Genomic DNA, 133,339 nt, shown 5'->3' on the forward strand with positions numbered 1-133,339 from the left:
GTGTGCCTTCCTTGCCACTTTCTGGAAAACTCTTCTTTTCTCCCTTAGAGCATCTGGAATCTCCCAGCTACAGCTGCTCATGGAATGGCTTCCCACTCACAAAAGCTAAAATCCATCATGATTTGCAACAGCATTTACCTTGCAGAGGAGGGCTTGTCCACAGTGCTACATTATGCAAATTCTGCTTAATCTACTAAATGACACCAGGCAGATCCCAAAGGGTTTTCAAGGCCGGATAAATTCTGAATTAATTATTCTAATGTTACCAGAAATTAACTTGGCACAGAATATTTTGAGATGAAAGAAACCTGTGGTCAGATATACATGCCACAAGATAAGGAAGCAAAGCAGTAATAAGCACAAATACTGAGGCAAAAAAACATATAATCAGTACCAGCTCATAAATAATTTCATGCACAAAGAACAGTCCAAGTTGTTGGGCAACTTGGGATGAAGTATAAAAACCTGAGCAATTCACACTCCTTCCATCCATTTCTCTTCCCTTCTTTGCCTTGGACAGTAGGGTAAGTCTGAACTCGTTTATTCTCTTTCTGTACATTGAACTCTTGCCTTGATGGTGTTGTACTGTTGACATACATTCGGCTTATTCTTTTCTTTGAGAGGAAGCTGAGAGGGGTTTTCATATGAAAGAGGAAGTTTTCTTTTGGTGGTCTGTTACAAAAATCATGGAATGGGGGAATCAGACCCAAATTAGTGGGAAATTTATCTATGGTCAGATGTTAAGAGCAACAAACAGGAGTCCCATACTGCATTTTATCCTTCACTGTCCTGGGTTGCCAGCTCTACATGAAGAAAGCCTCAGTCCATGTCTGCCTTTGAAACTCACCTCATAGAAATTCTGCAGGCAAAGAGTGCCCAGGAACCAACTCCTCCCCATGCAGCAAACACCTGCAGACAGATTTCTACTGTAACTTCTGCTGATGATTTTTATGTTAATAGCAAGACAAAAAGTAGAAGGGTTCCTGAACTCAGCTGCCTGCCTGCCAGTTCTTGTCAAACAATTTCAAGTAGTTGGCTTGTATTTTCCAGTTTCTTCAAACTGGGAGAAGAGACCTCTAAGATGGCACTTGGATGAAAGCATGGGAGATGAAGGAAAAAGGAAAAATTATCTGCTGTTTGAGCACTGGATAGGATGCTTGTCATCTTTGGATGCTTAGCAAATATATAAGCTTTGGATCAGCAATAACAAGCCAGGTCTCACCTGGTCCAGCTGAGAACTTTCATCTGGAGGCTCTGTTTCTCTAGGATACACATACCTTTCCTATGTGCAGCCACAGCTGCAAGGGGAGGTGTTGAAAGTTCCCTTTTTCCAGGGTAGCATTATGGCCATGTGGTTAGGGCATTCTCTGCAATGGGAACGTCGAGGTTTTCAGCATCACCACATGCCCCGATTCCTGGGTGAGTTTACTAACCACGGAGGCTTCAGGGTAAGTGACGGAGCAAGATTCATTAGTGTTACCTTCCCTAGCAGTCTCCTTAAAGGAAATGCCAACTCAACCCTGTTTTGAAAATACTCTGGAGCAAAAATATAATCTTGCTCCCCATGCAATCTCTTGCAAGTTTGCTATATTCAGGAAGGGTTTAATCCAATTCTTGTATTGCATTTGTTTCCTTCTCTGTGTTTCAGATTTACCTCCGGCCCAGAGAAATGTCCTGCTATGACCTGTGTGCTCCCACTCCCTGTGGCCCAACCCCACTGGCCAACAGCTGCAACGAGCCCTGTGTGCGCCAGTGCCAGGACTCCACAGTGGTCATCCAGCCCTCTCCCGTCGTGGTCACCCTGCCCGGACCCATCCTCAGCTCCTTCCCCCAGAACACTACTGTGGGATCCTCAGCATCTGCTGCTGTTGGGAGTGCTCTCAGTGCAGGAGGAGTGCCCATTTCCTCCGGCAGCTCCTTGGGATTTGGGAGCTTTGGTTATCCCAGTCTGGGCAGCGGGTACAGCAGGCCCTACCGCCGCTACAACACCTACCGCAGCGGCTTCAATGGGCCATGCTAGAGCACGAGGAGCAGGCAGGAAGAAGTGACCAGAAATACTGAAGCATGACCCGATGTGGGAGAGAGCTCCTGGCCATGGTTACATGTTGTTGGATACCCACAATTCTGCCTGAAGTTAGTGGAGCTGTGAGAGCTTGACATCCCCTAAAATCAGGCCTTTGCTTGTCTTTTGTTATGCTTTACTTTACATTTCTGATCATATCTTGTTCTTTTCTACTTTTGTGTGTGTGTGTGTGGTTTTTTTTTTTTGTTTTTTTTTTTTTTTGTATTTGACAATGATTAGGTAAAATATGTAATTATTAGGAGTTGTTCTGCATGGCTGAAGTAGTACAGTCCATTTAAAGCATAAAGAAGGAAGATCTCATTTTGCTGAATATATCACTGTAAGAGGGATGAGTGGGTGCTGTCCTTACTGGACTCTGGAAATATATTCCTTACATTTTATATTGCTTCCTTCCATGCCTCAGCCTCATTAAATTGGTGCTGCATTATACTGCGAGTCTGCCTGAATTTCTTTCTACTCCCAGCCCATTTTTGAACCTGTCTGTGGTGAAACAGGTCTGTTTGCAACTCATCTGTGCCAGAAATCACTGTGCCAATAACTCCAAGTCAGTTGCTACAGGAGGATGATTCAGATTTCAATTGTGGATGGAGTTTTTATTTTGTGCTTATACAGTAAATCTGTGCCAAGAAAATAATTTCAAAGGCTAGAAATACACAGAGTTCCCTTGCAATGTGTATGCCTCCTATTGTAGCAGAAGCAGGAAATGTTATAAGCTAGCGAGTTCTGCTTTCTTTCTTTAAATACTCTCTATCTATTGCACCATGGAGATGCAGACAAGCCCTTTAAATATTTTGATATCACTCTTCCATGAAACACTGTTAGTTTTGATGTAGAATTTCTTGAAGAGTAATGAGAGTGGAGGAACGGGCTCACTTGAGAAAAGGGGTGAGTTCCCATTCAGTGCTGTATGGACAAGTACAGTTTCAGGGAGGAACTCATGAGGGAGGTCATATTTTTCCTTATCCTTCTGTAGTCATAATAAATAAGAAGATGTACAGAGAAAAGTGGGCAGAGGGATAGAGATACAGCAGGAAAGTCTACAGGGATGAGGAGCACTGGAAATAAATGGGATAAATCTTTTTCTGAAGCTCCACTTCCACTTATCTATTCTCCACTTGCTCACCAACCTGGAAGAATATAGTGATGTTCTTTGCTCTACCAGTGAGAATAATGAGGGACCCTTTAAGAGAAAGGAGTGCTTATGCTGTCCTTGGGAGCATCTGAGCTTGCTAAGGGGGACGGTGGGATGGTGTAACCCTGTGAACAATCCAGAGCCTTGTTCAGACCACAGGAAGTGTTGGAGGTGAGGGAGGGGCGTTGATGTGGTGTTCTTACAAAGGGATTGGCCACTGATGTTTGCTGGCCTGGGAAACATGTCTGGAAGAAATCAATGAAAGGATTGTAAGTTCCAGCTCTTTTTGATTGTGCCTTTAGGTATTGCTGTCTGTTGTGCCTTGCAGATCTGAAAAATGTCTGGCTTTGCTTTGTTCCAGCATGGCTGTCTGAGTTGTAACAAATGTGGTCTTTGGACATGGGGAGCTTTGTTCCCAGAGGGATATGAGCCTGAAAAGCTGCACCTGAGGGGCTCAGGATGATTCAGTGCCCTGTTTCCCCATGCATCTGTGAAATTTCTTGTTTGGAGTCTGTCTATGCAGTCTGATGCTGAAATGTAATTAAGGCCAGAGAAAGATGTTGACAAAGTTATACTGACAACAGTCATTACTGGAGCTAAATTAAAGGAGATTCATCAGTCCCATGAAGGAATCCATAATTCCAAGGAGCAGGTTTTCTTAATAATTAACGACAGAGGAGAATGGCAATTGAGCAGTTTGATATTATGATACAGCAGAAGTTTGGTGGGAATTAAATGTGCAATATGATTTCATCTTTTGTTGTCTCAACTGAAGCTATTGCTTGATTGACGGAGACCAGCTCAAGACGCCTGGGACAGACGGGCTCTGGTGGCACAAAAGCAATGTTTATTGAAGGCTCATTCTTTTTATAGACTGGATACACTACAAGATCGTAAATAATTAGCAAGTGTGAAACAAAGCACAAAGCAGAGGCTTGTGTGCAAGCAGCTGTTCTTGTACTCCCTTATCCTAGTTCCTTGTGTTCTGCTCACCGAAACATAAGTTCTTTCTTCCTTTGCCAATCAGCCACTGTTGTTTTTGCTAGAAGTATCCACCCCTTTCAGGGTCACTGTTGTTATTGCTAGAAGTATCCAACCCTTTCAGGATGAAACACTGTAACACGTTACTGACCCTTTCAGGCCAGTCACATAGTCCGCACAACAACAGTTCCCTTCACTTGATCAAACTGGACACGTCCCAAAGAAGTTAACCTTCATCTGTAGTTGCAGCAAAGCAACTTCTCCTATACAGGGCTTATCTGCCTATCCAAACCCATAGAGGGGTTATGGTTGCACTGTATCCAAGTGGCTGGGAAGGATCATGGCTAAGGCACTGTGGTTAAAGTAACTCCGACATATCCAAGTGGACAAGAAATATCATTTATTCTCCCCAAAATACATTCTTCTAGAGCTATAATCCCCTTTTGCAGTTCTCTGTTATACTTTCATCTCATTGACCTCCAGTGCAGAGGGACTGACACATACACATGCTCATGTGAAGTCTTTCCAAGGTTGGGATCTCTGTGTATTCAGAATGGTCTGCTACATTGCTCATTCTTTTAAGAAACAAAAATCCTTGAGTGTGCATTATCCCCATAAATTCCTTGTTTCCAATCTTTGAATTAAAACTTACTGAAGCAAAAATTTGGCTCAGTTCTAACATCTGAAAAGTGTTATTCTCTGCTGCAGAATGTGAGCTGGATCTTAGTGTTACAGTGAAACCTTCCAGGTAATACAAGATGCTTCTGAAACTGTTACCACATTAGAAATGTCATCCCACGTTAGACTGGGATCGATGTAATCATCTTTTGTGCTCTGAACAAAACACAGTCATTCTTCCTAGATTTGTAAACCCGTGTCTGATGATCTGCCACAGAACAACTGGAAGGATTTCTTCCCATAGAAGGAAGCAGGACACTGTCTTCTCTATCATGGTCAGGGAAGCTGTGCTTTGATACCAAACTCTGTGAAACTAAAGGCAAAAATTACAGTACCTTTGTGCATACAGGAATAAGATGTAGAAAGGTTCTTAAGGGCAGAGATTCCATTGATTTCTAAGGCTCCCTTAAGGACCTGGGGTGTTCTTGCACTTTTACTAACCAGCCCTGCCTTAACTTTAAATTAATTTATTATTCTTCTGTTTTGCATATGGCTGTGTTCCCACCAGTGAAATTGTTCTGTTTACTGTTTATGTTTATTGCCTGGGCTTACCTGCTTTAGATGGAAACCACCATCTGTGGTGTCTCTCATCTTTATGGTTTGTATCCTTTGAATATCCCTGGCTCCATTACACCAACTCCACCTTCTTGAGAAGTGGATGAGTCAAAAATTCAGTTTGCTTTGGAATTTTGTCTGCTCTTCAGCATTTTGGTCACACTGCTTCATGGCATTCCATTTCACAGCAAGAAATTTTAATTTGAAGACCATAGTGCATAATTTCATCAGTGACAGTGAGGTTTAAATTTGCTTTGTAATATTCCAATGAGAAATATCCCAAAATCTTCAGCTCCTGGGATGAGGAGATTGAAACAGAGAGGCCCATTTGACACATGATCGCGCCATCATGAGAGATGACTCTTTCATCATCCCTATACCTTTTGATGAGCTTGTTTTTCAGATACACTTGCTTCAGTTATGATTACTAGATAGTTGTTGTTACTGAAGAATGTGTATTTTAACATGGTATTGGACAAAAACTTGATAAATCTCAAGGGATAGAGGAGCTGCAGGCAGTAGTGTCACTAATGGGGACAGAATGGGTAATGTCATCACGCACCTGTGGACATCCAGTGACTGATGGTTGGAATGACGTTTTGAAGCATGGGGTTTTCGAGGCAAATACTTCTTCAAAGGTTAAGGAAGAGATGAACTGACTCTAGCTTCTGAAGCCACAGAGTGTGATGTAGTTTGGGAAAATCATCATCCATACTGGTCACAAATTTCAAACACTGCTTGTGTTCAAATGATGCAGCACGCCTTCAAATTTTCTGCTAATACACTATTTGCATGTCTGAGACATTGACGGAAATCTGTTGTGAACTTTGAAGACCTTTGTTCTTCAAAACTGTGCAATCAGCATTTATTTCCCAGGAGATTCTGATGGAGATACTCACAATTTAGACATAATTTGCATGTCTCTGGAGTGGAGAGATTACAGCACCAACTTCTGCCTTAAAGTCTTCTTATGCACTGTATGCAATTACTTTTTAATCCAGAAATTGTCTTTGAAAAAGAAATTGAAATGTTGCACATTGCAATGTTCTTTAAGACCATGCAAAATGAAGACGAAGTTATTTGCTTTCAAGGGAAGAAGAAAGAATATTATACACTTCTGTAGGTAGCGACCATTAATTTGGAGTATAATTTTGTATAATAGTGCAAGACACTATAAGGAAAGAAAATACTATATCAGCAAATGTAAAACTGGTGACTTCAATTATGCAAAGTTAAGTTGTGCAGAACTTTTAGCCCCCAAAACCCACACGCACCCTCAATTTGACCTGAATTGTTTTTCCCGGAGTCTGACATAGGAATAAAGTTCAAATTGCCAAATCCTGAGATGAAGGACTTTGACAGTTTCCAAATTGAAGACCAGCGTCTCAAATCCCTTCATGGAAATGCAATAGTTTAATACGAAATGAACAGGTCAAACGGCTGATACTCTTTCATCCTGAGTCAAGGAAGTAAAACAACATTTTCCCTTGGATCAGCTTTTTCCCAGGAAGTACCTTTGAGTCTGGCAAACTGCAGTCAGCTCTGCCAAGTGCTTTCTGTAGAAACATTATCTTCTGGATAATGGACATTATCTTCTTTGTGCAGCTGCTGGAGTGAAAATCAGTTTGGTTCGGAGTTGTAGCTGTAGATATCTCAGTAACTTATGGACTTCATGAAGTGGAAGGAGGGGGTTCATGGGGTGGTTATCCCATGCATCTTTCCTGATAAACATATTCATCTGTGTTAAACGATGTATGCTGCACAGATCATGTTTAGGATGCAAAATCTCTTCCTTAGTAGCTGAGGTGAATCAGTTCATCTGGCCAGGAATTAACAGAGCTCATAAGGCTTTAAGATAAAAGAAACTTCTATAGGGGAACACATACCTTATGAAATTAAAACAAGGTAACAGTGAAGAAGAAGTACATCATCAGCTAAGAATGGTTTGCATACAAGACATCTTTAGCAATTGGCTGGTAAGTGGCTTCGTGCACAGAGTACATCTCAGGTCCTCAGACACTTGGGAAGCAGTATAAAAACCAGCTCTGTGCAAGTCACTGCCATCCACTTTTTCTCTTTTATTCTCCTCGGTGAAAGGGTAAGTCTGAATCCACTGCCTTTCTCTGTTTTGAATTGTTGCATTTGTATTATTTTATTTTTCTGTATTGGCTTGTTCATAGCTGTCTAAAGTTTATCCTCTTCCTCCCTTTCAGTATCTAAAGGGAGCCTACAAACAGAAGGGGACTCAACTCTAGACAAGGGTAGATAATGGCAGGACAAAGGGAAATGGTTTGAAGTAGAAGGAGGGAAGATTGAGGTTGGATGTTAGGGGAAGTTCTTTCCTGTGAGACTGGTGAGGTGCTGGAACAGCAGCCCACAGAGATTGAGGATGTCTCATCCCTGGAGGTCTTCAAGACCACATTGCATGGGACCCTGGTCAGCCTGATATAGTACCAGGTATGGAGGTTGGTGGTCCTGCCTGTGGCAGGGTTGTTGGACCTTGATGATCCTTCAGGTCCCTTCCAACCCAAGCCATTCTACGATTCTATGATCCTTGCATGGAAGGAGGGGAGCTGACGGCAACTTTCTGTATAGAAGAGCAGCTTTAAGGGGTTGCATTTGCTGGGCACAAGTCTTCACATTCATTTTTCAATGGGTCACTGGTGCATTCTGGTCCAAGACATTAAAATCTGTGTACATAAATAAGTGAGAAAATAGAAGTGGTTGTGAAGAATCTCCCGGCTTTCCAGGACAGGAGGGTCATAAAGATGTCCCCTCTTCCTACCTCCTACAGGCACCAGGCATCCTGAAGGGTGCTGAAAGAAATGAGCTCCCAGACTGCTCCGGATAGGTGGAGGTGCCCCTTGTGCTCTTTTCTGTAGGGCAGAGGAATTGAGGTCTCATTTGTGGTCTCCTTTCAATCTAAGAATGCATCACTTTTTCCCCAGAGTCTCTAGTGAGTTTCTGGTACTCTCCACTGTCTCAGGAGCTCAATCATGTGATTGTAATTACAACTTCTTTGTTACCACCTTCTCTGTGTTTCAGATCTCCTTCCAGCCCAGAGAAATGTCCTGCTATGACCTGTGTGCTCCCACCCCATGTGGCCCAACCCCGCTGGCCAACAGCTGCACTGAGCCCTGTGTGCGCCAGTGCCAGGACTCCACCTACATCATCCAGCCCTCTCCTGTGGTGGTGACCCTGCCAGGACCCATCCTCAGCTCCTTCCCGCAGAACACCACTGTGGGATCCTCAGCCTCTGCAGCTGTGGGAGATGTTCTCAGTGCAGTGGGGGTCCCCATCTCCTCTGGCAGCTCCTCAGCTATTCGGGTCTGGGGAGCCTTTACAGGAGGTCCTACTGCCAATACAACCGCTGTGGGAGCTATGGGCCGTGCTAAAGCCTCATGCAGAAAGCACAGATGAAATAAAAACTAGAAGCTTGAAAGCTTGATCCAGATGCAGGACTGAGTTCATGACCACAGCCCTGTGCTTGCTGACCACTCTCAGCTTTGCCCTGAGCTCATGGGACTGCAGTAGCTTGGCATTTCTGATCCAATGCCTTTCTATGAGGTGAAAAATGTAACATATAGTTGCACTAGGAGTTGACTGTCCTGCTGTAAAGCATTGCCTTGAATTAGGAGATTAGTTTAATCCACATTGAAACCTATTGCTTATGCTGTTCATTTTTTAAGCTGTTGTTCTACTTCTTGCTCTTCAAACTCATGGAGAAAGACAAAACTCATGCATGTTGTTTATGATGCATCATAAACAACACACTCCTCTGATGTCTTTTTCTCTCCTCTTTATATCGTTCTGTGGAATAAATTTATCAGTGTGTCAAGTTGTCAGTGTCAAGTAGATCTTCATATGAATCAGACCATACCGGTTAGCAAGGACATTTAAAACATAAGTAATGATTAAAACCCCTTTTTTTGATGGGGTGTTTTCCCTAACTACATTTCTTTCAGTACAATATTAAATATTCATTCCTGGCTAACAAACAGTAGGGAAAATCAATCCTGTCTTGCAAGCAGCATGACCTTTCATCTCCTGCTCTTTTGTGGAGCTCATAAATCCTCAGCAAACTCTGCTATTATTGTTCTGACTCATCTTTCACACTACAAAGAACAATTTGAAATAAAAAACATCCGTAACTAAAAATAAAAATATTAGATAAAGGAAAATTAGGGGGAGAATTGTATGGTTCTTCCTTTGTTTGCTTAGGAATGCTGTAATTAGGGGTTGGTGGGGGCCTTTGAGGCAACAGGAAATCCTCAGAGCAATAACAATTACACTTCTCATTCTAAATCCTGGGGAAGATAATGACTTCTAAATTGCTAAACAAATATTCATTAGCACTGTGCGTGCCTAAAGGATCTCAGCTGAACTCCCATTCTACAGACTGAAAGGACCTGGAGCCGGGCAGATGCTGTGATCACTTAACCCTGCACACCAGGGAGTGCTGCTCCCACACGAGGCTGAGGGAGGAAGAAAGAAAAGAGAGGCTCACGTGCAACACCACAGGGCTTTATTGGGACACAAGAACATAGCAGGCAGTTACAGAAACTCAAGGTGGTCCAAGGGAAAATTATCAACGCAGGGACTGCACTGAGGCTACAGTAGCCTGCTCAGGATCCAGGGGACAGCGGAGGTGGCAGGAAGATGCAGGGAACACCAAAGCTGCAGCCAGGGCTCATGGTAGCACAGGTGAGTGAGGCATGGGGCACACAGCGTGCTCCTGTCCCCATGCTGGGGCAGCTGATGGGTGCTGCTGGTCCCCTCAGCTCCTGCTCCATGTCCAGCTGCTGCAGCCCGTGCTTCAGGGCTGTCTCTGGCTCTGGGCATCATGGCACTGGCTTTAGAATGCTCCGCAGCTCCCGCGGCGGGATCTGCCCCACCGCTGGGCACCAGGGAGGGAATAGCCAGCACCGCAGGAAGAGAGGCCAGAGCTGTAGGACCTGCCACAACTACCAAAGCCACTGGAGCCATACTGGCCCCCATAGCCCAGGGAGCCCCCGTAGCTCATGTCATCCCCATAACCCAGGCAACTCCCATAGCCCTGAGATCCTCCATAGCCCCCCAGACCAAAGGAGCCCCCATAGCCCCGGGATCCTCCGTAGCCTCCCAAACCAGAGGAGCTCCCGTAGCCCTGGGATCCTCCATAGCCTCCCAGACCAAAGGAGCTCCCAGAGCCCCGGGATCCTCCATAGCCTCCCAAACCAAAGGAGCTCCCAGAGCCCAGGGAGCTCCCATAGCCCCGGGAACCCCCCAAGCCAAAGGAGCTCCCATAACCTCGAGACCCTCCCAGACCAAAGGAGCCCCCAGAGCCCTGGGAGCTCTGGGAGCTAAAGGAGCCCCCCATTCCGACTGGGCTTGACGATCCAACAATGCTCTCCTGAGGAAAAGAAGTGAGCACGGGGCCGGGGACTGTCACCACCACCGGTGGAGGCAAGATCACTGCTCTGGAGTCGGGGCACTGCTGCACACATGGCTCATTGTAGCTCTCGGCAATTGGCTGAGGGCAGCTCACCCCATAGGGTCTGCAGGACTCCATGCAGCTAGACATCCTTCTTGGGGTCGTTATGAGTCTGCAACAGACAGCGTGAAGCAGGCAAATGGAGAAGTATTAAAACTGCACTGGGATGAGATGAACCGAAGTTTTTAAGTCTGCAATTACCCATGCAGGAATCACATCCATGACAAAAGATTTGCTAAAGCAAATGCTAATCGTAGTAGAAAGACAGAGTGAAGCCACACTTACCTTGTTCACTTCAGGGAATGAAGCAGAGAAGTGGATAGAAGAGCTGCAGAAGGCACGAGCTTTTATATGCTTCCCAGGACGATGTCTTTAAGCCACCCTTTGTGCCTCTTGTCCTAATTTGTTACAAAACAAACACGATGGTGGGAGCTTTCGTACTGCCATGTCAGCAATGTCCCTCCCAAGAAGTTACCCTGGGTGTGTGATACAATAATAATGACAATTGGTTATCTGCGATTTTAATATTAGAGGACTTAGGGAACTTACAGCCAAAGGGTGCAATGCAGTCTCCCACTGGAAATCAGAGCAAGAACTATGTGTCACGTTAGTCTCATGGTCACATTCAGGATACATGCACAGCAGGAGGTGCTCATGGTGCCACGTGCAAGAAGTAGGTGAAGGTTACCCCATGTAATTGGAGGATTAACAGAGAGCTGGTTGAGTGGAACTCCTCCAGAGAAGCAGAAAAGTCATAGAATCATCTCGTAGAATGGCCTGGGTTGAAAAGGACCATAATGATCATCTAATTTCAAGCCCCCTTCTATGTGCAGAGTCTCCAACCACCATACCAGGCTGCCCAGAGCCACATCCAGCTTGGCCTTGAATGCCTCCAGGGATGGAGCATCCACATCCTCCTTGAGCGACCCGTTCCAGTGCTTCACTACCTTCTGTATGAAAAATTCTTTACTGATTCCCAGATTCATTACACGTCCTTACACATTCTAGAAGTTATTTTAGAAATACATTTTAAAGCAATCCTAATTTTCTTATTTATTCTCCCTCCCAGAGATACTGACTGCTTGAGAAAAAGTCGGAAATTGTAACATATCTCTTCCAATACTATTTCATTAATTGAATCATTATGTGGCATCATACAATTACTTGCAAGTCTGTTGTTTTCCAATTTAATGATATTTCAAAAGATGGGCTATTAATTGTCCCTAAATTGTTAAATAGCTGTGCCTTTGAAGTGTCATCAGAATTCACTGATAATAATGAGAGACACCTGGAAGATAATGACTTTAAGCTGCTCCACAAGCACTCATTAATACTTAATGCTTGCAATTTCTGTTATTATGATATGAAATGAGGAAGGGCAGGATTTAGAAGTTCCCTTGTTATGAAACAGCCTCATTCCAAAACATGACAAGTGATGTCACTATTTTGCTTCCCACATAAGGCCATGATTTTTAAGTTGGATAAGAATTTGATTTTCATTTACGATGTCATGCACTTTATTTATTAAACATTAACATATTTTGGGAGATTGTGATGAGTTCATGCTATGAATGCTGCGCTGTAGCTTCACCTCAGCCTGGAGAAGAGAAGGCTGCAGGGTGACCCCATTGCAGCATTTCGCTGCCTAAAGGGAGCCAACAAACAGGAGGGAAGTCAACTCTACACAAGGGTAGAACAAGGGGAAATGGTTTGAAGTAGAAGGAGGGAAGACTGAGGTTGGATGTTAGGGGAAGTTCTTTACTGTGAGAGTGGTGAGGTGCTGGAACAGCAGCTGCACAGAGAGGTTGTGGATGCCCTGTCCATCCCTGGAGGTGTTCAAGGCCACACTGGATGTTGCCCTGGTCAGCCTGGTCTGGTATTAAATGTGGAGTTAGCCCTGCCAGTGGCAGGGTGATTGTAGCTTGATGATCCTTCAGGTCCCTTCCAACCCAAGCCATTCTATGGTTCTATGATTCTATGATTCTGTGACCCTGCATTTTTGTAATATGTCTGGAATGTCCAATGCCTTAAATTCTAAGGAAATCTTAACAGCCCCTCTTAAAAGTTACCTGAACAAGGCTGAAGAAGGTTGCGAAACAAAGACGCTAAAACAGATGTCCTAAAATCTCTGTTTTCATTGTCTCAGATCTCATGTTCACTCCTAGATGACCCCCTCTCTTATTCACAAAATTGTACAGAACGAAACAAAGCACATCATCCCGACTTCTCTAAATTATTCTTCTTGCACAAGATTTTGACCATACAGTAGTCAAGCTACTTTACTGAAATCTTGAAGTGCAGTTAAATAACAGATGCCTCAGTGCTGGTGCTGGGTACTAGGTGACTGAAAGATGCCATCAGTCATCAATCTAATGCCCACTGACTTTGTTTCATACCTGTTTTTAAAGCTGGGGAGTGGCAGTGCAAAGCAAGCAAAATTAAATCCCTCAGTATCAGGCTTGTTTTGTGACTGTGTAAGACCTGGAGCACAGAGGGTGTTTCATATCCTGTGAGCAGTTGGAGAAATGTATAAAAGCTCACTCTACTCCAGACCTCTCTATCAACTTCTCCTTCTTGTTCTCCTTGGTGAACAGGGTAAGTCCTATTCAACTCAACTTCTATCCTTGTCGTGCTTTTTTTTTCCTGTTAATGCTAAATTGTACGTCATACTACAGAATGGGAAGTTGGAGATCTGCAAGAATTGCAAGGTCCTAGAACAAAATTGGGAGATTTTGATGCCGAATTGGCTATCAATTTCCCAGGCATGTTAATAACAAATTGGTAGCTACATGCACTATGAAATGTAGAAATGTCAGATGGAGCATTGTGTTTACCTCCTTGTTGAAGAGCAAATATTCCCATCTGGAAGTTGAGAGCTACTATGGAAACGTCTGGATATATTCAACAGTACTTTTCATAACTTAATGTAAATAGACTTCCAAAATACAGTCTGTTTAAGCTGGTCATATAAATTAGATTAGTTATGATTGAAGCAAAAGCAGTGATGTTATGTGTAGGATTCACTGCATGTGACATAACATCTCTGAGTCTAAACATGGCATTTAGAGTTTCCTGACAGTAAGCAGAGTCTAGGATGTGGCTGGCATAACTAGATGTAGGTTTGCTTTAGAAGAAGAATAATTCTGGGAAGTGATGACATCCATTAAGCACAAAGCAAGCACCACCATCTACAATGAAATCCACTTTGTGCTGTCTGTTGCAGACTCATAACAACCCCAAGAAGGATGTCTAGCTGCATGGAGTCCTGCAGACCCTATGGGGTGAGCTGCCCTCAGCCAATTGCCGAGAGCTACAATGAGCCATGTGTGCAGCAGTGCCCCGACTCCAGAGCAGTGATCTTGCCTCCACCGGTGGTGGTGACAGTCCCTGGCCCCGTGCTCACTTCTTTTCCTCAGGAGAGCATTGTTGGATCGTCAAGCCCAGTCGGAATGGGGGGCTCCTTTAGCTCCCAGAGCTCCCAGGGCTCTGGGGGCTCCTTTGGTCTGGGAGGGTCTCGAGGTTATGGGAGCTCCTTTGGCTTGGGGGGTTCCCGGGGCTATGGGAGCTCCCTGGGCTCTGGGAGCTCCTTTGGTTTGGGAGGCTATGGAGGATCCTGGGGCTCTGGGAGCTCCTTTGGTTTGGGAGGCTATGGAGGATCCCAGGGCTATGGGAGCTCCTTTGGTTTGGGAGGCTATGGAGGATCCCGGGGCTACGGGGGCTCCTTTGGTCTGGGGGGCTATGGAGGATCTCAGGGCTATGGGAGTTGCCTGGGTTATGGGGATGACATGAGCTACGGGGGCTCCCTGGGCTATGGGGGCCAGTATGGCTCCAGTGGCTTTGGTAGTTGTGGCAGGTCCTACAGCTCTGGCCTCTCTTCCTGCGGTGCTGGCTATTCCCTCCCTGGTGCCCAGCGGTGGGGCAGATCCCGCCGCGGGAGCTGCGGAGCATTCTAAAGCCAGTGCCATGATGCCCAGAGCCAGAGACAGCCCTGAAGCACGGGCTGCAGCAGCTGGACATGGAGCAGGAGCTGAAGGGACCGGCAGCACCCATCAGCTGCCCCAGCATGGGGACAGGAGCATGCTGTGTGCCCCATGCCTCACTCGCCTGTGCTACCATGAGCCCTGGCTGCAGCTTTGGTGTTCCCTGCATCTTCCTGCCACCTCCGCTGTCCTCTGGATCCTGAGCAGGCTACTGTAGCCTCAGTGCAGTCCCTGCGTTGATAATTTTCCCTTGGACCACCTTGAGTTTCTGTAACTGCCTGCTATGCTCGTGTCCCAATAAAGCCCTGTGGTGTTGCATGTGAGCCTCACTGCTTTTCCTTTGTCCCTTGGCCTCCTGTGTTTATCCCGGCACAGGAGGTGAATTACTGCGATCTGTATTTCATCCAGTCTCTAAATATGACGTCCTTGCCTAAGTTTACCACTATGTCTACAATCAGAACAAGTTGCTTGTCATTACTCTTTGTCTAATAAACAAACCCTTCCCACATCAAAGATCTCTATTTACTCTCTTCACTTGCTAGCTCTATCTGAGCTTAATAACACTGTCATTTTAATGTTCTTCTAATTGTAAAATGCCTTTTGGGGGTTCCCATGGGAACAAACAATTACTGCAGCTTTTCTCAAGCTTGTCAGGAACAAAGGATATCAAAGCAGTTTAGAAGCAGTGACTAACTATTTATGCAAGTGAACTGTTTCGTCATAATGCAATGCACATGTCTAAGTGGTGAGTAATAGCATCAGGCTGAACAGGGAGGCTTATCTCTCATCATATCAGAGCCAGGTTTGTAGCCGCCGGGGCTGGTCAGCCCTGTCCCTGCCCTGCTTTCCCTTTCGTCTCATCGAGGCAGTCTACCCCTTTCCCAATATGTCTGCAGACATCTTCAGTAGTAACCTGGAGCCTGCAATAAAAGCTTGCATTCTTTCCAGTGTCTCTACAGGTTTTCTAGCAACCAGGAAAGATAAAGTCATTAAGGTGAATTTTACGGGAGTGAGATTTAAAGAGTCGACAGGTGATGTTTTAAAAACAGGCTATGAATGTTTTAAAAACAGGCTATGACAGCAGTCTGGAAATATATTACTGTCTTAAAGCAACTCATAAAACATGAAATGAGTGATGAAGTGTTTATTAAGGGAGAATATACAATAGAGGAAAGTAACTGAAAATATAGAGAGAAAATGGTATGTGGCGAAATATTTTGTCCAATAAAATAAAAGGTATAAAGACATGACAAAATAAGAAGGCTATGCATGGGAAAGAAAATAAGGCAAAAAATTTAACGCAGAAGAGATTTAATAATCATAAAAATGGAATAAAGCATAATACAGGAAACAAAGAGAATGACAACAAAAACAATGAGAGAAGCATATAATTTCTATGCTTGCAAAAGATAGTGTAAATCTCAACCACAGAAAAACACAGTGAGCAATAAAAAGAGGAATAAAAAAAAAGAAAAAACCTAGACTACATTAAATATTAACAGATATACAACAAGTAATAAAGACCATTTTAAGATAAAAACTGATGAAAGAGGAGTCACAGAAAAATATGCAGAAAGGAAGAAAAAAACATATTAGAAAATATCGATGTCAGCACTGAACTTGAATACCCCTAATGAGTATAGTTTGTGCCAGACAAAAGAGCTGCGAGGACAGATCTAGAAGGGCTCACAGGTGTCCCAGAGCTTCCTGCTGTAGCGGGGCAAGGCGCAGGGGCTGCAGGCAGGAGAAGCGTAGGGTCTGCCAAAGGTGCAGAGGCCCCCCGAGCCCTGAGTGGCCCCGGCGCCGTAGAGGCCCCCCAGCCCCAGGGAGCCGCCAAAGGCGGGTGCTCCGGAGGAGCCCACCACGGCTTGCTGGGGGAAGGAGCTGAGGATGGGGCCGGGGAAGGTGACGACGACGGGCGGTGGCTGGATGAAGGCCGTAGAGTCGGGGCACTGGCGTGCGCACAGCTCGTTGCAGCTCTCAGCGATGGGCTGGGGCACGGCAACGCTGGTTTTTGGTGGGCACAGGTCGTAGCAAGACATCTTGGTGTGAGAGAGCTGAGCCTGCAATGAAAGCCAAAGAAGAGGAGCTATAATGTTGGCGATGCCCTAGCAGAACCAAGTGAGGGACCAGGGACTGCTCTACATGCAGCAGGGCCTTCGCCCCTGTCGTTGTTGCAGGTCCGTAGTTACCCCCACAGCATCCTGCTCCCCTGCCCCAGTGATCCACCCAAGGACCAGCCAAAGGAGGGACGGCCACTCACCCTTTTCCCAAGCTGAGCCAGGAAGCAGTGGTGGATACTGGTGCTCACACAGGGCAGTGCTTTTATGGGGGCTGGTGAAGACGGGGAGGAGCTGGCTGTGGTGGGGGCACGTGGCTATCAGTAGCCAAACTCCAATCTCCCATGTGCGTTCCATGGGTCTGGTTAGCTGACGCTGTTTCCTCAGCAGCCCCCACCCGCTCACTCAGCCCCTACAATTAGCCTGCTTGGTAGCTGGCAAGCCCTCTGCTAATGGGCAAATTAGGCCTGCTGCCCTCTCATCCTCGGCCTGTGTAAGATGGGATGGCGGGGTGCATAACAAATGCTGAGTGGCAGTTCCTTGCATGCCACAGCTCTTGCCCAAGGGCTTGGTTTTGCTGTGTCCTCATGGCAGCTGTGCAGAGCCTCAGGGAGGAGCCGGGCACAGCACTGGGCAAGTGGAAGGTATTTCCCAGGCCACCTGCATGCCAGCATCTGAGTGACAAACGCATTGCAGTTGTTATCTGCAGATGGGTGAGGTAAAGTGACACCAAATCAAAGGCACTCCTCTCGGTCATTGCCTGCTCAGCACCACGCATTTGGCCTATGGAGCAGAAAGAAGAAGGAAGGCGGAAAAGTGGCCTGTTCTGGTCTGACCATGGGCTGCTGACTCAGGAGGGCAGGAGCAGGCCAGCCTGGCCTCGGCCTCAGGGAGTGACACCTCTGCCCATTGGCCCAGAGGCTGATGAGCCAAGGCCCAGCCTGGATAAAAGCTGGGACTGAGGGGAGCTCTCCCAAGCACTGCTCTGGCCTCCTTCTCCTTGCGAACAGGGTAAGTCCAAGAGCACTTCTCCTGCCCTTCACTAAGGACAGTTTCAGGCCCCTGTGCCGGAGCTGCTGCCATCTGCTGCTGCGTGACACTGTCTGCCCTCTTGCAGAGCTCCATCCCATCACACCAAGATGTCTTGCTACGACCTGTGCCCACCAAAAACCAGCGTCGCCGTGCCCCAGCCCATCGCTGAGAGCTGCAACGAGCTGTGCGCGCGCCAGTGCCCCGACTCTACGGCCTTCATCCAGCCACCGCCCGTCGTCGTCACCTTCCCCGGCCCCATCCTCAGCTCCTTCCCCCAGCAAGCCGTGGTGGGCTCCTCCGGAGCACCCGCCTTTGGCGGCTCCCTGGGGCTGGGGGGCCTCTACGGCGCCGGGGCCACTCAGGGCTCGGGGGGCCTCTGCACCTTTGGCAGACCCTACGCTTCTCCTGCCTGCAGCCCCTGCGCCTTGCCCCGCTACAGCAGGAAGCTCTGGGACACCTGTGGGCCCTGCTAAACTCAGGCCCTGCCTGCTCCCACCAACTCTAGCATCAGCTCATTCCTGAATGCCTGGGCCTGGAGTGTTGAGGAGTGCTGAGCATCTCCAGCTGCAACTGAGGCCTGAGCAGATGGCAGAGCTGGCACCTTTGTGTGCTTTGCCCTCGTCTCCTGCCCATTCCTCTTCTTCCATGGACTTCTACCTGAGTCTGACCTGCCTTTTTTTCTCTATTGCCATCTCCAGCTGATCTGGGAACAATAAAGTTTTACTGCATTCACAAATGCCTCCTCCCTCTCCTTCACGTTGTTTCAGAGAAGGACCGGGTGGTTTTGTGAGAGTTTGGGTACATTATGTCCTGCTGATGAGAATCCTAGGCTTACATTTGTGCTGTGGGAGTGTTTGGAGTAGATATGGGAGGGGGGGCATTTTGGTGAAGCTGTGGAAGGGACAGAGAGCAGGATGGTGCTGACCGCGCTCCCTTGCCCATCCTCCTCAGCTCTGCAGTGGCACCAGCTCTGCCAAGTCATGCTGCTCTGTAGGAGCACCTCTTGAGCTCAGGCTCAAAGCTCAGGGGAGGCTGGAGAGTGGTCATTGGCAAATACTGCCTTTGATTAATGCACTGCCAGTTGCTGGCTGGAATACAGCCTTACAGAAATACACATGTGCAGGGGGCCACAAAAGTGAAGCTTGAGGTGCTCTGAGGCTGCAATCGCTGGGAATGTGGATGGCATCAGCCATTACCTGGAAAGAGGCTGAGCATGGATCACCTGTCTTGATCTTTCTGGTATCAGGATGTGCTGACAGCCATTCACAAGTCATCCTGCTGGTGGCAAGTGAATTAAACTCATCAGTGGTATCAAAGCAGATGTGCATGGATCACAAGATAGATGGTGAGCACTTGTTCTAGAACGGGGTGAATCACTGGATCTAACACTTAGCAGCAGGGAGTTCTAGGTGGGTCTGTGTGGCATGAAGCTCAGATCCCACTGAGGTCAGGGATGTTGCTGCATCCTCTTTTTCCTCTGTGGACTGATTGAGTCACTTGAGATCTTTGATGGAATGTCTGAATCTAGGCTACGATTGAATGCAGTTTAGGGAGACTATGGCCTTAATAGCTGGAGATCTCAGTGACAGAAGCTTTAAAGTAAGATAGAAGGGGAGATAATAAGAAATATCTGCTACTTACCAGAAGCATTTTTGACGGTATCCTCTATAATTTGTTAGAAATTCATTTTGGTGTTTAGCTATGGCAAAGAATGGGGTTTGAGGGAAAGGATTAAGTCTTCATGAAGGTAATTTTACCTAAGTATAGTGTTAGGAATAGTCTCTGCAATGAGAGGATGGACAAGCACAGATGCTCTCCAGGCAAATAGTGTGGTCAAAGTGCAGGAAGAAAGTTTCAAACTGTGCTGTCAGGTGTTGGAGCCTTTATCTTCAGGATGGATTCCCGTTGGTTTTATGGTACCCAAAGATTGTGTGAAGTGGCTGTTGGAGGAACAGCCTGAGCACACATTTGGAGTGGATGACTTTCTAGAAGTTCCCTCACAACTCAATCTGAGCCTTCAGATTGGGCATGGAGGGGGTATTGCTGAGGCCATGGGAGCTGGGGAGGATCCGCAGGAGGGAGGACAGCAGTTCACAGATACCCTGGGGCCGTATTTCCTGCTGGAGAGGGAGAATTGTAGGATTCAGGCAGGGCTTGTGCAGATGGGCAAGAGTAGAGTGTGAGCCGGAGCTGGTCTGGCCAGGGCCTTTGACCAGTGGAAACACAGCCTGTCTTGGCAGGCGGCTGAGAGCCTGTTCTGGACCAGACCCGGGGACCACGTGCGAGAGAAGGGAGCCCTGGGGCAGCCATCGCACCCGGAAAGAAAAGCCCAAAATTCAAACATTGGATGCATATTACTTTTATTGTAAAGACAGGAAAGGACACAACACGAAAGATGTACTGCAGTGCAAAGCGGGAACGAGGTGCCTGTGCTTCAAGACAAGTGTTTCTTGAGCCATCGGCAAGGCAGTGGCCAGCACAGGGCCCAGTTCAGTACCATAAAAAACAAAGTGGGCATCAGAAATCAGCACAGAGGATGAGGAAGAGGAGACGTGCACCTGGGTTTAGCAGGGCCCACAGGTGTCCCAGAGCTTCCTGCTGTAGCGGGGCAAGGCGCAGGGGCTGCAGGCAGGAGAAGCATAGGGTCTGCCAAAGGTGCAGAGGCCCCCCGAGCCCTGAGTGGCCCCGGCGCCGTAGAGGCCCCCCAGCCCCAGGGAGCCGCCAAAGGCGGGTGCTCCGGAGGAGCCCACCACGGCTTGCTGGGGGAAGGAGCTGAGGATGGGGCCGGGGAAGGTGACGACGACGGGCGGTGGCTGGATGAAGGCCGTAGAGTCGGGGGCACTGGCGCGCGCACAGCTCGTTGCAGCTCTCAGCGATGGGCTGGGGCACGGCGACGCTGGTTTTTGGTGGGCACAGGTCGTAGCAAGACATCTTGGTGTGATGGGATGGAGCTCTGCAAGAGGGCAGACAGTGTCACGCAGCAGCAGATGGCAGCAGCTCCGGCACAGGGGCCTGAAACTGTCCTTAGTGAAGGGCAGGAGAAGTGCTCTTGGACTTACCCTGTTCGCAAGGAGAAGGAGGCCAGAGCAGTGCTTGGGAGAGCTCCCCTCAGTCCCAGCTTTTATCCAGGCTGGGCCTTGGCTCATCAGCCTCTGGGCCAATGGGCAGAGGTGTCACTCCCTGAGGCCGAGGCCAGGCTGGCCTGCTCCTGCCCTCCTGAGTCAGCAGCCCATGGTCAGACCAGAACAGGCCACTTTTCCGCCTTCCTTCTTCTTTCTGCTCCATAGGCCAAATGCGTGGTGCTGAGCAGGCAATGACCGAGAGGAGTGCCTTTGATTTGGTGTCACTTTACCTCACCCATCTGCAGATAACAACTGCAATGCGTTTGTCACTCAGATGCTGGCATGCAGGTGGCCTGGGAAATACCTTCCACTTGCCCAGTGCTGTGCCCGGCTCCTCCCTGAGGCTCTGCACAGCTGCCATGAGGACACAGCAAAACCAAGCCCTTGGGCAAGAGCTGTGGCATGCAAGGAACTGCCACTCAGCATTTGTTATGCACCCCACCATCCCATCTTACACAGGCTGAGGATGAGAGGGCAGCAGGCCTAATTTGCCCATTAGCAGAGGGCTTGCCAGCTACCAAGCAGGCTAATTGTAGGGGCTGAGTGAGCGGGTGGGGGCTGCTGAGGAAACAGCGTCAGCTAACCAGACCCATGGAACGCACATGGGAGATTGGAGTTTGGCTACTGATAGCCACATGCCCCCACCACAGCCAGCTCCTCCCTGTCTTCACCAGCCCCCATAAAAGCACTGCCCTGTGTGAGCACCAGTATCCACCACTGCTTCCTGGCTCAGCTTGGGAAAAGGGTGAGTGGCCGTCCCTCCTTTGGCTGGTCCTTGGGTGGATCACTGGGGCAGGGGAGCAGGATGCTGTGGGGGTAACTACGGACCTGCAACAACAACAGGGGCGAAGGCCCTGCTGCATGTAGAGCAGTCCCTGGTCCCTCACTTGGTTCTGCTAGGGCATCGCCAACATTATAGCTCCTCTTCTTTGGCTTTCATTGCAGGCTCAGCTCTCTCACACCAAGATGTCTTGCTACGACCTGTGCCCACCAAAAACCAGCGTCGCCGTGCCCCAGCCCATCGCTGAGAGCTGCAACGAGCTGTGCGCGCGCCAGTGCCCCGACTCTACGGCCTTCATCCAGCCACCGCCCGTCGTCGTCACCTTCCCCGGCCCCATCCTCAGCTCCTTCCCCCAGCAAGCTGTGGTGGGCTCCTCCGGAGCACCCGCCTTTGGCGGCTCCCTGGGGCTGGGGGGCCTCTACGGCGCCGGGGCCACTCAGGGCTCGGGGGGCCTCTGCACCTTTGGCAGACCCTACGCTTCTCCTGCCTGCAACCCCTGCGCCTTGCCCCGCTACAGCAGGAAGCTCTGGGACACCTGTGGGCCCTGCTAAACTCAGGCCCTGCCTGCTCCCACCAGCACTCGCATCCACTCATTCCTGAATGCCTGGGCCTGGAGTGTTGAGGAGTGCTGAGCATCTCCTGCTGCAACTGAGGCCTGAGCAGATGGCAGAGCTGGCACCTTTGTGTGCTTTGCCCTCATCTCCTGCCCATTCCTCTTCTTCCATGGACCTGCCTTTTTTCTCTATCTCCATCTCCAGCTGATCTGGGAACAATAAAGTTTTCCTGCATTCACAAATATCTCCTCCCTCTCTTTCACGTTGTTTCAGAAAAGGACCGGGTGCTTTTGTGAGAGTTTGGGTACATTATGTCCTGCTGATGAGAATCCTAGGCTTACACTTGTGCTGTGGGAGTGTTTGGAGTAGATATGGGAGGGGGGGCATTTTGGTGAAGCTGTGGAAGGGACAGAGAGCAGGATGGTGCTGACCGCGCTCCCTTGCCCATCCTCCTCAGCTCTGCAGTGGCACCAGCTCTGCCAAGTCATGCTGCTCTGTAGGAGCACCTCTTGAGCTCAGGCTCAAAGCTCAGGGGAGGCTGGAGAGTGGTCATTGGCAAATACTGCCTTTGATTAATGCACTGCCAGTTGCTGGCTGGAATACAGCCTTACAGAAATACACATGTGCAGGGGGCCACAAAAGCGAAACTTGAGGTAGCCATGTGCTCTGAGGCTGCAATCGCTGGGAATGTGGATGGCATCAGCCATTACCTGGAAAGAGGCTGAGCATGGATCACCTGTCTTGATCTTTCTGGTATCAGGATGTGCTGACAGCCATTCACAAGTCATCCTGCTGGTGGCACGTGAATTAAACTCATCAGTGGTATCAAAGCAGATGTGCTGAGGCCACAGGAAATGTGGGGACACCTGTGAACTTGTGAAAAAGTCTGAATCTAGGCTATGATTGAATGCATTTGAGGAAGAATACAGCCTGAAGTGGAGAAGATCCAAGTGACAGAAGTTTTGCAGTAAAGGTAGAAGAGGAGGTAGCAAGAAATATCTGCTACTTACCAGAAGTATTTTTGACTGTACCCTTTCTTGTATGTTAGAAATTGAATTCAATATTTAGCTATGACGAGCCGTGGGATGTGAGGGAATGGCTTAATGCTTCCTGAGAGGAATTTTAACTAATTACACCGTTAGGAATAATCTCTCCAATGAGAAGATGGGCAAGTACAGGTACTCGCCAAGAAGGTAGTGTGGTCAATGTTCAGGAAGAAAGTTTGAATCTGTGGTGTCAGGAGTTGGATTATTTATCTTCAGGATGCATTCCCTTCTAATTCATGATGCCCTATGATTGTCCGTAGGGGCTGTTGGCAACACAGCTTGAGTACGCAGTTGGAGGGCATGATTTCAACAAGTTCTCTAACAGATCAGGCTGTCCCTACATATGGAAGGGGTATGGAAGTGATATTGGTGAGGCCATGAGAGGTGGGGAAAATCCTCAGGAGAGAGGATGGCAGTTCCCAGATGCTGTGTGGCTGCATTTCCTGCTGGTCAGGCAGCAGCCTACACTCAGACAAGTCTCATCAAGATGGACTATAGAAAACTGTGAGCCGAGCCGGCATCGCCAGCAGCTGTGGAAACACAGCCTGGCTCATCAGGGAGCTGAGAGCCTGTTCTGGGCCAGATGTAGGGACCATGTGTGGGAGAAGGGAGTTCTGGAGCATCCAATGTACCCAAGTAGAAAATCCCAAAGTACAAACATACAATGCAAGCTTATTTTATTTGAAAGACAGGAAAGGACACAACATCAAAGACATGCTGCAATACTAGGCAGGATGTAGGTGCCTGGGCCTTCAGGACAAGTGTTTTTTGAGCCATCTTCAAGGCAGTGGCCAGCACAGGGCCCAGTTCAGTACCATAAAAAACAAAGTGGGCATCAGAAATCAGCACAGAGGATGAGGAAGGAAGAGGTGAGGAGATTAAAGAGTGATTTTAGCAGGGCCCACAGGTGTTCCAGAGCTTCCTGCTGTAGCGGGGCAAGGCGCAGGGGTTGCAGGCAGGAGAAGCGTAGGGTCTGCCAAAGGTGCAGAGGCCCCCCGAGCCCTGAGTGGCCCCGGCGCCGTAGAGGCCCCCCAGCCCCAGGGAGCCGCCAAAGGCGGGTGCTCCGGAGGAGCCCACCACGGCTTGCTGGGGGAAGGAGCTGAGGATGGGGCCGGGGAAGGTGACGACGACGGGCGGTGGCTGGATGAAGGCCGTAGAGTCGGGGCACTGGCGCGCGCACAGCTCGTTGCAGCTCTCAGCGATGGGCTGGGGCACGGCGACGCTGGTTTTTGGTGGGCACAGGTCGTAGCAAGACATCTTGGTGTGAGAGAGCTGAGCCTGCAATGAAAGCCAAAGAAGAGGAGCTATAATGTTGGCGATGCCCTAGCAGAACCAAGTGAGGGACCAGGGACTGCTCTACATGCAGCAGGGCCTTCGCCCCTGTCGTTGTTGCAGGTCCGTAGTTACCCCCACAGCATCCTGCTCCCCTGCCCCAGTGATCCACCCAAGGACCAGCCAAAGGAGGGACGGCCACTCACCCTTTTCCCAAGCTGAGCCAGGAAGCAGTGGTGGATACTGGTGCTCACACAGGGCAGTGCTTTTATGGGGGCTGGTGAAGACGGGGAGGAGCTGGCTGTGGTGGGGGCACGTGGCTATCAGTAGCCAAACTCCAATCTCCCATGTGCGTTCCATGGGTCTGGTTAGCTGACGCTGTTTCCTCAGCAGCCCCCACCCGCTCACTCAGCCCCTACAATTAGCCTGCTTGGTAGCTGGCAAGCCCTCTGCTAATGGGCAAATTAGGCCTGCTGCCCTCTCATCCTCGGCCTGTGTAAGATGGGATGGCGGGGTGCATAACAAATGCTGAGTGGCAGTTCCTTGCATGCCACAGCTCTTGCCCAAGGGCTTGGTTTTGCTGTGTCCTCATGGCAGCTGTGCAGAGCCTCAGGGAGGAGCCGGGCACAGCACTGGGCAAGTGGAAGGTATTTCCCAGGCCACCTGCATGCCAGCATGTGAGTGACAAATGCATTGCAGTTGTTATCTGCAGATGGGTGAGGTAAAGTGACACCAAATCAAAGGCACTCCTCTCGGTCATTGCCTGCTCAGCACCACGCATTTGGCCTATGGAGCAGAAAGAAGAAGGAAGGCGGAAAAGTGGCCTGTTCTGGTCTGACCATGGGCTGCTGACTCAGGAGGGCAGGAGCAGGCCAGCCTGGCCTCGGCCTCAGGGAGTGACACCTCTGCCCATTGGCCCAGAGGCTGATGAGCCAAGGCCCAGCCTGGATAAAAGCTGGGACTGAGGGGAGCTCTCCCAAGCACTGCTCTGGCCTCCTTCTCCTTGCGAACAGGGTAAGTCCAAGAGCACTTCTCCTGCCCTTCACTAAGGACAGTTTCAGGCCCCTGTGCCGGAGCTGCTGCCATCTGCTGCTGCGTGACACTGTCTGCCCTCTTGCAGAGCTCCATCCCATCACACCAAGATGTCTTGCTACGACCTGTGCCCACCAAAAACCAGCGTTGCCGTGCCCCAGCCCATCGCTGAGAGCTGCAACGAGCTGTGCGCGCGCCAGTGCCCCGACTCTACGGCCTTCATCCAGCCACCGCCCGTCGTCGTCACCTTCCCCGGCCCCATCCTCAGCTCCTTCCCCCAGCAAGCTGTGGTGGGCTCCTCCGGAGCACCCGCCTTTGGCGGCTCCCTGGGGCTGGGGGGCCTCTACGGCGCCGGGGCCACTCAGGGCTCGGGGGGCCTCTGCACCTTTGGCAGACCCTATGCTTCTCCTGCCTGCAACCCCTGCGCCTTGCCCCGCTACAGCAGGAAGCTCTGGGACACCTGTGGGCCCTGCTAAACTCAGGCCCTGCCTGCTCCCACCAGCACTCGCATCCACTCATTCCTGAATGCCTGGGCCTGGAGTGTTGAGGAGTGCTGAGCATCTCCAGCTGCAACTGAGGCCTGAGCAGATGGCAGAGCTGGCACCTTTGTGTGCTTTGCCCTCATCTCCTGCCCATTCCTCTTCTTCCATGGACCTGCCTTTTTTCTCTATCTCCATCTCCAGCTGATCTGGGAACAATAAAGTTTTCCTGCATTCACAAATATCTCCTCCCTCTCTTTCACGTTGTTTCAGAAAAGGACCGGGTGCTTTTGTGAGAGTTTGGGTACATTATGTCCTGCTGATGAGAATCCTAGGCTTACACTTGTGCTGTGGGAGTGTTTGGAGTAGATATGGGAGGGGGGGCATTTTGGTGAAGCTGTGGAAGGGACAGAGAGCAGGATGGTGCTGACCGCGCTCCCTTGCCCATCCTCCTCAGCTCTGCAGTGGCACCAGCTCTGCCAAGTCATGCTGCTCTGTAGGAGCACCTCTTGAGCTCAGGCTCAAAGCTCAGGGGAGGCTGGAGAGTGGTCATTGGCAAATACTGCCTTTGATTAATGCACTGCCAGTTGCTGGCTGGAATACAGCCTTACAGAAATACACATGTGCAGGGGGCCACAAAAGCGAAACTTGAGGTAGCCATGTGCTCTGAGGCTGCAATCGCTGGGAATGTGGATGGCATCAGCCATTACCTGGAAAGAGGCTGAGCATGGATCACCTGTCTTGATCTTTCTGGTATCAGGATGTGCTGACAGCCATTCACAAGTCATCCTGCTGGTGGCACGTGAATTAAACTCATCAGTGGTATCAAAGCAGATGTGCTGAGGCCACAGGAAATGTGGGGACACCTGTGAACTTGTGAAAAAGTCTGAATCTAGGCTATGATTGAATGCATTTGAGGAAGAATACAGCCTGAAGTGGAGAAGATCCAAGTGTCAGAAGTTTTGCAGTAAAGGTAGAAGAGGAGGTAGCAAGAAATATCTGCTACTTACCAGAAGTATTTTTGACTGTACCCTTTCTTGTATGTTAGAAATTGAATTCAATATTTAGCTATGACGAGCCGTGGGATGTGAGGGAATGGCTTAATGCTTCCTGAGAGGAATTTTAACTAATTACACCGTTAGGAATAATCTCTCCAATGAGAAGATGGGCAAGTACAGGTACTCGCCAAGAAGGTAGTGTGGTCAATGTTCAGGAAGAAAGTTTGAATCTGTGGTGTCAGGAGTTGGATTATTTATCTTCAGGATGCATTCCCTTCTAATTCATGATGCCCTATGATTGTCCGTAGGGGCTGTTGGCAACACAGCTTGAGTACGCAGTTGGAGGGCATGATTTCAACAAGTTCTCTAACAGATCAGGCTGTCCCTACATATGGAAGGGGTATGGAAGTGATATTGGTGAGGCCATGAGAGGTGGGGAAAATCCTCAGGAGAGAGGATGGCAGTTCCCAGATGCTGTGTGGCTGCATTTCCTGCTGGTCAGGCAGCAGCCTACACTCAGACAAGTCTCATCAAGATGGACTATAGAAAACTGTGAGCCGAGCCGGCATCGCCAGCAGCTGTGGAAACACAGCCTGGCTCATCAGGGAGCTGAGAGCCTGTTCTGGGCCAGATGTAGGGACCATGTGTGGGAGAAGGGAGTTCTGGAGCATCCAATGTACCCAAGTAGAAAATCCCAAAGTACAAACATACAATGCAAGCTTATTTTATTTGAAAGACAGGAAAGGACACAACATCAAAGACATGCTGCAATACTAGGCAGGATGTAGGTGCCTGGGCCTTCAGGACAAGTGTTTTTTGAGCCATCTTCAAGGCAGTGGCCAGCACAGGGCCCAGTTCAGTACCATAAAAAACAAAGTGGGCATCAGAAATCAGCACAGAGGATGAGGAAGGAAGAGGTGAGGAGATTAAAGAGTGATTTTAGCAGGGCCCACAGGTGTTCCAGAGCTTCCTGCTGTAGCGGGGCAAGGCGCAGGGGTTGCAGGCAGGAGAAGCGTAGGGTCTGCCAAAGGTGCAGAGGCCCCCCGAGCCCTGAGTGGCCCCGGCGCCGTAGAGGCCCCCCAGCCCCAGGGAGCCGCCAAAGGCGGGTGCTCCGGAGGAGCCCACCACGGCTTGCTGGGGGAAGGAGCTGAGGATGGGGCCGGGGAAGGTGACGACGACGGGCGGTGGCTGGATGAAGGCCGTAGAGTCGGGGGCACTGGCGCGCGCACAGCTCGTTGCAGCTCTCAGCGATGGGCTGGGGCACGGCGACGCTGGTTTTTGGTGGGCACAGGTCGTAGCAAGACATCTTGGTGTGAGAGAGCTGAGCCTGCAATGAAAGCCAAAGAAGAGGAGCTATAATGTTGGCGATGCCCTAGCAGAACCAAGTGAGGGACCAGGGACTGCTCTACATGCAGCAGGGCCTTCGCCCCTGTTGTTGTTGCAGGTCCGTAGTTACCCCCACAGCATCCTGCTCCCCTGCCCCAGTGATCCACCCAAGGACCAGCCAAAGGAGGGACGGCCACTCACCCTTTTCCCAAGCTGAGCCAGGAAGCAGTGGTGGATACTGGTGCTCACACAGGGCAGTGCTTTTATGGGGGCTGGTGAAGACGGGGAGGAGCTGGCTGTGGTGGGGGCACGTGGCTATCAGTAGCCAAACTCCAATCTCCCATGTGCGTTCCATGGGTCTGGTTAGCTGACGCTGTTTCCTCAGCAGCCCCCACCCGCTCACTCAGCCCCTACAATTAGCCTGCTTGGTAGCTGGCAAGCCCTCTGCTAATGGGCAAATTAGGCCTGCTGCCCTCTCATCCTCAGCCTGTGTAAAATGGGATGGTGGGGTGCATAACAAATGCTGAGTGGCAGTTCCTTGCATGCCACAGCTCTTGCCCAAGGGCTTGGTTTTGCTGTGTCCTCATGGCAGCTGTGCAGAGCCTCAGGGAGGAGCCGGGCACAGCACTGGGCAAGTGGAAGGTATTTCCCAGGCCACCTGCATGCCAGCATCTGAGTGACAAACGCATTGCAGTTGTTATCTGCAGATGGGTGAGGTAAAGTGACACCAAATCAAAGGCACTCCTCTCGGTCATTGCCTGCTCAGCACCACGCATTTGGCCTATGGAGCAGAAAGAAGAAGGAAGGCGGAAAAGTGGCCTGTTCTGGTCTGACCATGGGCTGCTGACTCAGGAGGGCAGGAGCAGGCCAGCCTGGCCTCGGCCTCAGGGAGTGACACCTCTGCCCATTGGCCCAGAGGCTGATGAGCCAAGGCCCAGCCTGGATAAAAGCTGGGACTGAGGGGAGCTCTCCCAAGCACTGCTCTGGCCTCCTTCTCCTTGCGAACAGGGTAAGTCCAAGAGCACTTCTCCTGCCCTTCACTAAGGACAGTTTCAGGCCCCTGTGCCGGAGCTGCTGCCATCTGCTGCTGCGTGACACTGTCTGCCCTCTTGCAGAGCTCCATCCCATCACACCAAGATGTCTTGCTACGACCTGTGCCCACCAAAAACCAGCGTTGCCGTGCCCCAGCCCATCGCTGAGAGCTGCAACGAGCTGTGCGCGCGCCAGTGCCCCCGACTCTACGGCCTTCATCCAGCCACCGCCCGTCGTCGTCACCTTCCCCGGCCCCATCCTCAGCTCCTTCCCCCAGCAAGCTGTGGTGGGCTCCTCCGGAGCACCCGCCTTTGGCGGCTCCCTGGGGCTGGGGGGCCTCTACGGCGCCGGGGCCACTCAGGGCTCGGGGGGCCTCTGCACCTTTGGCAGACCCTACGCTTCTCCTGCCTGCAACCCCTGCGCCTTGCCCCGCTACAGCAGGAAGCTCTGGGACACCTGTGGGCCCTGCTAAACTCAGGCCCTGCCTGCTCCCACCAGCACTCGCATCCACTCATTCCTGAATGCCTGGGCCTGGAGTGTTGAGGAGTGCTGAGCATCTCCTGCTGCAACTGAGGCCTGAGCAGATGGCAGAGCTGGCACCTTTGTGTGCTTTGCCCTCATCTCCTGCCCATTCCTCTTCTTCCATGGACCTGCCTTTTTTCTCTATCTCCATCTCCAGCTGATCTGGGAACAATAAAGTTTTCCTGCATTCACAAATATCTCCTCCCTCTCTTTCACGTTGTTTCAGAAAAGGACCGGGTGCTTTTGTGAGAGTTTGGGTACATTATGTCCTGCTGATGAGAATCCTAGGCTTACACTTGTGCTGTGGGAGTGTTTGGAGTAGATATGGGAGGGGGGGCATTTTGGTGAAGCTGTGGAAGGGACAGAGAGCAGGATGGTGCTGACCGCGCTCCCTTGCCCATCCTCCTCAGCTCTGCAGTGGCACCAGCTCTGCCAAGTCATGCTGCTCTGTAGGAGCACCTCTTGAGCTCAGGCTCAAAGCTCAGGGGAGGCTGGAGAGTGGTCATTGGCAAATACTGCCTTTGATTAATGCACTGCCAGTTGCTGGCTGGAATACAGCCTTACAGAAATACACATGTGCAGGGGGCCACAAAAGCGAAACTTGAGGTAGCCATGTGCTCTGAGGCTGCAATCGCTGGGAATGTGGATGGCATCAGCCATTACCTGGAAAGAGGCTGAGCATGGATCACCTGTCTTGATCTTTCTGGTATCAGGATGTGCTGACAGCCATTCACAAGTCATCCTGCTGGTGGCACGTGAATTAAACTCATCAGTGGTATCAAAGCAGATGTGCTGAGGCCACAGGAAATGTGGGGACACTTGTGAACTTGTGAAAAAGTCTGAATCTAGGCTATGATTGAATGCATTTGAGGAAGAATACAGCCTGAAGTGGAGAAGATCCAAGTGACAGAAGTTTTGCAGTAAAGGTAGAAGAGGAGGTAGCAAGAAATATCTGCTACTTACCAGAAGTATTTTTGACTGTACCCTTTCTTGTATGTTAGAAATTGAATTCAATATTTAGCTATGACGAGCCGTGGGATGTGAGGGAATGGCTTAATGCTTCCTGAGAGGAATTTTAACTAATTACACCGTTAGGAATAATCTCTCCAATGAGAAGATGGGCAAGTACAGGTACTCGCCAAGAAGGTAGTGTGGTCAATGTTCAGGAAGAAAGTTTGAATCTGTGGTGTCAGGTGTTGGATTCTTTATCTTCAGGATGCATTCCCTTCTAATTCATGATGCCCTATGATTGTCCGTAGGGGCTGTTGGCAACACAGCTTGAGTACGCAGTTGGAGGGCATGATTTCAACAAGTTCTCTAACAGATCAGGCTGTCCCTACATATGGAAGGGGTATGGAAGTGATATTGGTGAGGCCATGAGAGGTGGGGAAAATCCTCAGGAGAGAGGATGGCAGTTCCCAGATGCTGTGTGGCTGCATTTCCTGCTGGTCAGGCAGCAGCCTACACTCAGACAAGTCTCATCAAGATGGACTATAGAAAACTGTGAGCCGAGCCGGCATCGCCAGCAGCTGTGGAAACACAGCCTGGCTCATCAGGGAGCTGAGAGACTGTTCTGGGCCAGATGTAGGGACCATGTGTAGGAGAAGGGAGTTCTGGAGCATCCAATGTACCCAAGTAGAAAATCCCAAAGTACAAACATACAATGCAAGCTTATTTTATTTGAAAGACAGGAAAGGACACAACATCAAAGACATGCTGCAATACTAGGCAGGATGTAGGTGCCTGGGCCTTCAGGACAAGTGTTTTTTGAGCCATCTTCAAGGCAGTGGCCAGCACAGGGCCCAGTTCAGTACCATAAAAAACAAAGTGGGCATCAGAAATCAGCACAGAGGATGAGGAAGGAAGAGGTGAGGAGATTAAAGAGTGATTTTAGCAGGGCCCACAGGTGTTCCAGAGCTTCCTGCTGTAGCGGGGCAAGGCGCAGGGGTTGCAGGCAGGAGAAGCGTAGGGTCTGCCAAAGGTGCAGAGGCCCCCCGAGCCCTGAGTGGCCCCGGCGCCGTAGAGGCCCCCCAGCCCCAGGGAGCCGCCAAAGGCGGGTGCTCCGGAGGAGCCCACCACGGCTTGCTGGGGGAAGGAGCTGAGGATGGGGCCGGGGAAGGTGACGACGACGGGCGGCGGCTGGATGAAGGCCGTAGAGTCGGGGCACTGGCGCGCGCACAGCTCGTTGCAGCTCTCAGCGATGGGCTGGGGCACGGCGACGCTGGTTTTTGGTGGGCACAGGTCGTAGCAAGACATCTTGGTGTGAGAGAGCTGAGCCTGCAATGAAAGCCAAAGAAGAGGAGCTATAATGTTGGCGATGCCCTAGCAGAACCAAGTGAGGGACCAGGGACTGCTCTACATGCAGCAGGGCCTTCGCCCCTGTTGTTGTTGCAGGTCCGTAGTTACCCCCACAGCATCCTGCTCCCCTGCCCCAGTGATCCACCCAAGGACCAGCCAAAGGAGGGACGGCCACTCACCCTTTTCCCAAGCTGAGCCAGGAAGCAGTGGTGGATACTGGTGCTCACACAGGGCAGTACTTTTATGGGGGCTGGTGAAGACGGGGAGGAGCTGGCTGTGGTGGGGGCACGTGGCTATCAGTAGCCAAACTCCAATCTCCCATGTGCGTTCCATGGGTCTGGTTAGCTGACGCTGTTTCCTCAGCAGCCCCCACCCGCTCACTCAGCCCCTACAATTAGCCTGCTTGGTAGCTGGCAAGCCCTCTGCTAATGGGCAAATTAGGCCTGCTGCCCTCTCATCCTCGGCCTGTGTAAGATGGGATGGTGGGGTGCTTAACAAATGCTGAGTGGCAGTTCCTTGCATGCCACAGCTCTTGCCCAAGGGCTTGGTTTTGCTGTGTCCTCATGGCAGCTGTGCAGAGCCTCAGGGAGGAGCCGGGCACAGCACTGGGCAAGTGGAAGGTATTTCCCAGGCCACCTGCATGCCAACATCTGAGTGACAAACGCATTGCAGTTGTTATCTGCAGATGGGTGAGGTAAAGTGACACCAAATCAAAGGCACTCCTCTCGGTCATTGCCTGCTCAGCACCACGCATTTGGCCTATGGAGCAGAAAGAAGAAGGAAGGCGGAAAAGTGGCCTGTTCTGGTCTGACCATGGGCTGCTGACTCAGGAGGGCAGGAGCAGGCCAGCCTGGCCTCGGCCTCAGGGAGTGACACCTCTGCCCATTGGCCCAGAGGCTGATGAGCCAAGGCCCAGCCTGGATAAAAGCTGGGACTGAGGGGAGCTCTCCCAAGCACTGCTCTGGCCTCCTTCTCCTTGGGAACAGGGTAAGTCCAAGAGCACTTCTCCTGCCCTTCACTAAGGACAGTTTCAGGCCCCTGTGCCGGAGCTGCTGCCATCTGCTGCTGCGTGACACTGTCTGCCCTCTTGCAGAGCTCCATCCCATCACATCAAGATGTCTTGCTACGACCTGTGCCCACCAAAAACCAGCGTCGCCGTGCCCCAGCCCATCGCTGAGAGCTGCAACGAGCTGTGCGCGCGCCAGTGCCCCGACTCTACGGCCTTCATCCAGCCACCGCCCGTCGTCGTCACCTTCCCCGGCCCCATCCTCAGCTCCTTCCCCCAGCAAGCCGTGGTGGGCTCCTCCGGAGCACCCGCCTTTGGCGGCTCCCTGGGGCTGGGGGGCCTCTACGGCGCCGGGGCCACTCAGGGCTCGGGGGGCCTCTGCACCTTTGGCAGACCCTACGCTTCTCCTGCCTGCAACCCCTGCGCCTTGCCCCGCTACAGCAGGAAGCTCTGGGACACCTGTGGGCCCTGCTAAACTCAGGCCCTGCCTGCTCCCACCAGCACTCGCATCCACTCATTCCTGAATGCCTGGGCCTGGAGTGTTGAGGAGTGCTGAGCATCTCCTGCTGCAACTGAGGCCTGAGCAGATGGCAGAGCTGGCACCTTTGTGTGCTTTGCCCTCATCTCCTGCCCATTCCTCTTCTTCCATGGACCTGCCTTTTTTCTCTATCTCCATCTCCAGCTGATCTGGGAACAATAAAGTTTTCCTGCATTCACAAATATCTCCTCCCTCTCTTTCACGTTGTTTCAGAAAAGGACCGGGTGCTTTTGTGAGAGTTTGGGTACATTATGTCCTGCTGATGAGAATCCTAGGCTTACACTTGTGCTGTGGGAGTGTTTGGAGTAGATATGGGAGGGGGGGCATTTTGGTGAAGCTGTGGAAGGGACAGAGAGCAGGATGGTGCTGACCGCGCTCCCTTGCCCATCCTCCTCAGCTCTGCAGTGGCACCAGCTCTGCCAAGTCATGCTGCTCTGTAGGAGCACCTCTTGAGCTCAGGCTCAAAGCTCAGGGGAGGCTGGAGAGTGGTCATTGGCAAATACTGCCTTTGATTAATGCACTGCCAGTTGCTGGCTGGAATACAGCCTTACAGAAATACACATGTGCAGGGGGCCACAAAAGCGAAACTTGAGGTAGCCATGTGCTCTGAGGCTGCAATCGCTGGGAATGTGGATGGCATCAGCCATTACCTGGAAAGAGGCTGAGCATGGATCACCTGTCTTGATCTTTCTGGTATCAGGATGTGCTGACAGCCATTCACAAGTCATCCTGCTGGTGGCACGTGAATTAAACTCATCAGTGGTATCAAAGCAGATGTGCTGAGGCCACAGGAAATGTGGGGACACTTGTGAACTTGTGAAAAAGTCTGAATCTAGGCTATGATTGAATGCATTTGAGGAAGAATACAGCCTGAAGTGGAGAAGATCCAAGTGACAGAAGTTTTGCAGTAAAGGTAGAAGAGGAGGTAGCAAGAAATATCTGCTACTTACCAGAAGTATTTTTGACTGTACCCTTTCTTGTATGTTAGAAATTGAATTCAATATTTAGCTATGACGAGCCGTGGGATGTGAGGGAATGGCTTAATGCTTCCTGAGAGGAATTTTAACTAATTACACCGTTAGGAATAATCTCTCCAATGAGAAGATGGGCAAGTACAGGTACTCGCCAAGAAGGTAGTGTGGTCAGTGTTCAGGAAGAAAGTTTGAATCTGTGGTGTCAGGAGTTGGATTCTTTATCTTCAGGATGCATTCCCTTCTAATTCATGATGCCCTATGATTGTCCGTAGGGGCTGTTGGCAACACAGCTTGAGTACGCAGTTGGAGGGCATGATTTCAACAAGTTCTCTAACAGATCAGGCTGTCCCTACATATGGAAGGGGTATGGAAGTGATATTGGTGAGGCCATGAGAGGTGGGGAAAATCCTCAGGAGAGAGGATGGCAGTTCCCAGATGCTGTGTGGCTGCATTTCCTGCTGGTCAGGCAGCAGCCTACACTCAGACAAGTCTCATCAAGATGGACTATAGAAAACTGTGAGCCGAGCCGGCATCGCCAGCAGCTGTGGAAACACAGCCTGGCTCATCAGGGAGCTGAGAGCCTGTTCTGGGCCAGATGTAGGGACCATGTGTGGGAGAAGGGAGTTCTGGAGCATCCAATGTACCCAAGTAGAAAATCCCAAAGTACAAACACACAATGCAAGCTTATTTTATTTGAAAGACAGGAAAGGACACAACGTCAAAGACATGCTGCAATACTAGGCAGGATGTAGGTGCCTGGGCCTTCAGGACAAGTGTTTTTTGAGCCATCTTCAAGGCAGTGGCCAGCACAGGGCCCAGTTCAGTACCATAAAAAACAAAGTGGGCATCAGAAATCAGCACAGAGGATGAGGAAGGAAGAGGTGAGGAGATTAAAGAGTGATTTTAGCAGGGCCCACAGGTGTTCCAGAGCTTCCTGCTGTAGCGGGGCAAGGCGCAGGGGTTGCAGGCAGGAGTAGCGTAGGGTCTGCCAAAGGTGCAGAGGCCCCCCGAGCCCTGAGTGGCCCCGGCGCCGTAGAGGCCCCCCAGCCCCAGGGAGCCGCCAAAGGCGGGTGCTCCGGAGGAGCCCACCACGGCTTGCTGGGGGAAGGAGCTGAGGATGGGGCCGGGGAAGGTGACGACGACGGGCGGTGGCTGGATGAAGGCCGTAGAGTCGGGGGCACTGGCGCGCGCACAGCTCGTTGCAGCTCTCAGCGATGGGCTGGGGCACGGCGACGCTGGTTTTTGGTGGGCACAGGTCGTAGCAAGACATCTTGATGTGATGGGATGGAGCTCTGCAAGAGGGCAGACAGTGTCACGCAGCAGCAGATGGCAGCAGCTCCGGCACAGGGGCCTGAAACTGTCCTTAGTGAAGGGCAGGAGAAGTGCTCTTGGACTTACCCTGTTCGCAAGGAGAAGGAGGCCAGAGCAGTGCTTGGGAGAGCTCCCCTCAGTCCCAGCTTTTATCCAGGCTGGGCCTTGGCTCATCAGCCTCTGGGCCAATGGGCAGAGGTGTCACTCCCTGAGGCCGAGGCCAGGCTGGCCTGCTCCCGCTCTCCCTGAGTCAGCAATCGCTGGCTGGACCAGCACAGGCCCCTTTACTGTCTGCCCTCTTCTTTCTGCTTTGTATGCCAAATGCGTGGTGCTGAGTAGACTATGACAAAGAGGTGTGCCTGTGATTTGCTATTCCATCACCTCACCCATCTGCAGATAACAACTGCAGTGTGTTTGTCACTCAGACGCTGCTGAGTGGGGGGCGTGGGCCACACCTTCTCCTTGCCTAGTGCTGCTATCCTGCTCCTCCCTGAGGCTCTGCACAGTTGGCATGAGCACACAGCAAAACACACTCTGGGGAAGTCCTGTGACTTGCAGAGCACAGCCACTCAGCCTTTGTAATACTCCCTGCCCTTTTACAGAGGCAGAGAATGGGAGGGCAGTAGGGCTAATTTGCCCATTAGCAGAAGGCTGGCCAGCATCTCAGATGGCCAATTGCAGGGGCTGAGAGAGCAGGTGGAGGCTGCCAAGGATATAGTGTCAGCAAAACAGCCCTGTGTCACACAGGAAGGTGATTGGTGTTTGGCTGCTGAGAGCCACATGCCCCCATCGCAGTCAGCTCCTCCCCATGCTTACTGGCCCCCATAAAAGTGTGGTCCTGGGTGAGCACCAGCATCCATTGCTCTAGCCTGGCTCAGCTTGGGAAAAGGGTAAGTGGCTGTGCTTCTCGGACAGGGGTTGGAGTAGGGTACTTGGGCAGGAGACCAGATTCCTGGGTGGTGGCTGTGGCCCTGCAGCAATAGAGGATGCTATGGCCCTGTGGCGTGCAGGAAAGCCCCATGTCATGGAAGCTGCTCTATCAGGGCATCTCCTCACTCACAGCTCCCCTTTTTGCAACTGTGCATTGCAGGGAAATCTCTTTTCACACCAAGATGTCTTGCTACGACCTGTGCCCACCAAAAACCAGCGTCGCCGTGCCCCAGCCCATCGCTGAGAGCTGCAACGAGCTGTGCGCGCGCCAGTGCCCCGACTCTACGGCCTTCATCCAGCCACCGCCCGTCGTCGTCACCTTCCCCGGCCCCATCCTCAGCTCCTTCCCCCAGCAAGCCGTGGTGGGCTCCTCCGGAGCACCCGCCTTTGGCGGCTCCCTGGGGCTGGGGGGCCTCTACGGCGCCGGGGCCACTCAGGGCTCGGGGGGCCTCTGCACCTTTGGCAGACCCTACGCTTCTCCTGCCTGCAACCCCTGCGCCTTGCCCCGCTACAGCAGGAAGCTCTGGAACACCTGTGGGCCCTGCTAAACTCAGCTTTTGATCTCCTGTCTTCCTCCTTCCTCATTGTGTGCATCAATGTGTGATGCCCACTTTTTTTTCCTGCAGGGTCCTTTCTGGGCCCTGTGATGGCCACTGCATGGAGGACACCTGAAGAAATACCTCTCCATAAGCTCCAGGCACTTCTTATCTGCCTGGGCCTGGTACTCATCTATTCTGTTGTGTCCTTTCCTGTCTTTACAATAAAAGTAATATGCATCCAATGTTTGAATCTTGGGCTTTTCTTTTCAGACTCCATGGGAGCTTCATGATTCCTTTCCTCTGCGTACAGCTTCACCACTTGGCCAGGACAGGCTTTCAACCCCATGCTGAGCCAGCCTTTCTTTCTTAGGGTCAAGTCCCCAGCCATGCCTGCTCTGGTTCACACAGTGCTCCATTCAATCTGGAGAGGCCCTGTGAGAATACAGGAGGCTTGCAGCTGATAGGAAATGCAGCCCCATGTCATCTGCAGACATCCAGACTCTATTCTAGGAAGGCTCTCCAACTCCCCATAGCCATTATGAAATGCCCTCTCTACCCATCTGAAGGGACTGATTGTGTGGTGAGGGGACCTCTGAAAGTGTAGATTAATTTTAATCATCAATTCATGTGGTGCCACCTCCAAACAAGTCACTGAATCATTGGTATTCTGAATTAGAAGGGAAACATACTGTGTGGATCTGGGCTCCAACTCTTGACAGCACAAATTCCAAACTGTATGTTAAACATCTCAAAACCGCCTCATTGGAGAGCCTTTTCCTACTCTTCTGCAGCTTCTCAGAGAAGAGATTTTCCTGAAAAACAAGCTTATAGTTCCCCTGTGAAGCACTGAGGTATTCACTCACACTTCAACAGTTAGCATAGCTTATTGTCACTAACAATTTCCAACAATTAGCAGAGTTCAGATCAAATAAATATTCTCTTAATTACCTGAGATTTCTTATTATATAAAGGACACCTTTGTCACTACATTCTGCAAATCACATCAAATTCTTAGTAATCTTCACTTATAGCTTAGCCTCACACGTATCTAAAAGACCATAATTGACTCACCAAGCCCTCAGAGGAAGAAGCTAACCATAGAGGCATCCCTGACCACAAAGGTATCAAAGGATTGTTCAACCCAAAAGGATCTCCAGTCTCAGTGCGACCTGTGGCTGTCTGATGATTGTTTTTAGAGCCAGTACACCCCTAGCTGTTATACTTCCCTCTCCTTTAGTGGGTGTCAGCACACCCTGAGGACCCAGCACCTGGCAATTGATAACACAGATGGACTTTGATACTGATGATAGGTAGAACCCCAGTGCCAGCGGTAGGCTCACTTGTGAATGGGTGCCAGTACAGCCAGAAACGGGAACTGGGGAAACAGATGATCCATGATCAGCCTGCTTCCAAGTTATGGTTACTGTTTACTCACATTCTCAGCAAACAGGAGGTATCAGACAAAGCCCATGGACACAATGCTGGCTCATGCTTGGTGGCCACCTGCTGAGGTCAGTTCCCTCAAGTTTGCAGTTCATCACAGAGATACTGTACATTCAGCAAGAACAACATTCACCACACTTGCTCTCCAGACTTCCCTGGACTCACTGAAAGCTTTGGGGCTGAGCTTCCATGGAGCAGCTTGACATGGCAGAGCTGGTCACAGAATATGGCTGAGGAGTTTGAGCAAAGCAGTGACCTCAGCACTCTCTTGCTTTGGGTTCATTCCTCAGCTCTGACAGCACCATCAAAATCCCCGCTGCACTGTCTGTTCCTCTTATCAGCCTGGCACTATAGGTCCGAATGCATCCCACGACAATGGTTTCCCCTTCCCAGGGACTGAACAACTGATGTGGACATTCCAGAAACACAACAGAGATGGAGAAGACAGAACTGCATTCAGAAAATATTTATTGTACACAACAGCAGCATGGAAAGGGACAGAGAACAGAGCAAGGCAAAGACACAGGCGCTAGTTGTGCACTGGGAGTACATGGAAGAAGAGAATAGGGAATGTAAAGCTGACAGCATTGCAATACACACCACAGATGCAGTTAGAAATGCTCAGTATCCCAAAGAATGCAGATAGGAGGGGATAAAGTTGGTGCAGGCTAGGGCAGGGACTGGGTTTAGCAGGGCCCACAGGTGTCCCAGAGCTTCCTGCTGTAGCGGGGCAGGGCGCAGGGGTTGCAGGCAGGGGAAGCGTAGGGTCTGCCAAAGGTGCAGAGGCCCCCCGAGCCCTGAGTGGCCCCGGCGCCGTAGAGGCCCCCCAGCCCCAGGGAGCCGCCAAAGGCGGGTGCTCCGGAGGAGCCCACCACGGCTTGCTGGGGGAAGGAGCTGAGGATGGGGCCGGGGAAGGTGACGACGACGGGCGGTGGCTGGATGAAGGCCGTAGAGTCGGGGCACTGGCGCGCGCACAGCTCGTTGCAGCTCTCAGCGATGGGCTGGGGCACGGCGACGCTGGTTTTTGGTGGGCACAGGTCGTAGCAAGACATCTTGGTGTGATGGGATGGAGCTCTGCAAGAGGGCAGACAGTGTCACGCAGCAGCAGATGGCAGCAGCTCTGGTACAGGGGCCTGAAACTGTCCTTAGTGAAGGGCAGGAGAAGTGCTCTTGGACTTACCCTGTTCGCAAGGAGAAGGAGGCCAGAGCAGTGCTTGGGAGAGCTCCCCTCAGTCCCAGCTTTTATCCAGGCTGGGCCTTGGCTCATCAGCCTCTGGGCCAATGGGCAGAGGTGTCACTCCCTGAGGCCGAGGCCAGGCTGGCCTGCTCCTGCCCTCCTGAGTCAGCAGCCCATGGTCAGACCAGAACAGGCCACTTTTCCGCCTTCCTTCTTCTTTCTGCTCCATAGGCCAAATGCGTGGTGCTGAGCAGGCAATGACCGAGAGGAGTGCCTTTGATTTGGTGTCACTTTACCTCACCCATCTGCAGATAACAACTGCAATGCGTTTGTCACTCAGATGCTGGCATGCAGGTGGCCTGGGAAATACCTTCCACTTGCCCAGTGCTGTGCCCGGCTCCTCCCTGAGGCTCTGCACAGCTGCCATGAGGACACAGCAAAACCAAGCCCTTGGGCAAGAGCTGTGGCATGCAAGGAACTGCCACTCAGCATTTGTTAAGCACCCCACCATCCCATCTTACACAGGCCGAGGATGAGAGGGCAGCAGGCCTAATTTGCCCATTAGCAGAGGGCCTGCCAGCTCCCAAGCAGGCTAATTGTAGGGGCTGAGTGAGCGGGTGGGGGCTGCTGAGGAAACAGCGTCAGCTAACCAGACCCATGGAACGCACATGGGAGATTGGGGTTTGGCTGCTGATAGCCACGTGCCCCCACCACAGCCAGCTCCTCCCCGTCTTCACCAGCCCCCATAAAAGCACTGCCCTGTGTGAGCACCAGCATCCACCACTGCTTCCTGGCTCAGCTTGGGAAAAGGGTGAGTGGCCGTCCCTCCTTTGGCTGGTCCTTGGGTGGATCACTGGGGCAGGGGAGCAGGATGCTGTGGGGGTAACTACGGACCTGCAACAACGACAGGGGCGAAGGCCCTGCTGCATGTAGAGCAGTCCCTGGTCCCTCACTTGGTTCTGCTAGGGCATCGCCAACATTATAGCTCCTCTTCTTTGGCTTTCATTGCAGGCTCAGCTCTCTCACACCAAGATGTCTTGCTACGACCTGTGCCCACCAAAAACCAGCGTCGCCGTGCCCCAGCCCATTGCTGAGAGCTGCAACGAGCTGTGCGCGCGCCAGTGCCCCGACTCTACGGCCTTCATCCAGCCACCGCCCGTCGTCGTCACCTTCCCCGGCCCCATCCTCAGCTCCTTCCCCCAGCAAGCCGTGGTGGGCTCCTCCGGAGCACCCGCCTTTGGCGGCTCCCTGGGGCTGGGGGGCCTCTACGGCGCCGGGGCCACTCAGGGCTCGGGGGGCCTCTGCACCTTTGGCAGACCCTACGCTTCTCCTGCCTGCAACCCCTGCGCCTTGCCCCGCTACAGCAGGAAGCTCTGGGACACCTGTGGGCCCTGCTAAACCCAGGTGCAAGTCTCCTCACCTCTTCCTTCCTCATCCTCTGTGCTGATTTCTGATGCCCACTTTGTTTTTTATGGTACTGAACTGGGCCCTGTGCTGGCCACTGCCTTGAAGATGGCTCACAAAACACTTGTCCTGAAGGCCCAGGCACCTACATCCTGCCTAGTATTGCAGCATGTCTTTGACGTTGTGTCCTTTCCTGTCTTTCAAATAAAATAAGCTTGCATTGTATGTTTGTACTTTGGAATTTTCTATTTGGGTACAGTGGAGGCTCCAGAACTCCCTTCTCCCACACATGGTCCCTACTTCTGGCCCAGAACAGTCTCTCAGCTCCCTGATGAGCCAGGCTGTGTTTCCACAGCTGCTGGCGATGCCGGCTCGGCTCACAGTTTTCTATAGTCCATCTTGATGAGACTTGTCTGAGTGTAGGCTGCTGCCTGACCAGCAGGAAATGCAGCCACACAGCATCTGGGAACTGCCATCCTCTCTCCTGAGGATTTTCCCCACCTCTCATGGCCTCACCAATATCACTTCCATACCCCTTCCATATGTAGGGACAGCCTGATCTGTTAGAGAACTTGTTGAAATCATGCCCTCCAACTGCGTACTCAAGCTGTGTTGCCAACAGCCCCTACGGACAATCATAGGGTATCATGAATTAGAAGGGAATGCATCCTGAAGATAAAGAATCCAACTCCTGACACCACAGATTCAAACTTTCTTCCTGAACATTGACCACACTACCTTCTTGGCGAGTACCTGTACTTGCCCATCTTCTCATTGGAGAGATTATTCCTAACGGTGTAATTAGTTAAAATTCCTCTCAGGAAGCATTAAGCCATTCCCTCACATCCCACCGCTTGTCATAGCTAAATACTGTATTCAATTTCTAACATACAAGAAAGGGTACAGTCAAAAATGCTTCTGGTAAGTAGCAGATATTTCTTGCTACCTTTACTGCATAACTTCTGTCACCTGGATCTTCTCCGCTTCAGGCTGTATTCTACCTCAAATGCGTTCAATCGTAGCCTAGATTCACACTTTTTCACAAGATCACAAATGACTCACTCATTCCTCAGAGGAAAACAATGACTCCAGAGATACCTCTAATAACAGAGGGATCAGAGCCTGAAACCACCCAGCCCAACATATGCCACGCTGCTGCTAAGTATTAGATCCAGTGATTCACCCCGTTCTAGAACAAGTGCTCACCATCTATCCTGTGATCCATGCACATCTGCTTTGATACCACTGGTGAGTTTAATTCACTTGCCACCAGCAGGATGACTTGTGAATGGCTGTCAGCACATCCTGATACCAGAAAGATCAAGACAGGTGATCCATGTTCAGCCTCCATCCAGGTAATGGCCGATGCCATCCACATTCCCAGCGATCGCAGCCTCAGAGCACATGGCTACTTCAAGCTTCACTTTTGTGGCCCCCTGCACATGTGTATTTCTGTAAGGCTGTATTCCAGCCAGCAACTGGCAGTGCATTAATCAAAGGCAGTATTTGCCAATGACCACTCTCCAGCCTCCCCTGAGCTTTGAGCCTGAGCTCAAGAGGTGCGCCTACAGAGCAGCATGACTTGGCAGAGCTGGTGCCACTGCAGAGCTGAGGAGGATGGGCAAGGGAGCACGGACAGCACCATCCTGCTCTCTGTCCCTTCCACAGCTTCCGCAGCCCACCAAAAGGCATTCTCTGCCATATCCAATCCTTACAACCACACCATCTTAAGAGGAGTTGGGACACACATCATCATGATTTTATATACCCCGTCTATCACAAAACCATCCGGAACAATTTAGAAACAACAGAGAGAGGGAGAAGTTATTTGTGAATGCAAGAAAACTTTATTGTTCCCAGATCAGCTGGAGATGGGGAGAGAGGCAAAAAGGCAGGTCAGATTCAGGTTGAAGTCCATGGAAGAAGAAGAATGGGCAGGAGAGGAGGGCAAAGCAAGCAAAGGTGCCAGCACTGCCATCTGCTCAGGCCTCAGTGGCAGCTGGAGATGCTCAGCACTCCTCAACACTCCAGGCCCAGGCATTCAGGAATGAGCTGATGCTAGTGTTGGTGGGAGCAGGCAGGGCCTGAGTTTAGCAGGGCCCACAGGTGTCCCAGAGCTTCCTGCTGTAGCGGGGCAAGGCGCAGGGGTTGCAGGCAGGAGAAGCGTAGGGTCTGCCAAAGGTGCAGAGGCCCCCCGAGCCCTGAGTGGCCCCGGCGCCGTAGAGGCCCCCCAGCCCCAGGGAGCCGCCAAAGGCGGGTGCTCCGGAGGAGCCCACCACGGCTTGCTGGGGGAAGGAGCTGAGGATGGGGCCGGGGAAGGTGACGACGACGGGCGGTGGCTGGATGAAGGCCGTAGAGTCGGGGCACTGGCGCGCGCACAGCTCGTTGCAGCTCTCAGCGATGGGCTGGGGCACGGCGACGCTGGTTTTTGGTGGGCACAGGTCGTAGCAAGACATCTTGGTGTGATGGGATGGAGCTCTGCAAGAGGGCAGACAGTGTCACGCAGCAGCAGATGGCAGCAGCTCAGGCGCACTGCAGGCACAGGCCCGAGTGTGGAGATGAATTGCTCTTGGACTTACCCTGTTCGCAAGGAGAAGGAGGCCAGAGCAGTGCTTGGGAGAGCTCCCCTCAGTCCCAGCTTTTATCCAGGCTGGGCCTTGGCTCATCAGCCTCTGGGCCAATGGGCAGAGGTGTCACTCCCTGAGGCCGAGGCCAGGCTGGCCTGCTCCTGCCCTCCTGAGTCAGCAGCCCATGGTCAGACCAGAACAGGCCCCTTTTCCGCCTTCCTTCTTCTTTCTGCTCCATAGGCCAAATGCGTGGTGCTGAGCAGGCAATGACCGTGAGGAGTGCCTTTGATTTGGTGTCACTTTACCTCACCCATCTGCAGATAACAACTGCAATGCGTTTGTCACTCAGATGCTGGCATGCAGGTGGCCTGGGAAATACCTTCCACTTGCCCAGTGCTGTGCCCGGCTCCTCCCTGAGGCTCTGCACAGCTGCCATGAGGACACAGCAAAACCAAGCCCTTGGGCAAGAGCTGTGGCATGCAAGGAACTGCCACTCAGCATTTGTTAAGCACCCCACCATCCCATCTTACACAGGCCGAGGATGAGAGGGCAGCAGGCCTAATTTGCCCATTAGCAGAGGGCCTGCCAGCTCCCAAGCAGGCTAATTGTAGGGGCTGAGTGAGCGGGTGGGGGCTGCTGAGGAAACAGCGTCAGCTAACCAGACCCATGGAACGCACATGGGAGATTGGGGTTTGGCTGCTGATAGCCACGTGCCCCCACCACAGCCAGCTCCTCCCCGTCTTCACCAGCCCCCATAAAAGCACTGCCCTGTGTGAGCACCAGCATCCACCACTGCTTCCTGGCTCAGCTTGGGAAAAGGGTGAGTGGCCGTCCCTCCTTTGGCTGGTCCTTGGGTGGATCACTGGGGCAGGGGAGCAGGATGCTGTGGGGGTAACTACGGACCTGCAACAACGACAGGGGCGAAGGCCCTGCTGCATGTAGAGCAGTCCCTGGTCCCTCACTTGGTTCTGCTAGGGCATCGCCAACATTATAGCTCCTCTTCTTTGGCTTTCATTGCAGGCTCAGCTCTCTCACACCAAGATGTCTTGCTACGACCTGTGCCCACCAAAAACCAGCGTCGCCGTGCCCCAGCCCATCGCTGAGAGCTGCAACGAGCTGTGCGCGCGCCAGTGCCCCGACTCTACGGCCTTCATCCAGCCACCGCCCGTCGTCGTCACCTTCCCCGGCCCCATCCTCAGCTCCTTCCCCCAGCAAGCCGTGGTGGGCTCCTCCGGAGCACCCACCTTTGGCGGCTCCCTGGGGCTGGGGGGCCTCTACGGCGCCGGGGCCACTCAGGGCTCGGGGGGCCTCTGCACCTTTGGCAGACCCTACGCTTCTCCTGCCTGCAACCCCTGCGCCTTGCCCCGCTACAGCAGGAAGCTCTGGGACACCTGTGGGCCCTGCTAAACCCAGGTGCAAGTCTCCTCACCTCTTCCTTCCTCATCCTCTGTGCTGATTTCTGATGCCCACTTTGTTTTTTATGGTACTGAACTGGGCCCTGTGCTGGCCACTGCCTTGAAGATGGCTCACAAAACACTTGTCCTGAAGGCCCAGGCACCTACATCCTGCCTAGTATTGCAGCATGTCTTTGACGTTGTGTCCTTTCCTGTCTTTCAAATAAAATAAGCTTGCATTGTATGTTTGTACTTTGGGATTTTCTATTTGGGTACAGTGGAGGCTCCAGAACTCCCTTCTCCCACACATGGTCCCTACATCTGGCCCAGAACAGTCTCTCAGCTCCCTGATGAGCCAGGCTGTGTTTCCACAGCTGCTGGCGATGCCGGCTCGGCTCACAGTTTTCTATAGTCCATCTTGATGAGACTTGTCTGAGTGTAGGCTGCTGCCTGACCAGCAGGAAATGCAGCCACACAGCATCTGGGAACTGCCATCCTCTCTCCTGAGGATTTTCCCCACCTCTCATGGCCTCACCAATATCACTTCCATACCCCTTCCATATGTAGGGACAGCCTGATCTGTTAGAGAACTTGTTGAAATCATGCCCTCCAACTGCGTACTCAAGCTGTGTTGCCAACAGCCCCTACGGACAATCATAGGGTATCATGAATTAGAAGGGAATGCATCCTGAAGATAAAGAATCCAACTCCTGACACCACAGATTCAAACTTTCTTCCTGAACATTGACCACACTACCTTCTTGGCGAGTAGCTGTACTTGCCCATCTTCTCATTGGAGAGATTATTCCTAACGGTGTAATTAGTTAAAATTCCTCTCAGGAAGCATTAAGCCATTCCCTCACATCCCACCGCTTGTCATAGCTAAATACTGTATTCAATTTCTAACATACAAGAAAGGGTACAGTCAAAAATGCTTCTGGTAAGTAGCAGATATTTCTTGCTACCTTTACTGCATAACTTCTGTCACCTGGATCTTCTCCGCTTCAGGCTGTATTCTACCTCAAATGCGTTCAATCGTAGCCTAGATTCACACTTTTTCACAAGATCACAAATGACTCACTCATTCCTCAGAGGAAAACAATGACTCCAGAGACACCTCTAATAACAGAGGGATCAGAGCCTGAAACCACCCAGCCCAACATATGCCACGCTGCTGCTAAGTATTAGATCCAGTGATTCACCCCGTTCTAGAACAAGTGCTCACCATCTATCCTGTGATCCATGCACATCTGCTTTGATACCACTGGTGAGTTTAATTCACTTGCCACCAGCAGGATGACTTGTGAATGGCTGTCAGCACATCCTGATACCAGAAAGATCAAGACAGGTGATCCATGTTCAGCCTCCATCCAGGTAATGGCCGATGCCATCCACATTCCCAGCGATCGCAGCCTCAGAGCACATGGCTACTTCAAGCTTCACTTTTGTGGCCCCCTGCACATGTGTATTTCTGTAAGGCTGTATTCCAGCCAGCAACTGGCAGTGCATTAATCAAAGGCAGTATTTGCCAATGACCACTCTCCAGCCTCCCCTGAGCTTTGAGCCTGAGCTCAAGAGGTGCGCCTACAGAGCAGCATGACTTGGCAGAGCTGGTGCCACTGCAGAGCTGAGGAGGATGGGCAAGGGAGCACGGACAGCACCATCCTGCTCTCTGTCCCTTCCACAGCTTCCGCAGCCCACCAAAAGGCATTCTCTGCCATATCCAATCCTTACAACCACACCATCTTAAGAGGAGTTGGGACACACATCATCATGATTTTATATACCCCGTCTATCACAAAACCATCCGGAACAATTTAGAAACAACAGAGAGAGGGAGAAGTTATTTGTGAATGCAAGAAAACTTTATTGTTCCCAGATCAGCTGGAGATGGCAATAGAGAAAAAAAGGCAGGTCAGAATCAGGTTGAAGTCCATGGAAGAAGAGAAATGGGCAGGAGACGAGCGCAAAGCAAGCAAAGGTGCCAGCTCTGCCATCTGCTCAGGCCTCAGTGGCAGCTGGAGATGCTCAGCACTCCTCAACACTCCAGGCCCAGGCATTCAGGAATGAGCTGATGCTAGTGTTGGTGGGAGCAGGCAGGGCCTGAGTTTAGCAGGGCCCACAGGTGTCCCAGAGCTTCCTGCTGTAGCGGGGCAAGGCGCAGGGGTTGCAGGCAGGAGAAGCGTAGGGTCTGCCAAAGGTGCAGAGGCCCCCCGAGCCCTGAGTGGCCCCGGCGCCGTAGAGGCCCCCCAGCCCCAGGGAGCTGCCAAAGGCGAGTGCTCCGGAGGAGCCCACCACGGCTTGCTGGGGGAAGGAGCTGAGGATGGGGCCGGGGAAGGTGACGACGACGGGCGGTGGCTGGATGAAGGCCGTAGAGTCGGGGCACTGGCGCGCGCACAGCTCGTTGCAGCTCTCAGCGATGGGCTGGGGCACGGCGACGCTGGTTTTTGGTGGGCACAGGTCGTAGCAAGACATCTTGGTGTGATGGGATGGAGCTCTGCAAGAGGGCAGACAGTGTCACGCAGCAGCAGATGGCAGCAGCTCAGGCGCACTGCAGGCACAGGCCCGAGTGTGGAGAAGAATTGCTCTTGGACTTACCCTGTTCGCAAGGAGAAGGAGGCCAGAGCAGTGCTTGGGAGAGCTCCCCTCAGTCCCAGCTTTTATCCAGGCTGGGCCTTGGCTCATCAGCCTCTGGGCCAATGGGCAGAGGTGTCACTCCCTGAGGCCGAGGCCAGGCTGGCCTGCTCCTGCCCTCCTGAGTCAGCAGCCCATGGTCAGACCAGAACAGGCCCCTTTTCCGCCTTCCTTCTTCTTTCTGCTCCATAGGCCAAATGCGTGGTGCTGAGCAGGCAATGACCGTGAGGAGTGCCTTTGATTTGGTGTCACTTTACCTCACCCATCTGCAGATAACAACTGCAATGCGTTTGTCACTCAGATGCTGGCATGCAGGTGGCCTGGGAAATACCTTCCACTTGCCCAGTGCTGTGCCCGGCTCCTCCCTGAGGCTCTGCACAGCTGCCATGAGGACACAGCAAAACCAAGCCCTTGGGCAAGAGCTGTGGCATGCAAGGAACTGCCACTCAGCATTTGTTAAGCACCCCACCATCCCATCTTACACAGGCCGAGGATGAGAGGGCAGCAGGCCTAATTTGCCCATTAGCAGAGGGCCTGCCAGCTCCCAAGCAGGCTAATTGTAGGGGCTGAGTGAGCGGGTGGGGGCTGCTGAGGAAACAGCGTCAGCTAACCAGACCCATGGAACGCACATGGGAGATTGGGGTTTGGCTACTGATAGCCACGTGCCCCCACCACAGCCAGCTCCTCCCCGTCTTCACCAGCCCCCATAAAAGCACTGCCCTGTGTGAGCACCAGCATCCACCACTGCTTCCTGGCTCAGCTTGGGAAAAGGGTGAGTGGCCGTCCCTCCTTTGGCTGGTCCTTGGGTGGATCACTGGGGCAGGGGAGCAGGATGCTGTGGGGGTAACTACGGACCTGCAACAACGACAGGGGCGAAGGCCCTGCTGCATGTAGAGCAGTCCCTGGTCCCTCACTTGGTTCTGCTAGGGCATCGCCAACATTATAGCTCCTCTTCTTTGGCTTTCATTGCAGGCTCAGCTCTCTCACACCAAGATGTCTTGCTACGACCTGTGCCCACCAAAAACCAGCGTCGCCGTGCCCCAGCCCATCGCTGAGAGCTGCAACGAGCTGTGCGCGCGCCAGTGCCCCGACTCTACGGCCTTCATCCAGCCACCGCCCGTCGTCGTCACCTTCCCCGGCCCCATCCTCAGCTCCTTCCCCCAGCAAGCCGTGGTGGGCTCCTCCGGAGCACCCACCTTTGGCGGCTCCCTGGGGCTGGGGGGCCTCTACGGCGCCGGGGCCACTCAGGGCTCGGGGGGCCTCTGCACCTTTGGCAGACCCTACGCTTCTCCTGCCTGCAACCCCTGCGCCTTGCCCCGCTACAGCAGGAAGCTCTGGGACACCTGTGGGCCCTGCTAAACCCAGGTGCAAGTCTCCTCACCTCTTCCTTCCTCATCCTCTGTGCTGATTTCTGATGCCCACTTTGTTTTTTATGGTACTGAACTGGGCCCTGTGCTGGCCACTGCCTTGAAGATGGCTCACAAAACACTTGTCCTGAAGGCCCAGGCACCTACATCCTGCCTAGTATTGCAGCATGTCTTTGACGTTGTGTCCTTTCCTGTCTTTCAAATAAAATAAGCTTGCATTGTATGTTTGTACTTTGGGATTTTCTATTTGGGTACAGTGGAGGCTCCAGAACTCCCTTCTCCCACACATGGTCCCTACATCTGGCCCAGAACAGTCTCTCAGCTCCCTGATGAGCCAGGCTGTGTTTCCACAGCTGCTGGCGATGCCGGCTCGGCTCACAGTTTTCTATAGTCCATCTTGATGAGACTTGTCTGAGTGTAGGCTGCTGCCTGACCAGCAGGAAATGCAGCCACACAGCATCTGGGAACTGCCATCCTCTCTCCTGAGGATTTTCCCCACCTCTCATGGCCTCACCAATATCACTTCCATACCCCTTCCATATGTAGGGACAGCCTGATCTGTTAGAGAACTTGTTGAAATCATGCCCTCCAACTGCGTACTCAAGCTGTGTTGCCAACAGCCCCTACGGACAATCATAGGGTATCATGAATTAGAAGGGAATGCATCCTGAAGATAAAGAATCCAACTCCTGACACCACAGATTCAAACTTTCTTCCTGAACATTGACCACACTACCTTCTTGGCGAGTAGCTGTACTTGCCCATCTTCTCATTGGAGAGATTATTCCTAACGGTGTAATTAGTTAAAATTCCTCTCAGGAAGCATTAAGCCATTCCCTCACATCCCACCGCTTGTCATAGCTAAATACTGTATTCAATTTCTAACATACAAGAAAGGGTACAGTCAAAAATGCTTCTGGTAAGTAGCAGATATTTCTTGCTACCTTTACTGCATAACTTCTGTCACCTGGATCTTCTCCGCTTCAGGCTGTATTCTACCTCAAATGCGTTCAATCGTAGCCTAGATTCACACTTTTTCACAAGATCACAAATGACTCACTCATTCCTCAGAGGAAAACAATGACTCCAGAGACACCTCTAATAACAGAGGGATCAGAGCCTGAAACCACCCAGCCCAACATATGCCACGCTGCTGCTAAGTATTAGATCCAGTGATTCACCCCGTTCTAGAACAAGTGCTCACCATCTATCCTGTGATCCATGCACATCTGCTTTGATACCACTGGTGAGTTTAATTCACTTGCCACCAGCAGGATGACTTGTGAATGGCTGTCAGCACATCCTGATACCAGAAAGATCAAGACAGGTGATCCATGTTCAGCCTCCATCCAGGTAATGGCCGATGCCATCCACATTCCCAGCGATCGCAGCCTCAGAGCACATGGCTACTTCAAGCTTCACTTTTGTGGCCCCCTGCACATGTGTATTTCTGTAAGGCTGTATTCCAGCCAGCAACTGGCAGTGCATTAATCAAAGGCAGTATTTGCCAATGACCACTCTCCAGCCTCCCCTGAGCTTTGAGCCTGAGCTCAAGAGGTGCGCCTACAGAGCAGCATGACTTGGCAGAGCTGGTGCCACTGCAGAGCTGAGGAGGATGGGCAAGGGAGCACGGACAGCACCATCCTGCTCTCTGTCCCTTCCACAGCTTCCGCAGCCCACCAAAAGGCATTCTCTGCCATATCCAATCCTTACAACCACACCATCTTAAGAGGAGTTGGGACACACATCATCATGATTTTATATACCCCGTCTATCACAAAACCATCCGGAACAATTTAGAAACAACAGAGAGAGGGAGAAGTTATTTGTGAATGCAAGAAAACTTTATTGTTCCCAGATCAGCTGGAGATGGGGAGAGAGGCAAAAAGGCAGGTCAGATTCAGGTTGAAGTCCATGGAAGAAGAAGAATGGGCAGGAGAGGAGGGCAAAGCAAGCAAAGGTGCCAGCACTGCCATCTGCTCAGGCCTCAGTGGCAGCTGGAGATGCTCAGCACTCCTCAACACTCCAGGCCCAGGCATTCAGGAATGAGCTGATGCTAGTGTTGGTGGGAGCAGGCAGGGCCTGAGTTTAGCAGGGCCCACAGGTGTCCCAGAGCTTCCTGCTGTAGCGGGGCAAGGCGCAGGGGTTGCAGGCAGGAGAAGCGTAGGGTCTGCCAAAGGTGCAGAGGCCCCCCGAGCCCTGAGTGGCCCCGGCGCCGTAGAGGCCCCCCAGCCCCAGGGAGCCGCCAAAGGCGGGTGCTCCGGAGGAGCCCACCACGGCTTGCTGGGGGAAGGAGCTGAGGATGGGGCCGGGGAAGGTGACGACGACGGGCGGTGGCTGGATGAAGGCCGTAGAGTCGGGGCACTGGCGCGCGCACAGCTCGTTGCAGCTCTCAGCGATGGGCTGGGGCACGGCGACGCTGGTTTTTGGTGGGCACAGGTCGTAGCAAGACATCTTGGTGTGATGGGATGGAGCTCTGCAAGATGGCGGACAGTGTCACGCAGCAGCAGATGGCAGCAGCTCAGGCGCACTGCAGGCACAGGCCCGAGTGTGGAGATGAATTGCTCTTGGACTTACCCTGTTCGCAAGGAGAAGGAGGCCAGAGCAGTGCTTGGGAGAGCTCCCCTGTCCCTGCTTTTATCCAGGCTGGGCCTTGGCTCATCAGCCTATGGGCCAATGGGCAGAGGTGTCACTCCCTGAGGCTGAGGCCAGGCTGGCCTGCTTCTGAACTTCCTGACTCAGCATTCCCTGGCTGGTCTTGCACAGGCCCTTTTACTGCCTGCTCTCTTTTTCTGCTTTGTAGATAAACTATGCTGTGCCAAGTAGGCTATGACTGAGATAAGTGCCTTTGATTTCGTGTTTCATCACCTCACCTGTCTGCAGACAGCAACTGCATTGCGTTCGTCACTCAGACGCTGCTGAGCAGAGGCCTTGGAAAAACCATCTACTTGACCATTGCTGTGATTCTGCTTATCCCTGATGCTCTGCACAGCTGGCATGAAGCCACAGCAAAACCAAGCCTCCGGGTAAGTGCTGTGGCATGCAAGGAACTGCCAATCAGCATTTGTCATGCACCTTACCCTTTTACACAAGCAGAGGATGAGAAGGCAGCAAGCTTAATTTGCCCATTAGCAGAGGGCTTGCAAGCTACCAAGTTGAGTAATTGCAGGGGCTGAGTGAGCAGTTGGGGGCTGCCAAGTATACAGCATCAGCAAAACAGCCCCTTGGTTTGCCCAGTAGAGACTGAGGATCACCTGCTGATAGCCACGTGACCCCATCCACGTCAGCTCCTCCCAGTGCACACAGGCACTAATAAAAGAGCAGCCTAGGGTTACTGCTGGCAATAACCTCTCCAGCCTGGTTCAGCTCAGGAAAAGGGTGAGTAGATGAGCCGCCAATGGCAGGGGCTGGAATGGGTCTCGATGGCAGGAGAGCAGGGTGTTGTGGAGAGGCCGTGTTCCTGCACCAGTGGCTGCAGTCCTGCTGAGTGCAGAGCAGTCCTTGAGCATGGGCTTAGCTCTACCAGGGCATCTACTCACTAACAGCTCCCCTTTTTGCAACTGTGCACTGCAGGCTCAGCTCTCTCCCACCAAGATGTCTTGCTACGACCTGTGCCCACCAAAAACCAGCATCGCCGTGCCCCAGCCCATCGCTGAGAGCTGCAACGAGCTGTGCGCGCGCCAGTGCCCCGACTCTACGGCCTTCATCCAGCCACCGCCCATCGTCGTCACCTTCCCCGGCCCCATCCTCAGCTCCTTCCCCCAGCAAGCCGTGGTGGGCTCCTCCGGAGCACCCGCCTTTGGCAGCTCCCTGGGGCTGGGGGGCCTCTACGGCGCCGGGGCCACTCAGGGCTCGGGGGGCCTCTGCACCTTTGGCAGACCCTACGCTTCTCCTGCCTGCAACCCCTGCGCCTTGCCCCGCTACAGCAGGAAGCTCTGGGACACCTGTGGGCCCTGCTAAACTCAGGCCCTGCCTGCTCCCACCAACACTAGCATCCACTCATTCCTGAATGCCTGGGCCTGGAGTGTTGAGGAGTGCTGAGCATCTCCAGCTCCAACTGAGGCCTGAGCAGATGGCAGAGCTGGCACCTTTGTGTGCTTTGCCCTCATCTCCTGCCCATTCCTCTTCTTCCATGGACTTCTACCTGAGTCTGACCTGCCTTTTTGCCTCTCTCCCCATCTCCAGCTGATCTGGGAACAATAAAGTTTTCCTGCATTCACAAATGCCTTCTCCCTCTCTTTGTTGTTGTTTCAAATAAGTACCGGGTGGTTTTGTGACAGCTGAGGTCGGGTAAATGCTGCTGATGAGGGTCCCAGGTTTTGCTTAGTATTGTGGGAGTGTTGAAAGTAAATATGGCAGAGGGGTCCTTTTGGTGAGGCTTTGGGAGCTGTGGAAGGAAGAGAGAGGAGGACGGTGCTGACCACGCTCCCTTGCCTTTCCTCCTCAGATCTGCAGTGGGCCTGCTCTGCCAGTTGTGCTGCTCTGTAGAAGTACCGCATTTTTGACCGCAAACTCTCTTATTTGTCAGAAATTCAGCTCGGTGTTTAGCTATGTAAATGATGGAGGGTGAGGGAAAGTCTTAATACTTCATGAGAAGAATTGTACCTATGCTGTAAGGAATAATCTCTGCTTTGAGATTAGCACAGATGCTCTCCAGCAAAATAGTATGGTGAATGTCCAGGAAGAAAGTTTCAAACTGTGCTGTCGGGTGCTGGAGCCTTTATGTACAGAACGGATTCCCTTCTAAGTCATGATTCCCAATAATTGTCTGTAGTGGCTGTTGGCAGAACAGCTTGAACACGCACTTGCAGAGGATGATTTTCTAGAAGTTCCCTCACCGCTCAATCTGAGCCTTCAGATGGGGCATGGAGGGGATATTGCTGAGGCCATGGGAGCTGGGGAGGATCGGCAGGAGGGAGGACGGCAGTTCACAGATACCCTGGGGCTGCATTTCCTGCTGGAGAGGGAGAATCCTACATTCAGGCAGGGCTTGTGCAGATGGGCAAGAGTAGAGTGTGAGCCGGAGCTGGTGTGGCCAGGGCCTTTGACCAGGGGAAACACAGCCTGTCTTGGCAGGCGGCTGAGAGCTTGTTCTGGGCCAGACCTAGGGACCATGCGTGGCAGAAGGGAGCCCTGGGGCGGCCATTGTGCAAAGGAAGAAAAGCCCAAGATTCCAACATTGGATGCATATTACTTTTATTGTAAAGACAGGAAAGGACACAACATCAAAGACATACTAGAGTCCAAGGCAGGAAGTAGTGCCAAGGTCTTCAAAAGAAGTGTTTCTGAAGGCATCTTCAAGTCAGAGGCCAGCGCAGGGCCCAGTTCAGGGCCATGAAAGATAAAGTGGGCATCAGAAATCAGCACAGAGGATGAGGAAGGAAGTGGTGAAGAGTCGTGCATCTGGGTTTAGCAGGGCCCACAGGTGTCCCAGAGCTTCCTGCTGTAGCGGGGCAAGGCGCAGGGGTTGCAGGCAGGAGAAGCGTAGGGTCTGCCAAAGGTGCAGAGGCCCCCCGAGCCCTGAGTGGCCCCGGCGCCGTAGAGGCCCCCCAGCCCCAGGGAGCCGCCAAAGGCGGGTGCTCCGGAGGAGCCCACCACGGCTTGCTGGGGGAAGGAGCTGAGGATGGGGCCGGGGAAGGTGACGACGACGGGCGGTGGCTGGATGAAGGCCGTAGAGTCGGGGCACTGGCGCGCGCACAGCTCGTTGCAGCTCTCAGCGATGGGCTGGGGCACGGCGACGCTGGTTTTTGGTGGGCACAGGTCGTAGCAAGACATCTTGGTGTGATGGGATGGAGCTCTGCAAGAGGGCAGACAGTGTCACGCAGCAGCAGATGGCAGCAGCTCAGGCGCACTGCAGGCACAGGCCCGAGTGTGGAGAAGAATTGCTCTTGGACTTACCCTGTTCGCAAGGAGAAGGAGGCCAGAGCAGTGCTTGGGAGAGCTCCTCTCAGTCCCAGCTTTTATCCAGGATGAGGCATGGCTCATCAGCCTCTGGGCCAATGGGCAGAGGTGACACTCCCTGATGCCGAGGCCAGGCTGGCCTGCTCCCGCTCTCCCTGTGTCAGCAGTCCCCGGCTGGACCAGGACAGGCCCCTTTACTGCCCTCCCTCCTCTTCCTGCTTCATGGACTGACCGGGTAGTGCTAAGCAGAATGACTGAGAGGAGTGCCTTTGATTGGGCATTCCGTCACCTCGCGCCTCTGCAGATAACAAGAAAGGAGTATTTGTCACTCAGACGCTGGCATGCAGGATGCCTGCGCCAGACCTTCTCCTTACCCAGTGCTGTGACCCTGCTCCTCCCTGAGGCTCTGCGCAGGTGGCATGTGGACACAGCAAAACTATGACCCTGGGGAAGTGCTGTGGCATGCAAGGAACAGCCACTCAGCATTTCTCACCCTCCCTTCCCTCTTATGCAGGCAGAGGATGAGAGGGCAGCAGGTCTAATTGGTCCATTCGCAGAGGGCTGGCCAGTGTCCGAGCAGGGTAATTGTAGGTGCTGATGGAATGGGTGGGGGTAGCCAAGGAAACAACATCAGTAACACAGCCCCATGGACCGCACATGGGAGATTGGGGTTTGGCTGCTGATAGCCACGTGCCCCCACCACAGCCAGCTCCTCCCCATCTTCACCAGCCCCCATAAAAGCACTGCCCTGTGTGAGCACCAGCATCCACCACTGCTTCCTGGCTCAGCTTGGGAAAAGGGTGAGTGACTGGCCCTCCTTTGGCTGGCACTGGAGTGGGTCTCCCACTCCTGGAGAGCAAGAGGCTGTGGGGTGGCTATGGCCCCACAATAGTGACGGAGGCTATGGACCTGCTGCATGTAGAGCAGGCCCTGGTCACTCACTTGGTTCTGCTAGGGCGCCGTCTCTCTCCTAATTCCTTTGGTGGCTTTGCATTGCAGGCTCAGCTCTCTCACACCAAGATGTCTTGCTACGACCTGTGCCCACCAAAAACCAGCGTCGCCGTGCCCCAGCCCATCGCTGAGAGCTGCAACGAGCTGTGCGCGCGCCAGTGCCCCGACTCTACGGCCTTCATCCAGCCACCGCCCGTCGTCGTCACCTTCCCCGGCCCCATCCTCAGCTCCTTCCCCCAGCAAGCCGTGGTGGGCTCCTCCGGAGCACCCGCCTTTGGCGGCTCCCTGGGGCTGGGGGGCCTCTACGGCGCCGGGGCCACTCAGGGCTCGGGGGGCCTCTGCACCTTTGGCAGACCCTATGCTTCTCCTGCCTGCAACCCCTGCGCCTTGCCCCGCTACAGCAGGAAGCTCTGGAACACCTGCGGGCCCTGCTAAACCCAGGTGCACGACTCTTCACCTCTTCCTTCGTCATCCTCTGTGCTGATGTCTGATGCCCACTTTGTCTTTTATGGCCCTGAACTGGGCCCTGCGCTGGCCTCTGACTTGAAGATGCCTTCAGAAACACTTCTTTTGAAGACCTTGGCACTACTTCCTGCCTTGGACTCTAGTATGTCTTTGATGTTGTGTCCTTTCCTGTCTTTACAATAAAAGTAATATGCATCCAATGTTGGAATCTTGGGCTTTTCTTCCTTTGCACAATGGCCGCCCCAGGGCTCCCTTCTGCCACGCATGGTCCCTAGGTCTGGCCCAGAACAAGCTCTCAGCCGCCTGCCAAGACAGGCTGTGTTTCCCCTGGTCAAAGGCCCTGGCCACACCAGCTCCGGCTCACACTCTACTCTTGCCCATCTGCACAAGCCCTGCCTGAATGCAGGATTCTCCCTCTCCAGCAGGAAATGCAGCCCCAGGGTATCTGTGAACTGCCGTCCTCCCTCCTGCCGATCCTCCCCAGCTCCCATGGCCTCAGCAATATCCCCTCCATGCCCAATCTGAAGGCTCAGATTGAGCGGTGAGGGAACTTCTAGAAAATCATCCTCTGCAAGTGCGTGTTCAAGCTGTTCTGCCAACAGCCACTACAGACAATTATTGGGAATCATGACTTAGAAGGGAATCCGTTCTGTACATAAAGGCTCCAGCACCCGACAGCACAGTTTGAAACTTTCTTCCTGGACATTCACCATACTATTTTGCTGGAGAGCATCTGTGCTAATCTCAAAGCAGAGATTATTCCTTACAGCATAGGTACAATTCTTCTCATGAAGTATTAAGACTTTCCCTCACCCTCCATCATTTACATAGCTAAACACCGAGCTGAATTTCTGACAAATAAGAGAGTTTGCGGTCAAAAATGCGGTACTTCTACAGAGCAGCGCAACTGGCAGAGCAGGCCCACTGCAGATCTGAGGAGGAAAGGCAAGGGAGCGTGGTCAGCACCGTCCTCCTCTCTCTTCCTTCCACAGCTCCCAAAGCCCCACCAAAAGGACCCCTCTGCCATATTTAGTTTCAACACTCCCACAATACTAAGCAAAACCTGGGACCCTCATCAGCAGCATTTACCCGACCTCAGCTGTCACAAAACCACCCGGTACTTATTGGAAACAACAACAAAGAGAGGGAGAAGGCATTTGTGAATGCAGGAAAACTTTATTGTTCCCAGATCAGCTGGAGATGGGGAGAGAGGCAAAAAGGCAGGTCAGACTCAGGTTGAAGTCCATGGAAGAAGAGGAACGGGCAGGAGACGAGGGCAAAGCACGCAAAAATGCCAGCACTGCCATCTGCTCAGGCCTGAGTGGCAGCAGGAGATGCTCAGCACTCCTCAACACTCCAGGCCCAGGCATTCAGGAATGAGTGGATGCGAGTGTTGGTGGGAGCAGGCAGGGCCTGAGTTTAGCAGGGCCCACAGGTGTCCCAGAGCTTCCTGCTATAGCGGGGCAAGGCGCAGGGGCTGCAGGCAGGAGAAGCGTAGGGTCTGCCAAAGGTGCAGAGGCCCCCCGAGCCCTGAGTGGCCCCGGCACCGTAGAGGCCCCCCAGCCCCAGGGAGCCGCCAAAGGCGGGTGCTCCGGAGGAGCCCACCACGGCTTGCTGGGGGAAGGAGCTGAGGATGGGGCCGGGGAAGGTGACGACGACGGGCGGTGGCTGGATGAAGGCCGTAGAGTCGGGGGCACTGGCGCGCGCACAGCTCGTTGCAGCTCTCAGCGATGGGCTGGGGCACGGCGACGCTGGTTTTTGGTGGGCACAGGTCGTAGCAAGACATCTTGGTGTGATGGGATGGAGCTCTGCAAGAAGGCAGACAGTGTCACGCAGCAGCAGATGGCAGCAGCTCAGGCGCACTGCAGGCATAGGCCCGAGTGTGGAGAAGAATTGCTCTTGGACTTACCCTGTTCGCAAGGAGAAGGAGGCCAGAGCAGTGCTTGGGAGAGCTCCTCTCAGTCCCAGCTTTTATCCAGGATGAGGCATGGCTCATCAGCCTCTGGGCCAATGGGCAGAGGCGACACTCCCTGATGCCGAGGCCAGGCTGGCCTGCTCCCGCTCTCCCTGTGTCAGCAGTCCCCGGCTGGACCAGGACAGGCCCCTTTACTGCCCTCCCTCCTCTTCCTGCTTCATGGACTGACCGGGTAGTGCTAAGCAGAATGACTGAGAGGAGTGCCTTTGATTGGGCATTCCGTCACCTCGCGCCTCTGCAGATAACAAGAAAGGAGTATTTGTCACTCAGACGCTGGCATGCAGGATGCCTGCGCCAGACCTTCTCCTTACCCAGTGCTGTGACCCTGCTCCTCCCTGAGGCTCTGCGCAGGTGGCATGTGGACACAGCAAAACTATGACCCTGGGGAAGTGCTGTGGCATGCAAGGAACAGCCACTCAGCATTTCTCACCCTCCCTTCCCTCTTATGCAGGCAGAGGATGAGAGGGCAGCAGGTCTAATTGGTCCATTAGCAGAGGGCTGGCCAGTGTCCGAGCAGGGTAATTGTAGGTGCTGATGGAATGGGTGGGGGTAGCCAAGGAAACAACATCAGTAACACAGCCCCATGGACCGCACATGGGAGATTGGGGTTTGGCTGCTGATAGCCACGTGCCCCCACCACAGCCAGCTCCTCCCCATCTTCACCAGCCCCCATAAAAGCACTGCCCTGTGTGAGCACCAGCATCCACCACTGCTTCCTGGCTCAGCTTGGGAAAGGGTGAGTGACTGGTCCTCCTTTGGCTGGCACTGGAGTGGGTCTCCCAGGCAGGAGAGCAAGAGGCTGTGGGGTGGCTATGGCCCTACAACAGTGACGGAGGCTATGGACCTGCTGCATGTAGAGCAGGCCCTGGTCACTCACTTGGTTCTGCTAGGGCGTCGTCCCTCTCCTAAATCCTTTGGTGGCTTTGCATTGCAGGCTCAGCTCTCTCACACCAAGATGTCTTGCTACGACCTGTGCCCACCAAAAACCAGCGTCGCCGTGCCCCAGCCCATCGCTGAGAGCTGCAACGAGCTGTGCGCACGCCAGTGCCCCGACTCTACGGCCTTCATCCAGCCACCGCCCGTCGTCGTCACCTTCCCCGGCCCCATCCTCAGCTCCTTCCCCCAGCAAGCCGTGGTGGGCTCCTCCGGAGCACCCGCCTTTGGCGGCTCCCTGGGGCTGGGGGGCCTCTACGGCGCCGGGGCCACTCAGGGCTCGGGGGGCCTCTGCACCTTTGGCAGACCCTACGCTTCTCCTGCCTGCAGCCCCTGCGCCTTGCCCCGCTACAGCAGGAAGCTCTGGAACACCTGCGGGCCCTGCTAAACCCAGATGCAAGACTCTTCACCTCTTCCTTCCTCATCCTCTGTGCTGATTTCTGATGCCCACTTTGTCTTTTATGGCCCTGAACTGGGCCCTGCGCTGGCCTCTGACTTGAAGATGCCTTCGGAAACACTTCTTCTGAAGACCTTGGCACTACTTCCTGCCTTGGACTCTAGTATGTCTTTGATGTTGTGTCCTTTCCTGTCTTTACAATAAAAGTAGTATGCATCCAATGTTGGAATCTTGGGCTTTTCTTCCTTTGCACAATGGCCGCCCCAGGGCTCCCTTCTGCCACGCATGGTCCCTAGGTCTGGCCCAGAACAAGCTCTCAGCCGCCTGCCAAGACAGGCTGTGTTTCCCCTGGTCAAAGGCCCTGGCCACACCAGCTCTGGCTCACAGTCTACTCTTGCCCATCTGCACAAGCCCTGCCTGAATGCAGGATTCTCCCTCTCCAGCAGGAAATGCAGCCCCAGGGTATCTGTGAACTGCCGTCCTCCCTCCTGCCGATCCTCCCCAGCTCCCATGGCCTCAGCAATATCCCCTCCATGCCCAATCTGAAGGCTCAGATTGAGCGGTGAGGGAACTTCTAGAAAATCATCCTCTGCAAGTGCGTGTTCAAGCTGTTCTGCCAACAGCCACTACAGACAATTATTGGGAATCATGAATTAGAAGGGAATCCGTTCTGAACATAAAGGCTCCAGCACCCGACAGCACAGTTTGAAACTTTCTTCCTGGACACTGACCATACTATTTTGCTGGAGAGCATCTGTGCTAATCTCAAAGCAGAGATTATTCCTTACAGCATAGGTACAATTCTTCTCATGAAGTATTAAGACTTTCCCTCACCCTCCATCATTTACATAGCTAAACACCGAGCTGAATTTCTGACAAATAAGAGAGTATGCGGTCAAAAATGCGGTACTTCTACAGAGCAGCGCAACTGGCAGAGCAGGCCCACTGCAGATCTGAGGAGGAATGGCAAGGGAGCGTGGTCAGCACCGTCCTCCTCTCTCTTCCTTCCACAGCTCCCAAAGCCTCACCAAAAGGACCCCTCTGCCATATTTAGTTTCAACACTCCCACAATACTAAGCAAAACCTGGGACCCTCATCAGCAGCATTTACCCGACCTCAGCTGTCACAAAACCACCCGGTACTTATTGGAAACAACAACAAAGAGAGGGAGAAGGCATTTGTGAATGCAGGAAAACTTTATTGTTCCCAGATCAGCTGGAGATGGGGAGAGAGGCAAAAAGGCAGGTCAGACTCAGGTTGAAGTCCATGGAAGAAGAGGAACGGGCAGGAGACGAGGGCAAAGCACGCAAAAATGCCAGCACTGCCATCTGCTCAGGCCTGAGTGGCAGCAGGAGATGCTCAGCACTCCTCAACACTCCAGGCCCAGGCATTCAGGAATGAGTGGATGCGAGTGTTGGTGGGAGCAGGCAGGGCCTGAGTTTAGCAGGGCCCACAGGTGTCCCAGAGCTTCCTGCTATAGCGGGGCAAGGCGCAGGGGCTGCAGGCAGGAGAAGCGTAGGGTCTGCCAAAGGTGCAGAGGCCCCCCGAGCCCTGAGTGGCCCCGGCACCGTAGAGGCCCCCCAGCCCCAGGGAGCCGCCAAAGGCGGGTGCTCCGGAGGAGCCCACCACGGCTTGCTGGGGGAAGGAGCTGAGGATGGGGCCGGGGAAGGTGACGACGACGGGCGGTGGCTGGATGAAGGCCGTAGAGTCGGGGCACTGGCGCGCGCACAGCTCGTTGCAGCTCTCAGCGATGGGCTGGGGCACGGCGACGCTGGTTTTTGGTGGGCACAGGTCGTAGCAAGACATCTTGGTGTGATGGGATGGAGCTCTGCAAGAAGGCAGACAGTGTCACGCAGCAGCAGATGGCAGCAGCTCAGGCGCACTGCAGGCATAGGCCCGAGTGTGGAGAAGAATTGCTCTTGGACTTACCCTGTTCGCAAGGAGAAGGAGGCCAGAGCAGTGCTTGGGAGAGCTCCTCTCAGTCCCAGCTTTTATCCAGGATGAGGCATGGCTCATCAGCCTCTGGGCCAATGGGCAGAGGCGACACTCCCTGATGCCGAGGCCAGGCTGGCCTGCTCCCGCTCTCCCTGTGTCAGCAGTCCCCGGCTGGACCAGGACAGGCCCCTTTACTGCCCTCCCTCCTCTTCCTGCTTCATGGACTGACCGGGTAGTGCTAAGCAGAATGACTGAGAGGAGTGCCTTTGATTGGGCATTCCGTCACCTCGCGCCTCTGCAGATAACAAGAAAGGAGTATTTGTCACTCAGACGCTGGCATGCAGGATGCCTGCGCCAGACCTTCTCCTTACCCAGTGCTGTGACCCTGCTCCTCCCTGAGGCTCTGCGCAGGTGGCATGTGGACACAGCAAAACTATGACCCTGGGGAAGTGCTGTGGCATGCAAGGAACAGCCACTCAGCATTTCTCACCCTCCCTTCCCTCTTATGCAGGCAGAGGATGAGAGGGCAGCAGGTCTAATTGGTCCATTAGCAGAGGGCTGGCCAGTGTCCGAGCAGGGTAATTGTAGGTGCTGATGGAATGGGTGGGGGTAGCCAAGGAAACAACATCAGTAACACAGCCCCATGGACCGCACATGGGAGATTGGGGTTTGGCTGCTGATAGCCACGTGCCCCCACCACAGCCAGCTCCTCCCCATCTTCACCAGCCCCCATAAAAGCACTGCCCTGTGTGAGCACCAGCATCCACCACTGCTTCCTGGCTCAGCTTGGGAAAGGGTGAGTGACTGGTCCTCCTTTGGCTGGCACTGGAGTGGGTCTCCCAGGCAGGAGAGCAAGAGGCTGTGGGGTGGCTATGGCCCTACAACAGTGACGGAGGCTATGGACCTGCTGCATGTAGAGCAGGCCCTGGTCACTCACTTGGTTCTGCTAGGGCGTCGTCCCTCTCCTAAATCCTTTGGTGGCTTTGCATTGCAGGCTCAGCTCTCTCACACCAAGATGTCTTGCTACGACCTGTGCCCACCAAAAACCAGCGTCGCCGTGCCCCAGCCCATCGCTGAGAGCTGCAACGAGCTGTGCGCACGCCAGTGCCCCGACTCTACGGCCTTCATCCAGCCACCGCCCGTCGTCGTCACCTTCCCCGGCCCCATCCTCAGCTCCTTCCCCCAGCAAGCCGTGGTGGGCTCCTCCGGAGCACCCGCCTTTGGCGGCTCCCTGGGGCTGGGGGGCCTCTACGGCGCCGGGGCCACTCAGGGCTCGGGGGGCCTCTGCACCTTTGGCAGACCCTACGCTTCTCCTGCCTGCAGCCCCTGCGCCTTGCCCCGCTACAGCAGGAAGCTCTGGAACACCTGCGGGCCCTGCTAAACCCAGATGCAAGACTCTTCACCTCTTCCTTCCTCATCCTCTGTGCTGATTTCTGATGCCCACTTTGTCTTTTATGGCCCTGAACTGGGCCCTGCGCTGGCCTCTGACTTGAAGATGCCTTCGGAAACACTTCTTCTGAAGACCTTGGCACTACTTCCTGCCTTGGACTCTAGTATGTCTTTGATGTTGTGTCCTTTCCTGTCTTTACAATAAAAGTAGTATGCATCCAATGTTGGAATCTTGGGCTTTTCTTCCTTTGCACAATGGCCGCCCCAGGGCTCCCTTCTGCCACGCATGGTCCCTAGGTCTGGCCCAGAACAAGCTCTCAGCCGCCTGCCAAGACAGGCTGTGTTTCCCCTGGTCAAAGGCCCTGGCCACACCAGCTCTGGCTCACAGTCTACTCTTGCCCATCTGCACAAGCCCTGCCTGAATGCAGGATTCTCCCTCTCCAGCAGGAAATGCAGCCCCAGGGTATCTGTGAACTGCCGTCCTCCCTCCTGCCGATCCTCCCCAGCTCCCATGGCCTCAGCAATATCCCCTCCATGCCCAATCTGAAGGCTCAGATTGAGCGGTGAGGGAACTTCTAGAAAATCATCCTCTGCAAGTGCGTGTTCAAGCTGTTCTGCCAACAGCCACTACAGACAATTATTGGGAATCATGAATTAGAAGGGAATCCGTTCTGAACATAAAGGCTCCAGCACCCGACAGCACAGTTTGAAACTTTCTTCCTGGACACTGACCATACTATTTTGCTGGAGAGCATCTGTGCTAATCTCAAAGCAGAGATTATTCCTTACAGCATAGGTACAATTCTTCTCATGAAGTATTAAGACTTTCCCTCACCCTCCATCATTTACATAGCTAAACACCGAGCTGAATTTCTGACAAATAAGAGAGTATGCGGTCAAAAATGCGGGTACTTCTACAGAGCAGCGCAACTGGCAGAGCAGGCCCACTGCAGATCTGAGGAGGAATGGCAAGGGAGCGTGGTCAGCACCGTCCTCCTCTCTCTTCCTTCCACAGCTCCCAAAGCCTCACCAAAAGGACCCCTCTGCCATATTTACTTTCAACACTCCCACAATACTAAGCAAAACCTGGGACCCTCATCAGCAGCATTTCCCCGACCTCAGCTGTCACAAAACCACCCGGTACTTATCTGAAGCAACAACAAAGAGAGGAAGAAGGCATTTGTGAATGCAGGAAAACTTTATTGTTCCCAGATCAGCTGGAGATGGGGATAGAGAAAAAAAGGCAGGTCAGACTCATGTTGAAGACCATGGAAGAAGAGGAATGGGCAGGAGACGAGGGCAAAGCAAGCAAAGGTGCCAGCACTGCCATCTGCTCAGGCCTCAGTGGCAGCTGGAGATGCTCAGCACTCCTCAACACTCCAGGCCCAGGCATTCAGGAATGAGTGGATGCGAGTGCTGGTGGGAGCAGGCAGGGCCTGAGTTTAGCAGGGCCCACAGGTGTCCCAGAGCTTCCTGCTGTAGCGGGGCAGGGCGCAGGGGTTGCAGGCAGGGGAAGCGTAGGGTCTGCCAAAGGTGCAGAGGCCCCCCGAGCCCTGAGTGGCCCCGGCGCCGTAGAGGCCCCCCAGCCCCAGGGAGCCGCCAAAGGCGGGTGCTCCGGAGGAGCCCACCACGGCTTGCTGGGGGAAGGAGCTGAGGATGGGGCCGGGGAAGGTGACGACGACGGGCGGTGGCTGGATGAAGGCCGTAGAGTCGGGGCACTGGCGCGCGCACAGCTCGTTGCAGCTCTCAGCGATGGGCTGGGGCACGGCGACGCTGGTTTTTGGTGGGCACAGGTCGTAGCAAGACATCTTGGTGTGATGGGATGGAGCTCTGCAAGAAGGCAGACAGTGTCACGCAGCAGCAGATGGCAGCAGCTCAGGCGCACTGCAGGCATAGGCCCGAGTGTGGAGAAGAATTGCTCTTGGACTTACCCTGTTCGCAAGGAGAAGGAGGCCAGAGCAGTGCTTGGGAGAGCTCCTCTCAGTCCCAGCTTTTATCCAGGATGAGGCATGGCTCATCAGCCTCTGGGCCAATGGGCAGAGGCGACACTCCCTGATGCCGAGGCCAGGCTGGCCTGCTCCCGCTCTCCCTGTGTCAGCAGTCCCCGGCTGGACCAGGACAGGCCCCTTTACTGCCCTCCCTCCTCTTCCTGCTTCATGGACTGACCGGGTAGTGCTAAGCAGAATGACTGAGAGGAGTGCCTTTGATTGGGCATTCCGTCACCTCGCGCCTCTGCAGATAACAAGAAAGGAGTATTTGTCACTCAGACGCTGGCATGCAGGATGCCTGCGCCAGACCTTCTCCTTACCCAGTGCTGTGACCCTGCTCCTCCCTGAGGCTCTGCGCAGGTGGCATGTGGACACAGCAAAACTATGACCCTGGGGAAGTGCTGTGGCATGCAAGGAACAGCCACTCAGCATTTCTCACCCTCCCTTCCCTCTTATGCAGGCAGAGGATGAGAGGGCAGCAGGTCTAATTGGTCCATTAGCAGAGGGCTGGCCAGTGTCCGAGCAGGGTAATTGTAGGTGCTGATGGAATGGGTGGGGGTAGCCAAGGAAACAACATCAGTAACACAGCCCCATGGACCGCACATGGGAGATTGGGGTTTGGCTGCTGATAGCCACGTGCCCCCACCACAGCCAGCTCCTCCCCATCTTCACCAGCCCCCATAAAAGCACTGCCCTGTGTGAGCACCAGCATCCACCACTGCTTCCTGGCTCAGCTTGGGAAAGGGTGAGTGACTGGTCCTCCTTTGGCTGGCACTGGAGTGGGTCTCCCACTCCTGGAGAGCAAGAGGCTGTGGGGTGGCTATGGCCCTACAACAGTGACGGAGGCTATGGACCTGCTGCATGTAGAGCAGGCCCTGGTCACTCACTTGGTTCTGCTAGGGCGTCGTCCCTCTCCTAAATCCTTTGGTGGCTTTGCATTGCAGGCTCAGCTCTCTCACACCAAGATGTCTTGCTACGACCTGTGCCCACCAAAAACCAGCGTCGCCGTGCCCCAGCCCATCGCTGAGAGCTGCAACGAGCTGTGCGCACGCCAGTGCCCCGACTCTACGGCCTTCATCCAGCCACCGCCCGTCGTCGTCACCTTCCCCGGCCCCATCCTCAGCTCCTTCCCCCAGCAAGCCGTGGTGGGCTCCTCCGGAGCACCCGCCTTTGGCGGCTCCCTGGGGCTGGGGGGCCTCTACGGCGCCGGGGCCACTCAGGGCTCGGGGGGCCTCTGCACCTTTGGCAGACCCTACGCTTCTCCTGCCTGCAGCCCCTGCGCCTTGCCCCGCTACAGCAGGAAGCTCTGGAACACCTGCGGGCCCTGCTAAACCCAGATGCAAGACTCTTCACCTCTTCCTTCCTCATCCTCTGTGCTGATTTCTGATGCCCACTTTGTCTTTTATGGCCCTGAACTGGGCCCTGCGCTGGCCACTGACTTGAAGATGCCTTCGGAAACACTTCTTCTGAAGACCTTGGCACTACTTCCTGCCTTGGACTCTAGTATGTCTTTGATGTTGTGTCCTTTCCTGTCTTTACAATAAAAGTAGTATGCATCCAATGTTGGAATCTTGGGCTTTTCTTCCTTTGCACAATGGCCGCCCCAGGGCTCCCTTCTGCCACGCATGGTCCCTAGGTCTGGCCCAGAACAAGCTCTCAGCCGCCTGCCAAGACAGGCTGTGTTTCCCCTGGTCAAAGGCCCTGGCCACACCAGCTCCGGCTCACACTCTACTCTTGCCCATCTGCACAAGCCCTGCCTGAATGCAGGATTCTCCCTCTCCAGCAGGAAATGCAGCCCCAGGGTATCTGTGAACTGCCGTCCTCCCTCCTGCCGATCCTCCCCAGCTCCCATGGCCTCAGCAATATCCCCTCCATGCCCAATCTGAAGGCTCAGATTGAGCGGTGAGGGAACTTCTAGAAAATCATCCTCTGCAAGTGCGTGTTCAAGCTGTTCTGCCAACAGCCACTACAGACAATTATTGGGAATCATGACTTAGAAGGGAATCCGTTCTGAACATAAAGGCTCCAGCACCCGACAGCACAGTTTGAAACTTTCTTCCTGGACATTCACCATACTATTTTGCTGGAGAGCATCTGTGCTGATCTCAAAGCAGAGATTATTCCTTACAGCATAGGTACAATTCTTCTCATGAAGTATTAAGACTTTCCCTCACCCTCCGTCATTTACATAGCTAAACACCGAGCTGAATTTCTGACAAATAAGAGAGTTTGCGGTCAAAAATGCGGTACTTCTACAGAGCAGCGCAACCGGCAGAGCAGGCCCACTGCAGATCTGAGGAGGAAAGGCAAGGGAGCGTGGTCAGCACCGTCCTCCTCTCTGTTCCTTCCACAGCTCCCAAAGCCTCACCAAAAGGACCCCTCTGCCATATTTACTTTCAACACTCCCACAATACTAAGCAAAACCTGGGACCCTCATCAGCAGCATTTACCCGACCTCAGCTGTCACAAAACCACCCGGTACTTATTTGAAACAACAACAAAGAGAGGGAGAAGGCATTAGTGAATGCAGGAAAACTTTATTGTTCCCAGATCAGCTGGAGATGGGGATAGAGGCAAAAAGGCAGGTCAGACTCAGGTTGAAGTCCATGGAAGAAGAGGAATGGGCAGGAGAGGAGGGCAAAGCAAGCAAAGGTGCCAGCACTGCCATCTGCTCAGGCCTGAGTGGCAGCAGGAGATGCTCAGCACTCCTCAACACTCCAGGCCCAGGCATTCAGGAATGAGTGGATGCTAGTGTTGGTGGGAGCAGGCAGGGCCTGAGTTTAGCAGGGCCCACAGGTGTCCCAGAGCTTCCTGCTGTAGCGGGGCAAGGCGCAGGGGTTGCAGGCAGGAGAAGCGTAGGGTCTGCCAAAGGTGCAGAGGCCCCCCGAGCCCTGAGTGGCCCCGGCGCCGTAGAGGCCCCCCAGCCCCAGGGAGCCGCCAAAGGCGGGTGCTCCGGAGGAGCCCACCACGGCTTGCTGGGGGAAGGAGCTGAGGATGGGGCCAGGGAAGGTGACGACGACGGGCGGTGGCTGGATGAAGGCCGTAGAGTCGGGGCACTGGCGCGCGCACAGCTCGTTGCAGCTCTCAGCGATGGGCTGGGGCACGGCGACGCTGGTTTTTGGTGGGCACAGGTCGTAGCAAGACATCTTGGTGTGATGGGATGGAGCTCTGCAAGAGGGCGGACAGTGTCACGCAGCAGCAGATGGCAGCATCTCAGGCGCACTGCAGGCACAGGCCTGAGTGTGGAGAAGAATTGCTCTTGGACTTACCCTGTTCGCAAGGAGAAGGAGGCCAGAGCAGTGCTTGGGAGAGCTCCTCTCAGTCCCAGCTTTTATCCAGGATGAGGCATGGCTCATCAGCCTCTGGGCCAATGGGCAGAGGCGACACTCCCTGATGCCGAGGCCAGGCTGGCCTGCTCCCGCTCTCCCTGTGTCAGCAGTCCCCGGCTGGACCAGGACAGGCCCCTTTACTGCCCTCCCTCCTCTTCCTGCTTCATGGACTGACCGGGTAGTGCTAAGCAGAATGACTGAGAGGAGTGCCTTTGATTGGGCATTCCGTCACCTCGCGCCTCTGCAGATAACAAGAAAGGAGTATTTGTCACTCAGACGCTGGCATGCAGGATGCCTGCGCCAGACCTTCTCCTTACCCAGTGCTGTGACCCTGCTCCTCCCTGAGGCTCTGCGCAGGTGGCATGTGGACACAGCAAAACTATGACCCTGGGGAAGTGCTGTGGCATGCAAGGAACAGCCACTCAGCATTTCTCACCCTCCCTTCCCTCTTATGCAGGCAGAGGATGAGAGGGCAGCAGGTCTAATTGGTCCATTAGCAGAGGGCTGGCCAGTGTCCGAGCAGGGTAATTGTAGGTGCTGATGGAATGGGTGGGGGTAGCCAAGGAAACAACATCAGTAACACAGCCCCATGGAACGCACATGGGAGATTGGGGTTTGGCTGCTGATAGCCACGTGCCCCCACCACAGCCAGCTCCTCCCCATCTTCACCAGCCCCCATAAAAGCACTGCCCTGTGTGAGCACCAGCATCCACCACTGCTTCCTGGCTCAGCTTGGGAAAGGGTGAGTGACTGGCCCTCCTTTGGCTGGCACTGGAGTGGGTCTCCCAGGCAGGAGAGCAAGAGGCTGTGGGGTGGCTATGGCCCCACAACAGTGACGGAGGCTATGGACCTGCTGCATGTAGAGCAGGCCCTGGTCACTCACTTGGTTCTGCTAGGGCACCGTCTCTCTCCTAAATCCTTTGGTGGCTTTGCATTGCAGGCTCAGCTCTCTCACACCAAGATGTCTTGCTACGACCTGTGCCCACCAAAAACCAGTGTCGCCGTGCCCCAGCCCATCGCTGAGAGCTGCAACGAGCTGTGCGCGCGCCAGTGCCCCGACTCTACGGCCTTCATCCAGCCACCGCCCGTCGTCGTCACCTTCCCCGGCCCCATCCTCAGCTCCTTCCCCCAGCAAGCCGTGGTGGGCTCCTCCGGAGCACCCGCCTTTGGTGGCTCCCTGGGGCTGGGGGGCCTCTACGGCGCCGGGGCCACTCAGGGCTCGGGGGGCCTCTGCACCTTTGGCAGACCCTACGCTTCTCCTGCCTGCAGCCCCTGCGCCTTGCCCCGCTACAGCAGGAAGCTCTGGAACACCTGCGGGCCCTGCTAAACCCAGGTGCACGACTCTTCACCACTACCTTCCTCATCCTCTGTGCTGATTTCTGATGCCCACTTTGTCTTTTATGGCCCTGAACTGGGCCCTGGGCTGGCCTCTGACTTGAAGATGCCTTCAGAAACACTTCTTTTGAAGACCTTGGCACTACTTCCTGCCTTGGACTCTAGTATGTCTTTGATGTTGTGTCCTTTCCTGTCTTTACAATAAAAGTCATATGCATCCAATGTTGGAATCTTGGGCTTTTCTTCCTTTGCACAATGGCCGCCCCAGGGCTCCCTTCTGCCACGCATGGTCCCTAGGTCTGGCCCAGAACAAGCTCTCAGCCGCCTGCCAGGACAGGCTGTGTTTCCCCTGGTCAAAGGCCCTGGCCACACCAGCTCCGGCTCACACTCTACTCTTGCCCATCTGCACAAGCCCTGCCTGAATGCAGGATTCTCCCTCTCCAGCAGGAAATGCAGCCCCAGGGTATCTGTGAACTGCCGTCCTCCCTCCTGCCGATCCTCCCCAGCTCCCATGGCCTCAGCAATATCCCCTCCATGCCCAATCTGAAGGCTCAGATTGAGCGGTGAGGGAACTTCTAGAAAATCATCCTCTGCAAGTGCGTGTTCAAGCTGTTCTGCCAACAGCCACTACAGACAATTATTGGGAATCATGACTTAGAAGGGAATCCGTTCTGAACATAAAGGCTCCAGCACCCGACAGCACAGTTTGAAACTTTCTTCCTGGACATTCACCATACTATTTTGCTGGAGAGCATCTGTGCTGATCTCAAAGCAGAGATTATTCCTTACAGCATAGGTACAATTCTTCTCATGAAGTATTAAGACTTTCCCTCACCCTCCGTCATTTACATAGCTAAACACCGAGCTGAATTTCTGACAAATAAGAGAGTTTGCGGTCAAAAATGCGGGTACTTCTACAGAGCAGCGCAACCGGCAGAGCAGGCCCACTGCAGATCTGAGGAGGAAAGGCAAGGGAGCGTGGTCAGCACCGTCCTCCTCTCTGTTCCTTCCACAGCTCCCAAAGCCTCACCAAAAGGACCCCTCTGCCATATTTACTTTCAACACTCCCACAATACTAAGCAAAACCTGGGACCCTCATCAGCAGCATTTACCCGACCTCAGCTGTCACAAAACCACCCGGTACTTATTTGAAACAACAACAAAGAGAGGGAGAAGGCATTAGTGAATGCAGGAAAACTTTATTGTTCCCAGATCAGCTGGAGATGGGGATAGAGGCAAAAAGGCAGGTCAGACTCAGGTTGAAGTCCATGGAAGAAGAGGAATGGGCAGGAGAGGAGGGCAAAGCAAGCAAAGGTGCCAGCACTGCCATCTGCTCAGGCCTGAGTGGCAGCAGGAGATGCTCAGCACTCCTCAACACTCCAGGCCCAGGCATTCAGGAATGAGTGGATGCTAGTGTTGGTGGGAGCAGGCAGGGCCTGAGTTTAGCAGGGCCCACAGGTGTCCCAGAGCTTCCTGCTGTAGCGGGGCAAGGCGCAGGGGTTGCAGGCAGGAGAAGCGTAGGGTCTGCCAAAGGTGCAGAGGCCCCCCGAGCCCTGAGTGGCCCCGGCACCGTAGAGGCCCCCCAGCCCCAGGGAGCCGCCAAAGGCGGGTGCTCCGGAGGAGCCCACCACGGCTTGCTGGGGGAAGGAGCTGAGGATGGGGCCAGGGAAGGTGACGACGACGGGCGGTGGCTGGATGAAGGCCGTAGAGTCGGGGCACTGGCGCGCGCACAGCTCGTTGCAGCTCTCAGCGATGGGCTGGGGCACGGCGACGCTGGTTTTTGGTGGGCACAGGTCGTAGCAAGACATCTTGGTGTGATGGGATGGAGCTCTGCAAGAGGGCGGACAGTGTCACGCAGCAGCAGATGGCAGCATCTCAGGCGCACTGCAGGCACAGGCCTGAGTGTGGAGAAGAATTGCTCTTGGACTTACCCTGTTCGCAAGGAGAAGGAGGCCAGAGCAGTGCTTGGGAGAGCTCCTCTCAGTCCCAGCTTTTATCCAGGATGAGGCATGGCTCATCAGCCTCTGGGCCAATGGGCAGAGGCGACACTCCCTGATGCCGAGGCCAGGCTGGCCTGCTCCCGCTCTCCCTGTGTCAGCAGTCCCCGGCTGGACCAGGACAGGCCCCTTTACTGCCCTCCCTCCTCTTCCTGCTTCATGGACTGACCGGGTAGTGCTAAGCAGAATGACTGAGAGGAGTGCCTTTGATTGGGCATTCCGTCACCTCGCGCCTCTGCAGATAACAAGAAAGGAGTATTTGTCACTCAGACGCTGGCATGCAGGATGCCTGCGCCAGACCTTCTCCTTACCCAGTGCTGTGACCCTGCTCCTCCCTGAGGCTCTGCGCAGGTGGCATGTGGACACAGCAAAACTATGACCCTGGGGAAGTGCTGTGGCATGCAAGGAACAGCCACTCAGCATTTCTCACCCTCCCTTCCCTCTTATGCAGGCAGAGGATGAGAGGGCAGCAGGTCTAATTGGTCCATTAGCAGAGGGCTGGCCAGTGTCCGAGCAGGGTAATTGTAGGTGCTGATGGAATGGGTGGGGGTAGCCAAGGAAACAACATCAGTAACACAGCCCCATGGAACGCACATGGGAGATTGGGGTTTGGCTGCTGATAGCCACGTGCCCCCACCACAGCCAGCTCCTCCCCATCTTCACCAGCCCCCATAAAAGCACTGCCCTGTGTGAGCACCAGCATCCACCACTGCTTCCTGGCTCAGCTTGGGAAAGGGTGAGTGACTGGCCCTCCTTTGGCTGGCACTGGAGTGGGTCTCCCAGGCAGGAGAGCAAGAGGCTGTGGGGTGGCTATGGCCCCACAACAGTGACGGAGGCTATGGACCTGCTGCATGTAGAGCAGGCCCTGGTCACTCACTTGGTTCTGCTAGGGCACCGTCTCTCTCCTAAATCCTTTGGTGGCTTTGCATTGCAGGCTCAGCTCTCTCACACCAAGATGTCTTGCTACGACCTGTGCCCACCAAAAACCAGTGTCGCCGTGCCCCAGCCCATCGCTGAGAGCTGCAACGAGCTGTGCGCGCGCCAGTGCCCCGACTCTACGGCCTTCATCCAGCCACCGCCCGTCGTCGTCACCTTCCCCGGCCCCATCCTCAGCTCCTTCCCCCAGCAAGCCGTGGTGGGCTCCTCCGGAGCACCCGCCTTTGGCAGCTCCCTGGGGCTGGGGGGCCTCTACGGCGCCGGGGCCACTCAGGGCTCGGGGGGCCTCTGCACCTTTGGCAGACCCTACGCTTCTCCTGCCTGCAGCCCCTGCGCCTTGCCCCGCTACAGCAGGAAGCTCTGGAACACCTGCGGGCCCTGCTAAACCCAGGTGCACGACTCTTCACCACTACCTTCCTCATCCTCTGTGCTGATTTCTGATGCCCACTTTGTCTTTTATGGCCCTGAACTGGGCCCTGGGCTGGCCTCTGACTTGAAGATGCCTTCAGAAACACTTCTTTTGAAGACCTTGGCACTACTTCCTGCCTTGGACTCTAGTATGTCTTTGATGTTGTGTCCTTTCCTGTCTTTACAATAAAAGTCATATGCATCCAATGTTGGAATCTTGGGCTTTTCTTCCTTTGCACAATGGCCGCCCCAGGGCTCCCTTCTGCCACGCATGGTCCCTAGGTCTGGCCCAGAACAAGCTCTCAGCCGCCTGCCAGGACAGGCTGTGTTTCCCCTGGTCAAAGGCCCTGGCCACACCAGCTCCGGCTCACACTCTACTCTTGCCCATCTGCACAAGCCCTGCCTGAATGCAGGATTCTCCCTCTCCAGCAGGAAATGCAGCCCCAGGGTATCTGTGAACTGCCGTCCTCCCTCCTGCCCATCCTCCCCAGCTCCCATGGCCTCAGCAATATCCCCTCCATGCCCAATCTGAAGGCTCAGATTGAGCGGTGAGGGAACTTCTAGAAAATCATCCTCTGCAAGTGCGTGTTCAAGCTGTTCTGCCAACAGCCACTACAGACAATTATTGGGAATCATGACTTAGAAGGGAATCCGTTCTGAACATAAAGGCTCCAGCACCCGACAGCACAGTCTGAAACTTTCTTCCTGGACACTGACCATACTATTTTGCTGGAGAGCATCTGTGCTAATCTCAAAGCAGAGATTATTCCTTACAGCATAGGTACAATTCTTCTCATGAAGTATTAAGACTTTCCCTCACCCTCCGTCATTTACATAGCTAAACACCGAGCTGAATTTCTGACAAATAAGAGAGTATGCGGTCAAAAATGCGGTACTTCTACAGAGCAGCGCAACTGGCAGAGCAGGCCCACTGCAGATCTGAGGAGGAATGGCAAGGGAGCGTGGTCAGCACCGTCCTCCTCTCTGTTCCTTCCACAGCTCCCAAAGCCTCACCAAAAGGACCCCTCTGCCATATTTACTTTCAACACTCCCACACTACTAAGCAAAACCTGGGACCCCCATCAGCAGAATTTACCCAACCTCAGCTGTCACAAAACCACCCGGTACTTATCTGAAGCTACAACAAAGAGAGGAAGAAGGCATTTGTGAATGCAGGAAAACTTTATTGTTCCCAGATCAGCTGGAGATGGGGATAGAGGCAAAAAGGCAGGTCAGACTCAGGTTGAAGTCCATGGAAGAAGAGGAATGGGCAGGAGAGGAGGGCAAAGCAAGCAAAGGTGCCAGCACTGCCATCTGCTCAGGCCTGAGTGGCAGCAGGAGATGCTCAGCACTCCTCAACACTCCAGGCCCAGGCATTCAGGAATGAGTGGATGCTAGTGTTGGTGGGAGCAGGCAGGGCCTGAGTTTAGCAGGGCCCACAGGTGTCCCAGAGCTTCCTGCTGTAGCGGGGCAAGGCGCAGGGGTTGCAGGCAGGAGAAGCGTAGGGTCTGCCAAAGGTGCAGAGGCCCCCCGAGCCCTGAGTGGCCCCGGCACCGTAGAGGCCCCCCAGCCCCAGGGAGCCGCCAAAGGCGGGTGCTCCGGAGGAGCCCACCACGGCTTGCTGGGGGAAGGAGCTGAGGATGGGGCCAGGGAAGGTGACGACGACGGGCGGTGGCTGGATGAAGGCCGTAGAGTCGGGGCACTGGCGCGCGCACAGCTCGTTGCAGCTCTCAGCGATGGGCTGGGGCACGGCGACGCTGGTTTTTGGTGGGCACAGGTCGTAGCAAGACATCTTGGTGTGATGGGATGGAGCTCTGCAAGAGGGCGGACAGTGTCACGCAGCAGCAGATGGCAGCATCTCAGGCGCACTGCAGGCACAGGCCTGAGTGTGGAGAAGAATTGCTCTTGGACTTACCCTGTTCGCAAGGAGAAGGAGGCCAGAGCAGTGCTTGGGAGAGCTCCTCTCAGTCCCAGCTTTTATCCAGGATGAGGCATGGCTCATCAGCCTCTGGGCCAATGGGCAGAGGCGACACTCCCTGATGCCGAGGCCAGGCTGGCCTGCTCCCGCTCTCCCTGTGTCAGCAGTCCCCGGCTGGACCAGGACAGGCCCCTTTACTGCCCTCCCTCCTCTTCCTGCTTCATGGACTGACCGGGTAGTGCTAAGCAGAATGACTGAGAGGAGTGCCTTTGATTGGGCATTCCGTCACCTCGCGCCTCTGCAGATAACAAGAAAGGAGTATTTGTCACTCAGACGCTGGCATGCAGGATGCCTGCGCCAGACCTTCTCCTTACCCAGTGCTGTGACCCTGCTCCTCCCTGAGGCTCTGCGCAGGTGGCATGTGGACACAGCAAAACTATGACCCTGGGGAAGTGCTGTGGCATGCAAGGAACAGCCACTCAGCATTTCTCACCCTCCCTTCCCTCTTATGCAGGCAGAGGATGAGAGGGCAGCAGGTCTAATTGGTCCATTAGCAGAGGGCTGGCCAGTGTCCGAGCAGGGTAATTGTAGGTGCTGATGGAATGGGTGGGGGTAGCCAAGGAAACAACATCAGTAACACAGCCCCATGGAACGCACATGGGAGATTGGGGTTTGGCTGCTGATAGCCACGTGCCCCCACCACAGCCAGCTCCTCCCCATCTTCACCAGCCCCCATAAAAGCACTGCCCTGTGTGAGCACCAGCATCCACCACTGCTTCCTGGCTCAGCTTGGGAAAGGGTGAGTGACTGGCCCTCCTTTGGCTGGCACTGGAGTGGGTCTCCCAGGCAGGAGAGCAAGAGGCTGTGGGGTGGCTATGGCCCCACAACAGTGACGGAGGCTATGGACCTGCTGCATGTAGAGCAGGCCCTGGTCACTCACTTGGTTCTGCTAGGGCACCGTCTCTCTCCTAAATCCTTTGGTGGCTTTGCATTGCAGGCTCAGCTCTCTCACACCAAGATGTCTTGCTACGACCTGTGCCCACCAAAAACCAGTGTCGCCGTGCCCCAGCCCATCGCTGAGAGCTGCAACGAGCTGTGCGCGCGCCAGTGCCCCGACTCTACGGCCTTCATCCAGCCACCGCCCGTCGTCGTCACCTTCCCCGGCCCCATCCTCAGCTCCTTCCCCCAGCAAGCCGTGGTGGGCTCCTCCGGAGCACCCGCCTTTGGCAGCTCCCTGGGGCTGGGGGGCCTCTACGGCGCCGGGGCCACTCAGGGCTCGGGGGGCCTCTGCACCTTTGGCAGACCCTACGCTTCTCCTGCCTGCAGCCCCTGCGCCTTGCCCCGCTACAGCAGGAAGCTCTGGAACACCTGCGGGCCCTGCTAAACCCAGGTGCACGACTCTTCACCACTACCTTCCTCATCCTCTGTGCTGATTTCTGATGCCCACTTTGTCTTTTATGGCCCTGAACTGGGCCCTGGGCTGGCCTCTGACTTGAAGATGCCTTCAGAAACACTTCTTTTGAAGACCTTGGCACTACTTCCTGCCTTGGACTCTAGTATGTCTTTGATGTTGTGTCCTTTCCTGTCTTTACAATAAAAGTCATATGCATCCAATGTTGGAATCTTGGGCTTTTCTTCCTTTGCACAATGGCCGCCCCAGGGCTCCCTTCTGCCACGCATGGTCCCTAGGTCTGGCCCAGAACAAGCTCTCAGCCGCCTGCCAGGACAGGCTGTGTTTCCCCTGGTCAAAGGCCCTGGCCACACCAGCTCCGGCTCACACTCTACTCTTGCCCATCTGCACAAGCCCTGCCTGAATGCAGGATTCTCCCTCTCCAGCAGGAAATGCAGCCCCAGGGTATCTGTGAACTGCCGTCCTCCCTCCTGCCCATCCTCCCCAGCTCCCATGGCCTCAGCAATATCCCCTCCATGCCCAATCTGAAGGCTCAGATTGAGCGGTGAGGGAACTTCTAGAAAATCATCCTCTGCAAGTGCGTGTTCAAGCTGTTCTGCCAACAGCCACTACAGACAATTATTGGGAATCATGACTTAGAAGGGAATCCGTTCTGAACATAAAGGCTCCAGCACCCGACAGCACAGTCTGAAACTTTCTTCCTGGACACTGACCATACTATTTTGCTGGAGAGCATCTGTGCTAATCTCAAAGCAGAGATTATTCCTTACAGCATAGGTACAATTCTTCTCATGAAGTATTAAGACTTTCCCTCACCCTCCGTCATTTACATAGCTAAACACCGAGCTGAATTTCTGACAAATAAGAGAGTATGCGGTCAAAAATGCGGTACTTCTACAGAGCAGCGCAACTGGCAGAGCAGGCCCACTGCAGATCTGAGGAGGAATGGCAAGGGAGCGTGGTCAGCACCGTCCTCCTCTCTGTTCCTTCCACAGCTCCCAAAGCCTCACCAAAAGGACCCCTCTGCCATATTTACTTTCAACACTCCCACACTACTAAGCAAAACCTGGGACCCCCATCAGCAGAATTTACCCAACCTCAGCTGTCACAAAACCACCCGGTACTTATCTGAAGCTACAACAAAGAGAGGAAGAAGGCATTTGTGAATGCAGGAAAACTTTATTGTTCCCAGATCAGCTGGAGATGGGGAGAGAGGCAAAAAGGCAGGTCAGACTCATGTTGAAGACCATGGAAGAAGAGGAATGGGCAGGAGACGAGGGCAAAGCAAGCAAAGGTGCCAGCACTGCCATCTGCTCAGGCCTCAGTGGCAGCTGGAGATGCTCAGCACTCCTCAACACTCCAGGCCCAGGCATTCAGCAATGAGCTGATGCTAGTGTTGGTGGGAGCAGGCAGGGCCTGAGTTTAGCAGGGCCCACAGGTGTCCCAGAGCTTCCTGCTGTAGCGGGGCAAGGCGCAGGGGTTGCAGGCAGGAGAAGCGTAGGGTCTGCCAAAGGTGCAGAGGCCCCCCGAGCCCTGAGTGGCCCCGGCGCCGTAGAGGCCCCCCAGCCCCAGGGAGCCGCCAAAGGCGGGTGCTCCGGAGGAGCCCACCACGGCTTGCTGGGGGAAGGAGCTGAGGATGGGGCCGGGGAAGGTGACGACGACGGGCGGTGGCTGGATGAAGGCCGTAGAGTCGGGGCACTGGCGCGCGCACAGCTCGTTGCAGCTCTCAGCGATGGGCTGGGGCACGGCGACACTGGTTTTTGGTGGGCACAGGTCGTAGCAAGACATCTTGGTGTGATGGGATGGAGCTCTGCAAGAGGGCGGACAGTGTCACGCAGCAGCAGATGGCAGCAGCTCAGGCGCACTGCAGGCACAGGCCCGAGTGTGGAGAAGAATTGCTCTTGGACTTACCCTGTTCGCAAGGAGAAGGAGGCCAGAGCAGTGCTTGGGAGAGCTCCTCTCAGTCCCAGCTTTTATCCAGGATGAGGCATGGCTCATCAGCCTCTGGGCCAATGGGCAGAGGCGACACTCCCTGATGCCGAGGCCAGGCTGGCCTGCTCCCGCTCTCCCTGTGTCAGCAGTCCCCGGCTGGACCAGAACAGGCCCCTTTACTGCCCTCCCTCCTCTTCCTGCTTCATGGACTGACCGGGAAGTGCTAAGCAGAATGACTGAGAGGAGTGCCTTTGATTGGGCATTCCGTCACCTCGCGCCTCTGCAGATAACAAGAAAGGAGTATTTGTCACTCAGACGCTGGCGTGCAGGATGCCTGCGCCAGACCTTCTCCTTACCCAGTGCTGTGACCCTGCTCCTCCCTGAGGCTCTGCACAGGTGGCATGTGGACACAGCAAAACTATGACCCTGGGGAAGTGCTGTGGCATGCAAGGAACAGCCACTCAGCATTTCTCACCCTCCCTTCCCTCTTATGCAGGCAGAGGATGAGAGGGCAGCAGGTCTAATTGGTCCATTAGCAGCGGGCTGGCCAGTGTCCGAGCAGGGTAATTGTAGGTGCTGATGGAATGGGTGGGGGTAGCCAAGGAAACAACATCAGTAAAACAGCCCCATGGAACGCACATGGGAGATTGGGGTTTGGCTGCTGATAGCCACGTGCCCCCACCACAGCCAGCTCCTCCCCATCTTCACCAGCCCCCATAAAAGCACTGTCCTGTGTGAGCACCAGCATCCACCACTGCTTCCTGGCTCAGCTTGGGAAAGGGTGAGTGACTGGCCCTCCTTTGGCTGGCACTGGAGTGGGTCTCCCAGGCAGGAGAGCAAGAGGCTGTGGGGTGGCTATGGCCCTACAACAGTGACGGAGGCTATGGACCTGCTGCATGTAGAGCAGGCCCTGGTCACTCACTTGGTTCTGCTAGGGCGTTGTCCCTCTCCTAAATCCTTTGGTGGCTTTGCATTGCAGGCTCAGCTCTCTCACACCAAGATGTCTTGCTACGACCTGTGCCCACCAAAAACCAGCGTCGCCGTGCCCCAGCCCATCGCTGAGAGCTGCAATGAGCTGTGCGCACGCCAGTGCCCCGACTCTACGGCCTTCATCCAGCCACCGCCCGTCGTCGTCACCTTCCCCGGCCCCATCCTCAGCTCCTTCCCCCAGCAAGCCGTGGTGGGCTCCTCCGGAGCACCCGCCTTTGGCGGCTCCCTGGGGCTGGGGGGCCTCTACGGCGCCGGGGCCACTCAGGGCTCGGGGGGCCTCTGCACCTTTGGCAGACCCTACGCTTCTCCTGCCTGCAGCCCCTGCGCCTTGCCCCGCTACAGCAGGAAGCTCTGGGACACCTGTGGGCCCTGCTAAACACAGGCACATGCCTAATCTCCTCTTGCTTTTCTCATCCTCTTCATGTATGCATGATCCTTTCTCTGCCCTGTTCAGGCTACTGCTTTGTAGATATCTCAAGAAATACCACTCCTGAAGCCCCATGCATCTCCTGCCTACCTGAGTCCAGCACACATCGCTGCTGTTTGTTGTGTCCTTTCCTGCCTTTATGATTAAACAAGGTTGCATTCAACACTTGAGTATTTGTCTTTTCTTTTCAAGGAGCGTGGGAGCTCCAGAACTCCCTTCCTCTGAACATGTCCAGCCCATTTGGACAGGACAGTCTCAGCTTCCTTCTGAACCAGGCTGTGTTTCCTTGTGTCAAATCCCCTGACTATGACAGCTCTGGCTCACACAGCACCATGACATGTTAAGAGATGACCTGTCAGAAAGCAAAGCTGCTCTGCAGCCTCTGTGACTTACATCCCCATGCCTTCTGCAAACCTCCAGTCTCCTTGTTTTGGGCACTGCATTAAGTTCTTCTCTTCTTTTTTTCTTTTGCCTGTATTGCTCCGGAATCTTTTCTCCCTAGTCAGCAGATGCATGGCTTTTTTGCTTTGTTAATGAACAAAAATCATTCCTTTGCTGTCACTCCCATCTATTAAACTACCTTGTTTTTCCAGTCTTCAAGTTTGATTCCCTCCCCTTTAATGCCAATCAGCTTTGTTCTAACTGCGTGTTAATTGGAATGCTTCTAAATGATGGACCAGTGCCATTAATGCATAGATTTAAGGGGAGTATTTCCAAGACTAAGCCTTAAGTGATCAACCAGTAACCACCATCCATTTCTTTAGTTCTCAAATGATGTTAGATACAGACTAAAAGAATATAGTTACATACTGTTTTGCAACTAGACATGACCTCACCCTGAACAATCAACCAGCTCAAATAAAGCTATGCAATCGTGTTCGTTGGTTGATAATAGCTCTCACCAATCTTGTTATCTTGGGCTAGGCACTTGCTGTCTAACACAGTATGCATGTAGTTTTAGCTGGCTTGCATCCTGCCCAGCACTCTCAGCAAATCCATTGGAAGTTTGGTAGGAGAAGCTTGCATGTTCAGCACCTAAGTATCTTTCAGAGATTTGCACAAGAACAGGGATCCCAGTGTTGAGAAGAGAAACAAGAGAAACAGAGAAAAATCAGTCATCTCAATTTTGTAAAATTGCTGCAGTTAATGAGCCAGCTGGGAGGAATCAGGGCTTTGCTCCAACTCAAGGAGTGCCTGAGCCAAAGAGATGCAGGTCGGCGTGGCATAAAGTAGGATGCTAGTTGTTAGCTCCAGGGAAATCAGCACAGCAGTGCCCTTGCCTCAACACACATGAGTCTGGAGGGCAGCAGCAGAAATGGAAAGCCATCTCCTTGTACCCAAAAGGCAGGAGACCTTCTCCATTCTGACTGCGTGGGTTGCTTACCCATTTGTGGGTCCCTTGGGGGAGACCGAAACATCCTCATCTGAGCCCTGTAGACTTCAGCACCATCCCAGCTTCCTACAAATCCCCAACAAAAAGCCCAGGACTATGAGGGCAGGTGGTATTGAGAGCCAAGAAAATGGGAGAGGCTTTTGATGAGGGTCATTTTTTTTTTTTTTCATTGCAATATTCTCAATATGTATTTTTTAAATGAGTGAACATAAAATATTATCATCTTAAAATAAAAACAAGATGCATTATACAATAGTCAGGCTACTTTTGATTTCAGCTCATTGCTACTTGCAGTGTAGAGCCATCTGACACATACTTAGGAGACAGTAAAATTATCTATTAAATTCTGGATTGCTACTTCACAGTGCTGAGGGCTGAGCTCAAGAAATCACACATTCACTTTTTCATTGAAAGTACCTGTGAAATAATCTCTAAAGCATCTGTTAAGCAGTACTTCATTTTCTTCATACTTCGTTCAGCTGATGTATGGGCTTGGCCAAAACTTGCTTGAGGTAACAATTAGCTTAGCAGTGAAAAGGTAGTGCTTGATCACTGCTCTTCAGATACCTATCTTAAAAATCATCTCCCATTTATCTTCCTCCTATTGTTCTTTTTCTGAATGTAATTTGACAGAACTTCAAGACAGGTTTATCACTTTACACATGAACACAGTGATGTGTTCTAGTAACTTATACAAGATTTCAAAACAAAAACAGCACTAAACTCTAACCAAACACCGGAAGTTTGACAGCTGAAATAATTAACGCAGAGGAGATGCAAGATAATTCCATCTTAGTAGCAAAGGAAAACTGGGCAGATAGCTTCCTTCACTGCAGAACTATGTGAGAGCTACCAAGGGCTCTGCCCAAAGGCATTTCAGCCTTGGAATATAAGTGGCCTGAAAGCCTGCCCCGGGTGGGAGGCAGGCCACATGCAGGGGAAGGGACACCTGGACCCCTACAGGGACTGCAAAGGAGAACAGGAGTCAAGCATTAAATACAGGCTTAGTTTATTGTATGGGCAGTAAAGGACACAAGAACAGAAATGCAACAGGCTCTGGTGGGAAGAAGGCCCCAGGGCTTCAGGAAGGTTGTTTCTTCAGGTTTCTCCCATGTAGCAGCCAGAGCAGGGCCCATAAATAACCTTTGCGGACATGGATGAAGTTGAACGTGCCTGGCCACTGACAGGGCAAAGAAGAAGAAATGAAACAGGTGACGGAGAAAAAAAAAATTAGAAATGAGATTTAAGGAGCTATTCTGACCCCACTGCATTAACAAGAAATTGTTGATGCTTGGCACCTTATTCAAGAGCTCAGCTGAAGATCAGGATAGTACTGCCCATTTGCTGGTTTGCTCCCATGAGGGGAATATTCCTGCATGATTTAGCAGGGCCCGCAGCTGCCACGGCGGTACCTGTTGTACCGGTAGGAGTAAGGGCTGCAATAGCCAGAACCATAGGATCTACCATAGCCATACAGGCCCCCATAGCCCAGGGAAGAGCCTCCATAGCCATACAGGCCCCCATAACCCAGCGAGGATCCTCCATAGCCATACAGGCCCCCAGAGCCCAGCGAGGAGCCTCCATAGCCATACAGGCCCCCAGAGCCCACGGTGGAGCTTCTGTAGCCCAGGGAGGAGCCCCCAAAGACCGGTGCTCCAGAGGATCCCACAACTGAATCTTGGGGGAAGGAGCTGAGGATGGGTCCAGGGAAGGTGACAACAACAGGAGGTGGCTGGATCACAGCTGTGGAGTCAGGGCACTGTCGGACGCATGGCTCATTCCCACTGTCAGCGATGGGCTGGGGGCGGCTGATGCCACCGATGTTGGTGGGGCACAGGTCGTAGCAGGACATCTCTTAGGAATGGAGGTCAATCTGCAAAACATGGGCCTTTATGTTAGCATTAAAGAAATAACAAAAATTAGATTGTGATGAAGGAGTCCAGCAGGGCATCTGTAATAAATCTGGGAAGTACACATATTCTATCACTATTCTCTTTTGCATTGCAGTTTGAAGAATGGTCTTCACCTTAATATGGCAAATTCACATCCTTTTCAAATGTGATTTTTGTTATTTGCAGGTGAGCTAATTTCAGTAGTACAAGGTGAGTATCAGTTGAGTACATACTTCTTTGCTACCAGTAGAAATCTGTTGAACATTGCCATAATTCTGACTATGTCTATGAACTATTCTTTGTCTTAAAATAGTATATATAATCGTAGATAGTCAAGGAAATCCTTTTCAACATTAAGATCTTAGAAGCCTGGGAATCTAAACTGCTTAAAATACCCTCAAAGTCTTTTTCTGGAGCCTAGCTCCACAAGAGCTCTCATGTAAATGGAAAAAATAAGCACTATTTTCATAAACAATCAATCAGAGATCTCTCACAATCTGGCAGGCCTGAAGAGCACTTGGTTCTAAGTTCAAACCAAAAGTTTGCAACAAGTCAATCTTTGCAGCTTGAAAGAAATCTGACTTACCCAATTCACAAAGGCGAGTAAGGCGAGAGAAGTGGATAGAAGAACCTGGAGGAGAGAGCTTTTATACAGTTCCTTCCATTGCCTGGGGGATGTTAGGCATCCTGTGCTTGAGTTCATAATTAGGTACCAACCCCAAACTGTGGGACACGCAGTTCTTCTAAGTGCTGAAATTGTTTTTGCTTTTTGGTTTACATATTGCAGGCGCTTCAAACCCACACATAGCGTGACGTGCATGCTCCACTGCAGACCTCTCCATCATCTCCAGGAGTAATTTTTTTATTTCATTGCTCTTTAGGGGATCAAGCAAGCTGACTCAACTTATTTTAGCCATACATTATTAAAATGACAGGACAGTAATTTCCTTTCATCCATTCACAGTGTCTTTTAGTGTAATCAGTTGAGGTGATAGTTTACCCACAGAGAAAATTAAATTTATTTAGGAGCTCCAATGAAGGCTGAAGGCTTTTTGCAGGCTTAATGCTTATACCTCCAAACACACATCACGGGGCAATTGCAATGATCAGGAAATTAGGAGTGTCTTTTAGTGACTTTTGGAGAATTCTCTACCAGTTGTCTTTCAGTCTTGGGAACAGAGGAATACTTCAGCTGGTAATCACAGACCTCTCTGGAAATGGAGTTTTGAGGTCTTTTCCATCAAAACTGACTTTCCTTTATATTATTTTGATATGACATGAAGGCAGCAACTATCATACCATGGGTTGTCGTTTCGTTGTTAAATGTTTAACACATGGACATTACTTCTTGTGGACAAATGCATGCTTCAATAAAATGGAAATGAGCTTTCAGATAGAAAGTCAAAGTTCCAAGAAGTGTTATAAACCACAAACTGATTACTTTAAAGACCCAAGTGACCTTAACCTATATATTTCAATGTGATAACCTCTCATAATAGGGAAGTGTTTGCATCCGGGTTTTTAATGTAATACTGACTCAGTGCGCACAAAGTGGTAATGATTGTTGGTGAGATATTTGAAAGCCCATTGGAATGTCCTCATAAAACTTGAGGATAGTTTTCAGTATTATAGTACAGGAAACCTCCTGATGTGGAAAAGCTCATAATTTAGAAACAATATGTGATATGAAGATTACTAGGTTGATAATTATGATGATTACGATAACCATCATAATGATATGGTATTAAAACAATGCTGTAAAGAAAGAAACCTCAGCAAATGCCACTATTTTCCTTTTCCAGTGGTTTCCCAGCTAATAATTGCTTTCTGCTGAGAGATGCTGTCAATCATCATCTTTTATGCAAGATCAGTTGTAGACCAGGATCAAAGACTCCAGGATCAAGCAAGCTAGGAATTAATTGAATCTCAGGAAAATGTACCTTTTCAAACTCATGGAGTAGAATAAACTAAGCTGAGTGTTTTGAGTATCTGAATGTTTATTTCTGATATTCACAGGGCATCTGTCCACTTAGTGTTACTTCAGCGGCACTTCAGACACTGATATCTTAAAGGTGAGGTTTTTTACCTGTTGGAAATACAAATGAAAGAGTGGAAGAAACCCTTTAACAGCTGCAAATGGTATTTGATTTATGTTTTGAACATCCAAAATTTGTCTGTTCAATGTAGCCTTATGTAAGGCACTTGGAACTCTCAGCAGGTTATTTGTGATAAAGTATCACATTGTACAACACAGCAAAAGAAGCATTAACTACGTATAAGCAGCTTACTACATGGTGCAACTCCAAAGAGGATAGAAAACTGATATTAGTTTCATGAATCATGTTTTAGGATGAAAGATGCGCTCATTTCACCCATCACTGTTTCAGATCAAAGACCCTTGCGTGATGTAACGTGTTATGTTGCGTGATAATTGGAATCAAGTAATAAGCAAAAGCAGAAAGCAAGAGAATTTCATCACTTTATGGAGGTATCAATACAAAAAATGCGTCATGTCAGCTTATTAACTTGATGTTCACAAAACCAGCCTCTCACCCCTCAGGCAGTCTGTGCTGTATAAAAGCACTCTGCACTCATGGCTCTTCCAACCTCATCTCTTCATTTGCTCTTCTTGGTGAATTGGGTAAGTTTGAATTTGCTCTGACTACCATAATATCTCTTTTCTATGTGATTTAATGCTGGATGGTCTCTAATTAGTACTGATGAGTAAAATTTTAGGTGAAAATTCAACAGAAATGATTTAAAGGATTATGCACAACCTTATTCAGTGCTGGCATTTACTTTCAAAGCCAACCAAAAGTCTCTTGATAGGGCATAAAAAGTTGAAAGAAAAGTTTACTTCCAACAGTTGAATAAATGATGTGACAAGTTCAGTGTTTGTTGCTCTTTCAGTAACTCAGATAAATAAACACAAAACTTTGAAAAAGTTTAAATCTACATGGTTTATGGGAAAGGTTTCCACTTAGAAGTGGACTTTCCATTATGTCTATTACAGATCACTCAAGTTGCTTTAAAATGAACTCAAGAAAAATGGGCATGAATGCTATCAGAGATTAGGCACTGAATTAGAGGAAAAACACAAAAGAAACGAGAGGTGTTTCTTAACGATAAGGAATCATGCAGAGAGCTTGAGGTAACTAGAGAAGAACTATTTTTTCGCGCCTATTGAAGTGAGTCATTTGGAGGGAGATTATCTACAGGGCATTTTAATATGGAGTTCTAAGCTCTTTAGAGAAACTGGTCATGAATATCTTTGCCACGATTTAGTGTTTAGAAAAGGGGGACAATAGCCTTTGTAATTCCACTGGAATGGTCTCATTAAACAAGTTACTGAGCAAATCTGAATAGTCAATGGCTTATAATCCTTCTCTCTATAAAGCTCAGCACAGAGAAGATCAGTAGTAAAGATGAGCTAGAGTCATGAAATGCATAACACGACATTGGGTTCTTGGGGACTCAGAGTCCTGTGCTGATCCAATGACTCACCAAATCATCTCAGGAAATAGTTTTGCTGCTTTGATTTTTCAATTCTAATGCATATGGAGGAATTAATGCGCTTCAAAGGGCTGTTTAGTTGAAAGAAAGGTAGAGAACTCTATAGTGGTTATAGTCATACAAATAATGCCTTGAGCTTAATACAATCAACCTGGTATTATACAGATTGACCTCCATTCCTAAGAGATGTCCTGCTACGACCTGTGCCCCACCAACATCAGTGGCATCAGCCGCCCCCAGCCCATTGCTGACAGCGGGAATGAGCCATGCGTCCGACAGTGCCCTGACTCCACAGCTGTGATCCAGCCACCTCCTGTTGTTGTCACCTTCCCTGGACCCATCCTCAGCTCCTTCCCCCAAGATTCAGTTGTGGGATCCTCTGGAGCACCGGTCTTTGGGGGCTCCTCCCTGGGCTACAGAAGCTCCTCGCTGGGCTCTGGGGGCCTGAATGGCTATGGAGGCTCCTCCCTGGGTTATGGGGGCCTGTATGGCTATGGAGGCTCTTCCCTGGGTTATGGGGGCCTGTATGGCTATGGAGGCTCTTCCCTGGGCTATGGGGGCCTGTATGGCTATGGTAGATCCTATGGTTCTGGCTACTGCAGCCCTTACTCCTACCGGTACAACAGGTACCGCCGTGGCAGCTGCGGGCCCTGCTAAATTATGCAGGAATATTCCCCTCATGGGAGAGAATCAACAGATGAGATGCAATGGGTTCCCAGCTGAAGAGCTCCACATTACTCTGATTCAAGACCATTGAGCTTTTTCCCTTCAGCTCTGATCCAATTTCTCCTCTGAATTCTACTTTCAATTTCCACTATAACACTTCTCTCTTCATGTTTCCATCATGCCTTAGGTAAACGTAACAAAACAGCAGAAATGATTCCTGGTTGTTTAGATAAACTAAAACACAGGAAGGAAAATGAATCGTGAATATATCCCTTGCTGAAGATCAGTTACTTATTTTCTTGGAGACTCTGTGTATTACTTTCTCGGTATTATTAAAAGTTTATTGCATCAAACTTGTGACTTTCTGGTGTTCTTTTCTCATATTTTTTATCCTGATTATTTATTAATCCTACAGTAGTTGTACAGCCTGTCCAGCTGAAAATCTACATCATGTAGATGAAAATCCCAGAAGTAAGTCACAGAAAAAAAAAAAAAAAAAAAAAAAACCAACTTTCATGTCTACAAAAGCAGAGTCCAAGCCCTCAGAATAAAGGAATGATTGCTCTACTCTCCCTGTATTTCAGACATATAAACAGAAAGGTTAGGGGGTGGTATACCCACCAATAACAGATTAGTAGCATTAAAGAAATGGAACTACAGATTCAGGACTTTAAATGCTTTCCCATCAATTTAGGATTCACTGTTGATTTCACAGAACCATAGAATACCCCAAATTGGAAGGGACCCACGGTGATCATTGAGTCCAGCTCACGGTAGTTGGGCTGATTTCTTCCAGTTGAGTTACTGAGTTATCACCCTGAATTTCAGGTATTCACTCCACTATTCAAACACCATCCTTGGGACAGACCTTACTGAAAATTGACACGATTTTCTGTCAATTTCTTCAAGAATGAATATTCTCCTGTAAGCTTCATGGAAATTTTACGTTTAGGGTATAATCAGCAGTCTGTATAACGAGAAAATCTAAGACATTGAAGAGCTTTTAACAGAGACAAAAAAAAAAACACAAAAGATCTCCAGTTTTGCTATAGTCCTACATTAATGTTGATTCATCACTGCTAGCAAAAACAACAGAAGCAATCAGGGTATTTATGATACCCAAAGAACTTAAGCATTAGAAAAATCAGACTTCTATATACACATCCTCAGCAGAGTGTTTCTCAGTTCCTCCTACATAGGAACACCTTGCAACTAAAGCCCACACTTCCATCCCCTTTATGCTACAGACCAGTCTTCCAGATTCTCCTGACTTTCTGGTTCTCCTGCAATATTTCTCACCCAATACATCCACCGAGAAGCCACACTCCTCTGAGAATCACTTCTTGTTGCAGCTTTTCCCTTTCAACAACCCCCCATCACCACTCTTGACCTCCCTAAATTCCTTCCCATGCAGGAGCATCCCTCCCACCTGAGGGCCCCAGCTGTGACTCATTTCCCCATAATCTGCTCATCAGAGCCATTGGCTCTTCTGTTGTGATCAGGGAAGATCACCAGGTGGCTCATTAGGGAAGGGAGGTTTAGTGTAGGTATTTTCTAAACATTTTGTTATTTTTCTATCACCAGATTAGGAGAATTCCTGCTCACAAATATGTGCTCAGTGCAGCAAAGAGGGTCAGTGTTCACTAATGGCTGAATTGCTTCAACTCTTTCTAAAAATTATCCTATGTAAGGATTTATTTCTTTCTTCAGTTCTCTTTATCGAGAGAATTTTTCTCCACAGTAGTAGAAATTAAAACCAAAAGTTGATTTATCTGATTTGGAAGAAAATCACTTTAATAAGATATATTCACAGAAAAGTGTTACAGAATGCCAAGAATAAACATTGGAGTGCAGACAGATCATTCCATAATTATTCTTTGGTGAAATATCATTTCATAAGGATTAAGATTGCATATAGTACCCACCAAACTGTACACACAGGAAGAAAAAATAATCAAAGAAACCATGAGTAGAATATGAGGCGATTAAAGATGTTCTGTGTGCTCCCAGCTCCACTGCAGTGGGGTGGGACCAATCACAACTTCATATCATCTCCTTTGGGACTACTGCTATGTATCACGGAGTCACTGGATATTCTTCTTGTAGGTTATTTCTGCATGAATTAGCAGGGCCCGCAGCTGCCACGACGATATCTGCTGTATCGGTAGGAGTAAGGGCTGCAATAGCCAGAGCCATAGGACCTACCATAGCCATAAAGGCCCCCGTAACCCAGGGAAGAACCCCCATACAGACCCCCATAGCCCAGAGAGGAGCTTCTGTAGCTCCCATAGCTCCCAAGGCCCCCATACTGACCCCCATAGCCCAGAGAGGAGCCTCCATAGCCATACACACCCCCAATGCCCAGGGAGGAGCCCCCAAAGCCCCCAAGAACGGGTGCTCCAGAGGATCCCACCACAGCTTGCTGGGGAAAGGAGCTGAGGATGGGCCCAGGGAAGGTGACAACAACAGGAGGTGGCTGGATCACGGTTGTGGAGTCAGGGCACTGCCGGACACAGGGCTCGTTGCAGCTGTCAGCGATGGGTTGGGGGCAGCTGATGCCACCGGTGGTGGTGGAGCACAAATCATAGCAGGACATCTTCTGGGGATGGATGTAAGCTGCAGCACACACTGATGATGAGACTAAGTAGAAGACAAAGAAACACAAATGATTATAGCAGTTTACACAAAGGTAATGAGTAGAGTATAGGAGTTTCAGCAATAGCCAGTTTCGCTGAATTATGTAAACACAGATTATGTGGCTTTCCCTGCCTGGATGCTTACAAAGTCATTTGACGTGACAGTGAAGGATAAATTGTTATGCTAGTATCCGAGTTCCCATTTAGGCAACCACTGCCCTGATATAAGCCATAAAATTTCAATATTAAATAAATATATGTTCAAACATTCTGGGCCAGGATGTCCTCCAAAAAGTTCTTTTGAAATTACTAGTCCCAAGATTCTGTGAACTCCAGAATATGCAAAGATTGCCATAGGTTAAATGCAAGGCAGTCAGGGTAGTGAAATGCAAGTCGCATAGGAACTAGTACTGAGGCAATACCTCTGCAATGCCCCCCATATTGCAGGTTCATTTGTCATCCCAGAGCTGATGCTAGGTTCTCTGTCCCAATACAGTACAGATGCCCTCAACAGCATGGATGGTAGCCATCAGCTGAGGTTAAATCCAGCATTAAAGATGTAGCAGTAGGGAAGAAAAAGAGACTTACCTGAGCCACCAAGAAGTCAAGGGAAAGGTTTGGAAGAGCTATGAGAGAGAGGAGCTTTTATAGCCCATCAGAGCAACCGTAGGTACAAGATAAACACTTGTTGCCCGCCCCAATTTCAAATGCAGGTAACCCATCAAGATGATGACATTGCTTTGTTCATTATTGGAGTTTACAAGTCCTTTCAAAATTCTCTTGTAAAAGAACATAAACATTACATTAGGTGACGGCGAATTCTTTCATCTTGTGACTTGTTGAGGAAAATTAATGCCTGGCATTATTCCAGTCAATTCTTTGAAATTACGAAAGAATTGTGCTTGCTCCTCTTGTATTAACGCCTGGAGTGTGTCTCATGGGTTTATCAGAATAATAAACTGCTGTCATGGACACGATTTTTGTTTAAGAACATATAATTCACATTGCAGCCTGCCCAAACAGCAGTTAAAGACTGACAGTGTAATATGCAGGAAGGCTGGGGGTGGTTGGTGCATGCTTAGCTTCCCCACCCACAGGTGGAGGACCCAGCATCTCTGGTTGTTGTTAGCTTTTGGCTGTGAAGGGGACAATTCAGCTCTAAAAATCAGCACCCCCTCCAGGCACCTGCAAGGTTTGCTTCAGTTGTGCTTTCTACATAGGATAGGATTCGAGACAGAAATTGAAATTTGAGCAGAAAAGTAGCACAGTCCTTAGGTTTTGGAGTGCTTAAGGAGAAAAATCCTTAGGGATTTTTCTTTGTGCAGATATCAGCTGAGGGGATTTCTCCTCCCAGCAGTCACTTAAACTGTGCTCTTGGATGCAAGAATAGAAATGGGGCAGAAGTGCTTTGAGTTGTTGACATTGATGCTCAGGAATTTGTGACCTGTAATGCTCAAGTCCAGGACAGTGCTGAGCTGGCAGTTTCAACAAGTAGAGAACAATTATGCACTTGGAATGAATTGTGAAAAATAAAGGCTGGGTCTTCCCCTGTATACAGATGTGTTATTTTAATACTGCAGACTCTATGCCATAGATTAGCATAAATTATCAGGTGGGTCTCTCAGCCTTTGAAGTGGTTGGAACTTTTTCTGGGAAATATTTTCAGGCTTCCAGGGAACAAGTCTTTTCAACTGCCACAAATCATCCACAACATTTGAGAATGCATTCTTACAATTAGATTAAATACGTGTACCCGGATTTGTGTGCCTAGCAATTATGAAATGATATCACATTAAAATATTTAAGTCAAGGTCAGTTGTGTTCTTGCTATAATCAGTTCATGACTGTTTTCTTCAGTGGAGAAATATGAAATGAAACACAAACTTTTCAGTAGCAGACAGCTTATTAAATGGGTGTATCTTAGTCATTCCCGGTTGCACATCAGACCATGAAAACAAAGATAATGGAAAAGCTGAAGAAAAGCATTGGCGTTGCTCCTGCTCTACCACTAAGGACATGAAGAGAGTGATAACAGGAATTAATATGATGTCAAAGCATTTGAGATGAAAGAGACTTCTGTGACAAAATGCAACTCTTTTGTTTTGTGAGAGTTTGAACCAACAGTCAGCCAAACTTTGATGACCTCCGTGTCATAATAATTTGGGGTTTGCCCCAATTATGCACATGAACAAATTGTACCTTAGGTGATCCCCACAATCAGGGGAACTGTATAAAAACTCTCTGAACCAAGAGTTCTTCATTCCACCTTGCTTGCTCTACTCTCCCTGTGAAGAGGGTAAGTATCATTCTATCATGATTTCTTGCCTAAAATCCAAATATATCTTTTTTAATTGTTTTAATTAAATATGTATGGAATCATCTCTAAATACTCTAAGATTCTTAATAATGATAGATTTTCTCTCAGTGAGTATATTTTTCTTTTTATAGTGTTGGACATCAGTGTACTCAGGTTCTTCAAAAGTGGCCATTTCCTCTTAATACAAACTTGAGCCACCAAAGCAGCACTGAAAACTTCAGCAGAAGGCTATTCATGTCACTAGGAAATTTTTAAGGAAAATATACATAATTTTTTTATTCATCTTTTTATATATATCGTATTATGAGCGGATCAGCTTGGCCAGAAAAATGCAGAAATACTGTTGAAAGAGATACTGGAATATAGAGATGAAATTAGTAAACATTAACCTTCATATTGTCCTCCGTCTGAGCAAGGAGTTGGTCCAAATGACCTTCAGAAATCTTTTCAAATCTACTGTTTTCCATAGTTCTATGTTTCAGTATGGTTCTAGTGAAGAAAGAATTGTTCAGAGGAGGTACTGAGCCTTTTCCATGGGTTTTCCTGGAAATTGGCTCAGATCCTATGGTGATAATCTTGCTGAAGAGCTCAGCACCCAACAAACACGTCTGCAGCAGAGGCTAATCTATAGCTGCCTGAGTGTACCAGTTTCACTCTGGAGAAACCAAACAGATAATCTTCTCACCCACCCTGTGACTCTCAATCTACTTTGCAAATACTTCAGGGCAGGGAATGCCTTATTTAATCTGTTTTTCTAGCAGGCTCAGGATGCCGGCAGCATGATTTTTGCCATTGCTTTTGGAAACAAGTTACAAGTCGATATGTCAGAGTTGTTATTCCAGCTACCCATTAATTTACTGCAAGAGCTTCGCCGGTATTCAGGTTACTCTGCTTTGTTTTTGCCAGTATAAAATAAAATGTGAAACAACCTCTTAGACACAGACATTGTGAGAGTGACTGCAAAATATAGTGAAAGCAATTGGCAAAGCAAGTGGTTGGTTCTTGCAATGATCAAGAGCTGGATAGTAAAAAGAACTTCCAATAGGAAATCAAGCATGAGAAATTAGGAAGGATACAATAAAAGGAGGGACTTTTCAGAATGGAACCTGAGCAGTGCTTGTTTTTACAAGTGAGAGAGAGAGATATTGATGAATTAGATTGAAAAGGAAGAAATACAGCTAAGATTAGAGAGATAAAGCCATTATTCTTATCTATGTGTCCAACTTGTAAACTCTTTTTTTCAGTAGAGTTTGTGCCTTCTGTTTACTTATCATCAGTGTGTGCTGCAGCTTACATCCATCCCCAGAAGATGTCCTGCTATGATTTGTGCTCCACCACCACCGGTGGCATCAGCTGCCCCCAACCCATTGCTGACAGCTGCAACGAGCCCTGTGTCCGGCAGTGCCCTGACTCCACGACCGTGATCCAGCCACCTCCTGTTGTTGTCACCTTCCCTGGGCCCATCCTCAGCTCCTTCCCCCAGCAAGCTGTGGTGGGATCCTCTGGAGCACCTGTTCTTGGGGGCTTTGGGGGCTCCTCCCTGGGCATTGGGGGTGTGTATGGCTATGGAGGCTCCTCTCTGAGCTATGGGGGTCAGTATGGGGGCCTTGGGAGCTATGGGAGCTACAGAAGCTCCTCTCTGGGCTATGGGGGTCTGTATGGGGGTTCTTCCCTGGGTTACGGGGGCCTTTATGGCTATGGTAGGTCCTATGGTTCTGGCTATTGCAGCCCTTACTCCTACCGATACAGCAGATATCGTCGTGGCAGCTGTGGGCCCTGCTAAACACAAAAGGAAAATTCACTAAATGAAGTACCAGTGGAAAACAAAATGCAGATTTACCAGCTAGCGGAGGAGTAACAACTTTGTGAAAGCACTCGCTAATCCTGCTCCATTTGTATGCTCCACACCTCTACATTTTTCCTTTGAATTCTTCTCTGGTACCTTTGTGGGTTCAATTATTTATTTCTGTTTTATCATACTTGTTTCTGAGTGCAGTGAGACATGTAACATAGTTCTGCTCCAAATGCATCTGTCTCCAATATCCTCCATATGCATACTTGATACTGTGATACTTGTTTATTCTTTCCATTCTCATTAAAATTCCACTGCATCATTAAAAAAAAAATTGTAATGTGATTCATTGGTTCCTTCCATTCTGACTTTGCCAGCTTCTCTGCATAAAGCTGCCTGTTGAACATAGAGTTACAATAGCACTTCCACACAGTGGAAGTCCACCAGAAGCCCTTCCTAGATTTGTTTCACCACCTATCAGCACCAACGTGGTCACAACACACCTGCCATAGATGAGCAGGAGCTTTCTTAACACATTACTCCATTAGATTTCCCACTTGTGAGTGTGAGATAAAACTTTGAACTAACTACACATTGAGCCCTTGCTTATTCCATTGCAGACTTCTAATCTGATGTCATAACGTAATCTAACCACAGCCCTTATGGGAAGATTGGTAGCTGATACCAAATTAATTTTGGAATTTGTGTTTCTCTGGCACAAATCTGCCTGAGTCCAGCCTTTTGAAGTGTCTTTCTCCTGTAAATCCTGGCTGTGTGTAGGTGACACTTCTGCCAATCCATTTGCATTCACAGTACTTCTGTTTGGGTTCCTGGTTTTGGGAGTTCTTTGGTTCTCCGTAAGTAACGCACTTATCAAATATAAATATATTATCTATAAATATTCTATGGGTAGCCTCAAACCAAGTAAAAGTACTGCAGCACATCTGGTCTATCTGCTATCAGAAGAGCATCTGTCTCCTGATGAAGCAGATATTTATCTTACAAAATGGTTTCTTCCCGTGGTTCTGCTGCCAAAAGATCTTAGGCTACATATTTATCTACAGCAAAACAGCAGCCAGAAAGGATCCACAACTCACCGCCTTGCCTTTAAGTGGGTGGGAAAGACCAGCATAATCAAAGTTCTTTTTAAGAGAAGGAGCCCTAAAATGTGTGTGCTGCCAAGGATCCCACTGTGTTGTCCTGAAGGAAGGAACCAAGCATCAGGTTGGGAGGAGATGCCAACATGTGGTAGTGATTCACCGCCCTCAACTCAGGGCAGCTGTTGGCACTGGAGCCAGACATAGAGTGAACAGCAGGAAACTTGGCAAAAAGTATAATTGCACAGATTCCCAAAAACAGGAGAAGCTCAGATCTCATGGTGATGGGAAAGGCATAGCAGCACATAGTTCCAGACCACCCCACCCAACTGCAGTCAACCAGCCAAGATCTACCTGGTCAGGTAAATGGAGTTCCTCAGAAGTCTATGAGCCCTCCAGGAAAATATGTTTAGATAATGGTTAATCACTGTGTAGTGGAAAAAGAGGAATGTAGAAGGTCACATGCTTCACCAGGTAAATGGCCGCTCTTGTTCTGTGCCTTGTTTCTGATAACCGTCAGTTCTACATGGTCTGAGGCTAAGTGTAAAAATCTGGGTGCATTCCATTATTGAATGAGAAAGCTCACCCAACTCCTAGCACCCAGGGGGCCCTTTTTGCACCAAGGAAGCTTTCCTCACATTCCTTTAAAGCTTTGGCTTTCTTCCATGCGAACTAAGTTGAAATGGCACCTGGAAGACCAAGTGGACACGTTCTTTATTAAATAAGGTCCTGACTGAGGTCTTGGGAGGGTAAGAGTGCAGTTTGTAGGGCTGCAGGGGTTTGGGTTTCTGTTCAGCAGAGTGTAACCCCAAGATCTGGTCTTATGGAGAGCTGGCAGCTCCTGAGAATACATGGTGAAAAATAGCAGCTGGGTCCTAAAAATCAGAATATAACATTGTCACCTCGTAAGTGACAAAAGAGCATTTCAAAATGTCACAGAAATCAACAGCTTGACATCTAGAAAACAGTTGGCTCCAAGAAGAAGAAGGCAAGACAAACAAATATAAGGCTGTTCTGAGGAGGGCTTTATATGCATTTCCTCGAACTGCCTGGAGGACCTGAGGCTCCTATTAACTCCAGCCCACATCTATCATAGGTGGTTCACCTCAAAATGATGAATCAGTTTTTTGCTCAATATTTATGTTTATTAGTTGATTCAAATTCTCACTCTGCAGGAAATGCGAATTACAAAACAAACATTTCTTTCATCTTAACACTTAATTGGCAAGATTCATTCCTGGTAATGTTCCATTAACTACATTAGAATGACAGGAGGAATTGTGCTGGCTTCACTTATTTCTTCTTCTTTATTAGCTGACATAATGATGGTGGCTCAGAAGTCCACTGTAATTGCCATCTGCTTTCATATGCAGATTTTCTTTCCATCCTTTCTTACTCATGCTAGATAACGTATAATTGAGACAAACCACCGCGTCTTTCTTGCGAAACCAGCAATCTACATGAGGGTGGAACAGGACCATCCTGCACTTTTGGGGTGAAAAATCAAGAGAAACATTACAAAGCATTTTTTAAATCATCCATCCCCATGCCCTGTGTGGCAAACTACCCAGTTCTGTAGATTAATTTGCCACAATAAAGACAGATAGCTTGTGGAATATGTATTTTAGAGGAAGCCAAGCATGTGTTTCAGTCATAGAGCCAAGGCAGACAGCTCACAGGTAGGCTTAGAAAGCACCAGGGAAAGCTGCCAAACATGAGGCTGGAGATCTCTGTGCCACAACCAGAACAAATGAAGAACTCCTTTGGAACAGGAAATCAGCTGAAAGCCTGATGCTGGAAATCATGATCTGGTGAAAAGGACAGAAAGAATGCACTTGACCAATGCAATTTCAAAATTACATTTCAAAGCTCTGGGCTGCTCAAATCTGACCACACACCTGTATGGCAATGATGATACACCAGTTCATACCTAAGCCATTAGAAATGCTTTACGAAGCACTTAAAAACCACACACAAAAACTAATTTAACATCCCTTATGAGTGCTATTGTGCTGTGATCCCCCAAGGCTGCCTCAAAAAACCCTCATAAATTAAGGATAATTTCTGGCACAAATATTGTGGTGATTCTGTTTAACATCAACTGACCCATGAGCAAATGGGGAAATGTAGGGGCGGATTGGGCACTGTCTGTTGCCCAGGATTTTGGAATATGGGTGGGATGCATCTCAATGCATCTCACTTGCTTAGAAGCTGGGTTTTTCATTAATCACACTGTGTCAACGACAGCACAATTGATGTGTTTTGAGGACGATACAAATACCAGTAAGAGAAGCATGAGGCAGCATGAGTGTCTTGTAGTATTCTTGTTCCTCCCTATTGAGCACAGGGAAAGCCTGAATCAGTGCTTTACACATCAGTTGGAATCTGGCAAGGAGATCACTCTGCAGGAGATGTTTTGCTGATCCAGGATGAAAGAGAAGGAAAATAATGCTACTCCTGTAATATTCCATCTTCCTGCCACCTGCCAGCATGTCTAGGAAGAAAGAATTTAAAGTTGTTTCTTTGGGATTATCCAGTGAAACACAAATTCAATTCCTCTATAAGGCAGAGGGTTAGATAGGGGCAAATTGTGAAATACACTGGTATCCATTCAGATCTCATTTTAATAACTGTTTCAGATGCTAAAGCAATCTCTTCTGCTGGTGCTCCCAGGCAGCAAGGAAAATTCAGCATTTCTGTATCAAAGCTGATAGACTTTCCATACTGTGGCTTTCCACAGGGATGTGTTCACCCCCACATTTTGGGGCTGTAGGTGGGAGCAGAAATTGGATTCCATCTCACTGACCATTTCATTGCAAAACGCGTGAGCAGATCAGATTATAGCCCAGATCTGCAGAGCTCAAATGCAAACATGCACAGCAAGCTACAGCTCTGATTAAAATCATTACAGGAAGTTAATGAAGGAAGTGCTAAATAAATAGAAACAGTTTAATACCTCCTGTGATGCCAGTGAGGAGGGTGGAATGATACCAGCACTGCAGCCGGTCAATTAAACATTGAGATGAAAGAGTGCTGGGAGCTGGAATGTGCCTACTACGCTACTCAGAGATTTAGGATGATTTTGCAAACAGCAAAGCAAAAACAATTTCATCATTTTGGGAAGCTCAGTGTGCTTCAGATTTGGGCTGCTTTATGACTATGACCTCATGTGTGCGGTGCCTCAGACCCCCCCAGGCACTGGGGAGAGCTGTATAAAAGGAGCCCTGTGCAGTTCAGTTCCAATCCTCCTGAAGATTCTCCTCTATATCAGGTGAGATTTTGTCTTTCTCTCCTCTCTCCCTTCATCTTTTATTATTTGCAAGCTGTGTTACTGGCAAGTTTTAGGGTCAAGACCAGGGCTTGGGGCATTGAGTTCTGTTATTCTTATTTTGCTATTCCTATCCTGCGAGCAGATTGAAAATATCAGATGGCAGAAGCTTCAAAATGCAAAATTCTCTTGTAGCACGTCAGCTAATACCTAAACCATAACTGTATACAAAGCTGTTTGAGGAGCCAGCTGAGCAAAGAGAATTATACACATAGAAATCTTATTTGTGTTATCTTATAAACTTCTGTTTATCTGACAAAGGAAATCAGCTCTTTACATTTTCCAACTTACTCCACGCTCTGTAGAAAAAATGTTATGCCAAGAAATACTTGGACAGAGATATTTCATGGGGTATCTATATTTAAGATTGCAGGTATATGAATCATGAGTTCAAATTCCTCTCGGGCTCTAATTATTTAGGATTTTACCAGGGGGATTACAGAGATTAAGGGAATGTAGAGTTGAAAGAGAACACTGGAAGTGAATTATCCTAAAGAGCGTAAAACAAAAAATACAGAAAAGAAAAGAAAAAAAAAACAGAGAAGGAGCATGATACCTGCAATTAGAGCAGTGCTGTGTCCATGTCTCCTTTGCATACTTCCCGAGCCCAAACCTGCCTCTATCCCATTCTGTGCAATGAAGAAGTCAGTTCTGGTGGTTTTGAGGCACATTCCCCAGGGAAGAGAACATTTGTGTTTGAGCACATAAAGCGCTCCTGGCACTCTGCTCCTCCTGGAGGCAGTTAACAAAAAAGCAAACAACCAGCAGCAGCAATTTCCGAAGGCAGAGGTGGAAGTGACAATTGCAGGGATTGCTGGATGGGGAAGATCAAAGCGGTGCTGATGCACAAGAAAGCCTTTAAGTAGTGTCACCAATTTTGCCTGTGCATCAGCCCGCCATTGGGTTGCTCCCCAACAACCCAGCAGCAAATGCTGTGCTCCAGCACACCTCGTGCTCTGTGTTCACTCAGCCCTCTCTTTCAGAATCACCTCTCTGCCGAGCCATGTCCTGCTACGACCTGTGCCCCACCACCAGCAGCATCGCCTGCCCACAGCCCATCGCCAACAGCTGCAATGATGCCTGCGTCCGGCAATGCCCCGACTCAACAGCCCTCATCCAGCCACCGCCCGTCGTCGTCACCTTCCCCGGCCCCATCCTCAGCTCCTTCCCCCAGCAAGCCGTGGTGGGCTCCTCCGGAGCACCCGCCTTTGGCGGCTCCCTGGGGCTGGGGGGCCTCTATGGCTCCAGGAGCTCTTATGGCATCGGGAGCTCCTTAGGGTACGGAGCGCAGTATGGCTACGGGAGCTCAGCCCTCTCCACGCTCGGCGGTGGGTTCTGCAGCCCCTTCTCTTCTCGTCGCTACAGCAGGATCCTGCGGGGCAGCTGTGGGCCCTGCTAAGGGCAGAAGGGCAGGGGAATCTCGCATGAAGGCCCAAGCAGAGCAATGAGGACGGGGCTTGGCGCACCAGCAGCCTGGTTTCGACTTAGCATTTCTGGTCTTTCATCTGTTTTTGGTTTTCCCTTCAGTTTCTGGGTCGTTGTTCACTGTTATCAGCTGTTCCAGCTATCCCAGTTTTGTGGGTAGCACATGCAACATAAACATCACTCCTAATGGCATCTTCACCAGGAGCTGCACAGCTGCTGAGAACAAAACCAGCTGAGGACAGCAGTCTCTCATCTCTATGCAGGACATTTGTTGAACATTCTCTGGAACTGTCTGGAAGCAGTTGTTTGTTGGGTTTTTTTTGTTGTTTTTTTTTTTTTGTTTTGTTTTGTTTTTTTGTTTTTGTTTTTTTTTCCACATTCTGTGATATCTTGCTTTGCAAACAAAGGCATTTCTTTCTCATTAAAGTTTTATTGCATCACACAGCAGCCTCCTGGTTTCCCTTCTACAGTGTTCTCCCACGGATAGACCCAAGCTGGTAATTGAGAACTGCTCCTATGAAACACTATGTTACGGAGTGAAGCTACACAGTGTCACAACTGTTTCTATAATTACACCCCTGAGTAAGAGCTTTCCCTCCTCTGGAGGCACAAGAGGTTTAAAGTAACGTTGTATCCTAACTCAGGTTATGCAAACGTGATTGCAGTGGGGCCTTTCTGAGAGCACTCAAAGGGATAATCGTAGGTTTCAATGTTAAGCTCAGGGTGAGAATAAATGCCACTGAGGTGTTGCCCAGCAGAGGTCTTTCCAAATGTAAACGTGCACCAAAAAAATTCATCCATCAGATGCTCAACCTATAGCACTGCCATTGCTCAGACCTCCCCCAGTAGCTGACATCCCTACTTGTGGCCTTTCTGTCCCAGTGAGAAAGGAATAATCGCTGTCCCCTTGAAGAAATAACTGTTGTTCAGTATCAGGAGCAGCAGACACAGAGCTTTAAGCTGGTGGTAATACACCGGGTCAAATTGTAATGAAGCTGCAAATGAGGCATGCTTGGTGCTATGCAAACAAAGAATAAAGCCAAACCCTGCCCTCAAGTGCTTCCAGAGCAAGCAGACAGGATAAGCAGAGCATAAGCAGCACTGCTCTTCCTCCACCACCCTCCACTTTCTTTTTCTTTCTTTTTTCAGATAGACATCTTTGTCGCAGAGATTGAAGGCTGTGCTTTCTGTACTGAGAAAAAATATTAGGCAACATAGGAATTGCCTGGCAAAGCACAGGACTGAGCTCTCTGCAATGTCCCCATCAGACACTGGGTTTATGGTCTCTGTTTTGAACTTTCTATACTACTGGTTTACTCTTCATTTCCACTCCCCTCTCCTTTAGGAAAGAGAGAAAAACAGTAGCAGATAAGGAGCACAGAGTGGAGCATTCCTGTCTTGTATACACTGGGATGGGGAGAGTTTCTATAATGTCAGTTCCCATCTCAAAACTCAGATTTGCCTGTCACTTAAGTTGCTGTTCTGGCTGGAGGGTATGAGTATATTATGATGATGTTTAAGATAGAAAATATCCTGATTACATTTTTTAAAAGATAGAACTGAAAACGAGATAATTAAACTGACACATTTCCATGGCTGCTTTCTTATTTTAGCTGAAAGATACGTACAGGACAGAGGAAACTCAGGAGACACAAGACATGACTTATTGTAGAGTTTGTCTTATAAGTAAAAGGGGAGGAAAAACAACAGCAACAAAAAAAATTGCTTCTTCAGATTTCTCTGATAGATCATGGAATCATAGAATCATAGAATGGCTTGGGTGGGAAGGGACCCCAAGGATCATCAAGTTCCAATCCTCTGATATAAGCAGGGCCATGGCATGCAGATTTGCTGCTAGCCCAGGTTGCCCAAGGCCACATACAGCCTGCTCTTGGACACCCCCAGGGATGGATCATTTCATTTAAAACATCTAAATCTTTTGAGTTCAGATCCTCCCATTGCAAAAGTAGCAAAAGGGTGACTGTAAAGAGGCCAGTAATTGCTCTGGGATTAAAGTCTTGGAGGACGCTGGCACCCAGCAGGGCACATTTCTGTCCTGCTGCTCTAAGTCATTGCACCTGTGGGACATCAACCAGCGCTGAGAGTCTGAATGTGTGAAAAACCATTAGGCTTGAGTAGGGAGTAGATACATAGTGAATCCATGTATTTAAATCAGATACCAGAGGCTTAGCTCCCACGGGTGCCTGCCTTGAAGTGTGATGTAGTGCGGAGGAGTATTTATGGACTGTGTTTACAACATCTTCATGAATCAACTTCTAATTGCACCACCTCTGCTGATCGTGTTACCTTGTTCTAGGGTGGGAACACATGTAGATGAGAGTGCAGTGACCTCTATAGTTCAAAGCGAAAGCTGCTGCGAGTTCAACACAGAGGTGCAGCGAGATGGGCTTAGAAGAGGGTCTGTGTGAAATGAAAATAATCCCACAGAAAAGAGCATCACTTGTAGATATCAATGATATCTACAATATCAATATGATTTGAAAATATCTCAGTGGCTGCCATCATTCTCTGCATACCTATGCAAATGAATGGTGGCTTTTTTTTTTTTTTTTTGGACAGAATCCTTGTGATGGAATAATCACCCAGAGCACAAGACAAAGACTTCAGACACATCCTAACAACAGAGAGCCATCAATCTGCAGCTTCTTCTCACTCCAGCCTGTTTTACAACCGAAGTCACACCTCTAGTCTCTTTGAAGTTATTGCCACATGCTTCATCCTGCCCAAATGAATTTCTCCAGCATGACTCTGGGCTTTACCTGGAATTAGTCTGATGGAGCAAGGTGAGATTTGTCACCACACTGCATTTCACACAGGGAACAAAAGTGCTGAGCAATGTCTGACCTCTGGTCCATTGGAGCCCAGTTTGGAACTGCGACCACAAGAGCTGCTGAGAGGAGGCAAGTGTTCTTCTCCTCCCCATTCTGTGCAAGCAGGATGTCACCAGATGATGACAGCTGTGCAAAACACAGCTATTAAAAACCAACAGCCTGGAACCCTGTTGCTGTTCAACAAAGGGAAGTGCTGAACGTGCCTGGAATTCACATCCATCTATGAGTAGGTTGGAATTAATGTGCAAGTCTGACATGGAAAATATTAGTTGATTTTTATGAGTAGGGAAGACTTAAGAATTATTCTCCTACTTGCTTTAGCTAGGACTGCCAAGAATTTAGAGGTACTAATGGGCAACTCCAAGAATTCACAGCATTTTGGCAAAGACTTGCCATTCAGTTTAAGGCTCTGGATGGCAGTTCCAGGGAAAGTTCTACCCATAGAGTAGAACTATTTTTAAAAAATGGAAAACATCATAAAACCAACATAAGGTATATAATTAAGTCAGAGCCTTGGGCAAGCAGTGAGACAGGAAAGACCTTCAAAATCACTTGCGTTTGTAACTTTCTTTGCTGGCATGTAGCTAATACACATCATAACCACGCCTTTCCTGGAGGAAATTGCAAACTTGGTCGTATGAGTTACAAAACATGTTTATTTAGTATAGAATACTGCTGTGCAGAAGGCACTTCATATGTTGTTAAAGGACCTGGTCATTTTCCAGCTTGAGGTGCTGAAGGAGTGCAGACATGTGACTGCCTACAAAGGTTGATACTCAACAAGAGTGGTATATAAAGTATGGGGGACCAAAAAAAAAAAAAGACAAATACACTGAGTTTTGATGCAGAAAAATTTAATGAGGGAATAATAAGAAGAAGATGGATGGAAAACAAAAAATACAGGTGATACATTGTCAAGTTCTTATTAAAGACTGAAGGCAAAGCATTGTTCCAAGGCTGTGCATTCCACACACGTTACTCTTTAAGAACAGGGGAAGATTTACATAATCTTGCCCAGCTTTCAACAAGTAAAGATCTTTGATATGTAACTAGGATGTTATTGTATGGAGTCACTGCAGAAAATAATCAGAGAACTAAACTAAATCATTAGCCTGACAGTTGCATGCAAGTGTGGTGTTGAGAGATGTACAGTTCATGCCCCAGGAAAACCACATCACCATCAGAGTTTGCAGAAGTGCATCTTCCTCTGTGCTGAGTGATGGCTCCTTTTCCTTTATTCATTGTGCATTTAACACGGTCTGCAGCTCCCAGCACCATAACCACCATACCCATAGGAGGAAAAGGACCTCCCATATCTGTACAGGCCCCTAGAGCCATAGGAGCCCACGGGACCCTGAGAACTCCCATATCCAAATGAGCTCCCAATGCCGGCTGGTGCTGAGCTGCCCACGATGCTCTCCTGAGGGCAGGAGCTGAGGATGGGGCCTGGGAAGGTGATGACCACAGGTGGGGGGTAGACAACAGCACGGGAGTCCCCACAGGAGGTGACACAGGGCTGGCTGCAGGCATCAGCGTAGGGCTGTGGGCAGGTCACCTCACAGGGCGGCTGGCAGCGGGAGCTGATCATCTCTCTGTAGCAAGACATCGTCTAGGAATGGAGATGGATCTGAAACACAATGCCAGGGCAAGAAAAGGATGGAAGATCAGGATGTAGGAATGTCCTTGGTGAGTTCTGCATAGCCTGCGATTGTGGCAGCAACTGCATAAGGCAAGTCATTGGTTTTCCAGCTTTAATGAAGAGGGAACTGAGGCTGAGAAATGAATGCATTGTCCAGAGCCATTTGGTGAAGTAACAGGAGGGACAGGGCTAAATGTGGGCAAGCTTGTTGTCAGAGACAGCATTACTCCCAAATCCTGTAGACATTCCTTGCAATTCCCCTCAAATTCTAAATTGTGGAAACTCATAAAATGAACTGAAGAGCAGTAGCAAAGCCCTGACTGTAACAACATAGCATGATGCCTGAAAGGATTCCAATTAACTCAGAAATAATTGCAAATAATGAGACAAAACTGTATGGCTGGAAGTGTATTTCTTGCTCAATTTTAGAGCCAGAGTTCACTTGTTATAGTGGTGAATGTGTACAAAAGAAGGCAAATTCCTGAAGGAGGAACGGTCAAGCTGCAGGACACAGGAATTCACTACGTTTCACTGTATCTAAATTCACTTATGCTAAACCTTAAACTGCTCTGAATACCTTTTTCTTGCCCATTTACAGCCTGATACTACCTGGAAGACAGTCCTCGCCAAAAGAAAGCTTCAACCATTTTTATCATTTCTAAAAATCATAGCTCTGTGCCAGTTCAAATCCAACAGCGCTCTAGAAATATCATAAAAACAGAAGGAAAAAGCCTCAGACTTACCCCTCCTCAGCACAGAGCAGCAATGAGAGTTGGTTGGAGTAGCCCAGCACTGTGAGTGCTTTTATGTTCTTTCTTGGGCAATCGGGAGGATGTGAGACATTCCTCACACATGACGTCCTAATGCATTATCAAACAGAAATTCACTCCACCTGTAACTGCCCCAGATAATGCAATTATTTTGCTCAGTGACAGTGATTGCTATTGTGCTCTTGTCATTGTTACCATGACAGAAAAAACCTTATGAATGCCTTCCTCATGAAGCTTCAAGCTCTAAATTCCTTACAGGTATCTATACATCTTTTTTCCTCTTGTTCTGGAATTATTTTTTTTCCCTTAATTCTCTGAACTCCTCATAGAGCAAAGTTTGCTCAGAAATTTATCCATAAACACAGTACCTGGGATGCCACTTTTCCAAATTATCCCTCAGTAAGGGGCCATTGTGCAACTCATCGCATCATACCCACGTGTATTATTTCCTATGAATTACATGAGACACATTAGGCTCTACAGTCACCTTCTGCGACAGCTTAATGGGTTTAGAGGTGGGAAACATTTGTTACAGTCCTTCTGGCCAAGAAACAAACACAAATCATCCGTCCCACTTGAAGCTCTGACAGCACAAAGTTATATCCCATATATAGGGATAATAGGGACTGTGGACAACGGGAAATTTTTGTCCAGCTTTCATCATCACGGACTCCATGGGGTCATTATTGAAGATCTCAGAGCCAAACCATGCATCACCCTATAGAAACCTGAGGCTGAAATCTCTAAGTGTGGTTCCAGCTGATGCAGAAAGATTGGCTGCTTATTTTGGCAGCTCTATTCTGCTGATCCAATACTCTGCTTTCAATTCTCCAGTTATTTACCAATAAAATTATTTTCAGTATAATCTATGCATTTTGTGTATTTACACTGATGTAATGCTACTAATGCTTGTTTCACTCCTCAAGGTGGTGTGTTCTCCACCTCTAAAATCCATCTCTTTCATGACAGCTTGAGGTTGAATCCCTGATTTTGAGTAATCTTTTGACTCCTCTTCCAAAACACAATTTTTGTTCCAGTTCAACCCCTGCATTTGGTAAATGTTATCAGTATAAATGATGCTGTGCAAGCATGACCCTTGCAAAAGGCTGGGGAGCCTCTCCCAGGGATGCCTTGGAGCTTCCCTGTCAATTCCCAGCAATGCCTATGGGCACCTTTGAAGTTACCGGTAGCGAAAGACTCACACAAACAAGAGACACGAACAGAAACAAAGAGAAGAAGGAGGAAGGAACATGTTTTGGGGAAATGACCCACCCGGGCTCTTTTTGCTGCCTCAACCACACCTGGTTTCACTTGGTTTGGAGATGGGCGATGACAGCCATGGTGCTACTTGCAAATGAATCATATATTTCTTGGAGATGCAGCCCTCTCCGAAGCATCCTGCCCTCCAGAAAGGGCAGAGGAAACTGCATAGGAGAATCTATCGATACTGCTGACACCCCAAAGTTGTTCTTCTGACTCACAGTGTTTACAGTGGCTGCCCCATGCTTCAAGTTTTTGTATTTTAAAAAGCAGGGTCTGGATTCCCATCTTAATGTTTTTTCTCTTATATGCATTTTGCTGGTCTGAACAACTCAGCCATTACTGTCAGTGCAAATGCATTATAAAACAATATTCAGAGACAAGTAGTTTATTGAGAAGCAAATTTAGCACAGAATAGCTTTGCATATATTCCTTGTACGTCAGTTGACAGTATCACAAATGTGGATCCTTCGCATTTGAACTATCGAAGACATTCCCTGAATTAGTGTAAAAAAAACCTGCCTATATATAAAAATAATTTTGTTCAACACCATCAAAAAAGACATTCAGATGTACCTGCAAAGCTTTCATGAATTGATTTCAGATTATTTCTTTAAGAGAATGGTGGACAATTCTTGCCAGCTCGTTCAGAGGACCACCGTAATCAACAGTTGGACACCCTTCATTCCAGATTCTAAATGAAATCCTAACATAGGCCATGATGCCAAAATGTTTCTGTGTGATTTTTCCAAGCCCATGGAATCATCCATCCATGAGTGCATCTCATACAGAGTGGGTGGAATTTGTCTCGCACACCCAAGTTGCAATGGCACGTCTACTACACCCTAGGAGGAGTCAACTAACAGCACCCATCAACTAAGAACACCCAAATGGATGAGACACCTCAGAGAGAAGAGAATGCAATGGAGAAGGAGTCATTGCCAAGGAGGAAGATTGAGCAGTATTTTCTGCTTGAGAACAAGTATTCCTCAGTGCTTTAAAAATAACACATATGCCTCGCCATGACTATAGTTTAAGCCAAAAATGTGACTGTTGTTGTTGTGGCCAAGTTAAACTGTGGCTGGGATGGCCACAAAACCTAACTGACCACAGAATAAATAACCATAGGGTTAAGGCAGGACTCAGCACTGCGCTCTTGTGGCTTCACTGAGAGCGAACTGAGCAGAGAGAACTCGTGTCTGAGCTGACAAACCCGGAACATACAGGCTGCACATCACTCCTCACTCTCCTAATGGCTTCCACACTATTACTCAGCTCAGGGTTTCCTTGGCATTCTTCCTTAGAAGAAGTCATCCAATGGGCTTCCCTCCAATTATCTGTGGTTTGATTTTGTTTCTCTTTAGAGTCATTAAAGATACTCTATCAGAAAGGTTTTTTTTTTTTTTATTCTCCCATTCTATTCATGACTGCATTTTAGCTCCGGATACCTTATTGCTCTACTGGGGACCACTGTCACATTTTCACTAGCAATGTCAAGAAATACACAAGACTTTACCCCTTACTTTTCTTCATGCAGACCAGCTGTGGTGCATTGGATCTCTGATCCAATTGGATCTCTGAGGACACTGCAAGCATCCACTGACCTCCCACCTGTAATCTAAGCCCTGCAGCATTTCATGTCCACATCAGTAAGAATTAAAGAGAAGAAAATCAGCCCACAGAGCATTGCATTGCTTATGATTCTGAAGAGTGCTTGGCACATGCTTGCTAAAGTGGAGTATTTGCATAAATAGCTTTCCAACAGTTTCGGGATTTCAGAAAGGGGAAAAAAAAAATAATCATCATCATCATCTGTGTTTCAGGAAGTGAAGTGGCTCCAAAAATCTTAGGAACAAACAAGAGGGTGTTGGGAGAAACTGATAATTGTACAGACAAAGACTGAATAAAGCAATCATAGAAGCCTGGGGAGTGACACGCACTGCTCTGTTTTGCAACAAAATAAACTTGAAATGATGTCTCAATTCCCGCAGGCAACACAGGATGGTATATAATGGCTCTATATAATGGCTCCGGGCTCAGAAGTTTTCAAACCACAGCACTTCACTTCTCCTCCTCATTGAGACAGGTAAGTTTGATTCCTTAACCTCCTTTGTCCTCTTTAGAGTTAAGGTTCGTGCTGTCTCAGCCCATAGCTTTGCAGGAAAGCTGTGAAGAACCTGGGGGAGCGGATGAAAGAGTTGCATGGGGGCTGAGCAGGGTGGACTCTATGATGGACTGTGGGTGCTAGGAGGACTCAGCTCCCTCACTGTGTTGCAGGTTTGCCTCCCCACCTTAAAGATGTCCTTCTGGAGCCAGCAGCTCAGCTCCCGCTGCCAGCCGCCCTGTGAGGTGACCTGCCCACAGCCCTACGCTGATGCCTGCAGCCAGCCCTGTGTCACCTCCTGTGGGGACTCCCGTGCTGTCATCTATCCCCCACCTGTGGTCATCACCTTCCCAGGCCCCATCCTCAGCTCCTGCCCTCAGGAGAGCATCGTGGGCAGCTCAGCCCCACTGGGGCTGGACCAGCCCAGGGGCCTGCAGGGCTCCACCATCTACGGAGGCTCCTTCTCCTCCTTCCAGCAAGGCAGGAGCCAGCGCTACAGGGACTGCAGGCCCTGCTAAAGGTGTGCAGGGGTAGAGAAATGGCGAGGAACCAACAGCAGGAGCTGGAGGTATAGCAGAGCTGAGGGTCACCCCAAAGCCCTGCTTGCCCACAGCTGCCACCTGTTCCCTTGAGCCCCATGGGAACCACCAGTCTATGAAACTGCTCTTCTGCCTCCTTCTTCTTACAATCTTTTTGGCTTTTAAGTAATATTACTCAAAAATGTATCTTTTCCACTCTTACAAATTCAAGTCTTCATTATGCAAAGTGTTCCTCAATATCACAGTAATAAAAACTAGCATTATTGAAACCAATCCACATGCGTTTATGTTCTTTGGGGTCCATGCGTTATTTCTTCAATAGCATTTTTACTGCCATATGTCTAATGTCCTGTTGTCTAATGGGAAAGATCCACAGATGGGATCCTGCACTGTGAGTCATCCAACCTATCTGAGCCTTAAACTCCAAGGAATAAGAACACTGTACACCTTCAGTGTCTGTTCACATTTGAGGCAGATCATTAAACTGTCCCTTTTTTGATGCAGCCAAGTCCATCCAGCACTGGTTCCTTTATTTTGCTGAAGAGGAATAGTTCTTTACCCCCAACAAAGACTTAAGAATGCCTTCAAATACCATTCACATTTGCTGTCTCTGTTTTGGAGTAACACAGCTTCAGAAAACCAACTGAACTCAACCACCCCCTTATCTCAAAGATTAAGGAGATTAATGCTGTGCTCTCATCAGCAGTGTTTACGCAGTGCCTAGGGATCCATTCATCATATAACTCTCCTTACAACATGCCAGGCTTGACTGCGTGCATGATTTAATCTTTACAAGGAACCACGTGTGAGAAAACTGCCCAGCCTTTGGTTAAAAGCGCCAAGACCATTGTGGAATACTAAACATCCACTCTAAAACTACTCCAGTAACTCATCCTTACTTCCTTTTCTTTTTCCTTACTGCCTTTTCAATCAGAGCCATCCCAATTCCACATAGCAGAGAAATGGAGAGTGAATATTAGCTTATGCTAAGTCTAGGTGGCATAAAGAAACAGAGAGGAAATACTGCTAGGTGTATAGCAACAGAGACAACTTTATCCATAGTTGAAACCCAATCCTAAAATAAAAGAAATTTGAGTCCTTTGTACTTTTCCAGTGCAATACATGATATAGTTATGATGTGGAATACCAATGGACAGCCATGAAACCATAACACCAGCTCCCTAAGTTCATAAAGTTACCTCAGCTGGGATTGCAAACAATCAAGAGTAGATATCATTCCCTCCTTCAGCTTCTGTGCAAAGAAGCGCCTCAATAGAAACCTCAGGAATAAGAAAGAATTCAACACAGTCACCTTTCAGAAAGTAGCTTAGATAACCACAAGAAAAGTACCTTAAAGTGAAAGAAGCATAGAGAGCTCCCAATAAATAGGGAGTGATCCAGCAGTGCTTAAGGACCATCTGGAAACGATAAACAGTTGTTGAGGTGTAAATTGAGTGCAATTAGCTAAGTAACCTCACAGCTGTTACATTACTACTGTGTCATTATTATTATATTAAATCCATTTAGAAGAGTATTGCGTACTAACTTGCTTATTCAAGACCAGAACTGTTCAAGTTTACTGTCTTAAGGATAAGTGCAATTAAATTAAATATGTGATGTAAAGTCTTTGCTGAATGAAAACTGCTCTATGTTGTGATGAGGGTCCTTAATGAGCTGCTGCCTTCTGCTGACTATCCTGTGCTTTCTTCTTATGCTTTCTCCATGTATTGTGTCTAAGCATGAACATCACTTTATGCCTCCTTTCCTTTCCCTGCATTATTTTTTGACATCGGTAAGTCCTACCAGTGCAAAGTTTAAAGCAAGAACACAGCATCATCCAAAACTTGGCAAGAAAGCTCTCTAACATCAACGTAGTGTCAGAAAGCAGCATTCCTTTATTCCTCACAATTCATACCAGGTGATGTGATAAACAAGCACAAAATCTTAGAGTTCAGGTTCTACATTTGAACAGTTAAGACATACATATGCAGTACATTGGTATGCATATTCATTCTTTTCTCCAAGAAGTCATTAATATATGCCAGTATATACATGCCCTCTGGGCCTGTACAGTAGAGTCTAGGCTGGTTGTATCCCACTTACTTTATCCCCATTTTTCCACCATCAGCTTCATTCCTGAGACTTTTGGCTGACCTTTCGCTGTTTTTCCCCAGTTTGGCAAATGTCCATTTCTCATTTGGCCATAATGAGTGACTTCCAAAACAATATATGTGAAATCCAAGGAAAACATCCTTGCACTTCGTGAAATGCAAAGATAAGTCATCTATTATTACTCAAGTGTTTCCTGTTGAACAGAATTGAGAGAAAAGAAGGTTGTTCACCCACCAAGCAAAGTTGAAATGGAAAGCTTTAGAATTAGCACTCATTGATTCCTTCTGCTAGAATAATATATCAATCCTTAAACTAACATACTTCTCCCTACAGCTGAGCAAACCAGTATGTATCAATAGCAAGGGAAAACTTGCTATGCTGAAAAGTAACATAATGCTTTTGGTCATTTAAGGTCTTTCCTCCCCTCTCGTATGGAGCTTAACTAGAATGGAAGCACCAGCACTCTGATCAGGAGATTGTCTCTACCAAGTTGACTTGAAAAACAGATAGAAAAGAAAACAAGAATACAAATATAATGCAAAGTGACTTTTTAATAGGAGATAGAGCAGGGGAGTTTACAGTAGAAAAAACATGTTCATACAGAAAACGGAAATTGAGACTATAACAAGCGAGGCTTCTTCTTCAGGAATCGTCATTTCAAGCACAGTGTTCTCTTCTTCTGCAGCTTTAAGTTTGATGAGACAGTCCAGTTTTCATCCCTTAACATAGCACTTGATGGACACCAGGCAGTGTCAGGTGAAAAAAGTCACAGCATCACAACTCTTCCATTATGCTTGTATAACATACAATTGAGCATAGAAGAAATATTAACACATTTGAAAATCTGGACCATAAGAAGAATAGAAGAGCATACTTCTAACAGAGGAAGAGGTATATAAGCAGATATGAGCACAAATATACTGTAAAGCATTAACAAGGATCATCCTTTTTAGGCCAGCATCTTAGAAACTCATGTTGCTTATCTTACTCTTGAGTTTGGATCTTGCATTCAGTCTCCTGACTGCTCTTGCTGCAAGTAGATTCTTGCTGGGTTTGGCAGGGCTCACACTTTCTAGAGCGATAGCCACTGAACCTCTGGGAGCAATAAGGGTATGAGAACTTGCTTCCCTGTGATCCCCCATAAACCAGAGAGCCTCTGTAGCCATAGGACTCCCCATAGCCAAGTGAGCCCCAAACGCCAGCTGGTGCTGAGGACCCCACTACGCTTTCCTGAGGGCAGGAGCTGAGAATTGGCCCAGGAAAAGTGATGACAACAGGGGGTGGGTAGACCACTGCCCTGGAGTCACCACATGATGTGACGCATGGCTCGTTCCAGGTGTTGGCAATGGGTGGTGGGCAGGCCACCTCGCACGGATTGAAGCACTGGTAGTTGCACAGCTGTCTGTAGGAAGACATTGTTCTGCGGTGGAAGTGGATCTGAAACAGAGGAAGACAGAGGAATACATGTGCATGAAGTGGCAGGACAGGGATCTGTTTGCACATCCAGGTGTATTTGCTGCGGATGCTACCAGGTTGAGTAGTTTGCTGAGCACAGCTGATACGGCTTTGTAGTTCCTGGTTGTTTTCCCATCCTTGAGTTACATTTATCCTCTCTACTTACCAAGCTCTCAACTCCTCCTAGCCTTCCTCTGCACTCCAAACAATCCTCATTTTTGCTGTGTCTATACACACTGCTCCCCTGGTTACACTGCCCAACTGCAGCAATTTCTATAGCAGGTTTAGGAACCAAAAGTCTCAAAACCCTTGAACTACAGAACTTAGCATGGTCCCTCAAGGAACTGGATAACAGCAGCCCCACATCCTCTGCAGGATCAGCAATCTGCCTTTAAGGAAAGGTTGCCCAGTCTGTGCACCAGCAAATACCCATATAAGACTCAGAATTATCATTAAAAGACTATGTAGCAAAGGGAAAGAGAAAGAACAACTTACTTGAGTCGCAGAGGAGAAGTCAGGAAGAGCTGCTGGAGGGGAGGTGAGCAGCGCGTGCTTTTATGCTGCTTCTCAGGTAGCCAGGAGGATCTGAGGCATCTTTTGTGTATGAGGTTTGATCAGATTCAAAACAGAAGCAATTACACCTCATAGTATGTAATCATTTTACTCACTGTTGGCATCTATTAGGCAATTCCCAGCTTACCTTTACGCCTCTCTACGTCATCCTACTATAAACGTCTTGATCCCATACAGATTCACCAGATATCAGCCTCTCTGAAACAAGGTTTTAGCCCTCCATAGCATTGCAAAGTACCTCAGTTGGGATGAAACTGGCTGACAATTGTATGATATCTTATAAATTCTTAAAATTTGTTGTAAAATCCATTTGGAGCTGAGGAATGGGCTGTATTATCCTTGAAGCTCCAAGGTGCAAGAGACTTCTTATACCTGCAAACAGACACTGAGGAAATAATGAATTATAGTGATAATATCCACTATCACACATCACGGACCACACAGCCAGGTGCCTGCTTAGGACAGAGAAGTAAGCAAAAATCAGGGAACATAGGAAGATCCTGATTCATTCCCACTCAAAATCAACCGAGGGAGTGGATTGATACCAGGAAGTATCTGGTCACTGAAGTCTTGAAAGGAGCTGAAACATGAGGTGCATAGTTGCACAACAGCATGATGAAGAAGGGAACATCATAGTAATTACGATAAGTCAGGAAAAAATTTGCATCATCCAGGCAAGTTACACATGCTACAAATATTGGTTGGTAAAGCAGCGTGACCTCATGGACGATGTTGTTTCTTGTTCACGAGTTCTTTTGAAAGTGGAAAAATGGTGCTGACCTGTCAGACTTCTTCTGGGCACTCCTTATGATATATGTCAGCATGGTTGAGGTGATAGAAAATGTTCTATTGAAGGCTGATTTTTTCAAATGAGGCTGCAGCTTGCAATTTTGTTGTGGCCAGTTAGCATAGCTGTGCTATGATTAGCTAAGCTCAGCTCTGCCAGTTCATTCACTATAGCTTGTATAAAGCTGGGCATTTTCCTGCATAAACCCAGCTCTCAGAGATGTTGACAGGAGAGGAAATCAGTAATCCCCATCTTACTTACCGTCTGAGGATGCATTTTTTTCTTTGTTCAGGGAAAAAACGCTCTTGTGTGAGCTTGTCATGGCAAGGACTGAATAGAGAGCCTTTCCCTTTGGGAGGAACACTGAAGGGTACGTGTTGCTCTTTCCTACGGGTATGCCTCTGTCAGATTTTCTTCTGGAACTTCAGGTTCTCAAATACACCAAATATATAGTACTTGTATAACACCCATGTGAAGTGTTTAGGATCCATAGCAAGGCCTGGAATCACCTTCAAAGACTTTATTAGGTACTACTCATCAAGGATTATTTCAGCATCAGTGAGCTGCGGATTAGAAACCAAATTAATAGAAGAAGAAAACTTGATATCGTGCAGCAGAAAGGATTTTATTGAGAATGACAAATAGGATTTATCAGAGCACAGCAATACTGCAGGGAACAATGCAGAGGGATTGAGTTAAATTTACACGATAGCAAAGGAAAAAGGGATCAAATAGAGCGCAAGGAGATCTTGAGCAGAGATCTCATGCAAAGGGGGGCTGGCATTTACGCTTGCTCCTCGGGATGGCTGAATGTGCAGCCAGCTCTTGGCAATGCCCTCTGATAGCTGCACCTCTGTGCTTGCTCAGAGGCTGCGGATTTGCTCCTGTTCCTGTTCTTGCCAGGTCTTGGTGGGTGGTGGAGGTGGTGGAGTGATGCAGGGCTTCAGAGGGCGGAATGCTGCCCGGCGGGTGTAGCAGGGGTAGGAGTAGCGGCCGGCTGCAGCAGGACCCACCAAGCTCTGGGCCTCCAGGTAGCTCCCATGGCCAAAGGAGCTGCCCAGCTCCAGCGGGGCTGAGCTGCCCACAATGCTCTCCTGAGGGCAGGAGCTGAGGATGGGGCCTGGGAAGGTGATGACCACAGGTGGAGGGTAGACAATGGCACGGGAGTCCCCGCAGGAGGTGACGCAGGGCTGGCTGCAGGCATCGGCATAGGGCTGTGGGCAGGTCACCTCGCAGGGCAGCAAGGGACGGCCGTAGTCGCAGGGCTGCCTATTGAAAGCCATTGTAGGGATGGAAATGGGCCTGGAAGACAGAGAGAGGCAGGGGTCTGGTCAAGGGCTACAGTGCAGTGCAGCCCTCATTTACCCAAAGCCATCACAGTGAAGGAACACATGCTGAGAGCGAATGCTACAAGGAGATTGTTTATAATGAAAGGTCAGAAAGATGAAATACATTTTACTCTATTTCCCATTACTTTGTTCCACATTTCTAAGTAATACAGCAGTCTCTACCTGAATGGAAATGGAAATGACATTTTTCATGTTACTCTCCCCCATCCCACAAAGAGTATTACTTACTCGGTCCAACAGCAGATGCAAAACCAGGAGAACCAAAGTGGCTTGAAGGCTCTGGGCTGCAGGGACTTTTATATGGTCCCTACTTTGCATTCTTGTCATCAGTTGTCCTTACCCCTTCAGTTACCAAATACACCGTTTGCACATGTCAGTCAAGGTAATTGATTTGTGCATTGTTTCTCTTAACTGAGCAACTCCACCCTACATGGAATTATATCCATGTTATTGTCTACAGATGTCTTATATGTCAAAGTGGCAGAGGCCGTCTTTGTCTTTACTCTAACTATTGAATTTGTTGGAAACAAAGGAAAATCAGATTTGCTTTGTTACGAAGATTCAAAGTAACTTTTCACAATTTGTTGCTGCATTTAACCAATATCTGTATATGCATTGGCCATACATTGGTGCTTGAGTGTATTTTGTGGTATTATAAATACTAGGTGAAAGCTGGCAATAAGGGTCCCAGATTTCTGCCTGAAGCCACAATAGTCTGTCTGATCCTTTAATTACTATTTCCTATTTCCATTCAAACAAAGAAAATCTGCACTTTAGAGCAACACTTGCAAATCCTTCCTTTGGAATTCAAAGTCTATCCTTAGCATAGGACTGTTAGCTGGAAATTGCAGTAAAGGGAAATACTTTTCCACTGCCCAGAGCAGAGCACTGCAAAACAGACTACAAAGCTGTGGCTTATTTAGTATCACTGGTCTTAAATTGTCTATGAAACATGGAAACTCACGCCCAGCTCTCAGCTGATGTAACTGAACTTGGAATCGAGGTAAAAGTCATATTGATCAGCCCTTGGCTTAGGGAATATCTTTTAATAACCTTAAAGATTCCATACATCAACATGCATTGCTTATTGTATTTTGAAGCTGAAAGGCAGAAATAGGACTTGATGTCAGCAGGTTGTGTTAGCCATCACATCCCTGCCCCAGAAGTTCTGTCAGTTATGTTGGACAGTATCAACTGCATAGCCTTAAGTTCTTCTAAAGGAGCTTTTCTTTTGTGTTGTGTAGACAGTAATTGTTCTTCCTGTTGCCTTGGAGATAGGCTGTCAGTTCCTTGTAGCTGGACTATCTCCTCCTTTGTGTCTTGTAGTTCTCCAAACAATGATCAGTGACAGAAAATAAAAGAGTTGGTGTGCTCAGATTCTCCTCCCAGCTCTACCTCTGAACCAGCAAGCGTGTCTGAGCACATTATTTAGCCTGTCTTTTAGTAATTCTATCAAAAAATCAATAAAATAAGTCCAATTCACTCAACTGGCTTCGTATATGCTCTTCATTTTGAAAGGAGATAGGTCACTACCAGCTCAGGCCTCTGCCTAGAACACACCTACCCTCCTAGAGATGTCCAGCCTGTAAGGCAAGGCTAAAACCAGAAAATGCAGGTTTGGTTTTTCCCTTACCCCACTGCTGTGCTCACTCTGGCAACCAGAACTGCAGCTTTGCCTCCCCACTCCTCAGCCCAGCACCTCCTCAGTGTTGCAGCAGCAAGGTATGTATATATACCTATACAGAATACACCTTATAGCAGACACAGCTGTTCCTATAGGGAACTATCCACACTGTACATAAAGAAAGAAATTGTAGGCATCCTTCACCACCCTTCCCTATTCTACCATCCTTTTGAGAATCCACCCCAACTCAGATGATTGTTGGTGTTGTGTTGGCAAATGTGACCACGAGCCACCTGACTTACTGAGGATTACATTCCAGAGGACCAAGGATTTCATCCACAGGACCAAGGAGGTATTGCAAGACTTGGAGAATCCAGCATGAGGTCCATAAAACTCATTCAAACTAAACTGTTTTCACATTGGCATAATCTAGGTGCACATCACAGCTATTTTTTTCTTTCTGATTTCTCCTGCCTTCAAGTCAGTGTTTTCCTTTTGCAGTTTTGTACTATATTAAGTATTTTGCCCAGCAGGTATAATGCTGCTCTGGGCAAGTCTGTGTAACAGCCTACATGAAATGGGAAATTACTGCTGATGATTTCTAGAGGGGACGATTAAGACAGAGGCCAAATAACTTACCAACAGATCTTGGCAATTAAGTGAGACTTTGGGAGGAGATCTCAGGCATGTCTTGTACTTGTTAGCATTATTATTTATAATCACCAGTCTATTATCTGGCAGTTTATGTAAATGAGTTTGGCAGCCAGATAGAGAGTTGAGACAGTCAGTGCTCTCAGGAAGCAGTAACAAAGCCAACTAGTTCTAGGTATGAGAGGAAGGAATTCCATTGCCTCACTGCACTGGAAAGGCTCAGACAGAGGGTGGGCTGCCCTCATCCCTGCACACACATCTTAAAAATCTCTCCCCAGATTCCTGGGGAATCTGTTGTAGATTGCTATGCATTAATTTGGGCATCTTTGCCTTGTCTTGGGTTTAGACCTGTAGTTGCCATAGCAGGTTCAGGGAATGTCTTTATCTTTGATAAACAACAAAGACAAGAAAGCACTTCTATCCCACCCGATACAGCCAAACAAGCACAGATTACAGCTCACACTAGGGCAGGGACATGGTTCCTATCAAAAACTAGTCATCATGTGTAATCAAATTCAGCTCTCCAGTAGGTAAACACGGTGAGTAAAGTTTTTGCCCTATAAAGCTTTTAGAACCAGTACGTTTCCTGGGAAAGCTCCTGCATAGAGCTGGCCCCAGAGAGCAGAAAGCAGTGCTTTGAAGTGTTCAGTGGGTATGACTGGGAGGCAATCCCTTGCTCTTAAGAGATTCTCTTTTTTTAGCTAAAACTGAAGGTCCAAAGCTCTTCTTTCCAAAGAAGCAGAATATTTCTGGCTGGAACAAAACTGCTTTTGGTAATTACTAAAGACTTACAACGTGATCTGGCAGAGAAATCAAGGAGCTTGGAAGGAAGAGAAATACTTTCATCAAGACAGAGGTAAGGGGAGGAAAACTGAGGCGGAACATACATCAGGTCAGTACTGTGCAGTTTGGCTTTTAATGGATGTGATAAACAGAATTAACACTTGTAATAACACAGAGGATGAAAAACAGGCACTTCAGGAGTTTCAAGTACTAAAAGCAAAGTTTGTGATACAAGGGCACGCATTTGATATAAGTAATCCTACGTTCCTTATTATAGCTGTATAATTCGAGCTATATGTTCTATTTTGACTCTTTTACAATGTAATCATTTTAGAGATATTAAGACTCATGTGGTTTCCATTATTATTCTATTATTTTGTGGAAGACCACAAAACAACATACAATTTTCCAGGACACATTAAGTTAACCTCAAGGGCATTGAGGGCACCCCAGAAAACGCTTGCAGTACACAGGATTCACCCCCTCCCCCATAGCTGAACATCCATCCCATCCCCAAGAAGAGTGGGATAAATGCTGAGACGGGAAGACAGAAACAGAAAGTGCCAAAAGCTTGGAGTGCTAAATGGAAAAGATGCTTATAGGCTGTGCACATGTTATACACTTTACCCACCTCCACCTATAACAATGTTTTTCAGATACCTCTGAGAGCACCCAGCTTCTGCTGGCTCCATTCAGAGCAGACAGATCTGAGCACCGCTCAGGCTCAAACCAATTTCCTATTCATGATTTTCTGCTGTGTTTTCCATACCCTGGTTGCTCAGTGCAGTGAACTTCCCTGATGTTTTTAGCACGGTCCTGAGCCAGCTCTGCTGGAAGTGCTGTAGGAGAATGGGCTACAAAACCCCCTTCCCAGTGGTAGGTATGCAGAACTGTAAGATCTGCTGTAAATGCATGCACTCCCAGAACCATACCCTTCCCCCAAAAGAAGGGATCCCCTTAAACCAACAGGATTTCCATAGCTCCTGTAACCAAAGCAATCCCCAGGACCAAAGGGGACACCAATGCCCAGTGGTCCAGTGCTACACACAATGCTTTCCTGTGGGCAGGAGCAGAGAATTGGCCCAGGGAAAGTTAGGAACACAGGTGGTGGGTACATGATGGCTCTGGAATCATTGCAGGATGTCACACACAGCTCATTGCAGGCTCTGGCCAAGGGAGGAGAGCAGGTAACATCACATGGGCTGCTGTATGGTATGCACACATCTCCACAGCATGACATTGCTCTGTAAAGTTGGCAAGCCTGAAACACAAGGGGAAGAGCAGAATGACACCTTATACTCTGTCAGATGTGCACAGCTCCCCGCAATGAAGGATGTCACATGCCAGCCCATGTCCACACCAGGGATGAAGGCTGCACAAACAGACTTCGAGTGCACAGAGGCTTGCAGAGCTGAGAGCTTTGCTATGGCATGTGGATTTCTGTAAACAGCCAGCCTCAAAACAAACAGAAAGTTTCATCTCCATTCCAAACTAGAACTGATTCTTCCCATTTATAAGTATCATTAGAATTTCTGGCTACTTCAGTGCTCAAAAGAACTCTAGCTTGAAGCACAACTGTCTGAGGTTTCTGTGGTCACACCTAGAGCCAATGCAGAAGCAGAATCCTGCCCACAGCAGCTCTCTAGCCCAAAGCCCAGTAGTTTCTAGGTGAATTTCAGTGCCCCTCAGGGTACTGCCCATAGTGCATCCTCTTGGCACAAGGAGGACATTAAATACAGAATAGTGAGCTTTTCCAGAAGCGTTCACAGTCAAGGGGATCATTACAGAAAATGCCAGCTCAAATACAGTGGTAAATGACACCAGGCAGGGCCTGCAGCTAAAAGTTGCTGGAGTGTTCAATTATGGAGTTACTTTTCAGGACAAAATTGTGCCTTATCCTGAAAGCTAAAGATTTTTATGTATTTCTACTCACCTAGACCTTAAATACACACAGGAGATAGAAATCTGTGAATACACGGAAAGAGAAGAATGGTTAAATGGTTAAATCTTCAATAGCAGCATGTGAGATAATAAACATGTGATAAGAATTCAGCTAACCACCATCATGTCAACTTCCAGTATCTATGAGAATTTCAATCCTGCATTCACAATAGAAAGCCTCTAAATACACGCAGGACTCAAAGTCTGCCAATAACCCAAACCCAGATCTGTCAGACCACACAGCAGATTGCTTCCATTAGAGACCTGGTTATAGGTAGCAGCTCTGAGAGCCTCAAAGCTCTGAACCAAAACCAAAAGTAAAGATAGAGCAGTCAAAAGACTAAACCCAGGCTTACTTGATGTACTGAAGAAAGAAAGCTGGAAGAAACAAGTAAACAGCTTTCAGCTGCAAATGCTTTTATACTTCCTCCAGCTGCTTGCCGGCTAGGAGACCTATTTGTCGGTGATTATCGTATTTACTTGCAAATCAGATGTTGTTGTGAGGATCGTTCCTTCAACTGATGTAATTATTTTGCTTTTGGTTAATTGTTAAGCAGTTCTGAACCCCAAGTAGTGCGACACCCAACTGAGAAATGGCTGAGGTTTCTTTATGGTCGCTAGTTATAGCTGAAAAGTTTCTTTACAAAGTAAGTGTGCACAGTTTCTCGTTAGATTTTGAAAAGCTTGGCTTGAAACCCAAATCCTCCAGCTGGAAGCAGAGCTAAACACTGAATATATCTATTGCTTCTCCACCCTCCATGGGGAGTTATAACTTCTTTACACAGGGAAATAATAAAGCTACCACTGAAGAAGTAGGGATTTTATCATTTGTATTATATATTTTAATTAGGAGAACTGCAAGGACAGCTTTCTACCTTTTTTTAAACAATACAAGTCCACATATTGTGAAAAGTAATCCTCCCCTTTTTTTTTTTCCCTTTCAATTTGCATCGTGTAAAGAACAGAAGTCTCCAAAATCTATCTACTCAACTTCAGCATAACATGACCAAAATCTGTCTTTCGTGGCAAAGAAAATATGAGATATGAAGAGATATGGAGGGTCTGCTTAGGGAGATAAGATCTTGTTTTAAAGTGAAACTATTACTCATTACCAACGCTTAAAACTGCAGTAACATGCCATTAATTTTATTGTAACAGAGTACTGTATCTACGCCATGTTAATCATGCAGAGGTACTTTGAAGTCCTTTATTCTGTGGAAAAATTAGAACAACCCAGATAAACATTGCCTAGAGCTTCCTCATAACCATCCCACATAGTTCAACTGTAATCTATGCTATAAAGAACAAGGCTTAAATTGTCGAGGGTGTAAACAAGCACAAGAGAGGAATGAATTGAAGAAAGGCATATTTATGCTGCTCAGCCTACATGGGAGGCACCCTCCCTTTTATCTTGCTGAACTGAATGGCAAGATGCCTATTCAGAAGGCTGCGTTTTGCCATTCAGCCTTGTCCATAGGTCCAATTATAGCTTTATAACACAGAATTTTGTCCAATGGAATGCCTCTCCCAAGACCTTGATAATCACACTTATTGCAAGCAAAGCCTCTATGAGTGTCTGTCATTTTTGCAGACAGGGATTTTGCTATCACCTTTCATCCCTGTCCTTTGGTATCTCAAAGGGGTGCTACCTTCAGCCAAACTCAAAGCAGATGAGGATGGGGAGCCACCATGCACCATGCCAGGAATGTTACCATCAGCACTACAACAACTACCTGCAGCATGGAGCCATAATGATAAACCAGTAAAAATAATGCACAAGCATGACTGAATTCCTGGGGGAAGATGCTAGACTGCTTTTTTGACATAGCTGACACCCTTTTTTGGGAATCAGTAGGAAATTCCAGATTGGAACATTAGGACATGTAGATTTGTGTAGTTTTTAAATTTCACCAATTGTTTGATGCTCAAGCTATAGCGGAAACTCTCAAGGGACAGATACTACACAAAGTCAAGCCATGAAACTTGAAGAATTTGCCATATAAGCCTAAATTATTAGCAAAAATAGCAGTGGACAAATTTAGAGAGATGGTGGTATAACGTTTGTTAGATTTACCAGTAGGTGCTAATAAGTGTTAGAATAGTAATGACTTTAAGTAACAATGCTCATGCTAATTGCTTTAAATCTGACCTTAACACCATTGGCTTTACTGACATTGTCACTCAGCAGTCCTGTTCGTGCCAGTCAACAGCAGGCTCTAGCATTTGTCAGTCAGCAGCAAAAACAAATGAACAATTCATAGCATAAAACACAACTTCAGTGGTGAGTTTTCTGGTTGAATTCAGAGCTCTTGTAACTTTCATGATGGTTTGTTGACCAGGAAAAACTGAGGCTGTTATTTTAATGGGGAATATGTGTTGTCTTGTCAAGTCAGACCAAGCCAGCTCCTCCTCCCTGAGCATGGCATGCGTTGGGAAAGATGGAGTGGGCAGTGGAGCACAGCGACTGGAAGTGCCTTGGGATGTCCACAGTTCAGGTTAGATGTTGTAAGTCTGTTCAGAATCAAAAGCTTCTAAAGAAATCCTAAGAGCCAGAAGTGTTGAACTGTATACCAACACATGTTTTGGAGTACTATCTTCAAACACCCATCAATTAGATACAATTAAAGTCACCACCAGGATGAATCCCAATCTGTCATTGTTGGAATCCTTTGCCTGTGACCATCTCACAGGTCCTTCCCATTCCTCACCCTATTCCCAGGAAGCAAAATAGGCTACGCAGTACAGCATCAGTAACACTATGCCATCAAAGTAGTGAACATTTTTGCACAACCCTCCTCTAAATGCTATAGTAAGGGATATGCAACATCAGAGCACCCTCCAGGCAGCAGCTGTGTGCAATTGAGTGTCACCACGCAAGCATGGGCTCCCTGCCATAGACATACTCTTGACTGTGTGCAGGAGTGAAGGCTGTGTGAAAAGAAAAAATAAAGTAAAAAAGCTTTAATTTACCCGATGTACTGAAATAATACAGTGTTATGTTTTAGACAGGAACAATTACTCAACATTGGGGAATCTCACTCCAGCAATTACTGGGATGCTAATAACCCTGCACGGCACTGAGGTCAGAGAGCTGAATTCAATGTCTCCTGAAGCACCTGTTCTGAACAAGCCCAAGACTTTCCCAGGCTGTTGTTCCAGGGATCTCCACAGTGATTCAACATAATCTAGAGATCATTTCAAAACATTGGCAGCAAGCTCGTCAACAGAGAAAAAAAACACATGAGTAGATTAAGCACAGAAACACAGATATGATGAGGAGTGATGAATAAACCCGGGGCACAGAGCTGTGTCCTGAGCTATTCCAATAAAGTGCAGCCATCATCACTAAGAACTGAGACAACAGCCTGGGTTTTCTGCATTAAATACCCCGTGCCTTCTTCTCTGAACACAAATAAGCTTTGGTCTGAATATATATGATATGTGGTCAGCTGTTACTTTGGATGGTACTGAGCTCCAGATATGCATATTTGAAATACTGTGAAAGCAGGTCTCTCTTGCTCTTTCTCATTTGGCATAAATCTAATCTTTATGCCACTTAGAATCTGGTGATTTATTTTTGTAGGCTGACATGGAAGTGTTACAGGGAGGGAATAGGAACTTGCTTGGAAGGATCTATCTTCTACACACTACCTTTGCAAACTAAGATCTTTTAGTTCATTTGCATGTTTTACTGACTCAATTTTGGAAACGAAATATTGCCTTGAAGACTTGCAGGGCTGACTCATGTGCGAAGATTAAATCTTGATGAAGGATATGGCATTGTGAGCACAATGTGTGATGAAACATTCCTTACTGTTCTGAAAATGCTTCTTGCTCATAATGCAATAATTGCTGACACTTGTCAATCTCATATTACCTTTGGTATTGTGTTTTATCAAAGCAGTTCTAAAGAATGACCATAAACACAGGTAGTGAAGGGTACTATGTAGGGGTAAGTAACTCTTAAGATTAGCAATATGAAGATGAAGGCTTCTGAACTCTCCCCATGGGGTTTTGTGCCACACACAAATCCAGGGGACCCAAACTTTCCAGGGATTTTATTTAATAAGCTGTTCTGAAAGTTTATTACATTCTGAGCAGTTCTTCCTCACTTGTAAACGTGAACCAAAAAGTCTTCCCAAACATGCTTCTTTCCTTCCTAGTCTAGCGGCTTTTCTCTGCTAGCATGGCCAAATCACTCTTCTGCTTCATTTATATCTGCAACCAAACACCAGAACTCAGCTGTCCTGTTTGGGAAATACTATCATTTCTGTTAGATGTGTCAAAAGATATCAACAGCTGAGTCTGATCCAAGCTTCTCCGTGGAAGTGTCATTTAGCCTTAAGGCAGCAAATACAATTTTCTGTGAGAAGTGACATCATAATAACCCACATTCAACAAAACATCAGCAACAGCATAAAATGGTGAAAAGCAAAGCAGCAGGGAAAGTGACACTTGGAGTTCTCTCACAGGGTAAACAGAATAAGAGGTCAAAGCAAGGGGCTGGCACAGGCCTTTCATCAGGTTTATTTTTACGAAGAGGCAACCATGAAGCTCTGCAGAGGCTGTGGTGTAGCAGCAGCTCTCCTGGTGCCGTTGGCACCAATGACCCCGGACATGGAGCCAGGCTGCTTCTATGACCCTGGCCTGAGCTGTGCACTGGAGCATGCCCCTTGGCTTTCAGACAGTTGCACTTAAATTTGCACCTCAGCTTGCCTGCAGCGCATTCTGATAATTCTCATGGGCCCAACAGGATCAGGCTGGTGCCACTGGAGGGCAGCAGCTTCAGCGTGCAGACAGCCTGCACTTCTGCTGCGGCTTGCATTTCCAAGCAGCCCCACTGTCCGAGCACCTCCCCTATGGTGGAATATCCTGGTCCAAGCACGGCCCCACCTGGCAGGGAAGGGCAGTGAAAAGGAAGATGCTCCTGCTGGTGCCCAGAACCTCTGCTTTAATACTTTTGGTGTTTTGTCATGTCAACTGCTTTATTATTAAAAAGTAGCTTCTTTTAAAACGTAGGCACCTGGAAGGTGATCTTGTATACCTGGAATTGCTCAGCTAAGGGGTCACACCATACCTCTCTTTTGAAATCAAGATGATTGGAAGCAGCCGTCTGTCTTGATTGTTAAAAGCTATCATCATAAAACAAAAGAAAAGCAACTTGATCTTGGAAATTGTCCATTTACTGAAATAAAATATCCTGAGTAAACACGGAGGTAAATGTATGTGAAATCATGACCTTTTTTTTTTCTTTCCAGTTCAGAGTTATTACAGAGTCTTGGGGAATGTAACCCAAGTAGTATACTATTAACATTGTATTAACATACCATGTTACATGTGTAATGCCTTGGAAGGTGCCAGTGAGGCACCCGGGCGGCCCTTTGTTCTGCGGAAATCTTGGGATGTTTCTGAGTGGATATAATTGCTAGAATGACATAGTATTTCCTAGGCACAAAGAGACTTTAAATAAGCCAGCACACGTATTTAGCCATTAGAGAAGAAGGAAATCAAAATAATCTTTAGAATAAAAACAGCATGTGAAGTTGCTTGGCATGAGCAGGATACAGCTGGCTTCCCAAGTAGCGTCTGCCTGGAGGGACTCACTGCTGGCACCAGCTGGGCAGACACAGAAGCAAGGAACTGGTGCTTCAAGTCTCCAGGTGACTGCTAATATTCATGAGTGAAGGTGCTTCCCCCCCTCTCCCCCCCAAAAAAAAAGCAGGTTGGGAAGATTTTAATGCAGAAATATGAAGAACTGCAACCTGTCAGAAGACTTCCACGTAGGACTGGATACACATTAGAACATAACATTTTAAAAAATACACATTTTGCTATAATCTCAAGGCAAATACTTTTGAAAACACAGATCCATGTTTCCCCATGACTAAAACTTGCTCTCGCTGATTTCCAGGCTGCAGCCTAGACTGAACAGAAGATATCCCATTTTTTCACAGCAGTACCAAACCTTAATTTCCCCTGGGCATCCAGTTGTGGCTGGTCTGGGAAAAGGGTCAAGGACAGCTTCTGTTCCTCTATATAACAGAGTATCTCCAGGAGAGCATTGCAAATGAGTAGCAGAGGAAAAAGGAGATTCAGAAGGCCAATGGTTTGATGCAGCAGCCTTTTAATGTGAATGCAGAGTGGAGTAAACATTTGCAGAAAGAATAATGAAGTCTAGAAAAGCACATATTTCTAGAAACAAGGAAAGCTAGAACCAGTTACCCATTCCAGTGTGGTGCATTTCATCAAGATGTTCTTTTTCCTCATTTTTGCTGAGTGTGACATTCAAATCCCTAGGTGTGCTTTTTTGTTTGTTTAAATCACAAAGTCAAACTGTGTAGAGGAAGTTAAAGGCACAGATGTAAGATGCAAAGCCACAAGAATAAAGAAAGCATTAATCTAAGCTAAAGCACTATACGGGAATTAGAAGCAAGGTCCTGATTTTGGGGTGCTTCCCCCTGTAGTAGGAAGAACCTTGAAAGCCATGCCTGTAAATGACGATCCGTATCCGTTCACTCCTTTGCTTGCTGTTTTCCTGTGATTATTTTCTGGGGTAAGCTGATTAGAGCTTCTTGCAGAAGGCTCTCTGGCATGGATGCTTCCACTGGGTGGAATAAGTGTAGGAGCGCTCTGGCACACACTGAGGCACGCACTGAGGCTCACACTGGGGCACGCACTGGGGCACGCACTGGGGCACGCACGGAGGTGGACAAGGAGGTGGACACGGAGGTGGACACGGAGGTGGACAGGGAGGTGGACACGGAGGTGGACACGGAGGTGGACACGGTGCCACGCACGGGGCCTCACACTTTGTCACAAGCTTTGTGACACAGGGCTCAGCGCAGGGCAGTGCGCACTCAGCCCCCTTCTGCGCTGAGCCGATGGCTACACCTGACTCCAGGGCGCTGGCCAGCTCGGCTGACTCCGTGGAGCCCACGATGGTCTCTTGTGGGTAGGTGGTGAGGATGGGCCCTGGGATGGTGACGACCACAGGTGGTGGGAAGATGATGACACGGGAGTCAGGGCAGGAGATGACGCAGGGCTCACTGCAGGCAGCAGCGCAGGGCTCGGGGCCTTTCACATTGCCTACAGCAGCACATGGCTCTGTGCACAGGGTTTTCTCACAAGACATCGTTTAGCTGTGCTGTAGACCTGCAAGAAAGGAGCAAATATCACCTCAAAGAGCCAACGGGGCAAGGTCAATGCTGAAGCTAAGCAAGTGTTAACCCTGAAGATACACCGTGGATTCTTTTGCTTTTAAACTAAATCAAAGAGTGGAGAAATAATTTGGAAAACATAAAACTATATTTTGAACTGTCATTTCAAGCTTACGCAAATGCCTAATCAAAGGGCCAAATAAAGGAGGTAGGCAGTCTGTTGTTTGAGATTGAACAGAGTACTCTTTTTTTAGCCAAAATGATTACCTTTTCTTTTTCTTTTCTCTAGCTCAGCAGTATAGTAGAAAAGCCTAGGTGGGGTTCAATTTGACTCAAGCTATTTTTCTTGGATTTTGTTTGTTTGTTTTTTGTTTTAGACACAATGCCAAAATAGACATTATTCATCTAAGCTTCTCCTGGCCCTTAAGCCCTAATCCAGGTATCTTCAGGCTCCCACCCTTTCAAGCTGCTTCATTTTATCAATCCAGTGCTCTTCAACTGACCTGCAACTCCCTCAGCAGAATCAAAACCATGGGAAATGAATGCCTAAGAAATCCATACATGCAGTACGAAACATATATATAGGTTAATATATGCTTTCACAGCCTGTTGAATGCTTTGCATAAGAGCATTTTCTTGCATTAACAGTAGAAAAACACCCAAAGCAACTCCCGGAGAAATGTACACCTTAAGTAGACATTCACCTTTTTCCCCATTTCTTCTGCAGAGCTGCATTTAGCAATGCCAAAATATTGTCCTGGGCTATTCAGGACAAGTGCCCAAAGAGGGTCTCAGGTGCAGCATTCCCAAATTCAGACCAGGAGCTCTGCAGGGCCACATCCACAGACACGCGGTGTCCTGAGGGCTGCCTCTGCTCCAAGGGGTGACAGCAGCCATCTCACCATCTCACTGTTTGTATTGCCTATCTCAATATTCACCCATCTTGTCTCTGCCCAAGGTAAGATAACAATCAGTAGCCATGAGGTCTGAAAAATGCTGCCAGATGTGTACTGCTTGCTAAAATAAACTATGGCTCCCCAAAGGCCTTATACATTAAATCTCTATATGACAAAAGTAGACGTCTTTAATTTTATCCAGATTTCAAATGTAGTTTAAAGCCTCAGTCCATTGCCGCCTTCAAATGAATAATAAGCAAATAAATTTCTTGTGAAAATAAATTCCTGACAATCATACAAAATTGCACAATATTAATCCAAAATTCAACCCCAGAATTCACCCAGATATTTCAATAAATGCTGATCTTTTGGTTTGGTTTTTTTTTTGTTTGTTTTTGCTTTTGTTTTCTTTTTAGAAAGAAGAAATTATATCAGAATCCAACTTACTCTGTTCACCGAGGAGAAGTCACGAGAACCTGCTGGAAGGTGTCTGAATCATGGGTGGTTTTATATACCGTCCTGGACCACCAGGCTGATGCAAGAAAATAACGTCATATTTGTGCATTAGGCTCCATTACTCCCCAAACAAAATTTGACGTGTAATTACAGTAATTGTTTTGCTTGCTGTTTGTGTTGATTACCTTATTCTAACCAGCATGTGACTTCAACAGTCCCATCCCCAGATTCCTTTCATTTCAGGATTTTAAGCATCAAACCCCTTCTTGAAGCCCTGAGAACATGAAGGCAGCCTATAGCAGTAAGCCCCGGCTTGCACACAACCCCAGCCATGCTGCGGCAACTCAGAGCCTTTGTGGGACTCCATTCCTTTAGAAAACAGGGGTTTGTTTTCCTTCCCTAAGCATCTTGACCTCCAAGAATGCATAAGAGCCTAACCTAATATTAACAGTAAGTGTGCTTGCTAGTTTGAAGCTAGTTAGGGCATGTTTACAGAAACTGTAGTCACTGTATGAGTGTAGTGTCCAGGATTGCCTTGGAGAGACACTCCTGGGGCTGAGCTTTGCTTGTAGTCGCTCCTCACTTCATGTCTGAGTCTCTTCCAAGCAGGGATGCATTACTATGCAAGGGCTTGGTGTGGCAGCAGCCTCAGCCAAACGCAGGAAGAAACATGAAGGGAGAAAGCTCTCTTTGGTGACAGCAGGATCTAGGAACTGCTCAGTCTGGTTTGGATTAAATCGCTGTCTCTCCAGTCACTTCTCCAGTGGTTATGGTCAGAAAAATCCCTAAATATGGAGACCTGAGTGTGCCTGACCTGAATAAGGGAGCAGAGCTCTGGCAAAGCAAGCAAGGCTGGAACATCCCCATTTACCATGCAGGCTGGCCAGGGAAAAGAGCACCACTGCTTTATTTAAGATTACTCAGGAAGGCTTTGGTGATTCAGAGTTACCAGTCTGTGCCCAGTTTGACCTGCTGTGATGAACAGCATCTCCCTGTGTTTGAGGCACAGATCCAGTCCCCTCAGATGGCATAATAATATTTAATTTTGTAAATATGCCCTGTTTTGGAAAGGTGAATATTTGGCCAACATATTTTAAATAGTATGATTAGGCTAACAAATGCAGAGCTGGCTTTTAATCAAAAAGCAAAACAAAACAAAGAGATCCAAATTCCCAAGGTGCTTATCATTGCTTGAATCAGAGAATCACATGGGTGGCCCTGGCATATATATTTTAAAGTGACGCTATGATTCAATACTGTGGAGTTTTATACTGGCAGCCTGTTATTAACCTCCTAACACCACAATACTTTGCATGTATAAAACATTAGTGGGTGTTTGCAAAACTGTCTGAAAGCATTTCCTCAGAACATTTCCAATAAGTGCTCTTGCCTACAGGGTCCTCTGAAATCCCTTTGCTTCCATGAGATAATTGATAGCACAGAAGTTGCAACATCACTAATAAAAGAAAATACGTACATATGGGTACTGGGAGGGGGGAAAAGGGGGAAGGTTAGGAACCCAGAAACTATTCAGTGTACACAAACACCCTTTGCTTGGATGAACCCAAGAGCATGGTGACAATCAGAATTATTCTTATCCAGAGAGAGCTGCAGCTGCAGCTTTTACCAACTGTTCTGGAGCTGTTCAGGGGAGATGTGATGCTGAGAGAGGATTTCAATGGTTTCTGCCCAGGCACAGCCTGACATTTCAGCTTCTGGCACCTTCAGAAAGCAGAGCCTGGCACCGCCCAGTTCCTTCCCTTAGTTTTGAGCCCACCTCCTGCACTCTGCTGGTGCTCAGCCCACTTGGCAGCCTCCTCCTGGGGCTTTCACCAATGCCCAAGACCTCAGGACCCCTCCAGCCCTCAGCCTCAGTCTCTTACCCTCAGCCTTCTGCCCACAACCTCAGGGCCCCTTCAGCCTCAGCCTCCATCCTTCAGCCTCAGCCTCCAGCCCTCTGTCTCAGGACCCCTCCAGCCCACAGCCTCTTACCCTCAGCCTCCAGCCCTCAGCCTCAGCATCTTGCTCTCAGCCTCCTGCCCTCAGCCTAGGACCTGCCTCAGCCTCAGTTTCAGCCTCAGCCTCCCTTCAAACAGAACCCACAGCAGGAGCAGGTCTGCAGCAGCCTCCTTCGACTACCTGAGCTCCGGGAGCAACTCTAGAGGGAGCACCTGAGCCCAGCTTTCCCATCCACACATGCATTTATGCTCCTGATGATACCTGTTTACGTTTTTACAGGCAGTGATGAGGAGGTAGTCGTGCAGACACCACTGGGAGAGGATTTTTGGAGAACTCAGAAACTAGAGAAGTAACAAGTGTGGTTATGAACAGGCAAACTACATGGGTGTGAATTGCTTGAGGAGGAGAACATCTTTCAGAATCTGCTGTGCAAACCAAAGGGCTCAAAAAAAAAAAGATTGTTTTGGAAAAAAAAGTGAGCAATTGTATGAAGCAGCTACAGAAAGAGAACTGCTGAGGTTTCTCATCCCATACTCTCCCCTGAATTATCTCTGGAAAAGGTTTGACAGAGCTGCTCTCAACAGTGTCCCCAGCCCTGGGATACCACTGTCTCATTTGAATGTCAGCACCTCACTGCTTCTGCAGTTGGGAGTTCTTTCCCCCTCAAATTGATTTTGCTCTTCTTTGTTGAAATGTAAGCCAATGACATAATCTCCTATTATCCCAATGGATATAAAAGGGTTTTTACTTCCTTTCTCCTTGAAGAAATGTTGTACAATTTCATATCCCTTTGTGTGAGCCCCTCTACAATAAGTAAATCAAAGGTGCTGGATAGTTTCTGTGAAATAAGATCAAGAATAGATGCAAATAACTGTGGGCAAAGGGGATATCTCTCCAAATAGGCTGTGATTAGAGAAGGAAGAACATGCAAATAAATCATTATAACTACAATTAGCAATTGAAATAATTTGGCAGGGATGAATGATTCCCAAAAGATTTTAAATCGAAAGTGGGAAATTATGGAGTAGACTTAAAGTACTGGGTAATATTTTCTGGTTTAAATAGTCCAGAGGTTCCTTCTGGCACAAATGCATAGTGAGCAGAGTGGCATAACCAGATTCATAAGGATGAGTCATTTTATTATGGGAAAGTATCCACATAGGAATTAAGCGGCACATGGAGCACTTAGTTAAGCCAGAGCCCAAGGGCAGACATGCACACAAATCCCAATATCCAGAAATTCTTTAGAAAAATCGAAAACCAAAGCCTTTCATATCAACAAATTATTACATTATAATTGATTTAAACAGGTATTGCAGGTTCCTATTCCCAAAGGGAACATGGCTATCACTAGGCTGTATTTCTAGGAAGGCACTGGTTGATTTACCTTTTTGATTCTATGCCGCATGACTTTACCACAAACACTCAAAGGATCTGGTGTAAGATTTATCAATCTTACCCATCAACCATAACACTTTGGTGTAATAAAGGGGTTGGATTCTCATTTGGAACACTTGTAGATGTGCTGAATTACTCAAAAGGTGACTTGAAAACACAGATTAAGAGGAAAAAAAAATAGAGAGAGTTGAGTTTGAATGCAAAATAGTTTTAATGACAGGGAAGTACAGTGCACATTTGGTGAAGGTGGTCACAAAGCACACAGGACATTTCCCTGCAAGCTCAGTGCAGCCCAGGAATGGGAGACATTGGCTTTTCAGAAGTAACCACAGCTTCCCCCACCAGACCTGCGGGACCCAGAGGAGCCGAGGCCTCCATAGCAGCTCGCTATGCCAAAGGAGCGTCCTCCCCCAGAGGAGCCACCGCCGTAGGAGCTGCCTCCTCCAAAGCCACCTCCGTAGCAGCTCCTGGAGCTGATGGATCTTCTGCCTCCAAATGAGCCCCCGGATCCAAATGACCTGCCCCCTCCATAGGAGCCCCCTATGCCCCCTCCATAGGAACCCCCTACAGCCCCTCCATAGGAGCTGCTTCCTCCATAGGAGCCACCAGAACCAAAAGAGCCCCCAGATTCACTGGGG

General features: G+C 49.5%; 31 protein-coding genes and 12 pseudogenes across 31 annotated transcripts; 22 read left to right on the forward strand and 21 right to left on the reverse strand.

Moving 5' to 3' along the window:
* The first annotated feature begins 1,403 nt into the window (after nt 1–1,403).
* LOC125685628 (feather keratin 4) lies at nt 1,404–2,020 on the forward strand. The gene is made up of 2 exons (XM_048928890.1): nt 1,404–1,448; nt 1,649–2,020. Exons 1-2 carry the CDS (start codon nt 1,404–1,406, stop codon nt 2,018–2,020), a joined length of 417 nt encoding a protein of 138 aa, XP_048784847.1.
* An 8,264-nt stretch (nt 2,021–10,284) lies between these two features.
* LOC125685629 (scale keratin-like) lies at nt 10,285–10,980 on the reverse strand. The gene has a single exon (XM_048928891.1). It carries the CDS (start codon nt 10,978–10,980, stop codon nt 10,285–10,287), a length of 696 nt encoding a protein of 231 aa, XP_048784848.1.
* A 3,179-nt stretch (nt 10,981–14,159) lies between these two features.
* Nucleotides 14,160–14,855, forward strand: LOC125685630 (scale keratin-like). Its single transcript, XM_048928892.1, has one exon. It carries the CDS (start codon nt 14,160–14,162, stop codon nt 14,853–14,855), a length of 696 nt encoding a protein of 231 aa, XP_048784849.1.
* A 1,703-nt stretch (nt 14,856–16,558) lies between these two features.
* Nucleotides 16,559–17,720, reverse strand: LOC125685631 (scale keratin-like). The gene is made up of 2 exons (XM_048928893.1): nt 17,703–17,720; nt 16,559–16,945 (listed from the first exon to the last, which is right to left on the reverse strand). The coding sequence occupies exons 1-2, from the start codon at nt 17,718–17,720 to the stop codon at nt 16,559–16,561; spliced, it is 405 nt and encodes a 134-aa protein (XP_048784850.1).
* A 165-nt stretch (nt 17,721–17,885) lies between these two features.
* LOC125685801 (scale keratin-like) lies at nt 17,886–18,447 on the forward strand. Its single transcript, XM_048929222.1, has 2 exons — nt 17,886–17,953; nt 18,060–18,447. Exon 2 carries the CDS (start codon nt 18,082–18,084, stop codon nt 18,445–18,447), a length of 366 nt encoding a protein of 121 aa, XP_048785179.1. The 5' UTR covers nt 17,886–17,953; nt 18,060–18,081.
* Nucleotides 18,448–20,538: 2,091 nt separating this feature from the next.
* Nucleotides 20,539–21,457, reverse strand: LOC125685632 (scale keratin-like; annotated as a pseudogene).
* Nucleotides 21,458–21,772: 315 nt separating this feature from the next.
* LOC125685731 (scale keratin-like) lies at nt 21,773–22,428 on the forward strand. The gene is made up of 2 exons (XM_048929049.1): nt 21,773–21,841; nt 22,042–22,428. The coding sequence occupies exon 2, from the start codon at nt 22,063–22,065 to the stop codon at nt 22,426–22,428; it is 366 nt and encodes a 121-aa protein (XP_048785006.1). The 5' UTR covers nt 21,773–21,841; nt 22,042–22,062.
* A 1,810-nt stretch (nt 22,429–24,238) lies between these two features.
* On the reverse strand, nt 24,239–24,749 carry LOC125685730 (scale keratin-like). The gene has a single exon (XM_048929047.1). The coding sequence runs from the start codon at nt 24,732–24,734 to the stop codon at nt 24,369–24,371; it is 366 nt and encodes a 121-aa protein (XP_048785004.1). The 5' UTR covers nt 24,735–24,749; the 3' UTR covers nt 24,239–24,368.
* A 946-nt stretch (nt 24,750–25,695) lies between these two features.
* LOC125685732 (scale keratin-like) lies at nt 25,696–26,257 on the forward strand. Its single transcript, XM_048929050.1, has 2 exons — nt 25,696–25,763; nt 25,870–26,257. The coding sequence occupies exon 2, from the start codon at nt 25,892–25,894 to the stop codon at nt 26,255–26,257; it is 366 nt and encodes a 121-aa protein (XP_048785007.1). The 5' UTR covers nt 25,696–25,763; nt 25,870–25,891.
* Nucleotides 26,258–28,067: 1,810 nt separating this feature from the next.
* On the reverse strand, nt 28,068–28,939 carry LOC125685634 (scale keratin-like). The gene is given in 3 exon segments (XM_048928894.1): nt 28,068–28,470; nt 28,472–28,585; nt 28,715–28,939. Coding segments are annotated over 3 exon segments (612 nt in total). The 3' UTR covers nt 28,068–28,197.
* Nucleotides 28,940–31,897: 2,958 nt separating this feature from the next.
* LOC125685733 (scale keratin-like) lies at nt 31,898–32,403 on the reverse strand. The gene has a single exon (XM_048929051.1). The coding sequence runs from the start codon at nt 32,392–32,394 to the stop codon at nt 32,029–32,031; it is 366 nt and encodes a 121-aa protein (XP_048785008.1). The 5' UTR covers nt 32,395–32,403; the 3' UTR covers nt 31,898–32,028.
* A 969-nt stretch (nt 32,404–33,372) lies between these two features.
* Nucleotides 33,373–33,917, forward strand: LOC125685729 (scale keratin-like). The gene is made up of 2 exons (XM_048929046.1): nt 33,373–33,423; nt 33,530–33,917. Exon 2 carries the CDS (start codon nt 33,552–33,554, stop codon nt 33,915–33,917), a length of 366 nt encoding a protein of 121 aa, XP_048785003.1. The 5' UTR covers nt 33,373–33,423; nt 33,530–33,551.
* Nucleotides 33,918–35,726: 1,809 nt separating this feature from the next.
* Nucleotides 35,727–37,125, reverse strand: LOC125685635 (scale keratin-like; annotated as a pseudogene).
* A 14-nt stretch (nt 37,126–37,139) lies between these two features.
* Nucleotides 37,140–37,918, forward strand: LOC125685728 (scale keratin-like). Its single transcript, XM_048929045.1, has 2 exons — nt 37,140–37,155; nt 37,356–37,918. The coding sequence occupies exon 2, from the start codon at nt 37,378–37,380 to the stop codon at nt 37,741–37,743; it is 366 nt and encodes a 121-aa protein (XP_048785002.1). The 5' UTR covers nt 37,140–37,155; nt 37,356–37,377; the 3' UTR covers nt 37,744–37,918.
* A 1,945-nt stretch (nt 37,919–39,863) lies between these two features.
* On the reverse strand, nt 39,864–40,781 carry LOC125685636 (scale keratin-like; annotated as a pseudogene).
* A 590-nt stretch (nt 40,782–41,371) lies between these two features.
* On the forward strand, nt 41,372–41,752 carry LOC125685805 (scale keratin-like). Its single transcript, XM_048929227.1, has one exon. The coding sequence runs from the start codon at nt 41,387–41,389 to the stop codon at nt 41,750–41,752; it is 366 nt and encodes a 121-aa protein (XP_048785184.1). The 5' UTR covers nt 41,372–41,386.
* A 2,096-nt stretch (nt 41,753–43,848) lies between these two features.
* Nucleotides 43,849–44,761, reverse strand: LOC125685637 (scale keratin-like; annotated as a pseudogene).
* Nucleotides 44,762–45,076: 315 nt separating this feature from the next.
* Nucleotides 45,077–45,732, forward strand: LOC125685812 (scale keratin-like). Its single transcript, XM_048929242.1, has 2 exons — nt 45,077–45,145; nt 45,346–45,732. Exon 2 carries the CDS (start codon nt 45,367–45,369, stop codon nt 45,730–45,732), a length of 366 nt encoding a protein of 121 aa, XP_048785199.1. The 5' UTR covers nt 45,077–45,145; nt 45,346–45,366.
* Nucleotides 45,733–47,828: 2,096 nt separating this feature from the next.
* LOC125685638 (scale keratin-like) lies at nt 47,829–48,741 on the reverse strand (annotated as a pseudogene).
* Nucleotides 48,742–49,056: 315 nt separating this feature from the next.
* LOC125685811 (scale keratin-like) lies at nt 49,057–49,712 on the forward strand. Its single transcript, XM_048929240.1, has 2 exons — nt 49,057–49,125; nt 49,326–49,712. Exon 2 carries the CDS (start codon nt 49,347–49,349, stop codon nt 49,710–49,712), a length of 366 nt encoding a protein of 121 aa, XP_048785197.1. The 5' UTR covers nt 49,057–49,125; nt 49,326–49,346.
* A 2,096-nt stretch (nt 49,713–51,808) lies between these two features.
* LOC125685802 (scale keratin-like) lies at nt 51,809–52,338 on the reverse strand. Its single transcript, XM_048929223.1, has 2 exons — nt 52,298–52,338; nt 51,809–52,196 (listed from the first exon to the last, which is right to left on the reverse strand). Exon 2 carries the CDS (start codon nt 52,172–52,174, stop codon nt 51,809–51,811), a length of 366 nt encoding a protein of 121 aa, XP_048785180.1. The 5' UTR covers nt 52,175–52,196; nt 52,298–52,338.
* On the forward strand, nt 52,204–53,680 carry LOC125685639 (scale keratin-like). The gene is made up of 3 exons (XM_048928896.1): nt 52,204–52,300; nt 52,604–52,746; nt 53,294–53,680. The coding sequence occupies exons 1-3, from the start codon at nt 52,204–52,206 to the stop codon at nt 53,678–53,680; spliced, it is 627 nt and encodes a 208-aa protein (XP_048784853.1).
* Nucleotides 53,681–55,129: 1,449 nt separating this feature from the next.
* Nucleotides 55,130–55,698, reverse strand: LOC125685807 (scale keratin-like; annotated as a pseudogene).
* Nucleotides 55,699–56,352: 654 nt separating this feature from the next.
* On the forward strand, nt 56,353–57,007 carry LOC125685824 (scale keratin-like). Its single transcript, XM_048929255.1, has 2 exons — nt 56,353–56,421; nt 56,621–57,007. The coding sequence occupies exon 2, from the start codon at nt 56,642–56,644 to the stop codon at nt 57,005–57,007; it is 366 nt and encodes a 121-aa protein (XP_048785212.1). The 5' UTR covers nt 56,353–56,421; nt 56,621–56,641.
* A 1,449-nt stretch (nt 57,008–58,456) lies between these two features.
* LOC125685640 (scale keratin-like) lies at nt 58,457–59,230 on the reverse strand. The gene is given in 4 exon segments (XM_048928897.1): nt 58,457–58,729; nt 58,731–58,861; nt 58,946–59,104; nt 59,182–59,230. Coding segments are annotated over 4 exon segments (612 nt in total).
* Nucleotides 59,231–59,595: 365 nt separating this feature from the next.
* LOC125685641 (scale keratin-like) lies at nt 59,596–60,333 on the forward strand. Its single transcript, XM_048928898.1, has 3 exons — nt 59,596–59,748; nt 59,903–59,905; nt 59,947–60,333. Exons 1-3 carry the CDS (start codon nt 59,596–59,598, stop codon nt 60,331–60,333), a joined length of 543 nt encoding a protein of 180 aa, XP_048784855.1.
* Nucleotides 60,334–61,782: 1,449 nt separating this feature from the next.
* Nucleotides 61,783–62,351, reverse strand: LOC125685894 (scale keratin-like; annotated as a pseudogene).
* A 569-nt stretch (nt 62,352–62,920) lies between these two features.
* On the forward strand, nt 62,921–63,658 carry LOC125685642 (scale keratin-like). Its single transcript, XM_048928899.1, has 3 exons — nt 62,921–63,073; nt 63,228–63,230; nt 63,272–63,658. The coding sequence occupies exons 1-3, from the start codon at nt 62,921–62,923 to the stop codon at nt 63,656–63,658; spliced, it is 543 nt and encodes a 180-aa protein (XP_048784856.1).
* Nucleotides 63,659–65,108: 1,450 nt separating this feature from the next.
* LOC125685895 (scale keratin-like) lies at nt 65,109–65,677 on the reverse strand (annotated as a pseudogene).
* A 569-nt stretch (nt 65,678–66,246) lies between these two features.
* On the forward strand, nt 66,247–66,985 carry LOC125685643 (scale keratin-like). The gene is made up of 3 exons (XM_048928900.1): nt 66,247–66,399; nt 66,555–66,557; nt 66,599–66,985. The coding sequence occupies exons 1-3, from the start codon at nt 66,247–66,249 to the stop codon at nt 66,983–66,985; spliced, it is 543 nt and encodes a 180-aa protein (XP_048784857.1).
* Nucleotides 66,986–68,434: 1,449 nt separating this feature from the next.
* Nucleotides 68,435–69,003, reverse strand: LOC125685896 (scale keratin-like; annotated as a pseudogene).
* Nucleotides 69,004–69,935: 932 nt separating this feature from the next.
* Nucleotides 69,936–70,310, forward strand: LOC125685901 (scale keratin-like). The gene has a single exon (XM_048929363.1). It carries the CDS (start codon nt 69,945–69,947, stop codon nt 70,308–70,310), a length of 366 nt encoding a protein of 121 aa, XP_048785320.1. The 5' UTR covers nt 69,936–69,944.
* Nucleotides 70,311–71,760: 1,450 nt separating this feature from the next.
* On the reverse strand, nt 71,761–72,329 carry LOC125685897 (scale keratin-like; annotated as a pseudogene).
* Nucleotides 72,330–73,261: 932 nt separating this feature from the next.
* Nucleotides 73,262–73,636, forward strand: LOC125685903 (scale keratin-like). The gene has a single exon (XM_048929366.1). It carries the CDS (start codon nt 73,271–73,273, stop codon nt 73,634–73,636), a length of 366 nt encoding a protein of 121 aa, XP_048785323.1. The 5' UTR covers nt 73,262–73,270.
* Nucleotides 73,637–75,085: 1,449 nt separating this feature from the next.
* On the reverse strand, nt 75,086–75,654 carry LOC125685899 (scale keratin-like; annotated as a pseudogene).
* Nucleotides 75,655–76,586: 932 nt separating this feature from the next.
* On the forward strand, nt 76,587–76,961 carry LOC125685904 (scale keratin-like). Its single transcript, XM_048929367.1, has one exon. It carries the CDS (start codon nt 76,596–76,598, stop codon nt 76,959–76,961), a length of 366 nt encoding a protein of 121 aa, XP_048785324.1. The 5' UTR covers nt 76,587–76,595.
* Nucleotides 76,962–78,410: 1,449 nt separating this feature from the next.
* LOC125685900 (scale keratin-like) lies at nt 78,411–78,979 on the reverse strand (annotated as a pseudogene).
* A 932-nt stretch (nt 78,980–79,911) lies between these two features.
* On the forward strand, nt 79,912–80,286 carry LOC125685902 (scale keratin-like). The gene has a single exon (XM_048929365.1). The coding sequence runs from the start codon at nt 79,921–79,923 to the stop codon at nt 80,284–80,286; it is 366 nt and encodes a 121-aa protein (XP_048785322.1). The 5' UTR covers nt 79,912–79,920.
* A 2,455-nt stretch (nt 80,287–82,741) lies between these two features.
* Nucleotides 82,742–89,167, reverse strand: LOC125685892 (scale keratin-like). The gene is made up of 2 exons (XM_048929361.1): nt 89,101–89,167; nt 82,742–83,603 (listed from the first exon to the last, which is right to left on the reverse strand). The coding sequence occupies exon 2, from the start codon at nt 83,580–83,582 to the stop codon at nt 83,112–83,114; it is 471 nt and encodes a 156-aa protein (XP_048785318.1). The 5' UTR covers nt 83,583–83,603; nt 89,101–89,167; the 3' UTR covers nt 82,742–83,111.
* Nucleotides 87,322–87,792, forward strand: LOC125685893 (scale keratin). Its single transcript, XM_048929362.1, has one exon. It carries the CDS (start codon nt 87,322–87,324, stop codon nt 87,790–87,792), a length of 471 nt encoding a protein of 156 aa, XP_048785319.1.
* Nucleotides 89,168–89,884: 717 nt separating the features above from the next.
* On the reverse strand, nt 89,885–90,397 carry LOC125685784 (scale keratin-like). The gene has a single exon (XM_048929189.1). The coding sequence runs from the start codon at nt 90,395–90,397 to the stop codon at nt 89,924–89,926; it is 474 nt and encodes a 157-aa protein (XP_048785146.1). The 3' UTR covers nt 89,885–89,923.
* Nucleotides 90,398–94,063: 3,666 nt separating this feature from the next.
* LOC125685823 (scale keratin-like) lies at nt 94,064–94,537 on the forward strand. The gene has a single exon (XM_048929254.1). The coding sequence runs from the start codon at nt 94,064–94,066 to the stop codon at nt 94,535–94,537; it is 474 nt and encodes a 157-aa protein (XP_048785211.1).
* A 4,282-nt stretch (nt 94,538–98,819) lies between these two features.
* LOC125685804 (scale keratin-like) lies at nt 98,820–100,623 on the forward strand. The gene is made up of 2 exons (XM_048929226.1): nt 98,820–98,914; nt 99,955–100,623. The coding sequence occupies exon 2, from the start codon at nt 99,975–99,977 to the stop codon at nt 100,368–100,370; it is 396 nt and encodes a 131-aa protein (XP_048785183.1). The 5' UTR covers nt 98,820–98,914; nt 99,955–99,974; the 3' UTR covers nt 100,371–100,623.
* Nucleotides 100,624–133,339: the final 32,716 nt, after the last annotated feature.

This window comes from Lagopus muta, chromosome 29 (assembly GCF_023343835.1).
Source record: "Lagopus muta isolate bLagMut1 chromosome 29, bLagMut1 primary, whole genome shotgun sequence".
In the NCBI taxonomy this organism is placed as follows: Eukaryota; Metazoa; Chordata; class Aves; order Galliformes; family Phasianidae; genus Lagopus; species Lagopus muta.

What these genes read in the sequence shown, in the direction of transcription:
- LOC125685628 (XM_048928890.1), top strand. Translation starts at nt 1,404, where the DNA reads ATGCCCCGATTCCTGGGTGAGTTTACTAACCACGGAGGCTTCAGG. An exon ending in CTAACCACGGAGGCTTCAGG is followed by an intron (nt 1,449 to 1,648) that starts GTAAGTGACGGA and finishes TCTGTGTTTCAG; the next exon opens with ATTTACCTCCGGCCCAGAGA.
- LOC125685629 (XM_048928891.1), bottom strand. Translation starts at nt 10,980, where the DNA reads ATGGAGTCCTGCAGACCCTATGGGGTGAGCTGCCCTCAGCCAATTGCC.
- LOC125685630 (XM_048928892.1), top strand. Translation starts at nt 14,160, where the DNA reads ATGGAGTCCTGCAGACCCTATGGGGTGAGCTGCCCTCAGCCAATTGCC.
- LOC125685801 (XM_048929222.1), top strand. Translation starts at nt 18,082, where the DNA reads ATGTCTTGCTACGACCTGTGCCCACCAAAAACCAGCGTCGCCGTGCCC.
- LOC125685731 (XM_048929049.1), top strand. Translation starts at nt 22,063, where the DNA reads ATGTCTTGCTACGACCTGTGCCCACCAAAAACCAGCGTCGCCGTGCCC.
- LOC125685730 (XM_048929047.1), bottom strand. Translation starts at nt 24,734, where the DNA reads ATGTCTTGCTACGACCTGTGCCCACCAAAAACCAGCGTCGCCGTGCCC.
- LOC125685732 (XM_048929050.1), top strand. Translation starts at nt 25,892, where the DNA reads ATGTCTTGCTACGACCTGTGCCCACCAAAAACCAGCGTTGCCGTGCCC.
- LOC125685733 (XM_048929051.1), bottom strand. Translation starts at nt 32,394, where the DNA reads ATGTCTTGCTACGACCTGTGCCCACCAAAAACCAGCGTCGCCGTGCCC.
- LOC125685729 (XM_048929046.1), top strand. Translation starts at nt 33,552, where the DNA reads ATGTCTTGCTACGACCTGTGCCCACCAAAAACCAGCGTCGCCGTGCCC.
- LOC125685728 (XM_048929045.1), top strand. Translation starts at nt 37,378, where the DNA reads ATGTCTTGCTACGACCTGTGCCCACCAAAAACCAGCGTCGCCGTGCCC.
- LOC125685805 (XM_048929227.1), top strand. Translation starts at nt 41,387, where the DNA reads ATGTCTTGCTACGACCTGTGCCCACCAAAAACCAGCGTCGCCGTGCCC.
- LOC125685812 (XM_048929242.1), top strand. Translation starts at nt 45,367, where the DNA reads ATGTCTTGCTACGACCTGTGCCCACCAAAAACCAGCGTCGCCGTGCCC.
- LOC125685811 (XM_048929240.1), top strand. Translation starts at nt 49,347, where the DNA reads ATGTCTTGCTACGACCTGTGCCCACCAAAAACCAGCGTCGCCGTGCCC.
- LOC125685802 (XM_048929223.1), bottom strand. Translation starts at nt 52,174, where the DNA reads ATGTCTTGCTACGACCTGTGCCCACCAAAAACCAGCGTCGCCGTGCCC.
- LOC125685639 (XM_048928896.1), top strand. Translation starts at nt 52,204, where the DNA reads ATGGCGGACAGTGTCACGCAGCAGCAGATGGCAGCAGCTCAGGCGCAC. An exon ending in ATTGCTCTTGGACTTACCCT is followed by an intron (nt 52,301 to 52,603) that starts GTTCGCAAGGAG and finishes ACCTGTCTGCAG; the next exon opens with ACAGCAACTGCATTGCGTTC. An exon ending in CAGCAAAACCAAGCCTCCGG is followed by an intron (nt 52,747 to 53,293) that starts GTAAGTGCTGTG and finishes TGTGCACTGCAG; the next exon opens with GCTCAGCTCTCTCCCACCAA.
- LOC125685824 (XM_048929255.1), top strand. Translation starts at nt 56,642, where the DNA reads ATGTCTTGCTACGACCTGTGCCCACCAAAAACCAGCGTCGCCGTGCCC.
- LOC125685641 (XM_048928898.1), top strand. Translation starts at nt 59,596, where the DNA reads ATGGACCGCACATGGGAGATTGGGGTTTGGCTGCTGATAGCCACGTGC.
- LOC125685642 (XM_048928899.1), top strand. Translation starts at nt 62,921, where the DNA reads ATGGACCGCACATGGGAGATTGGGGTTTGGCTGCTGATAGCCACGTGC.
- LOC125685643 (XM_048928900.1), top strand. Translation starts at nt 66,247, where the DNA reads ATGGACCGCACATGGGAGATTGGGGTTTGGCTGCTGATAGCCACGTGC.
- LOC125685901 (XM_048929363.1), top strand. Translation starts at nt 69,945, where the DNA reads ATGTCTTGCTACGACCTGTGCCCACCAAAAACCAGTGTCGCCGTGCCC.
- LOC125685903 (XM_048929366.1), top strand. Translation starts at nt 73,271, where the DNA reads ATGTCTTGCTACGACCTGTGCCCACCAAAAACCAGTGTCGCCGTGCCC.
- LOC125685904 (XM_048929367.1), top strand. Translation starts at nt 76,596, where the DNA reads ATGTCTTGCTACGACCTGTGCCCACCAAAAACCAGTGTCGCCGTGCCC.
- LOC125685902 (XM_048929365.1), top strand. Translation starts at nt 79,921, where the DNA reads ATGTCTTGCTACGACCTGTGCCCACCAAAAACCAGCGTCGCCGTGCCC.
- LOC125685892 (XM_048929361.1), bottom strand. Translation starts at nt 83,582, where the DNA reads ATGTCCTGCTACGACCTGTGCCCCACCAACATCGGTGGCATCAGCCGC.
- LOC125685893 (XM_048929362.1), top strand. Translation starts at nt 87,322, where the DNA reads ATGTCCTGCTACGACCTGTGCCCCACCAACATCAGTGGCATCAGCCGC.
- LOC125685784 (XM_048929189.1), bottom strand. Translation starts at nt 90,397, where the DNA reads ATGTCCTGCTATGATTTGTGCTCCACCACCACCGGTGGCATCAGCTGC.
- LOC125685823 (XM_048929254.1), top strand. Translation starts at nt 94,064, where the DNA reads ATGTCCTGCTATGATTTGTGCTCCACCACCACCGGTGGCATCAGCTGC.
- LOC125685804 (XM_048929226.1), top strand. Translation starts at nt 99,975, where the DNA reads ATGTCCTGCTACGACCTGTGCCCCACCACCAGCAGCATCGCCTGCCCA.